Consider the following 144,179-nt stretch of genomic DNA (forward strand, 5'->3'; position numbering starts at 1 on the left):
AGATATCCATGAGACATCTAAACAGAACTCTGAGAAAAACAGTTGGGTATATGTTTGGAGGGCAGAAGAAGAGCTAGGCTAGAGAAATGTTAATGGGAGCCATTAAGAAAATATCAGCTGTTTGACCTCTCTCCCTCACTTAAATTCATATATTGAAGCTCTAACCTCCAATGTGACTATATTCGAAGATAGGGCCTTTAAGGAGGGAATTAAGGTTAAATGAGATCATCAGGGTAGGGCCCTAATCTAATAAGATTGGGGTCCCTATAACAAAGGGAAGAGACAACATGAATGCATGTACATAGAGAGAGGGCCATGTGCGGGCACAGTGAGAAGGTGGCCATCTGTAAGCCAAGGGTAAAGGCCTCACCAGAAACCATTCATGCCAGCACCTTGGTATAGGATTTCCAGCTTCCAGAACTGAGAAATTAAGTTTTTGTTGTTTAAGCCACCTGATTTGTGGTATTCTGTTATGGCAGCTCTAGTAAATTAATATGCCAGTCATGGTATTTAAAACCATGAAAATGGATATGATCACTTAGGAAGCAAGTATAAGAAGAGAAGAGTACAGGGATCAGTCTTGGGTCTTGAGGACTATAAATATTAAGTGTCCAAACAGGCCAAGATAAAGTAGCAAAGGAGATTGAGAAAGTTAACAGGAAACTGACAGAAAGGGTCATAAAATCCAAGAGAAGAAAATGATTTAACAGGGAAGGAACAGCTGTGTTGAATGTTGCTGCTAGGCTGGGTGAGTTGACGATGAAAGAGTCCATTGGAGTAGGAGGCATGCTGATGGCAAAAAGGTCAGTTTTTGAGGTGTGTATGGCAAAATACACTAAAAACAAAGTTAAAAATAGAGGCCAAAAACAGATTGGGGGAGAAACCTTATTTACACACACACACACACACACACACACACACAAACTTACACAAGAATACTATCTGTAACATGCAAAGCACCACTATACTTCAATAAGACAACCAAATAGGAAAAAAGTGTGCAAAGAATGTGATAAGAAAATTCTTAGAAGAAATATGATGCTCAATCTCATAATTAGGGAACTATCAATTAACAATGAAATACTTTATTTTGCTCTTTAGATTGTAAAATATTTAATATTTCATAATATCTAGAGTATGTAAGGATACCCTCATAATGTTGGTGAGTATGTAAGGCCTTTTTGGAGGATAATTTAGTGCTATCTACCAAAATAAAATTGCTTATACCTATTTTCCATTAATTTTACTTCTAAAATTATGTCCTTCAGAAACACTTACACAGGTGTGCAAGATTATATCTTATTTCAACAAATCTGATACCATTGATTAAAAGATGCATCCCAATTTCAGAGATATTAAAATGTGAAAATAAGTATATGTAGAATTGATGAAACATAATATTACAAAGAAGTTCATTGCAGCATTGTTTAAAAAGTTATAATTGACTGATAATACTGAATTTTAAGCTTTTATAAAAGACCAAGGTATATATAAATGTACTGACATGAAAACATGGCCACTATATTTGGTGAAAAACTGAATTTATAGAACAATATTTATAATATGATTCTATTTCTGTAGGACAAAAATTAATGTATGTATATATTTATAGTTTCATTAAAAATGCTGGTAGGGTAAACAGCAAGCTGTGGTAATCTCCTGAGAATCGGATTGGCATAAAGTTAAAGTATATCTTTTTTTACTGTGTGCATAGAAGTTTTTTTCTATTTTTAAAACAAAGATCATATTATTTTTGCAAAACAAAAGATCCATTTATATTTTGGCTTGAATAATCTGATTTGGGTGCAGTTAACTACTTGGAAATAAAATAATAAAAGGATAACACCTTCTTTATCATTTTGGGATTAAATTGAGTATTTCAGCAACAAGGCTTGTAAAATTGTGGGTTTTTCTTGAAATCTATATCTGAATAAATTCAAATAGAGTTATGATCTAGAACTTGTAGAATTATAAGAGTAAGAACAAGGTGTTATGGGATACTGTGATGATAAGGTTGAGAATCAGAGATATCATTTTCAGGCAGAATTGTATCATAGATTTTGAGAAAGCATGGATGTTTCATCTAGGATTAAATATCCTATAATTGTCATCCTTAAATTTGGGAAATAGAATCCTTGAGATATGGGACATAGGACTCTTTGTGGGCCTCCAGCTGGTAGACTTCTTATGCCTATGGGGCATACAGTAGTGCCTACCAAAGACAGACCAAATTCCCCCTCTGAGTGTCAGAGCAGAACACCCTACTACTGAATGGAGTGGATCAACTCATTGGCACAAGTTAAGACAGCTGTCTCAGTATTCATATTAGGAACTGGGATGGGAAATTAGTAAGGTAATCTGTAAGATACATGGGTAGTAATAACACCAATAATTTTATTTGCTTTATTAAAATTTTATTAAATGTGGCTGGTTTCATTAGCTCTACTATAGGTATTTTGATAGGTGGATAGTTGTTTTTAAATTACTGTTTCTGCACTGGATGATTGCTGGGGAGTCCTATTCTGCCATGTTGCTGCACCCCTTAGACCTAACACCAATAATTTTAAAAAGCAGCATTGCCACAACAAATCTCAAGTGTAAATAATTATGTACCATCTTAACATAAACTTTATACTGTTTTCATCAGGAGTGACTAAACTGTTATAAAATAAGTGATCATCTATAAGATATTCGAGTTCTAAAATTCCGTTATTCCACACAGGTCAAAATTCCCTCTACATGATGAGTTTTCTTTCCCAGCCACTCTGGGGATTGTTGAAGTGGGAAATAAAATGCCTTGATAATTCTAGTCTTTAAGACACTATTTCTAAGTCCACAAGATTAAATTTATGGAAAACAATGTAGGCACAAAGAGACAAAGCTACTAAAGGAGGATTTCAAAAGTATAGTAACAAACCAACTGTAAAAATATATTTTCAGGACAATTGAAATATGAGTATGAAATGGTTACTAAATGATATTGAAGAATTTTTAATTTGGTTAGGTGTGATAAGGATATTGTGCTTATGTTCAAAAACATTAACCACTCTTCCAGCAATGCATGCTCAAGTATTTAGGGATGTAATGTAATGTAATAATGTAATAATGTCTGTGGTTTACTTTAAAGTACTTCAAAAGATATAGATGACGCTAATACGAGAAATATGAATGTTAAATCCAGATCATGCACATATGGCAGTGCTCTATACTCTGCTTTCTATTCTTATGTACATTTAAAATTTTTATAATAAAAGTTTAACAAAGTACAAGTAAAATAAAATTTGAAAGGGCAAAAAGTTCCATATGATTGTTTATTGGATATGCAAAATTAATTGATGCTCACGATGCCTACTTAAATCACTTCACCTCTGGGAGTCTAAGTTTATTTACCTAGAAAATGAAAAAATTAGTTGACTGTTTTGTCCTTTCCAATTCTGAGATGGTACACAACACAGACCGTAACTTAAATGTCCACCCGTGCCAAGTAGGTAATTCACATTAGTGAATTGGTGAAGTGCTTGCCGGTCTAAAGGGGTGCACGTCTCCAGCCGAATACTGCCTTTTGATAATGTGGGTTCTGTGGTTCGAGTGGAGGAAATTCAGATTTTTATATGAAATTCCACATTTTTAAATGTTAACAAATGAAAAATAAAAGTATAGGAGTGGCGCAAGAGGGGCCACCAAAGTCTGCGCAAGTTTACCGCCTCTGCGCGGTCTGCCACCTGCTGTCAGCTAGGGCACCTGCAATGGGGTGGATGAGCACTGTGAGGAAGGCCAGAAGATTAAAACAGACGAAGAACAGAACATTCAGCCGACAATGATTCTAGAAAGTGAATTCTGTTTCAAAATACCAGTCTACCTCGTCCTATTTTCACCTACAGCAGTAGTTGAAGTCTACACAACTCAGTAAACACCACCAGAAGAGAAAACTCGTTTTTTTATTATCTTTTATTATCTCTCTTCCTCAGACAATCCGAGCGCCGCGCAGCACAGTCCTATTCGGATACCACGCGGTCCTCCGCCGGCTCCTGGGGCCACAGGTTTTATACTGTCCAGGAGCGCTGGGGGAGCACTCCGAGGCCTCCCTTAAAGTTATACTGCCGCCTGGCAACCCCCGCGAACCTCCAGAGGGGTAAACTGCTTCGCTTCCCTCAGCGATCAAGAAGTTCGCTCCCTCCGGCTTGAGGAAAGGAGTTCTCAACCGGAAGTTTAGCCTTCCGTCCTGAGCGCTTCCTGTTTGGTAACTAAGGACGCGGGATGGTTGCTAGGGCTCCGGTGGCACTACCGCGGAGCTTTGCCTGTGCCTCGGGTTGACTGTGGTGCCGCTCACCCGCGGTGCGAGAAGGCGCATCTTTGCTCTGCACCCGGTCTCGAGTTTCCTATACGTTTGCAGTCATGAGTAGCGAATTCCTGGCGGAGCTGCACTGGGAGGATGGGTTCGCCATCCCGGTGGCGAATGAGGAGAACAAGACACTGGAAGATCAGGTGAAGAAGGCGGTGGGGAGAAGGAGATGGTCTTTTAGGGGTGTTTTCTGGTTGGCAGCACCACCCTATCCCTTTTATTTCTCTCCTTCGCTTTCTTAATCCCGTCTTTTCTCTGTCTAACGCTCCCCTGCACCATCTCCTTCCTCTCTCGCTCTGACTGGCCTTTTCGGTAATTGTTAAGCATTTAAAAATTTTATTGAAACAATAATTGATATTCAGGGCTATAAAGCCCGAATCGTTACTCTCTTCCTCCCCTCGCTGCCTTACTCACGTCTAGCCTCCCAGGCAGGAGAGGAAAAGGGTGGTTCCCGCGCCAACTTTTTCGTTCTTTGAAATTAAGAGCTGCTTGGAAAGGGACTTCTGAGGTTTGCGCATATTTGTAAACAAAGCACGTTCTCGTTGATACTTCTTTGTAAGTTTCCGTCTATGATGTTTAAAGCTGAAAGTGACCAGATGTTTTCAGGAGGGACATTCCAGTAAGAATATGAAATGTGCAGTTTATAGTTTTTCAGAGTGAAGATTAATTTGTCACAAACTGACAAAAAGTATTTTATGTTGTAAGGACGAACTTATGCCAACTATAATTCATAGAAGTTTTCGAAAAAAAAATCGCATCCCGCTCAGCAAACTTTAAAAAAAACCTTTAGCAATCAGCCTAAAGTTCCGTAACATGGTGGTATGTTGTGCAGAAGAGGGTCCAAGAATAACAGATGATGCTTACACTACTTCATAAAATAGAACAGGAAGTTATCTCATCTGTGAAAATGAAAATGAAAATCGCTTGACTCTACCTTTTGAAAAGAATAGACACAGTTTTTAGAATATTGTGACCTATTTACTCATATCTAATTTAGAAGTCTGGATTTTTTTTTTTTTTCAAAGAAGGGCAACATTAGGAACTATAAGAGATCTAGCACTGAGTACTGAGGAATAATAATATTAAGTGTCCAGCCCTGGATTCAGATGGTACTTACCAGATCCTGTTTCCTATTCTGTAAAATGGAGAATAAGTAAAATATTTACCTCATAGGATTGTTATAAGGCTCCAAGGACATAATGTGGGTTAAAGTTCTATTCAAACATTAGTTTTTAGTATTACTGGCATAATATGGGTCTGACAGGATTTTATATACATATTACTTATATTAGATTTTTTTTAAAAAAAAATTAGAGCAGCAAAAAGAAAAATGAGGGCTATAATTGATTTACCTGAATAAACTCTAACATTAAAAGCAACTCTTAATAAGTTTAAGATATTCAAACAGGGCAGCCCGGGTCTCGCCGGCCCCGGCCCAGCCCCTGTCCTGCAGCTCCCAGCGGCGGCTCTTGCGCCCTCCCCTAACTCCTCTCGACGTCCTCCTGGGCGCCCGTTACGGCTGTGCCCCCGCATCCTGTGGGTCTCCAAAGCGGGAGAGCGCCCTGGCTGGGGCAGGCAGCGCAGCTGCCGGTGCCTGGCTCATTCTCGTCCCCCGGGTATCTGTGTTGGGCGTCCAGTGCTGCGGGACATTTGGAAGGAGCAGAGGACGTCTGTGTTCCCGGGTCTCCCTGGCCCTTCCCACCACAGGGCCTTTGCACAGACTGGATTTTGTGGCAGAAATGCTCTCGTTGGGGCCAATCTCATGACGGACCCCAGCATGGCTAACATTTCCCAACAGGTCTGACTTTCTGCCACTTGCTACAGTGTTCTCTCCCAAAGAGCCTCTCCTCTTCCTCCTCTTGTGCTCCCTGCTAGGTGCTCCCACTGACTCCCCTGCTCTTGTCCCAAAGCATGTTGTCTTCTGACACCATAGAACATAAGCTCCCTGAGATTTCGGGCTCCACTTGGTCCTCCGTGCAGCAAGTTCAAAGGAACTGCTTTCCATGGAACAAAAATGTTTTCAGATACACAGAGTAAAAAACTCAGGGAGCCTGAATAGATATTTGGTGAAAACTTGAAAGTGTTCCTCACATCCCTAACCTCCAAGACACAGTTAGTTCTCCAATCCTGGGGCAGAGACAAACCAGTTCCTTATGGGTCAGGAAGGAAAATATATGCATATACATCTACATGTGTTTCTACAAGGCCTTGGTCACTTTACTTGGGGCTCTTTTACTTACCATAGCTTGGAGAGTGTTCCATACAATCAGATGTATAGATTGGATTCATGTTTAATCAGCAATTTATAGTCCTAAAATTTATTTATCTCATTTCCTGTTGGTAGAAATTTAGGTTCTTTGCAATGTTTCATAACAAACAATGGCAGTTTGTCCTAGTACAAGCGTCTTTGCATCCAAGCAGGACTATTTCTGTAGGCTATAAATTCCTTGGTGCAGAAGTGCTAGGTCTAAGGCAGGAGTGGGGACGCTGCAGCCTTAAGGCCACATGTGGGCTTCTAGGTCCTTAAGTGCGCGGCCTTTTGACTGAATGCAAATTTTACAGAACAAATCTTATTTTTATTAATACATTTTTGTTCATCTTTTATGTTTTTATTTAATTTTTAAAATGAATGTATTAAAAATACCAAAGAATAAAAGACGTTTCAACGAAATAATCCTCCCAAATTTACTGGCACAATTAGAACATTAGTAAGCCATGAGGGCTAAATTGACAGCTGCTAAGCTCATGATTTAGATCTAACTTCCCCTGCCTGACTGGTGCCATTACTACTTGAGTCTGGTGGGTGAGAGTTTATGGGGATTGAGTATGCCAGTCTGTTATCAGCTTTTGACAACGGTGCACTGTGTTTCTGTTTGAAGTGGAATTTGTGAATAGTTGCACATCTCGACAGTATTTTTTAATTCTGTCTGCTAACAGCCCATCATGTCAAAGAAGACCAAAAGAATGCTGAAAGAAAAAAACAGATTTTTAAATGAGGATTGGGAATTGTAATATTATCTTGTTTCTGTTAAAGATAAGATGATTTGGTTGCTTTGTGATACTGCAATATCAACATTAGAGAAAGTCAATGCTCATCAGCATTATAGCAATCATAAGGACCACAAATATTTTAAATTAGAGAGAGAGGCACAAAGAGTTGTATTGCAGAAATTAAAAGATTAAAAGCAAAAGCAAGGACAATTCTTTCAAGCAGTAATAAGACCTGGAAATAAGCCACTGAAGCACTTATAAAGTAGCTTATAGACTCAGGGAAAAAAGGGAAGCCGTTCAGTGATGTAGAAATTGGGAGAGAATGCATTGTTAAAGTTGTAGGATTCTTGGACCCTGATAACGTTTTAAAGCACAAACAACTGCCTATTTCAAGGAGAACCATAACTGATGGGCAGCATGAATTAGCCTTCAACTTAACAGAAAAACTTCATGCAATCCTTCCAAAGGAAAATATATATTGTTCAATTGTGTTGGATCAATCAGCTGATACTACTGATTGGGAGCAGGTTTTATACTTCATTTGGGTCATAACAGAAGATTTTCTTTGCTATAAAGAGTTACTCACTTTGGGTACTCTTGCAAACAGAACACGGGGAATAGATATCTTCAACAGCTTTCAAGATAAATGTCATGAAATTGTACTGAATTTGGTAAATTTAGTGAGCATATGTACAGACGGTGCACCTTCTATGACAGGAAGATATGAAGGGTTTATTGTACAGATAAAAAGAGTTTTAACAGATCCAGATGCCCTCATTTTTCATTGTATGTTGCATCAACAAAATCACTCTGCTAAAGCTACTATTTTAAGTGACACTTTGCAACAAGTTATAAGCATTGTTAACTATATTCCTGCAAATGCAACACGGATCCTCAGTTTCATAACACGCTAAAGTTGAAGGATGAGGTAGGTATTCAGTATGTATTTGCCATCTCATTCTAAAGTGCATTGGCTATTTCAGGGACAGGAGTTTGCCAAAATTTTATCTCTGTGAGAATAGATAATTAAATTATATGAAGAACAGAATCAGCAATGTGAATTATTGAAAGAAGATTTCTATAGGAATGTAGCATTTCTGTCTGATATCCTGTCAAATCAAAAGGACTTGAATATTTCTTGGCAAGGTAAAACTAAGTCTGTATATGATATGTGGCAAAAAAATCCAAGCATTCCGAATAAAGCTATCTTTTTTCAAAACACTTATTCAAAAGGAAATTTTGAATGAACATTTGCCCCAGTTAGCAAAGGTCATTGATGAGCAGGATGATATATGTGAATCATTTGAAGAATATACAGCTATTATAGATTTATTAATTGGAGAATGCAATGAAAGGTTTACTGACTTTGAGAATCATGACATCACATTCAAATTAGCATTTCAGCCTCACCTAGTTGATATCACCAAGGCACCTAAAGAACTACAGATGGAATTGGTTGAGCTCTCAGTAGATGACATTTTAAAATCATTGTTTGATGCTAAGAAAGATCCAATTGAAATACAGAAAAATGCAGTAGAATACCCACGCCTTCGCCAACATGCCCCCAAAATGCTTTCTTTCTTTTCAGCCACTTATTGCTGTGAATCTACATTCTCCTACCTAACCCAAATCAAGACATCCTTAAGATCACAAATGACTGATACCCATCTAGAGGATCAACTAAAAATGTGGACATGAACGCTGCAACCAAATATTCAAATGCTTTTCAACAAAAAGAAGACACAATGAGGTCATTAAAAGGTTACTTAACTTTAAAATTAACAAATAGTTTTCATTTTTTGAAATTATTAAGTACATAGTAGTTAGATTTTTACAAAATAATGTACCTTTTTAAGTATATCTAATTGAAGATTTTTGAATGAAGCCTTATTTCATTATAGCTAAATTAATGCAGCCTTCCAACATGAAAAGATTCCTCACCTCTGATCTAAGGTCTTTAAATATATATGTAAAGGGGTGGTACCAAGTTGCCCTCCCCCACAAACACAGGAGGGTCTGGTATCCTCCTGCCCAAGCTTGATTTGGTAGTCCTGGTAGGCATAAAATAGTATTTCACTGTAGCTTTATTTATATTTCCTAAGTATAAGCTAACATTTTAATGTTCTGTCAGATTTATTTCATGTTGATTGTTTTCACCACTAATAATCATTTTGAAATTGCAACATGTATGGTTATTACAAACACTTATATATTTCGAAGCCTTTTATATTAAATATTCTTTGCTCATTTTCCTAAAAAAAAAAGATATTCCAATGTAATAGAAGGTACAGAATAAAAAAACAAGATGTTCCCTACCAAAAGTCCCCACTATTGACTGTAGGAGTGACCATGATGGCATTAAACAAACATTTCAGAAATCTTGGTACACAGATCTACATAAAGAGACAAAAGCAGAAGTACTATAAAAATGAAATCCTAATATATATGCTGTTTTTAACACAAAATATTAATTTTAGTATTTGAGAGAAGAAAAAGAAAGGAATGTTTGAATTTCAGGTAAATATTACTTAATCACAAGAGATAACAATTGCTAAAAAATTCTGCTAAGAAAAATCCTTAAGAAAAATTAAATTGTTAAATTATTGTTTTTAAAAACTGTTTCAAGTATAGACAGTACTGATTGACTCTCTGCTTTTAAAGATGAAGAAATTAGCACTTTTATACTTTTTCCGCTTTTCTTCCCCTATTAAAATAGTGGTCTTATTATTTTTATATTATCAAAATATGATATTTTATATTGTATTTTTATGTTATCAACAATATATTTTATATTATATTTTTATATTTTGTTTCATTTGCATTTGATTCAATATCCTTAATTTATCCCAAGTGTTTGGTGTTAGTTTTACATTTAAATTGATTTAATGGTCCTTACTGCAACTACTTTTACTCAGTTTATCTTGTCTTGAATTTTTCATTTTAATTTCCCTTTTGGCTGTTTAGATTTTATCTTCAAATGGTTGTTTCAAAAAAGGCCTATAGTACTATGCTTTTAATTCCTTGCATCCTAGATTGCCAGTCTACTTTCTTGCTTTTCCTGCTTTAAGCTTATGTACGTTAAATCAGAGTATTAGATCTTCCGGATACTCCTCCACTCCCTGTTTCCCACTCTCTTCCTTCAGAGTTCCGCGTTTTCCAATACGAACTGATTTCTCCACAGGCCTATTTCACAACTGTTAACTTTGAAATTCCCTTTATTTTTCTACTGATTTGAGGCTCTCTTTCCTAGATCACATACCTTCTTTCTCATACGAGGCATACCTCAGAGATCTTGCAGGTTTGGCTCAAGGTCACCTCAATAAAGTGAATATTTAAATAAAGTGAATCACACGAATTTTTTTTGCTTCCCAGTGCACATAAAAATTATGTTTACACTATAGTATAGTCTATTAAGTATGCAATTGCATTATGTCTAGAAAACCAATCTATATTCCTTAATTAAAAAACACTTTATTGCTGAAAAATACTAACAATTATCTGAACCTTCGGTGAGTTGTAACCTTTTTGCTGGTGGAGGGTCTTGCCTCGATGTTGATGGCTGCTGAATGATCAGGGTGACAGTTGCTGAAAATTAGGGTGGCTGTAATGGCAAAGTTTGCCACATTGATCGACTCTTCGTTTGATGAAAGATTTTTCTGTATCATTCAATGCCGTTTGATAGCATTTTACCCACAGTAGAACTTTTTTTAAAATTGGAGTCAATCCTCTCATATCTTGTGGCTGCTTTATCAAATAACTTTATGTAAAATTCTAAATCCTTAGTTGTCATTTCTACAATGTTCACAGCCTCTTCACTAGTAGATTCCATCTTAAGAAACCACTTTCATTGCTCATTCATAAGAAGCAACTTGTCATCTGTTCAAGTTTGATCATAAGATTGTAGCAATTCAGTCGCATCTTCAGGCCCACTTCTATTTCTAGTTTTCTTGCTCTTTCAACTACATCTGCAGTTACCTACTCCACTGAATTCTTGAACTCCTCAAAGTAATAAGTGAGGGTTGGAATCAACTTCTAAAGTCCTTTTAATGTTGATATTTTGATCTCCTCCCATGAATCATGAATTTTCTTATGGCATCTAGAATGGTAAATCTTTTCTGGAAAGTTTTTGATTTACTTCACTAAGATCCATCAGAGGAATCACTAAGGCAGCTATAGTCTATCTAACAAAATGTATTTCTCGTAAGACTTGAAAAGTCAAAATTACTCCTTAATCTATGGCTTGCAGAGTGGATGCTGTGTTATCAGGCATGAAAACAATATTAATCTTGTACATCTCCATCAGAACTCTTGCACGACCAGGTGCATTGTCAATGAGCAGTAATATTTTGAAAGAAATTCCTTTTTTTTTTTTTGAGCAGTAGTTCTCAATAGTGGGCTTCAAAAATTCAGTAAATATGCCGTAAACAAATTTGTTATCATCTAGGTTTCGTTGTTCCATGCAACAAGCAGAGTAAATTTAGAGTAATTTTGAAGGGCCTTAGGATTTTCGGAATTATAAATGAACAATGGCTTCATCTTAAAGTCACCAGCTGCTTTAGTCCCTAACAAGAGAATCCGCGTATTCTCTGAAGCTTTGAAGCCAGGCATTGACTCTTCCTATTTAACTGTAAAAGTCCTAGATGGCATCTTCTTCCAATATAAGGCTGTTTTGTCTACAATGAAAATCAGTTATTTGGTGTAGCCACCTTCATCAGTGATCTTAGCTAGATCTTCTAGATAGCTTGCTTTAGCTTCTACATCAGAGCTCGCTGCTTCACTTTGCACTTTCATGTTATGGGGAGGCTTCTTTCCTTCAACCTCGTGAGCCAGCCTCTGCTAGCTTCAGAGGTTTCTTTTGCAGCTTCCTTGCCTTTCTCAGCCTTCATAAAATTGAAGAGAGTTAGGGCCTTGCTCTGGATTAGGCTTTGGTTTAAGGGAATGTTCTGGCTGGTTTAATCTTCTGTCTGGAGTACTAAAACTTTCTCCATATCCGCAATAAGATTGATTTGCTTTCTTTTCATTTGTATGTTCACCAGAGTAGCATTTTTAATTTCCTTCAAGAACATTTCATTTGCATTCATAACTTTACTAAGTTTTTGATTAGTAAAGAGGCCTAGTTTTGACCTGTTTCTGCTTTTGACATGCCTTCCTTCCTGTTTCGTCATTTCTAGTTTTGGGTTTAAATTAAGAGACATCTGACTCTTCCTTGCACTTGAACACTTAGAGGCCATTGTAGAATTATTAATTGGCCTAATTTCAATATTATTATGTTTCTGAGGAGAGGGAGAGAGAGATGAGGGAGCAGCCAGTCAATGATGCAGTCAGAACACACACATTTATTAAGTTCGCCCGCTGTCTTTTATGGGCACAGTTCGTGGTGCCCCAAAACAATTACAATGGTAACATCAAAGATCACTGATCACAGATCACCATAACAGATATAATAATAATGAAAAAGTTTTGAAATATTGTGAGAAATACCAAAATACGACGTGGAGGCACAAAGTGAGCCCATGCTGTTGGAAAAATGGAGCTGATAGACTTGTTCAACATAGAGTTTCCACAAACCTTCAATTTGTAAAAAACACAGTATCTGGGAAGTGCAATAAAGCAAAGTAGGATAAAATGATTTATGCCTGTATTAAGCCTTTATTTTGATAGAATGGTTTCTTGCATTTCCCTTAGAAGGGTGTATGGGAGGTAAACATTCTGAATCTTTCAATCTCTGAATTTGTCTTTACCCTCACACTTGGTGGTAGTTTGACCAGGTAGAAGATTCTAGGTTGAAAATAATTTTTCCTCAGAATTTGGGATACATTGCCCTATTATCTTCCAGAAGTATTGTTGATGAGTAATCATACTGGTCGGATTTTCATTTTTATTGTAGGTCTTTTTTAAAAGAAAATCTTTGAAAGTGTTCAGGGTTTTGTTTTATCTTTCCATTGCATGTTTTATTTTGGCAACCATGTTGATCAACTATATTTTCAAGTTCTTTGCTTGTTGCTTTTTTTGTGGCATCATGGTCTTGTTTTAGGGATACAGTATTTTCCAATATCTCTGATTTTGTATGTATGTTTGTATGTGTGTTTAGTTCTTATCTTTAGTATCCTGATTATCTGTTTCCTCTGGGATCTTGTTTATTTTGGTATCTGGCATGTGATATAAGTTTTCAACAAATATCTGGTGATTGTTCTATGCCCCTTTATATTTAAGAAAGAAGCTATAAAATGTTTGGGGACTCTATGGGGAGGGGCTTGTCAACTTGTAGAGAGTTAATCATTATTCTTTCATTCAAAAATCAGTAGTTCATTCTGGGGACATTATGCAATGATAAAAGGCATGAAGCAAATATTTAATAAATCTTAAAGGTGTATGCACCAAACAACATAACTACTTACATAAAAGCGAAAGCTGTTATAAATGCAAGTAGATCTTGACAAAAATGTAATTATAGTGAGATATTTCACTAAAGAGCTTCTCAGAATTAGACAACTCTAATGACAAAAATAAGGATATAAAGAATATGAATAATACAATAAAAAACATAGAGAGCATATGTCCCTTGAATAGAGAATATGGAAGATCTGTCCAGAAAGTATCCAGCCATGTAATACAAAAAATGGAGACATTTGTTGAACAAGATACAAGATACAAGATATAGGACAGTGATGTGTCAGTCTCCTTCAGCGTGGGCATCTTGGGACCTCACACAGTTCTCCTACTGTCTCTTCCACTGTTTAAAACACTCTGCAAAATCTCTTTGTTGGAATCATCATCAGCTGCCTGGTCATATTTTCCTGAATCTCATCGACCAGTCTGAAATCTCTTATTTTTCAAAGGTGATTTTGGTTTTGGGAAAAGCCAGAAGTTGCTGGGTGCCAAATCTGGGCTGTAGTGGGCCAGAGTCACCTGGGTGATTTGATGTTTTGCCAAAAAACTCTGCATGAAACGTGATGTATGGGCCCCCAAGTTATGGTGATGAAGTTGCCAATCACCAGTTCCCCATAGCTGCGGCCATTTATGTTGCATTCCATCTCCTTGCATCTCTCAACCAATGAAGAACATTGAGGTAGCATTCCTTATTAATTGTTTGGCCTGGAGGAGCATACTCGTGATGGACAACAACTTCCCAATCAAAAAACACACTTAACACGCCTTCTTCGGGCATGGAGAAACCAGGATGACTTCCACTGGGGCAACTGGGCCTTCAATGCTGGATCATAGTCATAGACCCACGATTCATTTCCAGTTATGACTTCTTAAGAAAATCTGGTTTATTGGTATCAGTTTGAAGCAAGTCATTAGCAAATGCAGCATGATGTTCCTTCTGCTCTGGTGGCAGAAGCCATGGAATGCATTTTGCCATGACACATTTTATGTCAAGATCCTATGTCAAAATCTCAGACACACAAAATCTCCAGTAGTTTCTGGAATCCTCAGATCAGCTTTTAGGTCTTGTACTGTCATGTCAGTCGCTGATCTTTGTTGATTGCAGCCTGTACACGTTCAGCATTCTCAGGTGTTCTATGTATTGCAGGCCTTCCAGAATGTGGATGATGTCTAACAGATTCTCTACTGTCTTTGAAGCATTTGTGCCACGCTTTTATTTGCACTGATCTCATTGCATCATCCCCTAAAGCCTTTGGAATCATCCAAATAGTTTCTGCATAGGAATGTTCAAGCTTAACGCAAAATTTGATGCAGAGTTATTGCTGTACTTGCCCAATCGTTTTGAATGTGAGGGCCATGCAGTACACATGCTCACTCAAGGATATCTAGTGCCCCACTGACTGGTACAGTGAAGTCATCATTGTTCATGCATTACAGTCCCCTCGAATTGTCTACAAGGTTATATTGATGTCATGCAAACCATTCTTGTTATATTAACAATGGCTGAATACTTTCTGGACAGACCTCATATACCTTAAAAAATACATTCATAAAACATTTACAAGAGTGGATCATGTACTAGACCAAAACACAAACCTTAGTGCATTAAACTTTGGAAGCATTATACTAAGTGAATAAGCCAGATGGAAAAGGACAAATATTGCATGATTGCACTTATTTGAGGTACCTAGCTAGAGTAGTCAAATTTGTAGAGACAGAAAGTAGAATGGTGGTTGCTGGGGGATGAGAGGAGTGAGGAATGGGGATTTAGTGTTTTATAGGTATAGAGTTTCAGTTAGGGAAGATGAAAAAGTTCTAGAGATGGATGGTGGTGATGGTTGCACAATAATGTGGGTTTACTTAGTGCTACTGAAAGGTACACATAAAAATGGTTAAAATGGCAAATTTTATGTTGTGTATGTTTTATTTATACCACAATAAAAAATTTTATATCCCTAAAATGCTATACAAATAGAAATTTTATAGATCACATTCTTTGATCTTAAGCCAATAGAATTTACAATAAATAATTTAAAAAATTTTTTATTAAATAATTTAAAAATGATCCCCCATCTTAAATACTTAGGTATATTTCTCAAAAATATATTCCTGAGTGGCCTGTCTATCAAAGAGAAATGGAAAAGGAAAAAAAATTGCCTTTTAGATAATAATAAAAGGAGACCGCCTCATGCAGAAATCCAGGGGAAACAGCGAAAATCTTACTTAGAGAAAACTTATAGCCTTAAATGCCTTCCTTTAAATTATTTTTTAGAAACAGGGTCTCACTCTGTCACCCAGGCTGGAGTGCAGTGGCATGATCATAGCTCACTGTAACTTCCAACTGCTGGGCTCAAGCAATTTTCCTGCCTCAGCCTCCCAAGTAGCTAGGACTATAGGCATATGCCACCACACCCAACTAATTAAAAAAAAATTTTGTAGGGGAGGGTCTTGCTATCTTTCCTAGGATGGTCTCAAACTCCTGGCCTCAAGGGATCCTCCCACCAGAGCCTCCCAAAGCACTGGAATTACAGACATGAGCCACCATGCCAAGCCAGATGCCTTTATTATTAAATCAGTAAGACAAAAAGTAAAGAAACTAAGAACTCGTCTTAATAAATTTTAAAAACCAGCAAAGTAAACAAAAGAGGGAATTAAATATTTTCTTTCACACTTTAGTGGATTGTGTTGTGCAGCCCCCGGAAGTATCCCTAACTTTGGGGACTATAGCTCAAGACTATAAGGAAGGATATTTTTATTTTGTTGAGCTTTTATGCTGCTTTGAGGGGTGACATATTCTAATGGTCCTGAGAATCTGTCTTGTAATTTCCCAAAGGTTTATTTTGTTTGTTTGTTTAACATTTATACTGTTTTGTTTCTACTCAGAGTTCTAATTCAAAGGTAAACAAAATACACTAAGAAACAGGTTCTAAAGACATAAATTAGTTGTTCTGTTATGCTTAGCCTAAATCTATGGGTTTTGAAAAGGAGTTCAGGAGAAGAAATTATGCCTGGTGCCTAGCCACTATTCAAATTTATAGTTCCCACTCTGTGTTTTTGTTACATGTTGTTAGTATGCTCTTGTTTGCATAAGACATCTTGTGGTTTAATTATGGAATAGAATCTCATTTTTGTCCTATAAAAATATAGTACCACTGTATGAAAAATGCATTTTAGCAATGGATCCTGCTATTGATGCAAATCTAAGAAAGATTTCTATTCTGTGAAATATGGTGCTAATTTTCCCACAATAATCTCCAAATCATAACACTATGTTGTAATATTTAAAAGATCAGTAGATTTTAGAAGTTCATGTGGGTATTTAAAGAAGCAAAGTGCTATGTACTGAATGTTTGTGTCCTCCCAAAATTCATATGGTGAAGTCCTAATCCCCAATACGATGGTATTTGGAAATTGGGTCTTTGGGAGGCAAATAAGTCATAAAGGTAGAGCCCTTATCAATGATATTAGTGCCCTTGTAAGAAAAGACAAGAGAGAAATGACTTTTCTTTGCCACGTGAGGATACAGTAAGAAGGCATCTGTCTGCAAACCAGGAAGAGGGCCCTCACCAGGAACCACAGTGGCCACCATCTTGATCTTGGACTTCCCAGCCTTCAGAATTGTGAAGAATAAATTTCTGTTGTTTAAGTGACATAGTCTATGGTATTTTTGTTATAGCAGACCAAATTGACTAAGACACAAAGTAAATGAAGATTTGCATCAGTAGCAGGATCCACTGCTAAAATGCATTTTTCATACAGTGGTACTATATCTTCATAGGGCCAAAATGAGATTCTATTCCATAATTAAACCATAAGATGTCTTAAGCAAACAAGAGCATGCTAACAACACATAATTTTAGGTCCTTTAATATAGTAAAACTTAAGACTTTGGTTAATCACAGCATTTATTATTTACAGTTGTCAAAGCTACAGAATGAAAGAGCAGACTTACAAGATCAGTTACGTGACTATGAAGATCGAATTAATGCTATGACTTCTCACTTCAAAAATGTCAAGCAAGAGTTATCATTTACACAGGTATAGTAATATTGAAATTTATGTTGATTATATCATGGGTAGTCATAGAACATTTCACAGTGCATTTACATCTGTGATTTTATTTTAGAGCTATAACAGGAAACTTTAGTATAATTAAACTATTGTGAACATAGTCTTGAACCTGAAAGTAGGTAGAAAAGAAGGCTTTGAGAAACTAACTACTGTCATCAATTTTAAACAAAAAATTAATTCATATGAAAGGGGAAATCATCATTCAAACAATCTAATATAATGTTAGGCAGCAGCTTATTTGAGAAGGGTACAATGACAGCAGTGAGAAATGATGGCTATAAGCAGAAACAAAGCTAATTTAATACATGATAGAATTTCCATCTCCTTTTTAACTTTTCAGCACAACCACTGGGGCCATTTTGAGTGTACGGTAATAGTCCATATACATGATATTTTAGCATAGTTCAGTAATTGAAATTTATAATAATAATCCTGAGATAAAAAAGTTAAATTATATTTAAGATAACTGGGGGAAAGTGTAATGCATTTTAGAAATATTAACAAAAATATAATAAAAACTAAAACTTGGAATTATTAATAATCTTCTGTTTTATGAACAATATTCAAGTATAGAAACTCACTGCCTTATCATGCCCAGCAAACTAGACAGGTTGGGAAGTCAGCATTGGGGAGTTTACTAACTGCTATCTCAAACTATTTTTTTTTTAATGCATGTACCTTTTTAAGAAAAAGTTTGTAATTTTAAAAAATGAACAGAGCCGTGTTTTTAAAAGCAATTTGTAATCAGTATAGGTTAAGTGTATTTCATGGCTTACAAATGAACTTTTAAAAACAATGGTTAGGATTCTTGAATCCTGATATGATTAATTAATAAACTATTTGGAACACCAATTTTCTTCAAGTTATTAAACTACTGAGTTGGGGATTTGAGAGACACAGATTGTCTATAGTTATATCTTATTACCATCAAACCTTGATTAAATAGGATAATACAGACAAAAGACAGTAAGCCTCCTACAAAACTAGTAGCTTTCATACTGTAAAATAAATACTGAGACTGATAACTTTGAAGCACTATAAGAGCAGTAGTCAACAAATACTCTTTTATTAAATAAAACTTAACACAAAGGCATGATTATATACTAATTTATTCTAGGGGATATTTATAACCATCAGTGTTTAAATAATTTTTTAAAAATTATGTCCATCAATTAGAGTATATGATCAATTCTTACAAACATCTCATTTCTCAATTATTTTTTAATCCATATTTATATGTACATAAGCAGTGAGTTATAGCTTTTAAGTCTGACCATATAAACTTTGGTAACTTTGAGTTTTTTTAGTTTTCCTAGATCAACATAATATCTGAAAACTGCTGACAATATTTTCTCCTAGCACACTTCATTGACTTTCTTACAACTAGTGAGCAATACCAACTAACTGTAATAACAGTCTAATGTGGTGTAGGTTTCAGAGTATTGGAATTAATAGTACTTAATCTAAGTGTTTTGTGGGAACTTTGTTTTTGGTTTTGGTCTAATGGGTTATTATAAATATTTTAAAATATTAAAGTTTTAAAAGTCTTTCTATCATGTGTATTGTTCTGTAGTCTCTTTACAAGGCAAGGGAGCATGAGATTGAAAGTGAAGAACATTTTAAAGCCATTGCTCAAACAGAATTGGGACGAGTGAAAGAGGAAATCCAACGACTGGAAAATGAGATGTCTTCTATACGGGAAAAGAAAAGTGATAAAGAAGTATGTGTTGAAATCTGACTTAAAATTCTGTGCTACTGCTCCTTCTTCCCTCACCAGATGAGCATTGCTTTTTTTTCTATGTAGGAAAGACATTCATTACTTTCCTGTTATTTACTTAAATTGTTTTTTGAACAATGAAAGGTATATGGAGTTGTGATTTGAATGAAACAGTAATAGAATATTATATTTTCCCCTGTTATTCATTCACCAGCTACTTATTGAGACTTAGTATGTGCAAACTGCTGGCTGCCTATTGTAAATACGGAGAATGATTTATATGTTAAGTGCTACATTTTTAATAGCCACATTTTTTAAAAAATCACTTTAGTTTTGAATTTCATTAAAAGTTTTTACTTTTCATGTTAATTTGTCAGCTTTATGACTCTAACATTAAACTACTTTAACCTATTTCTCTCTTTTCTTTAGTTTTTAGTTTTAGCTTGATTTGGGAGCTCTTTCCAAATTCTCATTGTTCTCTTTACACATATATATGCATATGTATATGTATGTATACACGTAAATATATACTACTCTTTAAAAATACATATATACATGTATATGTACATACACATACATACATATTTTATTATAATTTTGTAATGTAATATTTATATAATAAAAATTACATATTTATTAATTTACCTTATTTGTTTATCTATTCTTTTTTCTTTCATGAGTTTAGATTTTTTTTGAGACAGAGTCTCACTCTGTCACCTGGGCTAGTGTGCCATGGCATCAGCCTAGCTCACAGCAACCTCAAACTTCTGGACTCAAGTGATCCTCCTGTCTCAGCCTCTCAAGCAGCTGGGACTACGGGTACACACCACCATGCCCAGCTAATTTTTCTATTTTTAGTAGAGACAGGGTCTTGCTCTTGCTCAGGCTCGTCTCAAACTCCTGACCTCAAGCCATCCTCCTGCCTTTACTTCACAGAGTGCTAGGATTACAGGCGTGAGCAACTGCGCCCGGCCTCTTTCCTGAATCTAGATTTGTTAAATGACCAAATTTACAGGAATATTTTTATCTCCTTTAATATATTTGCTTCAATTAGGAGTGCTTCTAAAATTTCTATATTAGACCTCTCAGTGGCAGTAATATGATTGGAAATAGACTGACAAGAATTTGTCTTGGGTTTGAGTTAGCGTATCAAACATATTATTTTAACTAAGATTGCATACATATTTAGGGTGACTTTGGTGGAGTGACTAATGCAATTGCTTGTAAGGGAGCTACCCTAAAGCCTAAAGCCTTTTTAAGTGACCTTTGGCTCAACTACTGTTCTTGACTTTGTATAATCATCTTTCCTCTATTTTACAACCAAAGAATTAAAATACAAGTATGATAGTTCTATAATTAAATATGGTATATTATAAACATCTAGAAGGTAGAGACGGGACTTCTTTCTTTTTAATATGTTTTGTCATATATCATATTATATTTTATTTTAGTTTATTTAGTAAATAATGTTTTGTACTCTCCTTTTTTCTGTCTTTCTTTGGAAATTAGAATGGTATATTTAAAGCTACTCAAAAATTGGATGGTTTGAAATGTCAAATGAACTGGGACCAGCAAGCATTGGAGGCCTGGTTAGAAGAATCAGCTCATAAAGATAGTGATGCCCTCACTCTTCAGAAGTATGCACAACAAGATGATAATAAAATTAGGGTGAGAAATTATAAATTGTAATTGTTAGGTTTTCTCTGTAGTTTGCCAACTTATTTACTACCTAAAATTGTACATTTTAAACAGCAATTTTTAAACTTTTTTGAGTCTGGGACTTGTTGAGGATTTAATAAAGCAAATTATCCTCTCTACAGAAAAATATACTCAAATACCCATAAAATTTTCCGGACTGTTTCACAGGTCCTCTGAAGCCCTTTGACCATTTTGGGATCCATGAACTCCAGGTTAAGAATGTCCTGATTTATAAGGATTCTCAAAAGCATGTCAGAAAAGAAGTTTTGTACGAGGACTATTTATATGTATTTTAGCTATTTTGTCTAAAATATAGTTTGAATATGTTACTGAAAGCTAAGCACTTGTACTCGAGGCCAAATCAGAAGAGAACAAGAACAAGTGGTTAAGGAGAAGGAAAGAATTTTTTTATTTTGCTGGCAAAGGAAGAAAATAGTAGATTTTCTCATCTCAAAATCCAAATTCCTGTCCATAAGCAGAAATATAGAGCTTTTAAAGGGAGGGCCCTCAGTTCTAGGCTATTGTCATTAATGGACTGGATTCTTATTGTCCCATCTCTGTCTAAGATAAAGCCTGTGACCTCTACGCACCTGGGAGGCCCAAGCCTGCTGGCTGAGCTATCTCCTGTAACGAAAAGAACAAAACACATTCCCTTGCCCCTCCTGACCACCTGCCCCAGGCAGGGATGAAGGCCAGGCAGCAGTTCCCAAAAAGAGTGGGGAAAGTTTTAAAGAGACAGAAAACATCTTTTTTTTTTTTTTTTTCCCTGGGCCATTAGGTCTGTTACATAGTCCCCACTCTCAATTTTACGCTTCCATACCTATGGGAGGAGGGGTGACTACACTGTTACAGATATTACATATAATTTTTGCTGATTGGAGACTAGAGTGCTATTGATTGATAATAATGAAAACTGTCACTTAAAATCCACTTAAAATTACATCTGGCGATACTAAGTATTATAAAACATGCTATTTTGTGTTAGGCTTAATACTAAATACATTATTTTAAATAATTTCAAATGGCAAATTATAATTTAATCTTTTTTCTAATTTACCTTAAAAAGTGTTATAAGTCATTTTAGAAACAATTGAGTTTTCATACAGCTATATACAAACACATTAGATTAGCCCTTTGGGGTTAAAGGATAAGGAAAGTGGTAGTTGTTTTAGATATCAAAAAACGTATATATAAAATGTAAAAATATTTAGTATTAGATAAACTAACACTTTAAAATTGATAAAATGATAACTATAAATATTTTTGTATGTAACTACATCATAGGCACTGACCCTGCAATTAGAAAGACTAACTTTGGAATGTAATCAAAGAAGAAAGTTACTTGACAATGAACTTACAGAGACTCTAAGTGCACAGGTTAGTTTAATGAAGATTTTTATTTCTTAATTTTCAAGATGATGTTTGTAAAAACACTTAAATTCACAAAAATTTTGTTTACTTTCTCTTTGACAGTTAGAATTGGATAAAGCAGCACAAGATTTTCGTAAGATTCATGATGAAAGGCAAGAACTCATTAAACAGTGGGAGAATACAATAGAACAGATGCAGAAGAGGGATCAAGACATAGATAACTGTGCTTTGGTAAAGTAGTTGTTCAGTCTTTGTAATACTCACCTGCATCTGTCTCTTTTGTAGTTAACTCATTTCAAATGTAAATCACATTGTTATTTGAAAGTTACTTTTGTGGCAAGATTCAATAGTTTTGGTGCTTTTGAAAGCCGACTCTATATCTATTTTGAAATGTGATTTTATGAAGATTATTTGTTTATAGTAGTATAATCCCCAAAGACTGGATCTTGCCATCTCTGAACTGTGGAACAAGAGAAAGTCAACAGATAATATTGTAGTAAAACTGATGCCCTGACTTACACGTGGTTGCCCAAAGTGCCTTGGATTTAATATGTATGCTATTTGGCAATAAGTTACAGATATAGGGAAATGAGCCTCCTTGGATAACCGAAAAACAAGGAAAGAGAGTCAAAAAAGAAACCTACACTGCAGTAAAGTTTCACTTTTGAAACCGGGGCACCAATACTGATGTAGAAGATTGGAAGGGGGAAATAGTGCTCTGGTAACACAGACTTACTTTATCTCTAGTTAGTTTCAGAGGTAATTTAGGAGAATGTTCTTGGAAAATCATTAAAGAATAAAATAACGGTGAATAGAAATGGGAAGATTAGAAGGAGTTGGGAAGGAGAAGGAATTGAGGAGAAAAGGAGGCAGGTGAAAAGATGTGTTAAATTCCATTCTGAGTCTACTCCATGGAAAGGCATTTGGCAAGCAGCTAAGGCCACTGGAGTTTGGAATTCTGATATCTGGATGTGGTTTACTTGCAATTTTTATATTTTAAATTTCTGTAAATAATCAACATTTTATAAAAAAAAAATGGGTTATGCCTCCCTAGGAGGGATAAGGGGGAAGCAGTCTTAGCTATGAGGTACTCTTAATTCTTTTTTAGCAGGGGGAGACAAACACTTAAACAACAGACATTTATTTCTTCACAGTTCTGGAGACTCCAAGTCTGAGAACAAGGCATCAGAAGGGTTGATTTCTTTTTTTTTTTTCCTTTTTTTTTGAGACAGAGTCTCACTCTGTTGCCCGGACTAGAGTGAGTGCCGTGGCATCAGCCTAGCTCACAGCAACCTCAAACTCCTGGGCTCAAGCAATCCTCCTGCCTCAGCCTCCTGAGTAGCTGGGACTACAGGAATGTGCCACCATGCCCAGCTAATTTTTTCTATAATATTTTTAGCTGTCCATATAATTTCTTTCTATTTTTGGTAGAGACGGGGCCTCGCTCTTGCTCAGGCTGGTCTCGAACTCCTAAGCTCAAACGATCCGCTTGCCTCGGCCTCCCAGAGTGCTAGGATTACAGGCGTGAGCCACCACGCCCGGCCTAGAAGGGTTGATTTCTTTGGAGGTCTCTCTCCCTTGGCTTGTAGATGGCCATCATCTCCATTTGTCTGCACCTGGTCTTCCCCCTGTGCCTGTCTGTGTCCTAATCTCTTTTTTAAAAAATTTAATTAATTAATTGATTTTTTATTTCAAAATATTACAGGGGTACAAATATTTTGGGTTACATGTATTGATTTTGTTATGCTTGAATCAGGTTATAAGTGTGCCTATCACCCAGGTAGTGTTTATTGTAACTATTAGGTAGGTTTTGCCCGTCCCTTCCTCCCTCGGCCCCTTCCCCGCTGCTTGATTTCTGCTGAGTTTTACTGCCCTCTGTGCACATATGTGTTCATCAGTTAATTCCAATATAATAGCGAGTATATGTGGTGTTTATTTTTCCATTCTTTAGATAATTCACTTAGGATAATGGTTTCCAGTTCCATCCAAATTGTTGAAAAAGGCCTTAATTCATCCTTCTTCACGATGGAGTAGTTTTTTTGTTTGTTTGTTTTCCGTTTTGTTTAGAACTGCTGTGACCTTAGTTATTTCTTTTCTTCTGCTGGCTTTGGGTTTGGTTTTCCCTTCCTTTTCTAGTTCCTTGACACATGTAATTAGATTGTTAATTTGTGATCTGTCTTATTGATGTAGGCATTTAAGGCTATGGTTTTTTCTCTAGGACTGCTTTTGCTAAATCCCATAGATTTTGGTAGCTTGTATCCCTTGTCTTTCAGTTTGAGGAATCTTTTGATTTCCATCTTAATTTCCTTATTGACCAAATAATCATTCAGTAGCATGTTAATTTCTATGACTTTATGTAGAATTGAGTGTTTCTCTTCAAGTTGATTTCTAGTTTTATTCCACTGTGGTCTGAGAAGATATGTGGTATGATTTCTAATTTTCTGAGTTGGTTGAGACATGTTTTGTGGCCTAAGATATGATCAGTCTTGGAGAATGTTCCATGTGCTGATGAGAAGAATGTATATTTAGTAGTTTTGGAGTAGAATGTTCTGTGAATGTCTGCTAGTCCCATTTGTGCTAGTTCCCATTTAAGTCCAGTGTTTCTTTATTTATTATCTGCTTGGATGATCTGTCCGGTTCTGTCAGTGGGGTGTTGAAGTCCCTGGAAATTATGATGCTGCTGTCTATCTCTTTGCTTAGATCTAGTAGGGTTTGCTTTATGAATCTGGGCATTCCTGTATTAGATGCATAAATATTTAAGATTGTGTCTTCTTGTTGAATTGCTCTTATTATCATTATATAATGGCCATCTTTGTCTTTTTTTACAATTGTTGATTTGAAACAAATTTTATGTGATATGAGAATGGCTACACCTGCTTTCTTTTTGTTTCCATGTGCATGGAACATTTTATTCCATCCCTTAACCTTGAATTTGTATAAGTCCTTGAGGGTTAGATGTGTTTTCTGGAGATAGCAAATACTTGGGTTTTATTTTTTCATCCATACAGCCAGCCCGTGTCTCTTGATTGATAGAATTGATATGTCGGATGCTCTTTCGTTCATCATGTTGGGTAGTACCTTATTGCTTTGTTTTAGCTCTTGTGCTATTGTTTTATATGACCTCTGAGCTTATGAGTGGTTTTACATTGGTGGGTGTCTATTGTGATGATCCATGTATAACCTGGTTCTAAGCATTTCCTGCAGAGCAGGTCTGGTCTTGATATATTCCCTCAGTGTTTGCTTGCCTGGAAAAGTCTTTATTTCTCCTTCGTATGAAACTTAGTTTTGCAGGATACACAATTCTAGGAATTCTAGGCTGGCAACTGTTCTGTTTAAGAAGACTGAACATGGGGCCCCAATCCCCTCTGGCTTGTAGCGTCTCAGTTGAGATGTCTGCAGTTAGCCTGATATGTTTTCCTTCGTAAGTTACTTGATGTTTTAGCATCATGACTTGCAGGATTTCCTCCTTCGTGTTGACTTTGGCCAGTGTGATGTCTATGTGTCTTGGTGATTGCCTCTTTTCAATGAATGTCCTCGGTGTTTGTTGAAATTCTTGTACCTAGATGTCTAAGTCTCTAGCAAGACCAAGGAAGTTTTCCTCAATCATTTCTTCAAATATATTTTCTAACTCTTGTACATTTTCTTCTTCACCCTCAAGAATGCCTATGATTCTCATATTTGGCCATTTTACATAATCCTATATTTCTTGTAGGCTTTGTTAATTCCTCTTAATTCTCTTTTCTTTATTTTTTACTGACTGAGTTAATTTGAAAGTGTTATCTTAAAGCTTTGAGATTCTTTATTCTGCCTGGTCTAGTCCATTCTTAAAACTTTCTACTGTGTTTTGTATTTTTTGAAATGAATGTTTCATTTCCAGAAGTTCTGTTTTTTTTTTAATATGTCAATCTCTTCTGTAAATTTTTCATTCACTTCCTGAATTGTTTTTCTGTTTTTTTGTTTTTTTTTTTTTTGAGTTGGTTTTCCATTTTCTCTTGGATTTCATTGAGCTTCCTTACAATCCATATTTTGAATTTTCTGTCATTTAAATATTTTCCTTTTTGGTTGGTATCCATTGCTAAAGAACTGGTGTTCCCTTCTGGGGGTGTCCTTTTGCTCTGATTTTTCATACTTCTGGAGTTCTTTTGCTGATTCCTTCTCCTCTGTGACAGTTGTCACTTCTTCTTTTTTGGATTTTCTTTTGTAGAGATGGGGCTTTTTTTTTCTTCCCCCCTCACTCTTAAGGGAGTGTCTGTAGCATACGTTTGGCAGAAACCTTGGCTTTGTTTGTGAGTTCTTTGATTGGGGTCTAGGTTCTGTATGGATGCCTTGGTTATATATATACTTTGTGTGGTGGGTTTCTCAGTTGCTAGTTGTTTGTAGGTTATAGCAGTCGTGAGCTACCTGTGTGGATAGATTACCTGTCACTGTTTGGTGAGGGAGGATGGAAGTCTTTGAAATCCTTTCTCTTTCCCAAGCCCTGTGGTCTTCTGAATAATGTGAATTGTACTGGCATGCCAAGTTTAATCTCTGAGATAGTAGGTGGTACTTGTGGGTAAGAATCAACCACACCCTGTATGACTGAGTCAGTAAATGATATAAAGGGCTGTGCAAATTTACCTCCCTGTCAGTAAGTGTTGTTTGCCAGAAGGAACCAGGTGCAGTGTTGTTTTGGGGACCTATGACTGGCTCTAGCCCCTCAGGAGAACCATTCGAATGTCCCATGTGCAGGGTGGGGCCCTGTAGCTTCCAGGTGAGTCCTTATTCTTCACCACAGCAGAGGTGGGTTGGGGAGGGAGGCTGGGCAGGGCTGGGTTGAGTGAGCCTGCCCTCAATCTCCACAAAAGCTGATAGAGTAGCTGTTTAGCAGGGGTCAAAGGTCTGCTCCCAGGCTTCAGTTCTGCCCATGTGGGCTCCTTTGCCTTCCAAGATTAGTTCACAAATATCCCCTCCATGCTCCCAAGCAACACAATTGAGTCCTATAGTCCTTCCTAATCCCTGAAGTTCAATCACTGACCATGCCAGGGAGAGGCATGCTGGTCCCGAGTTGCCATGGGGTGGCTCAAGCAGGTTTGATGTCCCTCCGCTTCAGGATGTGCCCTGTTCTGATGGAGTAGTCAGGCAAGCAGCACCAAGGAGGGCTGGTGTGCAGGGAGCTCACAGTCCAAGCACTCCTCACTCTTCTTCAGGTCTTTGAGAGGAAATGTTTGAGCTCCACTCTGTATGAAAGCCCCAACAGAAGGAAAGCAGTGGCTCAAGCATCTCTCTTGGCAGACATGGGTGGTGGAGAGGAATGGGAGGCAAAGCATCTGGAGGGAGGAAATTAGTACTCTGATCATCTTGGTCCCTCTCCCTGGAAGGCAGCTCTCTCAGAATGTCCAGGCTTTAGGATCATGCAGATTCCCCGGGACCCACTGGTCCCCTGTGGCTCCCACAGTCTGGGTCAGAGTTGAGAAATGTTTGTCTGGGATAGAGCAAGATGAAAACTGAGAGTCTGAAGCCCCCTTGGGAGGAGAAAGGCACACGGTGGGTGGAGAAGCAATATGGCACCTGCCATCTTGGCTTGGGTCTGTGGTGATGGGAAGTGACCCCAGGGCAGCTGGCAACTTGGTGCTTTATCTTCAAGAAGCTCCCAGTTCACTGGCCGTAGCAGCTTTTGAGCTCATGAAAGTATAAAGGCTCTGCAGCAGCTTGGGAGTCTGTTGACTGCCAGAGATGTATGGGAGAAACAAATCACTCCATTTCCCCTTTTTGCTGGACTCTAAGCCCCTTGGGGGTTGACCTCTGCTGATAACTTGCTCCTTCTTGTTCTGCTCCACATCTTTTTCCCCTGGAATCTCTTAGAGGTTCTGGCACTTTTCCCTCAGAATTACATCTGATCTATGATTGTTTGTTTGCTTTGTTTTTTCTTTTTCATCTGAAACTTTTCATTCTTTTTTTTTTTTTTTTTTTTTTGAGACAGAGTCTCACTCTGTTGCCCGGGCTAGAATGCCATGACATCAGCCTTGATCACAGCAACCTCAAACTCCTGGGCTCAAGCAATGCTCCTGCCTCAGCCTCCCGAGTAGCTGGGACTACAGGCATGCACCACCAGGCCTGGCTAATTTTTTCTATATATATTTAGTTGGCCTGCTAATTTCTTTCTATTTTTTTTTAGTAGAGATGGGGTCTCGCTCTTGCTCAGGCTGGTATTGAACTCCTGACCTCGAGTGATCTACCTGCCTTGGCTTCCTAGAGTGCTAGGATTACAGGTGTGAGCCACCACACCTGGCCTTTTCATTCTTTCTGAGATAATTTGGTAGCTGGTGTCTCTGGTCAGCCATGTTGTCTCTTTAAACTTTATTCTTAATGGTGATATTAGTATCTATTTCTGAACTTCTTATTGCTTTCAAACATCAAGTCATAATTGCATCATCTATGTAAATCAATGTGCCAGATCCAAGATTAGAGAGCCACAATAAGTATTCTCATACAACCCCATGGCTGAGTTGACTCAGTCTGTTGATTTGGCAGAATATACAGCTATCAGCTTCCTAGTTATATTCATGGTGGTTCCTCATTTACAGGTTGACATCTCCTGACTGTACTGTAAGAGACTAGGGAGGGTGCTAAGAGGTGGTTCCATTAGGCAGTGGGATGCTTCTTAACAACTCTTCTCTGAGAACAAAACAAAACAAAACAAATAAAAAGAAACCCCTGGTATATAAAGTTTCTGATTTCTATGGTGTAACTACTTCCATACAAGCATGACTCCACTGAACCTAGAGTTGAGAAAAGATTTGTAAATTAGTTCTTGTGCGTCAATTAGAGCTGGTTCACATCACTAGAGCATTTAGACTGTAAGGGAGGTAAAATTTTTTCTCTATTATCTTAGGGTTTCTGGCTGAGACTGATTAACAGAAGAAAAGCACACAAATTTTATTTACATGTACATAGAAGCCCTCACAGGAAAAATGAAGACCTAAAGAAGTGCCTGGGCCTAGGTGCTTTATATACTAGATTGAACAAAGAGTGGCAATTGTGGAAGAGTAACTAGGAAGATAAGAGTTGGTTTTACAAGGTGGTTTGTACAGATTTCTCCTAGTCTTAACTTCCAGTCTCTGGTGATAAGAATGTCTCTCTTCTTCCTGGCACAGACAGGGCACCTTTCAGAAAGGAGTTTTATCTCCTTCTTTCAGGAAGAAAAAGGAAGGGCAGAGTACTCATCTTGCATCTGCTATTTTTCAAGTGTCTTTAACTCAAAATGATCAATATGCTGAAGTAGCATATTTTATGGTGGCATATTTTGATCCCCTGCAACTAAGATTGTACTTTTTTGTTCCTCTTCCTGCAAAACAATTCCTGCCTTCTCAGTGCCTTCTTAGCAGGAGTCTGGCCATACAATCCTGAAATTGTCTTTTAAAAGAAAAAATATTTAGAAAAGGAAAATGTTTTTCTACTATTCTTTTATTCCAGGATAGAAATTTTGGCATATTACTTATAAGCATACCCATATGAAAACCATGAATAACATTGGTAGGAAGTATGATGTTAAAGTAGATATTAAAGCATCTAACTAAGTAGTAGAAAAATCAGTGTAAGACAAGAAACTCTAGAATGATCATTTGAAATATTTAAATTTATGAAGTTTTGACATGTCTTTTTGTTGAATGAGCACAGTAAATATAAATATGTAGAGTGCTACAATTATAGAATGTTAATTGTTATTATAGAAAACATATAGGAATACTGAATTAAGCAAATTTAAATTTTCCTTTTTAAAATACATCTTAGATATATATCCATTTAACATGCTAATATGTATAATATTACATGCAGTGTTTCTAAAACTTATTGATTTCCGAACACAACCACCTCCCTTAATATCCTGTGATTAGTTTCTTTGTAGGACGTCATTTTGGAATGCTTGAAAGTAATACATTTTAGGGTAATTTTTTCTTCTAATTAATCCAAACTATTCTCATCAGAATCACTTGTGAAAACCATATCTGATCTTTTTATTCCCCAGCTTTAAACTCTTCTTTGTTTTACATTGCTTAAAAATTGAACCTCACTGGACATGGTGGTTCACACCTATAATCCCAGTGACTTGGGAGACTGAGGTCGGAGGTTTGCTTGAGGCCAGGAGTTCAAGACCATCCTGGGCAACATAGTGAGATCCCATCTATAAAAAAAAAATAGTTGACCCTCTTTGACATGTCCTTTGAATTTCTTCTCAGTTTGACCCTAAACCCTACCTTTCCAACCTCATCCCTTTCATCTGAACCCCATCCCTTCTTAATATATTCTGTTCTTATTCCTGCCCTTCTACCCTATGCTTTAACTACAGTAGAGTATTTATGCATCTTCATTCATGGTTCTAGCCCTGACTCAAATGAAGCCTCTTGGGTAATGTTTTCTTTTTTTTCCACTCCTGGGAAGCCAGGAATGGCTAATGTCTTCTAATGACTCCTCTTGGGTAGAATTCATCATCTCTTTGTTCCCATAGTACTTTGACCGCATTTCAGTTCCAGTACTTTGTGTATTCTATTTATTATTGTATCTCTAAGACCAGCAAAAGGCCTGAGTGAAGATATTCCTATTGAAACCAGTAATAACATATTATTTTTAAAAGATGAAAAAAACTGATCTGTAAAGTATTTGGAAAGTTTTATTGAAACCTAACTTTCTATGTGAAAAATATTCTTTTAAATATTAAAAGAATTAATATTTAAAAATAGTCTGTTAAATTTCTTAGGTGTTACCCTTCATGTATAAAAAGCTTAACTGTTTTACTTATTTCTTTAGCAAAGTTGCATATAGATGAAAGAAAATATAGCGAACTTTAGCACTATGAGTTTATAGATATTGGTGTGTAGCATATTAATGTTTTTTATTAATATTAAAAAGTCTCTCTTTTAAAAAATGTTCTTTTAAGAAGTTTTGGTAAAATAAATACTGAATATAATAGAAAAATAAAAACTAAATTTCTTTTATGTTTAATTTTGTCATAGTAAACATATATTTAGGTAAACATATTTGTTTTAATTCTAGGCATTAGCAAAGACAAAACAAGAAATAAGAGAAAAGGAAAATCTGATTAAGGAAAAGATCAAGTTTTTGGAAAATGAGATTGGGAATAACACAGAGTATGAGAAAAGAATATCTGTTGCTGATCGTAAACTTTTAAAATGTAGAGCGGAGTATCAGCACCATGAAACTAATAGAAGTCAGCTGAAGGATGAGGTATGTGAACTAAAGACTGGTTTGTGTGTTCATGACAAATTGCCGTAAAAAGTAAGCATACAGCCTTTCCTTTGATTAAGGAACTGCCTTCTAGTTCTTTCTGTTACTTTCCTTTGTTTTGTGGACCTTTTAGGATACTCTAATTGAGTCCCTGAATGATGAGGCTTAGGTGTTGTGAAGGACTCCCTCTGGAGTTGTGCCCACCATCTATAGTGTTCTGTAAGGGACCTGAGACCAGATGCTCTCCAATGGTCTAGGTGGGAAACCATAGTGACAAGATAACAGGCAAATACAAAGTTGAATATTGACAAATTACTATGAGTTGGTGATAACTTGAAGTGTCTTCCCAGTGCTACATGGGTATGTATGGTTTTTAACTCTCACATTCTAGTTGTAGCTACTTGTTTAAGTTCAGTTTCTCACTTTGTTAAGAAATGATATTTCAATCTAGTAGTAAGATAATGTGGTGATAAAATACCTTGAAACAGAATAAAAGAGAACAAAACTTTTCCTGCTTTGTTCTTATCTTCTTCTGCAGGCACATATGTGAATTACATTATTCCATACGGAGAGTAAGTGTACCCCTTAGTTAGCAATAACAAGATCTTTATGAAATTTCTACTTTGAGGCCATATTATCTGAATTTACCAATGTTTAGGTAGAAAACTGGAATATTATAGAGCATTTTTTTCTATAAGGTATTATACTTTTTAATCTCTTATAAGGAAAGAATTTTTAAATAATTCTTTACATAGAGAATAATTACATAAAATACTAAAAAATTAAAACAAGGGAATTTCTTGCCTAAATTACATGTCCTGCTGATAGTGCATTCTTAAAAATGTCAAAGTTTAAACCAATTACAGAAAAGAATGAAGGGATTGATTGATTAGTTCATTCATTCATTCATAATTTCTTTATTGAGATATAATTCACCTACCATAATTCACCTTTTTAAAATGTATAATTCAATGGTTTTTAGTATATTCACAGAGTTGTACAACCATCACCACTATCTAATTTCAGGATGTTTTTGTCACCCCTAAAAGAAACCCATATCCATTACTAGTCACTCTCCATTCCCTTCTTCTAACCCCTGACAACTACTAACCTACTTTCTGTCTGTCTGGATTTTTCTAATCTGGACATTTCATATAAGTGAAATTATATAATATGTGGTTTTTGTTTCTGGCTTCTTTAGCATAATGTTTTAAGGTTCATAGATATTATAGCATATGTTGGTACTTTATTCCTTTTTATGTAAAATAATATTCCATTTTGTGGATATACCACATTGTTTATCCACTAATGAGCTGACAGACATTTGAGTTGTTTCCACTTTTTTGGCTGTATTGATAAATATTGCTTTGAACATTCATGGATAAGTTTTTGTGTGGAAGGAAGTTATTAATTTTCTAAATATTTTTTATACACTAGAATGTTAGAGCCTTAGTCTTACATTGGGATAGTTACCCCTCATTCTCTTTAATAGTTTGCAAAGGTTCTTTTTTTAAATACATGTGTCTCATTTGTTTAGCTTTATTGGAGAATGATTGACAAATAAAAATTGTATATATTTAAGGTGTAAAATGTGATGTTTATATATATGTATATATATAAACATATGCACACACATATATATATAAAATGTGAAATTATGACCACAATCAAGCTAATTAACATATCCATCACCTCACATAGTTACCATTTTTTTGGTGTGGTAAGGATACTTGAGGTCTACTCTCAGCAAATTTCTAGTATATAATGCATTATTATTAACTATAATAACTTTAAGTATATAATATATTATTATTAACCATGTTGTATATTAGGTCTCCAGAACTTATTCATCTTATAACTGAAGGTTTGTATGTTTTGACCAATATCCGCCCCCGGTAACCACCATTCTAATATCTGTTAATGTGAGTTTGACTTTTTAAAAAAATTCTACATATAAATGAGATCATACAATATTTGTCTTTTTGTGTTTGGCTTATTTCATTTAGCATAATGCCCTGAAGGCTTCTCCATATTGTTGCAAATGGTAGTATTTCATCTTTTTAAAGGCTGAATAATATTCCTCTGTGTGTGTGTGTGTGTGGGTGTCACATTTTCTTTATACATTCATCTTTTCACAGATACTTAGGTGGTTTTTCTAACTTGGCTATTGTAAATAATGCTGCAATAAACATTGAAGTACGGATATCTCTTAAACATACTGACTTCATTTCCTTTGGATATATTCCCATAAGTGGTATTGCTGGATCATATGGTAGTTCTAGTTTTAATTTTTTAAGGAAACTCCATGCTGTTTTCCATAGCGGCTGTACCAACTTACATGTCCATCAACAATGTACAAGGGTTCCCTTTTCTCCACATCTTCACCAACATTTGCCATGTTTTGATTTTTTGATAATAGCCATGTTAACTGATGTGAGGTGATATCTCATGGTGGTTTTGATTTACATTTCTCTGATGGTTAATGATGTTGAGCATCTTTTCATATACTTTTGGGCCCTTTGTATGTCTTCTTTGGAAAGATGTCTATTCAGGTCCTTTGCCAATTTTTTAATCAGTTTTTTTGCTATTGAGTTGTATGAGTTCCTTATATATTTTGGAGATTAACACCTTATCAGATATATGGTTTGCAAATATTTTTCTCATTCTCTAGGTTGCCTTTTTATTTTGTTGACTACAGAAACTTTTCTTACATAAACTTCTTAGTTTGATGTAGTCCCACTTGTTTATTTTTGCTTTTATTCCCTGTGATTTTGGTGTCAAGTCCAAAAAATCCTTATAGTGACCAATGTAAAAGAGCTTTTCTCCTATGTTTTCTTCTAAGAGTTTTATAATGTCAGGTCTTACATTTAAGCCTTTAATCCATTTGAATTGATTTTTTGTATGGTACAAGAGAAAGGTTTGATTTCATTTTTTTTTTTTTTTGCATGTGGCTGTCCAGTTTTCCCAAAACCACTTATGAAGAGACTATCCTTTATCCATTGTGTATTCTTGGCACATTTGTTGAAAATTAGTTGATTGTATATGCGTGAGTTTATTTCTGAGCTCTCTTTTCTTTCCCATTGTTCTATGTGTCTGGTTTTTTTGGCAGTATATTCAGTTTCCTTATCCATGTGTTTTGCATCTGTGGATTCAACCAATAGTGGATCAAAAACATTAAAGAAAAAAATCAATAAAAAATAACAACATAAGATAAAAATAATACAAATAAAAACAATGCAGTATAACAATTATTTACATACATTTATATTTTATTAGGTATTATAGGTAATCTAGAGATGCTTTAAATTATACAGGAGGGTGTGCATAGCTTATATGCAAATACACACCATTTTATAGAAGGGACTTATGCATCTGTGGATTTTGGCATCCACAATGGGTCCTGGAACCAATCCCCTGTGGATACTGATGGATGACTATACCATACTATTTTGATTATTATAGCTTTGTGATATAGCTTCATGGTGCCTCTAGCTTTGCTGTTCTTTCTCAAGATTGCTTTAGCTGTAATATTTGGTGCCTTTTGTCATTCCATATGAATTTTAAGATTATTTTTTCTATTTCTGTGAAGAATGACATTGGAATTTTGCTAGAGATGGTATTGAATCTATCACCTAAATAACAAACAGAGAGAGGTTCTCTAAGAATATTGAATTTCATCTAGAATGAGCAGAGAATTTGCAAAGCCATTTTGCAAATACGTGGACTGTGGCAGATTTTAGGCATATCCAGGGAGGTAAAGGAAGGCAAGAATTTTTAAATGTAAAATGAGAAAAGTTACATAAGTTGTTTTAAAATAATAAACCTTGACTACAAGGATCAATAACAAGGCTGCCATCTGTCCAAGGTTGATCAGGCAGTTGCTGGGCAGACAACTTTGTAGAAGTATTTTTGTGCAAGGTTGCAGTGACCTTCATGCAAGGCTATGGTTCTAGAATATTCTCTTGGGATAGTTGTTGTTATCATGCAAATATGTGTGGGAACCCCCCCTTCATGGCCTTTCTGAGCTCCATTTTGTTGGAGTTTGACACAAGTGACTCCATTCTAATTTTGACAATTTTCACAAATCTGTAGATCACTTTGGGTAGTATGAGCATTTTAACAGAATTAATTCTTCCAATCCATGAATACAGGATATCTTCATTTATTTGTGTCCTCTATAATTTCTTTCATCAATGTTTTATAATTTTCAGTGTACAGATCTTTCACCCCCTTGGTTAAACTTATTCCTAAGTATTTTATTCTTTTTGATGCTATTATAAATGGGATTGTTTTCTTGATTTCTCTTTCAGAGAAACAAACTTTAGAGTTTTTGCAAAGATTATAAATAAAGGGGAAAATTCATGTCTGGAATTAATAATTTATATTAACAGTAAAATGTGTATCATTAGTTAGGAGGTTGATATATTAGAATCTCTTGAGATTTTTCAAATCCATTTAAACTTCTTATGATTGTCATGAATACTTTATATTAATACATATACATTAATTTATCTTGGATCTTGGGATGTGTTCTTTCTGAGCAGGTTTAGTGATATTGTACGTTTCTGCATTTACTTTCAACACATATGTGTAGGTCTCTATAATTTGCCAATATTATACAACAAAGCCAATTAAAATTTGATATCAGACCAATAAGAAAATCTGTTAGTATGTATTAATTATAGCAAAAATGGTTAAGTTTTTTTTGGGTGTATTGTAGGTTAGAAAATAAAGTGGGCAGAATAAAACCTCTCAGAAATGAAATTAATTTATATAATATGGAGTAAATATGTAATTTCTATCTGTTAACTATTAAATAGCTGGATTTTTTAAAAGCCACTGTGAATAGAACTTCCAGTGATTTAGAAGCTCTGAGGAAAAATATTTCTGAAATAAAGAGGGACATGCATGAAGAAATTGTAAGGTAAGAAAAAAGCTATTTAAATTTGTTTATGTATTTTATTACATCTAGAAAATTATTAATTACTTAGTTTTTTGTTAAATAACTATAAAATTATAGCTACTATGTTATTAAACTTAAAAAAATTTTCTAGCTTTTTCATCACAAAGGTTCAGAAGCAAAACTTTTATGGCCTATTAAATATATAGTGGTGCTGATGATATGGTTGTATATCTAGAAAACCCCAATGACTCCACCAAGACACTCTCAGAATTGATAAACAAATTGAGCAAAGTCTCTGGTTACAAAATCAATGTACACATATCAGTAGCATTCCTATACACCAATAACAGTCAAGCTAAAGCTGAAAGTCAAATCAAAGACTCAATACCATTCACAATAGCTATCAAGAAAATAAAATACCTAGGAATATACTTAACCAAGGAGGTCAAAGATCTCTACAAAGAGAACTATGAAACACTGTGGAAAGAAATCGCATATGATGCAAACAAATGAAAAAACATCATGTTCACGGATCGGTAGAATCAACATTGTTAAAATGTCCATACCACCCAAAGTGATTTACAGATTCAATGCAATCCCCATCAAAATACCAAGATCATATTTCACAGATCTAGAAAAAATAATTCTATGCTTCATTTGGAATGAGAAAAGAGCCCAAATAGCCAAAGCAATCTTAGGCAACAAGAACAAATCTGGAGGCATCACATTATCACACTTCAAACTATACTACAAGGCTAGTAACCAAAACAGCAGGGTATTGGCACAAATATGGAGACATAGACCAATGGATCAAAACAGAGATCCCAAATATAAAACTATCCACATATAGCCAACAGATCTGTGAGAAATCAGACAACAATATCCACTGGGGAAAAGAAGCCTTATTCAATAAGTGATGCTGGGAAAATTGGATAGCCACATGCAGAAGAATGAAACAGGATCCATATCTCTCACCACTCACAAAAATTAATTCCAGATGGACAAAAGACTTAAATGTAAGGCATGAAACCATAATAATTCTAGAAGAAAATGTTGGAAAAACTCTTCTATATATAGGCCTAGGCAAAGGATTTATGAAGAAGACCCCAATGGCAATCACAGCAACAACAAAAATAAATTAAGTGGTCTTGATTAAATTAAAAAGCTACTGCACAGCCAAGGAAATAATCAACAGAGCAAATAGACAACCTACAGAATGGGAGAAAATATTTGCAAGATATGCATCTGATAAAGAGCTAATAACCAGAATCTACAAAGAACTCAAACAATTCAGCAAGGAATAAACAACCCCATTAAAAAGTGGGCAAAAGACAGGAACAGAAGCTTTTAAAAAGAAGATAGACAAATGGCCAATAAACATAGGAAAAATGCTCAATGTCACTAATTATCAGTGAAATGCAAAGTAAAAACACAATAAATATCACCTTACCCCAGTCACAATGGCTTTTATTAAAACATGCAAAAACAATAGATGGTGGTGTGGATGCAGAGAGAAAGGAACGCTTATACACTATTGGTAGAATTTCAAATTAGTACCACCTCTATAGAAAACAGTATGGACATTCCTGAAAGAACTAAAAGTAGATCTGCTATTTGATCCAGCAGTCCCACTACTGGGTATTTATCCAAAGGAAAAGAAGTCATTTTATCAAAAAGATACTTGTACTCGAACATTTATTGCAGCACAATTCACAATTGCAAAGATGTGGAATCAACCCAGGTGCCCATCAATTCATGAGTGTATTAACAACATGTGGTATATGTATACTATGGAGTACCACTCCATCATGAGGAAGGATGAATTAAGGCCTTTTTCAACAATTTGGATGGAACTGGAGACCATTATCGTAAGTGAACTATCTAGAGAATGGAAAACCAAACACATGTACTTGCTATTAAATTGGAACTGACTGATGAGCACACATGTGCACAGAGGGCAGTAAAACTCAGTGGAAATCAAGCAGGGGGCGAGGAGGCATGGTAAAGGGGATTGGGCAAAAACCTACCTAACAGTTACAATGAACACTGTCTGGGTGATGGGCACACTTATAACCTTGACTTAAGCATAACAAAAGTGATATAGGTAACCAAAATATTTGTACTCCTGTGATATTTTTAAATAAAAAAAAATAAGTAACTTTTACATTTAAAAAATAATAAATAAATATGTAGTGGTAATAAACACCTTGATAACAAAATAAATATTCATGTTATATAAAGAAATCTTAAGATAAACTATTTTTTGTTTGCATTAAATACTTTTTAGGCATGTTTTCCATCTATTCCTCATAAATCCTCTTTAGGTTACAGAAAATTAAAGGTAATAATCAGAACGTAAAAGAGAAATTAAACCAGATAACTGAGAAAACCATGTCTGTAGAAGAGAAAGCTACCAATTTGGAAGATATGCTAAAGGAAGAGGAAAAAGGTGTAAAGGTAACATTTAGTTTTAATTTTTTTAAATTCACAGAAAATTTAGCAAGAGTGAATTAATGAGACTCTTGGGATCAGAGGACTAGGAGGTCTTGTAGGAGACTCTGCTTTTTGGTGTGATCACATTTATAATCTAGTTTTGGACCTCTTTTTATGTATTGCTTCTGAAGATAATCTTAGCCTCCTCTCTTCTTAAGCTACTAAATCTTCATTTTCTCCACTTTCACCATTTAACTTTGATGCCTTTTTGAAAAGATAGCTCCTCCACCAACCCAGATTACATTCCTTCTCAAGACTACTGTGTCTATGTCCGTGCCATCACCCATATATTTGTTGGTATATTACATACATATCTTGAAAAGTACCTTTGTTTTACAACTGATTTCTACCTGATTATCATTTTATTTTATTTTTTTTGTTTATAATGGAATCTCCCTGATTGTCTACATTCATTATCTTCATTTCTTCCTCATCTATTAATACTATCTCTTTAACTCCTTACATTCTGGAAACATTTTTTGATAAATGAACTTTAAAATGCTATCACTTTACTAACTCTACTGGAATTCCCTTGGTACTCCATTCTCTTTGACATGTTGTTAGCAGTAAAACCAATTTTTTAGGAACTGGAAAAGGCTGGTTTACCATTTCTTCACTGAAAACTTCAAAGTGACTTTAAGTGTGACCTAACACTGTAGACACCTCTTATTGCTTTTACTGTTTTCTTTGTGTGTGCGTGTGTGTGTGTGTGTGTGTGTGTGTGTGTGTATCTGAAGATGATGGCAAAATCCCCCAACATTTTCTGAGGTGGGTCCACCTATATTTGGATGCAATCTAGCTTGCTAAATGTGCTGTAAAAATTTCTGAGTAATGAAGTTTTGCAGCACTCTTGACTTGAGTACTATTTGAGCCCAAATTGTATAACAGTATTTTCAAAAAGTTGTGTGGGTTTTTTTCCCCTGAGAGCATGATTTTCTATGGTATATAAATTGGGATAGTATTAGAACTTATCAGAAACCTGCAAAGACTTTGAAGTTCATATGAAATAGACCTTTTGATCACAGAGAATTAAACACCTCAGATTTTTTGAAGAAATTAGCTGAATTAGGAAAAATTAATATTGGTAGTAGGTACACTGATCATGCAGTAGGGCTGTGTTCATAATCTTCATTTTTTTTTTTTTTTTTTGAGACAGAGTCTCACCCTGTTGCCCCGGCTAGAGTGCCGTGGCATCAGCCTAGCTCACAGCAACCTCAAACTCCTGGGCTTAAGCGATCCTACTGCCTCAGCCTCCCGAGTGGCTGGGACTACAGGCATCTGCCACCATGCCCAGCTAATTTTATATATGTATATATATATATATATGTGCGTGTATATATATATATATATATATATATTTTTTTTTTAGTTGTCCAGCTAATTTCTTTCTATTTTTAGTAGAGACAGCATCTCGCTGTTGCTCAGGCTGGTCTCGAACTCCTGAGCTCAAACAATCCACCCGCCTCGGCCTCCCAGAGTGCTAGGATTACAGGCGTGAGCCACCGTGCCTGGCCCATAATCTTCATTTTTTGATGCTGTTGGGTTTTATATGTTTGTTTGAAAAAATCTTAACTTTATCTTCTTTGGAGATGTACTGTGTTATTCACAACCAAGCACTGACTTTAAAATTCTGCCTCACAATCTCCGAGAGGGTCTATAGACAGTGAATATTGTCTATTATATGAAAAATAATGTATTGGATATCAGATTATGTTTCTTGCTTTGTGAAGATTTAAATGGGCCAATCACATATTTGTTTTGTTTCATATTGTTCATTGGTTGCCAAGGGGAAATATGCTTATGTGGGTATAAGAACACAGAGGCTAATTATTTCAGTATTTTTAAAATGATAACTTTCAATTGATCTTGACACAGATCTTTCTGAAGCCTAGAATACATTGGTTGTGAAGCCTTGATGTCAAGACAGGTGTGTCTCCAGAGAGAGGAGCAGTAGGAATAGGGGACTTGTTTCTATTTCCTAGAGGCGTGCATATGGTAGAGAGGCCAAGTGGGGGCAACATGTGAGTGATGGATGGTGCCAAGAGTGTGCTGGGGCCAGTGCCTACCAGCTCACAAGAGCCAATAGTTACATTTTCAGGAATTTTGTAAGTTGGCTACTAAACACAGCTACTGTTAAAAATAAAATTACGTAGACTTACAATTAAACATATTTACAACAAAAAGTAATAAATACTCAGTATTTATCTTCCAAATTATTTTACTATTATCTGTGTTCTAAGGTTACTCCACATAACTTACATCTGTTATACCTGTGTGTTGGAAATACTACATAATGGTCTGCTTCTGTATATCTCTTCTCAACTTTGCACTTAGCAGAATCATGTTAGTAGTTTGAACGTGGCCATGGTGGGAGTATGTACACCATGAGAATCAGATTCTCCCCCAGATCCCTATTCACTGGAGAGCTGATGGTTAAACATTTACCTGCTCACCACTGGGTAGTGCCCCAAAGAAGGTGGGAGATCAGGTGATGTGGTTTCTTCCCTGTAGCACCCTCAAGACTTCAGTAAACTTTGTGAACTTACAAGCTGTACGTCTTCAGTAGATTTTATTTTCTGAAGAAACCAGTAGAGTGGACAAGTTCTGAGGCTAGGGTAATGTGGCATGGAATTAAGATAATGGGTCAAGGTGTATGATACAGGAATAGAAAACTACTAGTCTACCAGAATAGACTATAAGAAATGTTGGGGATTTGTTGAAAATTTATGGGAAGGGCTTTAATGGTGGGGGCAATGGTGGGTTCAAGTTTATTTATGAGCCTTTAAATTATAATGTTCACATAAATAAAAGATTTTACATCATAATTTCACAAATCACTATAATTCTTATTATCAGGAAGTGGATGTTCAATTGAAGCTTGTAAAAGATGTACTTTTTAAGAAAGTTCAGGAGTTACAGACTGAGACAATGAAGGAAAAAGCTGTTGTTTCAGAAATTGAAGGAACCCGTTCCTCTCTAAAACATCTCAACCATCGGTTACATAGACTGGATTTTGAAACCTTAAAGCAGCAAGAAATTATGTACAGTCAGGTAGATGTTAATTTTGTGAATATCTTCTGTATTGATTTGTTATAGTTGTGATAGTCAAGATACCCTAATGTCTTAAGAAAACAAAGATTTCTACTCTTTTGGAGGATAGACAGATGCTGAAGGTTTTATCTATCTACTATATCTGTACGTATGTCATGTTAGGTCAGTAGTAGGGTGGGGGAGCCTTAAATGCTGTTTTTTTTTCCCTCAATCTGAAATAAACAGGCAAGAGGAGAGACAACTTTAGTGAGGGAGAACCATACATTAAAGGAACATGGGACAGCTGAACCCAAAGTAAAACAAAAGAAGTCATGGGATATCTGAAACCTAGAAAAACTATGTTGATTCTTAGTTGTTCAAACATAGCCACTCCCACCCCCATCCCCAGGCCAATAGAGTAAAAGTATTTTTTCAGGTTTTCTTTATTTTGTTCTGTTTATATATTCACAGTAATTTCTTCATGTCTTTCCTCTCTAAATCTTTATCTGCTCATCTAATATATTCTTAGTTTCTCAAAATTACAGATGCTAAAGTATAATTTTAAGGATAATTCATTAGAAGTTCATCATATTTGAACCTTTCATGGCTAACAATTTGTAACTATCCTTTTTTGCATCCCTTAGAAGATGTACTCTGAAAAATTCATGTTCATGTAAATTCATGGTTCCATCATGGTAGCATGATGAACTTCCCCTGAGGTATTACATTTTAGGGATATTACTTCTGTGTCTATCATGTACCCTAATTGTTGAAGAATAGTTTGTTTTTGTTCCCCCTAGTGTAAGAAGAATTTTATCCTGCATTACCGAAGGACTAAAGTGACTTTACTAAATGATGATGCCCAGACAAAATGCATTAAAAAGTATTTATTGTGGTTTTACATTTATAGAAATGCTTTTAATTGTTTCTTCCTACTAACTTCTTTTTAAAAACATAACAGGATTTTTTAATTCAACAAATGGAAAGGAGAATGTCACGGTTAAAGGGAGAAATTAATTCAGAAGAAAAACACACCCTTGAAGCAAAAATTGTTGAACTTAAGAAGTCATTGGAGGAGAAAAAATGTACATTTGGCATTTTGGAAGCACAGATCAAGAAGCTTCATGTAACTTAAATGCTTTTTATTTTTCAAATATTCTAGCTATTAGTTATTCTGTTTTAAGTCAACATGTTCCTAAGACTACTTTGGTTAGGGTGAGTGCCAGTCTACCCACATATATAACAAATGTATGGGCTGGGTATGGTGACTCATGCCTGTAATCCCAGCACTTTGAGAGGCCAAGGCTGGAAGATCTCTTGAGGCTAGGAGTTTGAGACTAACCTGGGCAACATAGTGAGACCCTATCTCTAAAAAAAGGAAAACTTAACAAATTAGGCAGTTGTGGTGTCATGCATCTGTAGTCCCAGCTACTTAGGAGGCTGATATGGGAGAGTTGCTTGAGCCCAGGAGTTGGAGCTAACAATGAGCTATGATTGGGGCACTGCACTCCAGCCTGGGGAACAAAGCAAGACCCTGTTTCCATTAAAAAAGCAGTGTGAACAGATGTTCATATTTCTATACTGACTACTAGAATGTGATGTTATCATTGATTAAGCATTTACTATATGCTAAATATTATATTACATGCTTCTAGTATTTTATTTCATTTAATCCTTATAAATGTCTTGTGAGGAAGATATTATTACCTGTTTTACAAATTAAGTAACTTGTCCAGTGTTACACAGCTAGTACATGGAGAGCTAGGATTTGATCCCTGGTTCATTTAACTTCAAAATATTAAGAGTACCCTGTTTGGAACATTGATAAATTCTAGCTTTCTATTATGTATCTGTCTTAACAAATAACTTGATTTCCCTTTATCTCTGAAATGCCATCTAAAAGAAGCTGCTTGTTTATGAGTCAGCTATTGTGTTATTCAAATATTTATTTAGTTACTATATTTAAAATGACTCAATTCTGTTAAGGTGAGAATGTTCTTTATCTTTAGGAATTTTATTACTTTTAATTACTACTTATTATTTATTACTTTTATGCTTGTAATATAAAACCTGTGTTAAAGTTTGACTGGAGAATAAGAGAGCAAAAGTGAGAGTGTGGACCTGAATGGGGTAAGAACTCCCCAGGGTTTAAAGGTTGTTATTTACCACAGAAAAGACTAGCGATGAGTGTCCTCTAGTGGTTTCAAGAAGAACTGCCCTGAATTCCTTGAAGGCTATAAAAGGTGAAAGACAGCTGTTACTTTTTTTCCCTTTTTTTCTTTTAAGGTGACAAAATTTTGGTTTGGAATAGTTTGTCTTCTGTTGAAATATTTTTTTAACTGTTACTATAGTTTAAGGGAAAAGAACACATGCTTTGGGATCAGATAGACCTGGTTTTGAATTTCAAGGTTATATCACTACTGCTATTTTAACTTTTCTGAGCCCTAGTTTACTTGTTTATTAAATGGGGAAAAGATTGATATCATTTTAGGGCATTTGGGAGAACTAGAAGCAATGTATGTCTTAGCACAGATCTTTTAGTAGGCACTCAATACGTGGTATTGTTTTGATTATTTAGACTTTGAGAATATTAATGGTACAGAACGATAGGAGGATGACTTTTGTCTCTGAACATGTTTCTTGCCCCTAGTCTGTTGCTGCGTGCGAATGGTTATAGTTTTTCTCCCTTTTAACTACCCTGACTGGCCTCTGCATTATACAGTTAACTAGTGCTTATGTCTATTCAACTCTGGTTTTTAACAGAGAGATAAATAAATTAATAGAAATGCAGGTGAATTTTAAAAATATATTAAATCTAGTTAACCTAACAAAGATTTACTCTGTTCAATAGTAGCATCAGATCATACAGTCATTCGGTATGCCCTCTCCCATGCCATTCCAACCCTATTTTACATAATGGAAACTAATTTCTTCAGGTTGAAAATCACATTAAATTTTAATTCTTTTGTTCTAAATTTAATTTTATGAAATCACAATAAAGCAAAAAATTCTTCTTCTTACTATCTTGGTACAATCATAGGTCCTGATACTTCAGGAAAATATAGGCAATGAGAAAGAGAAGGAGAGAGGAAGGAAGGGAAAAAGAGAGAGAGAGAGAAGGAGGGAGGGAGAGAGAGAAAGAAATATCTTGGAACTGGAAAGTTTTGATTTAGGAAACAAGAAGGGACTAAGAGCACAAACCTTATTCTGGTTCTGGGTGGGAAAAGGGACACAAACTGGTATAAAACTAGAAAATTGGTATCTGGGTATGTGTGAACTATGTATGCATCTGATGGAATTAGATCTTCTCAAATATTTTTTTCTCTAGAATATGTGGTTATATATGTAAGAATAATAATAATGATAGCTGACATTCACATGGAACTTTTATGTGTCAAGCACTGTTGTACACAACTCTTTGATAGTAACATCTTTAATCTTCACAACAATCCAGGGAGGTAGGAATTGTTTTCCTCTCCATTTTAGAGATGAGGAAACTGGGAAAAGTAGATCACACTTGGGTCAGATGGCTAGTATGTAATTAAGGCCATCTATTTCCAGAGCTTGTACTGTTAACCAGGACCCTATGCTTTCTCAGAATATTGATGTTTTTACCATCTGGGACTTGAATAGAATTAAACAATAAACTGCCGAATGGGAGTGTGAACCACGTAATGACCTAGAATGTATGCTTCCTTCTCATAAATAGCAGTCACCTAATACAGTCAGCACTCTGTATCCACTGATTATGCATTTGTGAATTCAACCAAATGAGGATCGAAAATATTCAGAAAAAGAAATGGATGGAGAAAAAAAAAGACAGAAAAAAGGAAAAAAAGAAAAAGGAAAAAAATGGATGGTTGCTCCTGTACTGAACATATACAGACTTTTTTCTTGCCATTATTCCATAAACAATACAGTATAACAACTATTTACATAGCATTTACATTGTATTGGTATTATAAGTAATCTAGAGATGATTTAAAGTATACAGGAGGATATGTATAGGTTCTATGTAAATACTATGCTGTTTTATATAAGGGACTTGAGCATCCATGGAGTTTGGTGTGTGTATATGTGTGGGGGCGTGGAGGCTCTCCTGGAACCAATTTTCCAAGAATACTGAGGGACAGCTGTAATTCACTAGGTTGAACTGGAACCATACATAATATTTCCTAGAATTACTGAACTCGTACTAAACCCAAAACATCAATAGATGATAAAAATGAAAATGTTTCTGTATGAATATCCATGTACATTATATTGGAGACACAGTGTGAAGAGAGAGATTAAAACATCTGCTTATTATAAATATTTGAGTATATAATTTAATGTAAGATATGTTTAATACAGTATGTACTTAATATAGGTGTTTTTTAAAAAATACATTCATATACTTTTTTATTTTTACAGAATGATCTTTATTTTATCAAGAAGTCAAACACTAAAAACTGTGATGAAAAGCAGTCCCTTATGAATGAAATAAATGGACTAAACCTTTTCATTGAGAGATCAGAGAAAGAACTTAAAAAAGCCAAAGCTTTTAAACAGGTACAATAAAATTATAAGCATGTATAGTATTAAAACCATATGTTTTATGTTAATTGTAGAAAATTTTTAAAATATAGCAAGTTATGAAGAAGAAAATAAGTCACTTTAATCACCGTACCCAAGATAAACAGTGTTAAGGTCCATTTCTTCCTTCCAGTCTTTTAAAGAAAATTGGTCTTACATGTTATATTTAAAAAGTTTTTAATATATTATACATGCTTCCTAAAACATTATTCTCTAAAAATATTTTTTAAAGGTTGCCTAAAAGTTCATTGCATGAAGTTATAATTTATTGAACCATCTCCTATTTTTTGGATATGTATTCCTTTCTAATATTCAGCTATTATTAACATAAATAGTACTATCATGTACAACGTACAAATATCATACTACAGTTGTTCAGTTAGTTCCTTGAGATAAATTCCTAGCTGTAGGCCAGGCATGGTGGCTCACGCCTGTAATCCTAGCACTCTGGGAGGCCGAGGTGGGAGCATCGCTCAAGGTCAGGAGTTTGAGACCAGCCTGAGCAAGAGCGAGACCCCGTCTCTGCTAAAAAATAGAAAGAAATTAACCAGACAACTAAAAATATATGGAAAAAATTAGCCAGGCATGGTGGCACATGCCTGTAGTCCCAGCTACTTGGGAGGTTGAGGCAGTAGGATTGCTTGAGCCCAAGAGTTTGAGGTTGCTGTGAGCTAGGCTGACACCATGGCACTCTAGCCCGGGCAACAGAGTGAGACTCTATCTCAACAACAAAAAAAATTCCTAGCTGTATAGTTATGGTTCAAAAGGAAATGAATATTTTTGGTGTCTTGAAACTATTTTTAAGCCCAGTTGCCTTATAGAGGGTTAGATTAATACTCCCACGAGCAGTATTTAAACATTCTATTTTATTCACCACCACCAAGGCTGGATATTCTAATTATAAAATTGTTGCCAGTTTGGTAGGCAAACACAGTTTCTCATTGTTTTGGTCTATATTTTTTAAATTGGTGACCACTTAAAACATTTTGCTTAAGGATAAAATTTAAAACATTTATGTTTAAATAAAAATGTTTAAAACATTTTTTCCATTATGTCATGTTCCATAATTTTTCTTTTTGGATTTCTAGTTTATATTCTTGTCCCATTTTTCCACTGGGAGGTTTATATTGCTTTGTAAAAGATTTTCATATGTAAAAATATTATCTCCATCATAAATATTGTCAATATTTTACCAATTTACCTATAAATTTTTATTCAGTGTTTTTGTAAAATCTTTTGTAAACATCAAATCTTTAGGGTTTTTTCGCTTTATAATTTTTATGCTTAGAAACTTTTTTGTCACACTAAAAATTAGACAAATATTTACTAAGTCTAGTAGTTGCACTGATTTAATCTCTTCTATTAATTTTTTTTCATTCATCTGGAATATATTTTTGGTACATGTAAGATGTAGGAATCTAATCTTTTCTCCAACTGAAAAGCTATGTTTATGAAACAGTAAAATCTTATATTCTGGAGTGTTCATTTCTGGAGTTTCTATTCTGAAAGTTGGTCTATTTGTGTGCTCCTACATCAGTACTTGTGACTGAATTTTTTTTTAAATAAAAATTTATTTCCACATTATTTTTTGAGATTCAGAGTATAAAAATGCTCATTCTTAGGACTTTATATGTTTTCTAGACATTGTAAGTTTTAATTTCAGGAATAACTTTTTCTTTATGTTTTTTAGTAAAGCTTGAATTTAAAATTGAATTATAAGAAATGATCTGGAATAGCCATAAGCCCCTTTATTTTAAGAGAAAAGAAAAGAGAAACTAGTCATGACTCCAAGCAATCTAAATTTAACCCTGGTTGATATCTTAGTCAATGGTCGAGTTAGAAAAACTTATTTTCATGTCTGACTTTTACAGCAATAAAAATATTTTAGTTTTGGTATAAAAATAGGTAGTTTAAATATTTGACAATTTTTTTTTATGTGGATAGGATTTGATGATAGAGGACAATCTTTTAAAACTTGAAGTTAAACGTACTCGAGAAATGCTTCATAATAAGGCAGAAGAAGTTCTTTCCCTGGAAAAAAGAAAACAGCAGTTATACACAGCTATGGAAGAGCGAACTGAAGAAATTAAAGTTCACAAAACAATGCTTACATCACAAATAAGATATGTTGATCAAGAACGGCAAAACATAAGGTAATTGTTAGAGTTTTAAAACTCTGCTAAAGGAATTTTAGGCCGGGCATGGTGGCTCTCACCTGTAATCCTAGCACTCTTGGGAGGCTGAGGCAGGTGGATCATTTGAGCTCAGGAGTTCGAGACCAGCCTGAGCAAGAGCGAGACCCCGTCTCTATTAAAAATAGAAAGAAATTAGCTGGACAACTAAAAACATATATATAGAGGCCGGGCGCGGTGGCTCACGCCTGTAATCCTAGCACTCTGGGAGGCCGAGGTGGGCGGATCATTTGAGCTCAGGAGTTCGAGACCAGCCTGAGCAAGAGTGAGACCCCATCTCTACTAAAAATAGAAAGAAATTATAGAGACAGCTAAATATATATATAGAAAAAATTAGCCGGGCATGGTGGTGCATGCCTGTAGTCCCAGCTACTCGGGAGGCTGAGGCAGGAGGATTGCTTGAGCCCAGGAGTTTGAGGTTGCTGTGAGCTAGGCTGACGCCACGGCACTCACTCTAGCCTGGGCAACAGAGTGAGACTCTGTCTCAAAAAAAAAAAAAAAAAAAAAACATATATATAGAAAAAATTACTCAGGCGTGGTGGCACATGCCTGTAGTTCCAGCTACTTGAGAGGCTGAGGCAGTAGGATTGCTTGAGCCCAGGAGTTTGAGGTTGCTGTGAGCTAGGCTGATGGCTGATGCCATGGCACTCTAGCCCGGGCAACAGAGTGAGACTCTGTCTCAAAAAAAAAAAAAAAAAAAAGAATTTTGAAAAAAAAATATAAGGGTAATGTCAGGAGAACTGGCTGCTTCCTCAACTATCCTGGATGTCCATCTTTTTCTTTTCTTTTGAAAAGGCTTTTAATATAAGATATAGAGCATATTATAGCCATAAATCTAAGCTCTTTCCTTTGATTAATTCTTTATTCTCTAGATTCTTCCTTTTACATTGAGATTATTAATTTACTTGGAATTGATTTTTGTGTATGGTTTGTGGTAAGAGTCAGTAATAACATGCCTTTCCTTATAGATACCCAGTAGCTGCATCTATTGAAGCAGTTTTTACATAGAGGTTTTGCCTACCTTTTAAAAGATTATTCCTGACTACATGTTATTTTTTTTATATGATTGTCAGTGTTATCTCTTTTTAAAACATCTTATTTTTGGTTCGTTACTGGTATATAGAAATACAGTTGATTTCTGTATATTAAGTGTTCAGCAACCTTGCTTAAACTCATAATTAATTCTAACAATTGATCTGTAGATTCTAATTTTCTTGGCATTGTGTTTCATTCTTAGCATTTTCAAATAATAATAGTTTCTTTCTTTCTTTCCAATCTTTAAAATTTTTATTTTTTTCCAGTTTAATACTGAATAGCAGTGGTGATTACAGTTACCCTTGTCTTGTGCCTGGTCTCAAAGGGAAAGCTTTCATTGGTTTATCATTAAATGTAAGGTTTGCTGTATGGTTTTGTTTTTTTGAGATATCCTTTATCATATTAGGTGAGCTTCCATCTATTTTTATTCTTTGCTAAAAGATTGTTTTAATTTGTTTAATCGGGAATAAATGTTGACTTTTATTATGTGCTTTTTCTGTATTAGTTAACATGGTATGGCTTCTTTAATCTGTTAATGTAATTAATTATATTGATCAATTTTCCAAGTTAAATCAGCCTTACATTCTGAAATAAACCCAACTTGTCTGTTACATTATTTTTTGTATATCTAGATTTTGTTTGGGAATATTTTTACACAGTTTTTGCATCTAAGCTCATGTGTAAAAATGACCCACAATTCTTGCTCCGTTGCTCCATCGTAAGGTTATCAGGTTATTAAGGTTATGTCTGCCTTCATAAAATGATTTGTGTGTATTTCTTACTTTTCTATACCCTAGATAAGTATATAAAAGAATAGAATTATCTTTCTTGAATTTTCAAAGACCCAACTGGTAAAGCCATTGAGGGCCTGGGGTTTTCTATGGGGGAAGATTTTCAACTATTGGCTCAATTTATTTAAGGGCTATAGGACAATGCAGATTTTCTATTTCTTTTCACCTTAGTTTTGGTAAATTATATTTTTTCCTAGGAAAATTTTTTCATTTTATCCAAAACTTCAAAGTTATTGCCATAAAGTTGTTTATAATATCATTTTATTATTTAATAGCTATGGTGGTTTTAGAGATAACCACTTTTTAATTCCTAATATTGGTTATTTGAGACTTCTCTTTTTTGGGGTAGGATATTCTTAGCGGAAGTTAATCAGTTTTATCAGTGTTTGAAAATTATGAACTCTTATTGATCTTTCCCCTATTGTTTACTCATTATTTTGTTAGTGTCTGATCTTACCTTTACTATTTTTTCTTTCTTTTTGTGTCTTTCATGTTCTCTTTCCAAATTCTTGAGATACATGCATAGCTTATTAATTTTCAGCTTTGATGGTTAAAAAATCTCTCTGAGTATTATTTTAACTGTGCCTCACAAAAATTGATATTGCCATGTTTTCTATTTTTTGCCTTTCCTGCTTTTCATTGTCTTACTTGGAGTTTTATTTTAAAAAACAACTTTATTGAGGCATAATTGAGATACAATATATTGCACATCTTTAAAGCGATCACTTTGATATGTTTTGACATATATATATACCTGAGAAACCATCCTCACAATCGAGATAGTTAACATATCCATCACCCCCACAAATCTCCTGGTGCCTCGTTGTAATTCTTCCTTCCAGTCAGTCCCTCCCCATGTTTCTCTCTCTCGACAACTGTTGATCTGTTTCTTATCCATAATTGATTGCATTTTCAAGAGCTTTATATACATGGAATCCAGTAGTAGGCACTCTTTTTTTCTGGCTATTTTCATTTGGCATAATTATTTTGAAATTCATCTATGTAGTGTATATTAATAATACATTCTTTCTTCTATATGGGATAGATAATGAATATTATAGTTCTTTTCAGGCCATATAGTCTTTGTTTCAATAACTCAATTCTGCCATTTTAAAGTGAAATCAGCCATAGGCTATATGTAAATAAATGAGTGTGGCTGTGTTCCAATAAAATTTTATGGGCATCAAAATTTGAATTTCATATAATTTTCATTTTAATGAAATATAATTCTTTCATTTTGAAAAACCATTTGAAAATGTAAAAGTCATTCTTTGCATGTGGGCTGTACAAAAACAGGTGGAGGCAGGATGGTTTGCTGATGCTGGCTTTCTATTGCTAAATAGTAGTATTTCATTGTATGTGTTTACCCCAATTTGTTTATGCGTTTACCTGATGATGGACATTTGTTTCCAGTTTTTAGCTATTATTAATACAACAAAGCGTCTATGAACACATGTGTTCTTGATATGGACATATACTTCCTTTTCTATTAGGTAAATACCTAGGAGTGAAATTGCTGGATCATATGATAGATATATATTTAACTTTTCAAGAAACATTAAGAAGTTGCCATGTATTCATTCTTTCTTTCTTGCCTTTCATTGTTTTTACTGAATTTTGTTTTCTATTTTTTCCTCTTTAATTATTTGGAAGATATACATTCTAATTTTAGTTGTTTTGTTGCTTATTCTTAAATTCAAAAGAAATTTTAATCTTTCAATTTCTTTATGAATATTGAAGAATACTTAGTTCCTATTACTTTCCCTTTCCTCAAAAAATAAGACTTCAGCATCTTTTACTTATACTTTCCCTCTTCTCATCTTTCATTTATTGTTGAAATCACTGATTATAGTTTCTTCTTGTTGTTTGTTGTTTTAAATATTATGTCTCTACTTTTTAAAGAACTCCTTTCCTTAACTTGCTCTAAGCTGCACAGCCAATTGTCAGCAATAATTTCAACTTACCTAGGTGTTTTACTTATTTCCTAATTTAACATTCTTTCATATGTTTCTTGTCATCCTATTTTCCTGGAATTTCTTTGGAGTATGATTTTTAATTTGTTTTTCAGAATTAGATTTTTCTGAAACTTTTTAGTCCTCAAATATTTGAAATTACACTAGAACATTGTAAAGCATTGTTTCATATTCTTCTATATTATGTTGTTTATGAGATGTCTGATTCTAGGTTAGTTCAATTTACTTTGTAGGGAACCTGGTTTTTGTTTTTTTTTTCTTTCTGGAAGCTTTGGGACAGTCTTTTCATCCTCGATGTTTCATAATTCCCCTGTATATGTCTGGGTGTTTTGTAGCTTTTTGTTTTTCTTGCTTGACCCTTGATGAGTGAGCTCTTTCAGTTATTTCATTCAAGTTTTTCTTCAGGTCAGGGGAATATTTTTCTATTACCACTTTAATTTTTTTCTCACTACCATTCTCTCTGTTCTTCCCATTTGTTGCTCATTTTTAGTAGATATTGGCTCTCCTAGATCTGTCCTCCAGGTTTCTCTTCTCTCATTTTACTTTTTTTTACTCTTTTTTATTCTGTTTTCTCTGATATACTCATTCTCTCTCTCTGCCTATTCCCCTTCCCTCTGCCTAATCTCCCCCCTTCTCCATCTGTCCAGATTACTTACTCAATCTGTATTCTTCACTGCCATTACATTGAAAAGGAAAACTTATTTGCAAGAATTGTTGTTCATTCATTGGTCTTTTCTTTTCATAGCAGCCTACTTTGTTACATGGTGTTTTTGGAATCAGTATCCTCTTATCTTTTAGAGGATATTAATCAAAATACTTTTAAAGAGAAAAATACTTTCTATCTTCTTTTCTGTGCATTATCTCTATTTCTCCCAACGTCTGTTCTTTGTTCATTTTGTTCTTTCCATTTATGCTTTTAACTTCCCATAAATGTCTAATGGTCCTTGACCTTCTGTTAATATTTATTAATAAATGCTTAATTAGTAATCAGTGGATATTGATAGCGAGCTGGTAGAGGTTTCCTCGGCAATTAGGCAGATCTCTTTCTCCAATAGATCTCTCCCCTGAATGGTAAGACTGACTGTAGGCTCTGGGCTAGTTTGTTCTGTAAGGAGCATAGGTAGGTATTAGGCAGGGTTAGGACTTCCAAGCTTATGAAAGTTAGGAGGTGTTTATTTGAGTGGTGAAGACTTTATTTCATTCCTAAGTGGAACTGCCTTTCTTTTTCATTTATTTCCACTGTGGTGGAAGCCTGGAATTACTTTATGTTCTTTTTTCTCTTTCCAGCTCTAACATACATGGTAGGAACTATGGTGATTTTTTTTTTTATCATCAGAGTAGAAAACATTCCTGCCAACATCTCTGTATACTTTAAGGGGTTCAGAGAAGTGGCCCAGATGATCTGTAGACAGTCCCTTTATTAATTACCCATTGATAATAGCCTCACAGATAACTCTTGCTCTTTTTCTTTCTTATTCTTGAGTCTAGATTTTCTCTAGATTTCTTTGGTAGAAAATGGCTCTTGCTTCTGCAGTAATCTTCTGTGTGTGTATCTATCTTTTTCCCCATTAATCTTATCCCATCTGTTTTCCATTTTTCCATGAATTCATGAAAAAATTGTGTCTTTCTTTTTCCTAAAGCTGTTATATTTTTTTAAAAAATCTTTTCCATTTTAGAAAGGAGGAAAAATTTACTTGTGCTCAGTCCGCCATCTTAAGCTTGAAAGCCAGTAAGTCTTTTATGATTAGATAAAGGATGAGTAAATATTTTCTGATGAAATAATAGTGATAATTAAAAATAAGGAAAACTGTAACTTCTGACACCAAATATATTTTACCATTAGTTCTCTCTAAAGTAGAAAAACAGGTAGGTTGAAGAATTATTTTTTCCATGCTTGGATAGCTTACTTTCATGAAATTGTAGCAGACAGAGTCACCCTCTATATTGCTATGCATATATTTGCATTACTAGTATTATTATAAAATAAGTTCTAAAAATTGCTCATAAAATATAAATTTACTGAAATAAAAGGAAAACCTAATCAACAGATTTTAAGAATCTGAATTTGTTTCTGCAGAAGAATGGGCTAGACAAAAAAAAAGAAAAAAAAGAATCTGAATCTGAATGCTGGAAGACAATTCTCCATGAGTTTCTCATATTTTGTCATACCTTGCAAAGAGAGGCACTAACTTTCCTGTTCTGGGCTATCTTTTCAAAGATGTTTGAATAGCAAATAGCTTCAGAAACTAGACCTAGTTTCTCCCTCTGGAGCAAAAGTTAGGCATGTTTGCTTATTTCCCATTGTAAAATATTTGGGTTACCTGAGCTTGAGGTTCCTAAGCTGTGATGCAGATCTACTCTGTGTGCAACATCCACTTGAGCCCTTTCTTGACCCAATGGGATACGGGGAGCAAAGGGAACCAATATAGACAGGAAGCTTATACCACTTCCTGCATGATGAGTGATAAAGTCCTTTGTCTCTGACACAGAAATTGTGTCTTCTATCAGCATCCATGAAACTGTGGCAGGTTAACTCATTAGTCTTCAAGTAGGGTAAAATCTGACACATTTCACACTGTATCATTAAATTTAAAAGTCAGAACACATGTAAACTGCTTGAGTTCAGCAGTAACACAAATCCAATTGTCTTCAATAACAACACAAAGTTATTTGTTTTTCAGTGTTTAATCTTTCTTTTTCTTTTCATATTAGCACTGAGTTTCATGATCGGCTAAGTAAAATTGATAAGCTGAAGAATAGATATGAAATTCTTACCGTTGTTATGCTGCCTCCTGAAGGAGAAGAGGAGAAAACACAGGCCTATTATGTAATAAAGGTAATTTTAATTGATTTACAGTTGTGATAGTATGAAGTATTCTTTCTTTGTTAACTCATAGGAATCCTCTGGATTTAAAAGAACAAAAATGGCAATTTTTTCTCCAAGAAATTTAGCAACTATTTTACTTAATTAGGGCCATTAACCATTGTACTTAATAAGGGCCAAAACATTAGTGCTAGATAAAGATACTGAAGCATTATTAGTTCTATATACCTCCAGTCTATGAGGTTAAAGTACTGCCCTCTTGTTCGCAAAACCTATTGCTCATTTGTTCCAAAACCCTTCCTCTCTTGAGTTCAGGTTATTCCATACGACCATATTTTTTCTCTTCTATTTTTGGGGAAAGGGGTCTGAAACACCCTTTTATTTATTTTTTCCTTTTTTTAATTTTTTATTTCAAAATATTATGGGGGTATAAATGTTTTTGGTTACATGTATCAACTTTGTTATGCTTCTTATAAGTGCTCCCATCACCCAGATAGTGTTCATTGTATCCGTTAGGTAGGTGTTTGCTCACCCTCTTCTCCAGCCTGCCCTCTGCATGAATTCTGCTGAGTTTTACTTCTCTCTGTCCACATCTGTGCTATTGGTTAGTTCTAATTTAATAGTGAGTATATGTGGTGTTTGTTTTTCCATTCTCTAGATACTTCACTTAGGATAATCATCTTCAGTTCCATCCAAATTGTTGCAAAAGGCCTTAATTCATCCTTTTTAATGGCTGCATAATATTCCAGAGTGTACATATACCACATTTTGTTAATACACTCATGAACTGATGGGCACTTGGGTTGATTCCACATTTTTGCAATTGTGAATTGTGCTGCAATAAATGTTCAAGTACAACTGTCTTTTTTGATAAAATGACTTCTTTTCTTTTGTATAAATACCCAGTAGTGGGATTCCTGGATCAAATGGTAGGTCTACTTTTAGTTCTTTCAGGAATGTCCATACTGTTTTCCATGGAGGTTGTACTAATTTGCACTCCCACCAATAGTATATAAGCATTCCTTTCTCTCTGCTTCCACACCACCATCTATTTTTTTGGACTTTTTAATAAAAGCCATTCTGACTGAGATAAGGTGATACCTCATTGTGGTTTTAATTTTCATTTCCCTGATGATTAATTATGTTGAGCATTCTTTCATATGTTTATTGGCCACTTGTCTATCTTCTTTTGAAAAGGTTCTATTTATGTCTTTTGCCCAGTTTTTAATGGGGTTTTGTTTTTTTTCTGGCTAAATTGCTTGAGTTCTTTGTAGATTCTGGTTACTAGCTCGTTAGCAGATGCGTAGCTTGTGAATATTTTCTCTCATTCTGTAGGTTGTCTATTTGCTCCATTGATTATTTCCTTAGCTCTACAGAAGCTCTTTTCTATTATTGTAATCAAGTCTCATTTATTTACTTTTGTTGTTGCCACGATTGCTACCAGGGTCTTCTTTGAAAATTCTTTGTCCAGGCTATATCTAGAAGAGTTTTCCTGACATTTTCTTCTAGAGTTCTTATGATTTCATGCCTTACGTTTAAATCTTTTATCCATCTTGAATTAATTTTTGTGAGAGGTGAGAGATATGGATCCTGCTTCATTCTTCTGAATGTGGCTATCCAATTTTCCCAGCACCATTTATTGAATAGGGTTTCTTTTCTCCAGGGTATATTGTTGTCTGCTTTGTCAAATATCAATTAGCTGTATGTGGATGGTTTTATATCTGGGTTCTAAGTTCTGTTCCATTGGTCTATGTCTCTATTTTTGTGCCAATACCCTGCTGTTTTGGTTACTATAACCTTATAGTATAGTTTGAAGTGTAGTAGTGTGATGCCTCCAGATTTGTTCTCTTTCCTTAAGATTGCATTGGCTATTTGGGCTCCTTTCTGTTCCAAAGGAAGCATAGAATTATTTTTTCTAGATCTGTGAAATATGCCATTGATATTTTGATGAGGATTGCATTGAATCTGTAAATCACTTTGGGTAGTATAGACATTTTAACCGTATTGATTCAACCAATCTTTGGGCATGGTATATTTTTCCATTTGTTTGTGTCATCTGTGTAGTACTCATTGTAGAGCACTTTTACCTCGTTGGTTAGGTATTTTCCTAGGTATTTTATTTTCATGGAAGCTATTGTGAATGGTAGTGAGTCTTTGATTTGACTCTCAGCTTGACTGTTACTGGTGTGTAGAAATGCTAGTGAGTTGTGTACATCAATTTTGTAACCTCAGACTTTGCTCAATTTGTTTATCAATTCGGAGAGTCTCTTGGTGGAGTCTTTGGAGTTTTCTAGGTATAAGATCGTATCATCAGCAAAAAGTCATAGTTTGACCTCCTCTTTCCTGGTTTGGATACCTATTTCTTTTTCTTGCCTGATTGCTCTGGCTAAGACTTCCATCACTATGTTGGATAGAAGTGGTGACATTGAGCACCATTGTTTTATTTCAGTTCTCAGTGGGAATACTTTCCACTTTTCCCCATTCAGTATGTTGTTGGCTATGGGTTTGTCATGTATGGCTTTTATAATCTTGAGATGTGTTCTTTTCTATGCTTAGTTTGTTGAGAGTTTTTATCATGAAAGGGTGCTGAAGTTTTTCAAATGCTTTTTCTGTATCTGTTGAGATGATCATATGGTCTTTGTTTCTGCCTCTGTCTGTATATATGGTGAATCACATTTATTGATTTATGTATGTTCAGTCATCCTTGCATCCCTGGGATGAAGCCCACTTGGGTCATGGTGCATTATTTTTTTGATGTGCTATTGAATTTGGTTTGCTAGTATTTTATTGAGGATTTTTTCATCTATATTCATAAGGGATATTTATTTGTAGTTTTCTTTTTTTGTGTCTTTTCTTAGCTTTGGTATCAATGTGATACTGGCATTATAGAATGAGTTGGGGAGGATTCTCTCCTTCTCAGTGTTATGGAATAATTTCTGCAGTATGGGTACCAGATCTTCTTTGTAGATCTGATAAAATATGGTTGTGAATCCATTTGGCCTGGAGATTTTTCTTTTGTTGGAATATTTTATTTTTTATTACTGCTTCAATCCCATTTCTTGTTACTGGTCTAGTCAGGAGTTCTATTTCTTCCTGACTGAGTCTTTGGAGGTTGTGTATTTCTAGGAGTTAGTCCATTTCCTCTATGGTTTCTGTGGGCATAGAGATTTTCACAGTATACATAGATGATTTTTGTATTTCTATAGTATCAGTTGTAATATTTCCTTTTTCATTTCTGATTGAGTTTATTTTGGGTCCTTTCTTTTCTATTCCTGGTTAATCTAGCAAGAGGCCTATCAATTTTGTTTATCTTTTCAAAGAACCAACACTTGGTTTCATCGATCCTTTGTATTGTTTTATTTTTGCTTTCCCTTTTGTTTAGTTCTGCTGTGACAGTAGTTATTTCTTTTCTTCTGCTGGCTTTGGGTTTGGTTTGCTCTTCCTTTTCTAGTTCCTTGAGACACTGGATTGTTAATTTGTGATCTTTCTGTCTTATTGATGTAGGCATTTAAGGCTATGAATTTTCTTCTAGGATTGCTTTTGCTGAATCCCGTAGATTTTGTTAGCTTGTGTCCCCTTTGTCTTTCAGTTCAAGGAATCTTTTGATTTCCATCTTAATTTCATTATTGAACCAATAATTGTTCAGAAGCATGTTGTTTAATTTTCATGACTTTATGTAGAATTGAGTGTTTCTCCTGGAGTTAATTTCTAGTTTTATTGTATTGTGGTCTGAGAAGATACATGGTACAATTTCTGATTTTTTGAATGTTTTGAGACATATTTTATGGACAAAGATATGATCAATCTTGGAGAGTGCTCCATGTGCTGATGAGAAGAATGGACATTCAGTAGTTTTTGGATAAAGTGTTCTGTAAATGTCTGTTGGTCCTTTTTGCTCTAGAGTCAAATTTAAGTCTGGTGTTTCTTTCTTTATTTTCTGCTTGGATGATCTGTCAGTGGGGTGTTGAGGTTCCTAACAATTAGGATGCTGCTGTTTATCTCTTTGCTTAGCATCAATTATGATGCTGCTGTTTATCTCTTTGTTTATCTGTTTGCTTTATGAATCTGTGTGCTACTGTGTTAGGTGCATAAATATTTAGGATTGTTATCTCTTTTTGTTGAATTTCTCCCTTTATCATTATATAATGCCCATCTTTGTCTCTTTTTTCTATTGTTCATTTATTTATTTATTTATTTATTTTTTTTTTGAGACAGAGTCTCACTCTGTTGCCCAGGCTAGAGTGAGTGCCGTGGCGTCAGCCTAGCTCACAGCAACCTCAAACTCCTGAGCTCAAGCGATCCTCCTGTCTCAGCCTCCCGAGTAGCTGGGACTACAGGCATGCGCCACCATGCCCGGCTAATTTTTTCTATATATATTTTTAGCTGTCCATATAATTTCTTTCTATTTTTAGTAGAGGTGGGGTCTCGCTCTTGCTCAGGCTGGTCTCGAACTCCTGAGCTCAAACGATCCACCCACCTCGGCCTCCCAGAGTGCTAGGATTACAGGCGTGAGCCACCACGCCCGGCCTCTATTGTTCATTTAAAGTCAATTTTATCTGATATGAGATTGGCTACACCTGCCTTCTTTTGGTTTCTGTATGCGTGTATTATTTTTTTTTCATCTCTTCACTTTGAGTCTCTATGAGTCCTTGGTGGTTAGATGTGTTTCCTGTAGATAGCAGATCTTGGGATTTATTTTTTTCATCCATTCAACCAGCCTATGTCTCTTGAATGGGCCATTCAGACTGTTTATGTTGATTGATAGAATTGATATATGGGAAGCTGTTCTGTTCATCCTGTTAGGTACTACCTTGTTGCTTTGTTTTACCTCTTGAGCTATTGTTTTATTTATTTATTTCAGCATATTATGGGGGTACAAATGTTTAGGTTACATATATTGCCCTTGCCCCCTGCCCACCCTGATCAGAGCTTCAAGTGTGCCCATCCCCTAGATGGTGTGCATCACACTCATTATGTATGTATACACCCATCCCCTCCCCCCCCACATCTGCCCGACACCTGATTAATGTTATTCCTAAATGTGCTCTTAGGTGATGATCAGTGAAACCAATTTGATGGTGAGTACATGTGGTGCTTATTTTTCCATTCTTGGGATACTTCACTTAGTAGAATGGGTTCCAGTTGAGCTATTGTTTTATATGAGCTTTAGCTTTAGCTCTGAGCTTTAGCTTTAGCTTTTGGGTGGTTTTATACTGGTGGGTGTCTATTGTGCTGATCCATGTATAATGCAGTTCTGTGTATTTCCTGCAGGGCTGGTTTGGTCTTGACAAATTCCCTCAGTGTTTGCTTGTCTAGAAGTCTTTATTTCTTCTTCATATATGAAACTTAGTTTTGCAGGATACAAAATTCTAGGCTGGCAACTGTTTTGTTTAAGAAGACTGAAGATGGGGCTCCAGTTCCTTCTGGCTCAGTTGAGATGTCTGCAGTTAGGCTGATGGGTTTTCCTTCATAAGTTACTTGATGTTTTCACTTCATGGCTTGCATGAGTTCCTCCTTCCAGTTGACTCTGGTCAGTCTGATGACTATGTGTCTTGGCAATTGCCTCTTTGTGATGAAACTCCCAGGTGTTTGTGGAGCTTCTTGTACCTGGATATCTAAATCTCTAGAAAGACCAGAAAAGTTTCCCTCAATTATTCCCTCAAATAGGTTTTCCAACCCTTGTGCATTTCCTTCTTCATCTTCAGGGATACCTGTGATTCTTGTATTTGGCCATTTTACATAATCTCATATTTTTTGTAGGCCTTGTTCATTCCTCTTAATTCTATTTTTGACTGAGTTAATTCAAAAGAGTTGTCTTCAAGCTCTGAGATTCTTTCTTCTGCCTCATGTAGTCTATTCTTAAAATTTTCCACTGTGTTTTGTTATTTCCTTAAATGAATTTTTCATTTCCAGAAGATCTATTTGTTTTTTTTTTTAATATATCAATCCCTTTTGTGAATTTTTCATTCATTTCCTGGATTTTCTAGTTTCTTTGAGTTGGTTTTCCATTTTCTCTTGGATTTCATTGAGCTTCCTTACAATCCATATTTGGAATTCTTTATCTGTCATTTGAATATTTTCATTTTGGTTGGTATCCATTGCTAGAGCGCAATGTTACCTTTTGGAGGTGTCCTTTTGCTCTGATTTTTCATCTTTCCAGAGTTCTTTTGCTGATTCCTTTCCCTCTGCAGCAGCTGCCACTTCTTATTTTTGGATTTTTCTCTTGTTTAGATGGGGATTCTCCCATACACACACACGTACACACACACACACTTGTAACAATGTGACTGTAGTATATGGTGAGCAAGAAACTTTGACTTTGCTTGTGGGTGCTTTCATGATGCTCTAGGTTTGGGTGGATACCTTGGTTATAGATATCCTTAGCATGGTGATTTTCTCAGTTGCTAGTTGTTTGTAGGCTATAGCAGTGGTGAGCTATGTGTGTGGGCAGATTCTTGTCTCTCTCTCTTTTTTTTTTTTTGAGACAGGGTCTCACTCTGTTGCCTGGGCTAGTGTGCCATGGCATCAGCCTAGCTCACAGCAACCTCAAACTCCTAGGCTCAAGTGATCCTTCTGCCTCAGCCTCCCAAGTAGCTGGGACTACAGGCATGTGCCATCATGCCCTGCTAATGTTTTCTATATATATTTTTAGTTGTCCAGATAATTTCTTTCTATTTTTAGTAGAGATAGGGTCTCGCTCTTGCTCAGGCTGGTCTCGAACTCCTGAGCTCAAACAATCCTCCTGCCTCAACCTCCCAGAGTGCTAGGATTATAGGTGTGAGCCACCATGCCCAGCCTCTTGTCTCTCTTTGATGAGGGAGGGTGGAGGTCTTTGAAATCCTTTCTCTTTCCCCAGCCCTGTGGTCTTCTTAACAGTGTGAATTATAATGGCATGTGCAGTTTAATCTCTGAGACAGTAAGTCATGCTTTTTTTTTTTTTTGTTGTTGAGACAGAGTCTCACTTTGTTGCCCAGGCTAGGATGAGTGCCGTGGCGTCAGCTTAGCTCACAGCAACCTCAGACTCCTGGGCTTAAGCGATCCTACTGCCTCAGCCTCCCGAGTGGCTGGGACTACAGGCATGCGCCACTATGCCCGGCTAATTTTTTCTATATAGATTTTTAGTTGTTCATATAATGTCTTTCTATTTTTTAGTAGAGACGGGGTCTCGCTCTTGCTCAGGCTGGTCTCGAACTCCTGACCTCGAGCGATCCACCCGCCTCGGCCTCCCAGAGTGCTAGGATTACAGGCGTGAGCCACCGCGCCCGGCCAAGTAAGTCATGCTTGTAGGTAAGAATCAACCACACTCTACATGACTGAGTCAGTAAATGTTATAAAGGGCTATGTAAATTGACCTCCCTGTCAGTAGGTGGCGCTTGCCAGAAGGAACAAGATGCAGTGTTGTTTGGGGGACCTGTGACTGGCTCCTGTCCCTCAGGCAAAGCACTTGAATGTCCCAAGCGGTTGTTGGGACCCTGGAACTTCCAAGTGAGTCCTTATTCTCCACCACAGCAGAGGCAGGTGAGGGAGTGAGCCTACCCTCTGGGCCCACAAAAGCTGATAAGTTAGTTGTTTCAGCTGGGGTCAAAGTTCTGCTCCCAGTGTTCTGGGAAAAGCTGCCGGAGGGATGAGGGGTGAGGTGGCCCCACCCAGCGAGAGAAAGGTTGCTTGTGCAGGCAGGGCTGGCTGAGATTCATAATCTGGCTGTGACTATCAGTTTCACTCTTCTCCCTCCTCCCCTGCTCTGCAGGCTCCCTCAGGCGTCTGTCAGCAGGTAGGCACTCAAATTAGCTCAGTTCCCCAGCGATGGTGCTACAAGCTGGCAGCTTCCATTTCCAGGATCCCACCCTGGCCTAAGAGTGTGTCCTTCCTGTGGGGGGAAGTATGCTCCATCCCCCAGTACTTGTGTGGGAACGAGCAAGAGGAAAACTGAGGGGTTGAATCCCCCTGGAGAGGACAAAGGCACAGGGTGGGTGGAGAAGCACATGGCACCTGCTGTCTCAGCACGGGTCTGTGGCAACAGAAAGCAGCCCTGTGGGTGCTGGCCGCCTGGTGCTTTGTCCTCATCAAGCTCCCAGTTCACTGGCGGCAGCCGCTTTTGGGCTTTTGAATGTGGAGAGGCTCTCCAGGAGCTCAGGAGCCTGCTGACTGCCAGAGATGTGAGGGAAGGAGAAACAAACTGCTCCACCTGCCCGTTTCACTGGACTCTAAGCCTTTCGGGAGTTGACCTCTGCATATATCTTGCTCCTTCTTGTTCTGTTTTGCAACTTCTTCCTGTGGAATCTCTTGTAGGTTTTGGCACTTTTCCCTCAGAATTTCACCTGATCTACTTTTGTTTGCTTTTTTCTTTTTCATCTAAAACTTTTCCTTCTTTATGAGATGATCTGGCAGCTGGTGTCTCTGGGCTGCCATCTTCTGGAATGCCTGACTATTCTTTGACACTGTGTTTTTGCTATCATTTGTGTCATGTTATTTCCGCTGCCCACCCTGCCCCCCCCCCTTTTTTTTAAGAGACAGAGTCTCACTCTGTCACCCAGGCTGAAGTGCAGTGGCTGGACTATGGCTCACTGCAATCTCATATTCCTTGCCTCAAGTGATTCTCCTGCCTTGGTGTCCCAAGGAGCTGGGACTACAGGCGCTTGCTATCATGCCCAGATAATTGTTTAAAAATATTTTGTAGAGACGGGTCACACTATGTCACTCAGGCTGGTCTCCAGCTCCTGGCCTCAAGTGAACCTCCTGCCTTGGACTTCCAAAGTGCTGGGATTAGAGGCATGAGGAACCATGCTTGGCTTTCCCCTCCTTTAGTCAAGATTCATCATCTCTTTCACCATAAGACCTGTGATCACTCTGGGTGCCTTCCGCATGCATGTGACAACCTGTTGAATACCTTGTGCTCAGAGCTTTACTTCTCTATAGCTAATCACTCCCATTCTACACCCTGGACCTTATAATCCCCTGGAGCTACCCCACCTCTGAATCTTAAACTCCAGTTTACCATTACAATCCTGGTAGGGCAGCTGTTCAGAGAGGAAGTGGACTGCTCCCCTGCCCTCATATTATATGGGAGACAGGTGAATCTGTTTTTCTTCTGATGTTTAAGTATTGTCTTCTGCCATACCATGGTTATCTTTACCTAGTAACCCATAAGGGGAAATTCATAACTGATCAGGAATTAGATCCAGTTCTCTTCCTGAGTACTATTACATTCACCTTTCCCATGTAGAAAATTCCCTAAATAGGTGTGATTTCCTTTACCAAAAAGTCTGGGAAATTACTCAAAACACTACAAACAAGGAATGAAATTGTAACTTTGACTCATTTCCCTGTACCACACATGGATAAGGGTGAGAAGATCTTCCAATTCCCAGCTTCAAAGGATGGCCACTGTGGATGCTTGCTCCCTCTGACTTCTGTTTAGTCTCCCAAGTTTTCTTCTGTAGCTCTTCTTTAAATCTGCCTCTAGCGCATACACTATGTGTTGTATGTCTGCCACTTTGCTTCTGGAAATTCTGCCTAACCCCTGAGACATCAGTCCCATCTCTGAAATCGTTCTTGTAACTTGTCAGTCTGTAGTACCTCAGGCTTCTGCCCAGTACTAATGGGACTTTCTTCCTAGGTTTTAAAAGTTCCTGGAAGGTAAAGGGTCAGCTCTACTCTGTTAGATGTTAGGAAGTAGATAGATGTTATGATTCCAATTAAGTTTCTCTACCAACAAGGGCAGATGGGTTACCTGAAAAGTATTGGTATTTAGAGTGCCTTTGTCCATATCCTGGTTTTACTAAAACACTGACTAGGTAGGTGACCTTGAATAAGTTCAGATTCCTCACTTGCAAAATGAGGATGATAATATTGTTACTTTTGTTGGGAGAAATGAGAAAATATATGTAAAGCCCTTAGTATAGTGCTTACCACAACAGTCATCAATAATATTAGTTATTGTTGTCATTGCTGTGATGATGCTGATTAACCTACTTCTTAGGAAAGCAGTCAGGTTTTATGAGGAAAGAGTATTTCCTCTGTTCACAGTGAAAGTGCTGGATAAATTTTATTAATAATATAATGACTATGTTAATGAATTGAGGCTATCAGTTACCAGTCTCAATTTCCTGATGCCACACTCCTTTACCTTCCATCCTCTCTGGGATCTACAGCTTGCCACAGTTATTCCCATTTTTTTATTGTATAACATGTTTAAGTTTTTTACTCATAACACAAGTCTCACCTGTGTAAAAATGAAACTATTTCTTTATAACTAAACTCAGTCTAGTTTATAGTGGGAAAATTATGTATGGCCTGAAAATGGAGAAAAGCACTTACTGGGTACAATGATGCCATTGCTTGGTGACACCAGTCTTGGCATTTTCTAGTGGACCCTCTAGGGATTATCTGATTCTATAGGCATGCATGCCATGGACTTTCTATTGACTTATTTTATTAATACAATTCTGTAGGTACAGATGATAACATGTAGATAATACAAATGATTCTTGTTGCTAACAATGCAAGTGAATTTTGGCCAATGGAAATATAACTCTGCTCTGTAGAAAAGATAAAGCAAGCATTGAAGTTTATTACCCTAAAAGGTATTAATCTGTTTGCATCATCAGCAAATTTATTTCAGCATTTCTGATTCTGTGTGTCCATATTATAAAATTTGTTCTTCAAACTCTCCTTTGAACTAGTCTAAACATCCTACTGGTTCCTTTATTAATAGCTTGAATAACTGCTTGTTCTGTAAATAAGCACTACAAGACACAATACATAAACTCGTTCATTTATGTATTGTCTATGGCTGCTTTCATGCTACAGTGGTGGAATCAAATAGTGTTGGCATAGACTGAATGGCTCATAAAGTCTAAAATATTTATTATCTGGCTCTTTACATACAAAGCTCGCTGACCCCTTTTATTAGGGTCTTAGGGTTGCTGTAACAAAATACCATAAACTAGATGGTTGAAATAACAGAAATGTATTGTCTCGTACTTCTGGAGTCTAGAAGTCCAAGATGAAGGTGTTCTTAGGGTTGTAAGGGAGAATGTTCTATGACTTTCTCCTAGCTTGTGGTGCTTTGCTGGCAATTTTTGGTGTTCCTTGGTTTACAGATGCATCACCCAGATACCTGTCTTCATCTTCACATGATTTTCTTCCTGTGTCTCTTCACATAGTCATCCCTATGTTCAAAGTTCCCATTTTTATAACGACATCAGTTACATAGGGTTAAAGCCTACCTTAATGACCTGATCTTAACTATATCTGCAAAGACCCTATTTCCAGATAAGGTCAACTGCTGACCTATATCTGCAAAGACCCTATTTCCAGATAAGGTCAACTTCTGACGTACTGTGGGTTTGGCCATAAACATATCTTTTTTTCAAGGACACAGGTCAACCCATAGCCTCCCTGTTTTTGGTTTTTCAGTATAGCCTCTGGTCTACTGAAGGATCAGAGGGGCACACATGGTTTGTTTTTCCTTTCATCAACCCTAGCATCTTATAGTATCTGACAAAAGCCAGACTGAAAAATACAATTAGTAACCAATGAAGCCCTGGTATCTTTCAAATCTCATTTCCAAGTTCCTCTTAGTCTTTATGAGGAAACAATCTAGTTCTGACCACAATTTAAAGAAACTGTCCAACAGTTACTTGAAAATGCTTTAAAATGTCAGGAAGTATTAATAATAAAAATTTCTTCCAAATGCCAGCTTTTCTAATCCAAATTAAAAGGCATACATTATATAATCTCTGATTTAGAAGAGAATGGAATCAGAGTTTTAGAACTTCAAGTTACCCATGGAATTAGATCAGGAATTTGTATAAGATGAACAAATATGAAGAGACTGAGCTCAGAGAAGTGATTTAATGTTACTCAACTCACTGATAAGCCAACCCACAACTAAAATCTGTTTTCATATCTGCTTTGTCCCGCTACACTATATTTCAGATAAAATAGGGTCGTCAATTCTAGACTCAAAGGAATTAGATATAGTTTACCTTGTAACTTTTTTTCTTTACTGAGCTTTATTATATGTTACAAAAATGTGTAGCTCATGTTTTTAAGCATAAGAAACAAAAATGAAAATGTTAACTGAAACATTACTAATAAAACTTACCTTTCTCATTGACTACATTCTGGTTTCAATACACATACATAGGGACTGAATAACATTATTAGTTGGTTTTGATTAAAATGGCTTTTCTGGCATTTTTAAACATATATATATAAACTATCTCTCTGTCAACCTTTAATCTGGGTTGTTCTTTGGAATTCTTTGAGTACAACTCTAGAGAGCATGACCCAGTGACAGAGTTACCCTGGTGAAAGTCAGAGTATGTCCACTCATGGAGGAAATTGTGGTCTTTAGCAATTTGTAGACTTCATCTTTTCTAGCCACATTTATCACAATGATCTTTTTAAAAAATTATTATTATTATTATTTTGAAACAGAGTCTTATTCTGTTGCCTTAGGTAGAGTATAGTGGTGTCATAGATTACTGCAACCTCAAACTCCTGGGCTCAAGCGACCCTACTGCCTCAGCCTCCCAAGTAGCTGGGACTGCAGCTGCGCACGACGCCCAGCTAATTTTTCTATTTTTAGTAGAGACAGCATCTCACTCTTGCTCAGGCTGGTCTCAAACTCCTGAGCTCAAGCAGTCCTCCCACCTCGGCCTCCCAGAGTGCTAGGATTACAGGGTGAGCCATTGCACCCAGCCTACAATTATTATTTTTTTTTTTTTTTTGGAGACAGAGTCTCACTCTGTTGCCCAGGCTAGAGTGAGTGCCGTGGCGTCAGCCTAGCTCACAGCAACCTCAAACTCCTGGGCTCAAGGGATCCTCCTGTCTCAGCCTCCCGAGTAGCTGGGACTACAGGCATGCGCCACCATGCCCAGCTAATTTTTTCTATATATATTTTTAGCTGTCCATATAATTTCTTTCTATTTTTAGTAGAGATGGGGTCTCGCTCTTGCTCAGGCTGGTCTCGAACTCCTGAGCTCAAACGATCCGCCCACCTCGGCCTCCCAGAGTGCTAGGATTACAGGCGTAAGCCACCACGCCCGGCCCTACAATTATTTTTTAAATTTAAAAATATATACCTGGTAGTAAACTATGTATTTTGTTCACTAAGATTTGAAATGAGAAATTGTTCCTGAATCTCTCATCCAGAAACGTTCTTCTGATTTAATATCTAGTTACAAACCTCCCTCTAGTTAATCTGGTTCCTCTTCCAAGTTTATACCTGATAACTTTTTGGCAACTTTTGCTGGAGAGTTTACTGTAAACTTTGGTTAGTTATTACATATCTATCATGGTCACATGGGTCCAACTATGTGCCACATTTTGAAGGCCTGAGGCTTTGGTCTTCTACTCTAAATCAAGTGCAAGAATTAAATGCTTGGTGTCATGTGTAGGACCCAAGGTTAACTGATATTGTTGCAAGTTAACTATTTTCTGCCCCAAAGACAGACATTAAATATTTCCCCCCATGATAAATACTTTTATTCAATCAGTTCCATTCTATACTTCATAGGCTGCTCAAGAAAAAGAAGAACTTCAAAGGGAAGGTGACAGTTTGGATGCTAAGATCAACAAAGCTGAAAAAGAAATCTATGCTCTAGAAAACACCCTGCAGGTGCTCAACAGCTGCAACAACAATTACAAGCAATCTTTTAAAAAAGTGACTCCATCTAGTATGTAGGAGCGTTAAAAATTTTTTTTTATAAGTATATATAATGAAAATGGTATAGTTAAAAGGAACACTGTGGGACATGGAGAACAAAGTATATCATGTTTGATTGGGTCACAAAAACTGATCACCATTCCTCCCCCCCCTTGTTTATAAGTGGCCTGCTAAGGTGTTATTTCTGTTATTAGTTCTAGTGGTACATGGCATATCACTTCTCTAGGGAATTAATTTCAAATCTGAAAAAAACCGTACTGTACTGCTGCTCTATGTTGACAAAACAAGAAATGGCTACGACATGCCATTTTTCTACAAGGAGATAAAGGAAATTTAACTTTTCATAACAAAAATATTAGATGTTTAATTAATATAATACTTTAAAATTTATTTCTAAATAGTATGTTGAAAATTTAAACTAAAAATTTTCTAAATTCTAGGTGAGGAGTATGACCTAAAAATTCAACTAGAAGAACAAAAAAGAACTGCTGATGAAAAATACAGATACAAACAAAGACAAATCAGAGAACTTCAAGAAGATATCCAGGTAAATCCTACAGGCTATTTAGTAATAGGCCCTAAATAAAAGTCTACTATTATTTTTACTAATTCTATTCCTTGATCTTGTGCAAAGAAAGAAGACAGTTATTTAGAGCCTCTTTTCGGCATGTAGATAGTAGGAGAGAATAGTCTCATTTAAAGGAGAGAAAAAAAAAGCGATCGAAGTATTAATTAGTTAAAATCCCAGTACTAAGTGCTGAAAATTACTTGTTATTTGTTGATAGATCATAGTTAATTATGATCTATCCACTAACTCTTTAATAAACTTTTATTTAATTCCTTAAAGATCACATTAAGATTGCTTAAAACAAAAAAAGCTTGAAAGATAAAAATAATCTAGTGAAAAGTAGTCACTAAAGCAAATCACTGAAAGGCAAAATAACATGCTTTTGTAAGGAGGCCCTCCCTATTTGTTTTTTACCAATAAAGCTGAAGAGACGATATGCACTGTAAATCTTTGAAAACAGCATGATTTCAATAGTTTATATTGTTTATTTTTTCCCAAGTGCCATAAAAATATTTTCCAATGGATTTATATACAAAATTTAATCCATAAGAGCAGTCATGCATCCCTTAACAACAGAGATATGGTCTAAGAAATGTGTCCTTAGGCAATTTCGTCATTGTGCAAACATCATAGAGTGTACTTACACAAACCTAGATGGTATAGCACAGCCTAGTATAGCCTTTTGCTTCTAGGCTACAAACCTGTACAGCGTGTTACTGAATACTGTTGTCAACTGTAACACAATGGTAAATGTGCACCTAAACATATCTAAACATAGAAAATGTACAGTAAAAATATGATATAAAGGATAAAAAGTGCCCGAATAGGGCACTTATCATAAATGGAGCTTGCAGGACTAGAAGTTGCTCTGGTGAGTCAGTGGTGAGAGAATGTGAAGCTCTAGTACATTACTGTACACTACTGACTACTGTAAACTTTATACACACTATACACGTAGGCTATACTAAATTTTTTTCTTCAATAAAAACACGACCTTAGCTTACTATAACATTTTTACATTATAAAAATTTTAATTTTTTAAGATTTTGACCCTTTTGTAATAACACTTAGCTTAAAACACAAACACAAGGTACAACTCTATGAAAATATTTTTTCTTTTTATCTTTATGCTGTAAGCTTTTTTCTATTTTAAATTTCTTTTTACTTTGACAACTTTCTTGCTAAAAACTAAGATACGTTAGTCTAGGCCTACACAGGATGAGAATCGTCAATATTACCATCTTATACCTCCTTATCTTGTTCCACTGTAAGGTTTTCAGGGGCAATAACACACATGAAGTTGTTGTCACCTATGATAATAATGCCTTCTTCTGGAATACCTCTTGAAGGAACTGCCTGAGGCTGTTTTACAGTTATCTTTTTTTTTTTATAAGCAGAAGGAGTACACTCTAAAATAATGATAAAAAGTACATAGTAAATACATAAATCACTCACATAGTATTTTATTATCAAGTATTAAGTACTATACATAATTGCATGTGCTAGACACAAACATGTAACATGTTCTACTATGTTACAATGTCACCAGGTGATAGGAATTTTTCAGCTTCATTATAATCTTCTGTATGAGATCACCATCCTGTATGCAGTCTGTCATTGACCAAAACGTCATGTGGGACGTGACTCTACTTACTATCCACCAATAGAATATATATAATACACAGAAATACATGAATTAAAATTAAATGAATATTTGACAAATGGCAAGTTATAAAAGTCAGTTTGATTCTAACCAGTAAGTATGCTAATACTTTATTTTCTACAGAGCATGGAAAATACTTTAGAAGTTCTTGAACATGTAGCAAATAACATCAAAGAAAAATTATCAGAGAAGCAGGCTTATTCGGGTCAACTAAATAGAGAAACTGAGGAGCAGAAGCCAAAATTAGAAAGAGTAACTAAACAGGTATTGACATTTTAAAAACTCACCTGTCATATTTACACTTTATAAAGTTCCAAATGGGACTTCAAATCTTCCTACATCCATTAAAAAATATTAAGTTCTGAAAATAGGTTTATATAATTGACTATTATTTACCAACAGTGTGCAAAACTCACAAAAGAAATACGTCTTTTGAGAGACACAAAAGATGAAACACTAGAAGAACAAGACATCAAACTTCGTGAAGTGAAACAGTTTCACAAGATCATTGATGAAATGCTACTTGATGTCACAGAAGAAAATGCTGACATCCGTATTGTCCTTCAAACATACTTTCAACAGGTAATACAGTACCTTCTATGTATATTTTTTAAACACTTCATGAAAATAAAAATTTTATGGCATCATAAAGTAGAATCTAATTAAAAATATTTTTCTTCTAAAATGCAGTAATACTAATGATTGCTATTGAATATTCCTCCAGAGGGGGCTGGAACTACCTACAGCTGGTACTAAAGGCAGTCGTCAGAGTTCTAGATCTTTTTCACACACTTCACTGTTATCAGCAAGGTAAGTGGGAAAGTCAAACATCTCCTTAACTCTCATAGGGACTAACCTAAGAGAATCAAGCCACTTCCACATCACCATAACCATTGGACCAGCCAGTGCACCGCCAGTGCTCCCCTCACCTTCAGCCACCTCACTAGGTCAGCATCACATATGTAAAATACAGAAACAGCCAGCAGAGCAAGACTTTCCTTCTGACTTCTCCTGGTATTGCCATTTTTCCTATGGCACAAGTGCTTTGTGACTATCAGCCTTCAGTAGGACAAAGCAGAGATAAGGTAAAATTTGTGAGTTACATCTGGCATTTGGGGGTGAATCCTAAGTTGGGGGAAATTTTTTTAAACCATAAAAGGGAGGCTTAGATGTATAGACATATGGAGTAAGATTTTTGTGATTAAAACATTAAGAAATTTTTGAAAATCAGAATTTGATTTTATTCATGATGCTTTACTTTGCTGAGAAGGAAACTTTTTTCCTTCTGCAGTTGGTATCCAGAATTCTATCATCAGGGATGCTTAAATAAAACCTCTTGTGCTTTGCTGACAAAATAAAACTAATGATCCTGATTTTAGAATTCCCAAACTCCTGCATTCAGCAGCTTCTTACTAAATTACTTTTCCTTAGTCCATTTAGAGATTTCATGAAAAGGGAAGTCCTAAAAGGTAGTGTTTTTCATTAAGTAAAACAAACTGTTTCTGCGTAAGTATAATAAGTAGATAATTGAACATCCCTGTACTTGCATAAAATGTTATAAAAACTTATCATTTCAGAATTGTGTGGCTAGTTGTTTTTTCAAGTGACCTCACCAGTTTATCCATCAATCAATACCTCTTCTCGCTTTCCTTTTCAGCTTAAATTACAGAAGCTATCATTTTAATTACTCTTGCCAGCACCAAATCCCCTTGCTCCTCTTTTGTTACTGTCTTGGAAACTTTTATTGCTTAATGATTCTAACTGCAAAATATTGATTATAGTTGAAAACATTTTTCTCATATAGAAACATACTTATTGAGCTATTTTCCTACTGGTTTGAAACTATGGTCATCTTTCTTTTCCTCTTAAAATTTTTTTAAATCTATTAATGGTCCTATTTTAAAAACTTCTTAAATTTTAATTTTATGGTTACATAATAGTTGTACATCTTTATACACATGTGTTTTGATATAAGCATACAATGTGAATTAATAAAACCAGAGTAACTGGGGTATCCATCACCTCAGGTATTTACTATTTTTGTGTTTGGAACATTCCAGTTCCACTCTTTTCGTTTTTTTAAAGTATACCCTAATTGATTGTTGATTATCATCAGTTTGTTGTGTTATCAAATATTAATTCTATGTAACTACATTTTTGCCCCCAGTAACTATCCCCACTTTATCCTCCCCTTCCTCACTACCCTTCCCAGACTGGTAACCATCATTCTACACTCTGTCTCCCTGAGATCAATTGCTTTTAATATTTAGCTCCCACATGTAATTGAGAACAAGCAAGATTTGTCTGTCTTGGCTTATTTAAAAACTTTGTAACATTACGAATAATATGTACTGTTTGATCTCTTTAATTACTTACGGAATTATGTTATCTTTTACCCAATGAGGGGGAGTCTATACTTAAATATAAATTGTGCATTAAATTTATAATTCTGATTTTTCTTTTAGGTCATCTGTGAGTACAAATACTTCTGCTTCTCAGACTTCAATTAAAGTATTAGAGCTCAACTTGCCGGCCTCTTCACTAGTAGACAATGCTTCTAGGCCAACTAGTGCCAGTAGTAGCTCTAGTAATGGTAAAAGCAAAAAGACCAGCAAGTAAATATTTTAACCTCTTTTGAACAAGTTGTAAACACACAAAAATTTTATACTTTAAAATACAAAATGACTAAACAGGTTTTTATCCAGTGCAAAGTGAAAAAACTAATAGTTAAAAAAAGTCAAGTAATTTTCTTAGTTTTCTTATATTCTTCATACAGATGGAAAACAGTAATAGCAGATTCTTGAGAAAGCTATATGTTATATACACATAGGGAAAATGGTGTCTTTCACTGTAGTTTTGATGTTTGTAGTGTTAGAAACTTCACTGTATGAAACTACACTCAATTCTAATTTAATAATCTTTCAGGAAATTTTTAAAAATTCACTCTACTATTAAGAGCTTGTAACAGTATGAAAATTCTCACTTACCCCAGAAGATCCCCAAATTAGGTTTTCTTTATTCAAAAAAAGAAAAATTTTCCCCCCGACTTTTAGGGAAAAAAATCTGTTAAAGGCAATTCCTTCTTCTGGTATAATTTTTTAACCAAAAAGTAGCATTACCTCCTCCCCTCAAAGAAAACAATTGATAAGAAAGAGAAACACTGCATATCAATAGAAAGTACAACTTAAATGTCTAAGAATTTCTTAAATCCATTCTGACCTTGAAAGAAATCATACACATTAAAGATTTCCTCACAGATACAGCCAACCAAACATATAGAATATTTTTAAAATTTTCTTGATTTAATAAACAATTTAAAGAAAGCTAGATATGATTTGCAATAGGAATTTCATAAATTTACAGTGGAGGTAGACCACCAGATTTAGAATTAGTTTTTCCAGTTAATACTTTATTATAACATGTGCCCAACACTGTGAACTTTTGGAATAGAATATGGAATGTTATATTATAAAACTGGATTTTCAAATAAACGTATTAGAATCCATGTATTTGTTTCCTTCAAACCTTGGAAAAAATATTCATTACAATTGTCATTTAGAACCATCATTTTCATTTCCTTCTAAAAATTAGTGGTAATGAATCTGTTTCTTCTGATTATTATTTTGTTTTAGAAACAGGAAAAGGCATATCAAAGTCTAATGGATAAGATGGCTAGAGAAAGCTGGATAATGTAATTTTTGGCTAAAACACTGCTCTAATACATGAGATTTGTAAGATCTAAAAACTGATTAACCTCAAAGTCACTTTGTTCACCAGTTATTTTCCTTTGTTTTACTGTATTTTTTCTTTTCCTTCTCTCAATCCTCTTTCACAGAGCACCACAGTTCTTATTCTCAGTCCTATATTAGTTTGTAAATTACTTGGAACTTGAAATAATATTAAACACTGTGTTCTATGAAGGCAGAGGTTGTGTCTTAGGTCTGCGACTTTGGGCAGTTACTTCTCTATGCTTTTTTCCCTCATTTGTGATACAGAAAGGTATCCACAAGCTTATTGAAATAACTGGATTAACATATGCAAAATGCACAGGGGTTAACATGTAGTAACTGCACTACAACTTTTACCTATTATTGAGTCAACCTCCAGAGACTAACACAGTATTTGTGGAATGGAATGGTTAGGTTCCTAGGCCAGCATACAAGTCTACCTTTAACCCTTAAATAACAGTTCTATTTTCAGTGTAATAAGGCCAAATGGTGAGGCAGGGGATCAACCTCTATCTTCCAAGTCTGGAGTTATCAGAACATCCAAAAGCCATGCTTCATCTACTAATGGAAACCAAGACACAGTCAGCCTGTAGACATACTGATGTTGAGAAAAATTGTTGAAGTTACCAGTCACTAGAAATTCTTGACAATATAAATCCCCAATAATTTTTCCTATGATGGGCTTCCTAAACACATCCTTCAAGTGGTTTATGTACTCTGCTTAAATTTAGTATTTCCTAGTGGAGAGGTCCTGGGAAAGATGGAATTTTTCAATTCAGGCAGCCTGCAGGATAAGGTACTATTCCTAATTTTTAAATAAAATGGTGTGTGTAAAATTATAAGCTGTACTAGGGATTCCAAAAGGTCAAGGGCTATGTCAAGAGGTAGTTTTCACTCTCCACTATGTAGGACTATGTAAAGATGATACTAAGGCTATTAATACAAAGAACCAAGGACTCTTTTAAGATGAATTTCTTGGTACAAACACTAATGCCTGAGTGATGGCCCATTTCTATTGCCATTATCTATTGCTCTTAACCAGGATCTTTTTCCTGTTCCATTGTAAAACAAATTTCAGATTTTCCACTAGGCTCCCATCATTGGAGTTTGCAGGACACAAATAGTACACACACGTACTTAAAGTGTGGATGTTTTACCGTTGGCAAGGACTACAAGACAGAATAGGGAATAAAAGTCTCTTCTTCCCCTATCATTCTCTCTTAGACCTTTGTAGATGGATACTCACCTACCCACCTATCTATACCCATCCAGTGTCATCATGAGTGACAGTATTCAAATCATTTACTGATTCTAGAATCTTAAACTGGAAAGATTCTAGACATAAACCCAACACCTACGACTCCTCTCTCTATCTCCCAAAGAGTACATTATACTGTTTTTAGTAATTTTGGGGGATCTTTACAATTCAAGTCCCTTCCTTCTTCAGCTATAGAAGCTGGAACTTTTATTTATTCAGACCCTGAAAAAGGAGACATCAGGGAAGCATCAAGGGAGTGGAGTAGTAAGAAAAGTAGAAATGCAGGCCAGTCCTAGGTTATTTAAAAACATGCTTAGTGCTTTCTGGATTGAATATTTGCAATACTAGGACAGTTTCCTAATTTTCTTTCCCTAGAGAAAAATGAGATTTACAGTGTACTTCTCTGCCTTTGCCACCACTTTTTGCTAAAAGATTCTTTTCTATTCTGATTTATTATTGCCTGGAATGTAGACTCTCTAAGGGTTTGCCAATATTTAAAGTTAAAAAATTTCTTATGGCTATGATAGCAGTGAGATGAAATAATAATGAAGAAATAAGCAAAATGGGCTCCTAGTCAACTTTCACAATCTTATTTCTAAGGTACTTGTTAAGCTGGCAATGACCATTCACAAACCATTTTTAATTAAATCAGACTTTAGAAGCAAATCAAGACACGTAATCTACCATTTCAAATAAAACTGTGCAAAAAAATTTAATATTTAAACAAATGATACACACAATCAAGAAACATTCAAACATAATCTCTTTCTAAAGTTGAGGGCTTTTAATTTAACAGAAAGGAGAATGAAATATTTTTGACGAAGATGATCAAAGTGTTCAGCGCACAAATTTGTCTCTCAAACAGTAGGATGTGGTGAACCCAGGAATTCTTGTACACCATAATACAAGGAAGAAACAATACTTTCAGAGAATTATCTTTAGGTGAAGAAACTCAAATTGTCAGAGTAAGAAGTATACTGTACGTATATACATGAAAGGGCTAAAAATCAAGCCGTGACAAAGGAACCTACAACTGAAACAAATCAAATTTGAGAAAAGCTAAAAAACATTTGCTTTCTGTAATCTCTATAAATAATTTTAAGAGCAGAGATTTTTACACTGGACGATTATGAACAAAACATCTCAAAATTTTAATTAACAGCATTTAGTGTAATGGTGCTGATTTCCTTGGCATATCAATTTTTTGGCTTACTTCCTTTTTCTTTCTCAAATTCGGCTATCTGGTTAAATATATTGAGTAAATTTGGAGGTAAATTTTTTTTAACTCTGCTTTCTGAGTGCTCTTTCCTATTTAGTCCATCTTCTTCTGGAATCTCTGTTTTGATATCCTCCCCATAATTGTCCTCTCTTTCATATTCTCTTTGATTTGTATTTAATCGATACCTTTGTTCTTGTCTACTGAAATCGCGTGATCCAGGGTAAGTATATTTTTTATATTTTTCAACTGACTTCCAAGAGTTGTCTGAGCTTGCTGGTGAGGTGGAATATCTCACGGAACCTGGCTCCCACCTTCTATAGTGCTCTTTTCTTCCCTCTATATCCTTCTCAAATCTCCTATAACCATAAGTTTTTACCTTATCCTCTGAATTCCTACAGAAAGAATCCGAGGAATTTCTTCTACCAGAAAAATGTCTTTCTGATTTATATGGCTTTTCTGTTTTGCTACTACATGGCTGGGTTTTATAGTTATTATAAAAATCTCTTGGATCTTCAGACCTACCTCCAAGATCATCCGGTATTTCAACTGAAGATGAAGCGAAAGGGCATCTATCTTTCTCTTTTACCTGTGTCTTTTGATACTGTAACCTATCCTGCTTTTCCAGTAGTTTTTCCACTTCTTGTTTATGGTTAAGAAAAGACGCTGAAGTATTAGTTGGAACCAGGTAGCACTCATCTTTCCTATTCTGATCTATCTGACTTGAGGATGCCCTAGATGAATGCCTTTTGGAACTGCGAGAAGACTCTGAACGGTTCCTCTTACGTTTCTTATGCCTTTTGTGGCCAGAAGAGGAAGAGGATGATGAAGAAGAAAGTGATTCATCAGCAGACGAGACACTTGAAGAGGAAGAAGTTGATTTTCTTCTTTTCTTCTTTAGCCTAAAAAAATGTAGTTAACTCATCAGATATGTTAAGTACAAAAATGTTACTAAGTTATTTATAAAGATTTTGGTTCTATTTGTTTCCTTTAAGATTTCATTTAATCTCAGTTACTACAAGATCTAATTTAACTATCAAGCATGACTTTTAGGGAAAAATGTTTACGGAAACAGGTATCACTGTAAGCAAATCCATCATTTCTGAAGGACACAGCAGACTTTTCCACCATCACCTTAAAAACTCAAAACTACCTGAACACATAAAGGAGAAAACTAAAGTTTTATATCTGGCTACCTCTAGAGTTCATGGTTTTGCCACCTCAGCACTATTGATATTTTGGGCCAAATAATTCTTTGTTGGGGGCAGGCATGGGGGCTATCCTGAGCACTGCAGGAGCATCCCTGACCTTTACTCACTAGATGCTGGTAGCACCTCACCAGTTACAACCAAAAATATCTCCAGACATTGCCAAACGTCCCCTGGGGAACAAAACCACTCCTAGTTGGGAATCACTGCTCTAGTTCTAAAACATTTCCTCCCCCAAATACAGTCAATTAAAATAACTTATTCTATATTTTAATTCTAAGATAAATTCTTTTTTTTTTTTTGGCAGAATTCTAGCCTTACATTCCATTTTACTTTATCATCTCTTTAATACAAAAATGTGTGGAACACATACTTGCTAAAAATTCTTATCAGTCATTGATTATCACGAGATGCTTTTATTTTTTTACTTACTTTACCTTACAATGGCACTTTAGGTTCAACTCAGTAGTTGCCTTAGGTTAAAAAGTACTGAATATTATAGTTTACCTTTTCTCCTCTTTTAAGAGCTTACGCAACTTTTCTGCACTTGTTTCTATTTTCTTTGTTTTCTGCTTTTCTTCCTTTTCAGCTTGTTTTTCTCTTAATTCCAAAGATTTCTTTTAGAACCCAGATATCGAAAAAAACCACACGTTAAAAATAGCAGAATATATAAAACCCAGTATTCAAAAGACCACCCCAACCAGAAACCCAATTTAGTAAAACCAAAACGCCATATAGGCAGCATTAAACAAGTATTTTTTTAACATAAAAAAATTAATCATACAGATGTTTGGCATTAATCATTGAAAATGGCCAGAACAGTATTGAGGACCATATTGCAGTTGATATCCCATGAAAAAAGGGGATGCCATTGCAGTGGTACCCATAACCCAGAGTGCAAGAAAGGCCAAAAATAAAGTATATGAAAAATTATTTTAAAAAATTGAAAATTTAAACAGGACACAAATTTTACAAATAAAATTCAAATAAATGCATTTCATTAAAGTGAAATGAGGGGGGAATCACCATGTTCAAATACAAACCATTTTAAAAATAGCACAGCCCAGTTGAATGCATGATTACATAAGAAATCATTTTCCAGTTTGTGGATGGGGATGAGCAGCACCAGATGTCACAGACACAGCAGCAATGGTCCAATTCAGAAGAAAATGCATGAGAAAACATCATCATCAGTATTACAGGAAAAGACAGTTTAAAATATGTCTCAAAAGGTTTTTATAATTAGCTTATTATAGCAACACTAATAATTTTATAGGCACCAGGTAAGCTCACTACCAGAACAGTTCTCAAAACCAAGTACCAAATTTAGGCAATAGGAATTTTCTCATAGGAACATTTTTACTTTTGAGTACAAACAGATAAAAAAGAAGAGGCACTATAAAGCAATATCAAACTCAATTAGAAAAAGCTGTAACCAGAAAGAAACTTTTCATATTGCCTCATTTAAGTAATCTAGCATACTTTTCCCTAGAAAGAAATCAAATTTTGGCATTAATTTTAAATATCACTAAATTTCTAAGAGGAAATAAAGAATCACCTGCATGTATTTATGAAGTTTCTGCAAAGAATCCTCTGCATCTTTAAATGTCTCATCCAAAGCCAAAGCTTTCTTATAGTAACTTTCAGCATTTAAAAACTTTTCTTCTTCTTCTAACCTAAATTTGAAAGGAAAATTTAGCCTTTTTGAGAAAACTACAAAAGTACCCAAATACGCATATAGATCAGAAGCTTATATAAGAAAACTTATTGGGGAAAAGCCACATTTAGCAAATTATTTTCCAAAATGAACAACAGCTATATCATGTGCTTTTTATTACAATTTATTTGGTAAAGAGACTGCATAAAACAAATTCATTACTAGTAACTAAAGCCATACTGTAACTCTGCTATTTGCTTTATATACATGACTGCTCCAATACTGGGTGCATACATATTTATAACTTCTACATACTCTTGATGAATTGACCCCTTTAACATTACACAATAACCTCCTCCTTTGTCTCTTTTTTTTACAGTTTTTGACTTGAAATCTATTTTATTTGATAGAAGTGTAACTACTCCTGCACTTTTTGGTTTCCATTTGCATGGAATATCTTTTTCCATCCCTTTTTCAGCCTATGTATCTTTACAGGTGAAGTGTGTTTCCTGCAGACAACATATAGTTGGCTCTTGTTTTTTTAATTCATTCAGCCACTCCATGTCTTTTGATTGGAGAGTTTAGTCCATTCACATTCAATGTTATTACTGATAAGTAAGGATTTACTACTGCCATGTTATTATTTGATTTCTGGTTCTTTTGTGTTCCTCTTTCCTTTTTATTTCCTTCTTGTGATTTTCTCTGACAGTATGTTTTAATTTCTTGCTTTTTATTTTTTGTGCATCTGTTGTAAGGTTTTTGATTGGAGGTTACCATGAGGCTTGAAAAAATGTTTTATAACAAATTATTTTAAACATGATAACTCTGCTTACAAATAAGCAAAGAGAAATCTAACAGAAATACTACCTTTCACTCCACTCCCCCGGCTTTTTGTCTTTTTGTCTTCCTACTCAAGACATAAGAGCTAAAGAGAGAGATAGACCCTAACATAATAATCACTGGAGACCTCAACTCTCCATTTTCTGGACAGATCATCCAGACAAAAAAAATCAACAAGGAAACATTGAACTTAATTTGCACTGTGGACCAAACAAACCTAATAGATATTTACAGAAAGTTTCATATAACAGCTACAGATTACACATTCTCCTTAGCTCATGGATTGTTCTCAAGGATAGACCATATGTTAGGCCACAAAACAAGTCTTAAAAAATTAAAAAGAAATTGAAATCATGCCAAGTATTTTCTCTGACCACAATAGAATAAAACTAGAAACCAATAACAAGAGGAACACTGTAAATTATACAAATGCATGGAAATTAAATAACATGCTCCTGAATGACCAGTGGGTCAATGAGAGTAAGAGGGAAATGAAAAACTTTCTTGAAACAAATGAAAATGAAAACACAATATATCAAAACCTATGAGATAAAGGAAAAGCAGTAGTAAGAGGAAAGTTTATAGCAGTAAGTGCCTGCATCAAGAAAGTAGCAAAGCATCAAATAAACAACCTACCAATCCATCTCAAAGAACTATAAAAACAAGAGCAAACCAAACCCAAATTAGAAGAAAAGAAATAATAAAGAACAGAGCAGAGATAAATGAAATTAAAACAATAAAAAAGTACAAAAGATCAATGAAATAAATTTTTTTTTGTAAATATAAACAAAATTGACACACACTTAGCCAAACTAAGAAGACCACTATAAGGAACTATATGCCAATCAATTGGAAAACCTAGAAAAAATGGATAAATTCAAGATTGATCCAGGAAGAAAGCTAAAACCTGAATAAAATAACAAACAATGAAACAGAAGGAGTAATAAAGTCTCCCAACAAAGAAAAGCCCAGGAATGATGGCATCACTGCTGAATTCTACCAATCATTCAAAGGAGAAATAATACCAATTCTACTTTATCCATTTCAAAAAACTGAGGAGGAGAGAATACTTCCAAACTCAGACTATGAGGCCTGTATCACCTTGATACTACAACAAGACAAAGACGCAAAAAACCTACGGGCCAGTATCTCCGACAAACATAGATCCAAAAATACTCAACAAAATACTAGCAAACCAAATTCAACACCACATTAAAAAGATTATTCATTATCATCAAGTGGGATTCATCCCAGGGATGCAAGGATGCTTCAACATATACAAAGCAGTAAGTGTGATACATCATCTCATCAGAAAGAACAAGAACCATATGATCATTTCAATTGATGCTGAAAAAGCATTCGATAAAATTCAACATCCCTTCAAGATAAAAATCTCAAAAAACTGGGTATAGGAGGAATTTACCTCAACCCAGTAAAGGCCATATGACAGACCCACAGCAAGTATCATACTGAATGAGGAAAAACTGAAAGCCTTTCCTCTAAGATGTGGAACAAGACAAGGATGCCCACTTTCACCACTGTTATGCAACATAGTCTTGGAAGCTCTGCCCAAAACAATCAGACAAGAGAAAGAAAGGGCATCCAAATTGGAAAGGAAGAAGTCAAATTATCCTTGTTAGCAGACGATATGATCTTATATCTAGAGAAACCTAAAGACTCCACAAGAAACTATTAGAACTGATAAACAAATTCAGTAAAGTTGCATCATACAACATACATACAAAATCAACATACAAAAATCAGCAGCATTTCTATATGGCAATAGTAAATAATCTGATAAAGAAACCAAGAAAGTAATCTCATTTGCAATAGTTACAAATAAAATAAAATACCTAGGAATAAACTTAACCAAAGAAGTAAAAGATCTCTAAAATGAAAACTATGAAACACTGAAATTGAAGAGGACACAAAAAATATTCCACACTCGTGGATTGAAAGAATCAATATTGTTCAAATGTCCATACTACCCAAAGCAATCTACAGATTCAGTGCAATCCCCATCAACATGCCAATGATATTCGTCACAGAAATAGAAAAAAAAAATTCTAAAATTTATACGGAACAACAAAGACCCAGAATAGACAAGTCATGCTGAACAAAAAGAACAAAACTGGAGGAATCACATTACCTGACTTCAAATGGAGCTGTAGTAACCAAAACACCAAGGTACTGGCATAAAAACAGACACATAGACCAATGTAACAGAATAGAGAACCCAGAAATAAAACCACATATCTATAGTGAACTTATCTTTGACAAAGGTGCCAAGAACATAGAGTGAGGAAAAGACAGTCTCTTCAATAAATGGTGCAGGGAAAACTGGAATATGCAGAAGAATGAAATTAGACCTTTATCTCTTGCCATACACTAAAATCAAATTAAAATGGATTGAAGACTTAAAGCTAAGACCTGACACTATGAAACTATTAAAAGTAAACACTGGCAGAAATGCTTCAGGACACTGGTTTGGGCAATGATTTCTTGAGCAATACCCCCAAAGCACAGGCAACCAAAGCAAAACTGGGCAAATGGGCACATCAAGCTAAAAAGCTTCTGCACAACAAAGGAAACAATCAACAAAGTGAAGAGACAACCCACAGAATGGGAGAAAATACTCGCAAACTACCCATCTGACAAAGGATTAGTAATTAGACTATAAGGAGCTCCAACACTTCAATAGAAAAAAAAATCAAATAATCAAATTAAAAAATGGGCAAAGGATCTGAATAGACATTGCTCAAAACAAGACAAACAAATGGACAGCGGGCATATGAATAAACGCTCAACATCATTAGTCATCAGAGAAATGCAAATCAAAACTACAACGAGGTATCATATTACCCTAGTTAAAATGGCTTTTTGTCAAAAAGGCAGTATGTGGAGAAAGGGGAACCCTTGTACAATGTTGGTGCAAATGTGAATTAGTGCAACCACTATGAAGAACAGTATGGAAGTTCCTCAAAAAACTAAAAATAGAACTGCCATATGACCCAGCAATCCTACTGTTGGGTACATATCCAGAGGGGAAATCAGTATACCCAAAAGATATCTGCGCTCCCATGTTTACTGCAGCACTATTCACAATAGCCAAGATTTGGAATCAACCTAAGTGTCTATCATTGGATAAATGGATAAAGAAATTGTGGTATATACACAATGGAATATTATATAGCCACAAAAAGAATGAAATCCTGCCATTTGCAATAACATAGATGGACCGGGAGAACAATTATTCTTAAGCCAAGCACAGACAGACAAATCTTGCATGTGCTCATTCATCTGTGGGAGCTAAATACTAAAAACAATTGATCTCATGAAGACAGAGCGTAGAACGATGGTTATCAGAGGCAGGGAAGGGTCGGTGGGGCAGATAAAGTGGGCGTGGTTAATCGGTGCAAAAATAGATAGAACAATATTTGATAGCACAACAGTGGCTATAATCAACAATAAGTTAGGGTATACTTTAAAATATTAAATAACTAGAACAGTGGAATTGTAATGTTCCTAACACAAAGCAATGTTAAATGCCTAAGGTGATGGATATCCCAATTACCCTGATTTGATTAATTCACATTGCATGCCTGTATCAAAATATCACAAGTACCCTATAAAGATATTCAACTATTATGTATCTATAATAATAAAAAATTAAATAAAATGAAGTAGAAGGGAAATGCTTTTCTAATAAAGAATTTAAGAAATCTATTAGGGTTCCTAGGTTTGGAATGTGTTGCAAAAGAAAAATAGGGGAGGAAAAGCAAGAAAACAGAAACTATATAAAGAAATAAATAAAATAAAGCCATACTATATATTCAATATCAGCATATTTTTGTTGTAATACATGAAAACAAGTAATAAACTGATATCCACAAATTTATTACTATCTCGAACCTCAGCACTGAATTATATAGGCTGGGTTTTCCTAACAGTTTATAAAAAATTTTCCTTCTACAGAAAATTTTTCCCAGAAGATTCACTCTTAAAATTTCTTTGGAAATATCAACACATATGTATATCATAATCAGCCTGTAGATAGGATAATCATTAGATGAAACTCACAAGTTTATGCTATGAAAAATCAGAACTAGAAAGTCTGGATATAGAACAGTGAAAGGACTTTGCAAAATGCTTTTTTACTTCTTAGAAGGAAAAAGTAACTGAATAAACACAATGGGATCACTTTTGTGTCAGCAGACTGGATGGATATGGGGAGTTAGAGACAAATCAAAGATGACCATAATTTCTGGCTAGGATAACTGGATGGTGTTGCCATTCACTGAGCTAAAAGACAGCAACATGTGGGTAATACTACAACCACACCTAAGTAGGTACTAGCTATCTACTTACTGAGAATGTAAACAAGCTGCTCTAATCACTAATTAGAAGTTCCCAGGAGTTATAAACAAATATTGCAAAATTTCATTAACTTGGAATTTGTGATCAATCAAACTTGAATGACCACAGAAGTAGAAATGATGAGGCAAATTCATGAAACAGAAAAGAGATGACTCTATTTTTAAAAATTAATAGCAAAAAGATGCTATTAATTTTAAACTGGCTTTTAATTACTAAAGCAGGTTGTTACCAAACTATTTAAAGTATTGTATTTCTTCAAAAATACTTTATAAACTGATCTGTTAATCACTAAATATTTATGATACAACTACTATGCCAGGCATTATGCCTGCATCTCAGGATAGTAACAGAATTATAGGTTTGTTCTTGCTCTTTAATTTGTGGACTTTGCTGGAAAGAGTGGAATAATAAGGTGAATATAATAGCAAAATCTTATTCACAATTAACTATACAATATGCAATTCATATTTCTGACATTATACTACCGGAATAAAATGAATTAGAAATTAAATTCTCACTATTAAAACAAAAGCTTTAGAAAACAATACTTACCTAATCTCTTGTACTTTTAAATTTATATTTCTATGTAATGAGAACAGATATTCAGAACAATGAACTCAAAAACAGTAAAATATCTCCAATCATAAAGAACCTCAGTAATAAGGCAGGAAAAAGGGACAAGATTTAAAAAGGAGGACTATATTTATACTAAAACTGAAAAGAGTGTTCTAAATTGAGTTAAAGATTCTATTTCCTTATATTAAAATTTTATAGTGACTGCTGAATATTAGACCTCTGCTATTAAACAAAATCCAACACTTACTGCCCTCCTCTTTCTACAAGTGTCTGGCAGAGGTATTTTCTTGCATTCCTGTGAGTTGGACAGTTTTCTAGTGCAAGCTCAAAATCTTCTATTGCTTTGTTCAGACTTCCTTTTGTTGCATATCTAGAGTCATGAAACAAAATTAGAGAAATTTATCTTGTGAGCTATTCATAAATCTTGTTCACATTTATCTTGCAAACATTCCTTAAAATCCCTAATTCACTTACAATGCTCCACGTGCTACCAAAGCTTCCACATTTTGTTTATCTATTTCCAGAGCTTTATTGTATTCATTCATAGCATCCACATGTCGTCCAACCTTAAAATAATCAACCCCAATCTTCACACTAAAAAAGACATTTGTAAAGTATCACAAACACTTCACAGAATATCTGAATAAAATATTAGTGTGGATAATTTTAAAAGCAAATGTCATCAAATTTGGAAAATATTTAGTTTTCAAAATACTCTCAATGTACGTAAGAAGAAGTATGCCTTTGGATATTTCATAACATATTTATAAAACTAAGGTATCAATATATTAATTCCTTTTGAAAAAAATTGGAAATGCTGGATAAAACTTAAGTCTGTTAGGTGTACAATGTAAGACTACTTTTAAAAAAGCTAATGTTAAAAAGACATCACTTTAATTCATTTTAAAGAAATTTTGGTCTTAATAATGATTAAGTATGTTTGCCTTACCCTGACCTCTTAGACTAGATAATATGAATTGTTGAAAGACAGTCTTCATACCATTTTAAAGCCCAAGATGCTGATTGTTTCTTTCTCAATGCAGAAGCAAAATCATCTTCAGAGAAATTTTTGCTATTAAAGAAAAGTTAAACCAGAAATACTTTTTAAATAACTGTACTTCACTCTGCCTGACAGACAGTCAACACTGAAAGAGAGAATCCCAAGCAAGAAATCTGTACTTCATTTACATAGCAAAATCCTTGCACTGTCAGACATTACTATTATTGGTGAACAGTATTTTTCTTTAGCATATATATAAAATTCTTATAAAAAGTTTCTCATCCTTCTCTACTTGGTCACATGGCACACATTTAATCACTAATAAAAAGAGTCCAGTCCAAGAGGAGATGGAATCACTTGGTTTATTCAACCTTTGGCATAGTCCTGCCACTATGCTTAGTATGGTCAAATATGTCCTTCAGCTATGAGCTTCTGAACTTAGCATGACTCCCCTCATTACCTAAGAGAATAATACTGATTTACCTTTGTAGGCCTCTCATTAAAGATGGTGGATTAGATTCATCTATTCCTAGTTTTTCTAGAAGGAATTCAACTACACCTGGATTAGCAAATCCCAAGGAACTCTGCATGATATTTTCATAGGAATCCAAAGAATTGCTATTTAGTTCAATACTCCTCCTTTAAAAAAAAAAAAAAAAAACATACACACAAACATAAAAAATATAGAAGTGACTAATATAATTTGCACATCCCATTTCTATTAACGAAATAACATCGTATGAGGTTTAAATATCAATATCATCTTTGTAAACAAAGGTGTGGCAATATTATGATATGGTTCCTTTTACCAAGTCAGAAATAATTTAAGAGTTATAAAAATCAAACAAACACATTTTGCAATAAAAGAAATTAAAATTCCCCTTTGTTGTCAAAAGTTTGACAAAATTTGCAACTTTTTTAAACCAAGAAACTTTTGTAATGAACTGTTGTTGAAATAATATGGATAAATTACCTGTAGTACAAAGGAAGCTCTTCAGCACTAATTACACCTAATTTAATACCAGATAAATGTGGTGGAAGAGATGAGCTATACAGAGATACTGCAAGCTTTCCATGGTATCTGTCAATATCCTTGATTCCAGCTTAAAAGAGAGAGAACTAAGCTGATTAATAAGAAAATGTAAACTAACATAAAAAAAACTTCCCAAACACTACCCTCATTACACACTTTATTTTCAAAATTAATAAAAGCAAAAATTCAATAACTTTTACTTTTTATTAGTATGATGAAACTCATCACCTCGAATGATGTCACCAGTTTGGTAATATGATAAAGGATCTCCATGGTTACTATGAGAAGGCACATCTCTTAATGGACAAAGAGCCTGCAATGAGAAATATTTTAAAATACCAGACATTTCAGTATTTGGTGTGAACAGTGTCTTCTTTTATCTTAGTTGTTCAGTATGGACAGCTAATAGTTGGCATAACACTGAAAAACAACTAACATCATAAAGTCTAAATTTCAACAACGATTTTAGTTAAAAGTAATTTCTGTGTCCAAACACAGTAAAATTTGTTTTCTGGTTCAGTTCAAAAACTCACCATGGGTGAAATGGCTCACACCTGTAATCCTAGCACTTTGGGAGGCCAAGGTGGGAGGACTACTTTGAGGCCAGGAGTTAGACACCAGCCTGAGCAACATACTGTACCCTGTATCTACAAAAAATTTAAAAAGTTAGTTGGGGTAGTGGCTCAGGCCTGTAGTTCCAGCTACTCAGGAGGCTGAGGCAGGAAGACTGCTTGAGCCTAGGAGTTTGAAACTGCAGTGAGCTATTACAATGCCACTGCACTCTAGCCTGGACAACAGAGTGAGACTCTATCTCAAAAACACAAAAAACTCATGAAAACTTCCACTAGTGTCAGGAACCAAGTATAATTATGGATAACCAAAAAAGATATTTTGCATGCATCAAACATAAAACTAAAATTTATCCAGAAAGTATAGGGATTCCAATGAAAATGAAATGTGAATTCTCCAAACTTTTGTCCACTATCCAGTCTATGATACCTTCTGCTTTTCTTCCTTTTCATCTGCCTTGATAGACAGCAAATATTCAATTTTTTATAGTGACAAATTAGTTCTAATTCAGGACTATTCATCTTGGGCAAAGTATCTTCTCAAAACGTACAAATCACTTAAATTTAATTATTATAAATATATAAATGACAGTTTTTCTTTAAATTACCAACATGCAAGTATCTCACGCCAAATATTAAATAATTAAGACAACGTATGTTCAACTAGAAGAAATTAGTCCAGAATACCAATTAACCTTACCATGTCTATTGATACCTCTTTGAGTATTTAAAAAAGGACACTGCGCCTGCCAACCAAAGAGTCCAAAAAACTCCCAAACCCAGAAATGGAAGAAGAAACTGTGTAAATAACTCTTTCATAAGTGATTTTTTTAAAAAGGATACTTTTCCTGAATTAATATTTAATTCCCAAAAGCATCTTGGCAAGTATATTTAAGCCCAACTGGATGCAAATAATTTCTTGCCCTGAGATAACTTTTCAAAAATAGAAGCAATCCAAATAACCAAAAAGTAACTTACGGAGATTTCTAAGTGGGATATATCTCTCATGATACCACTTCCTAAACAGATCAACACCATGAAGAAACCAAATTCCCGAATGGAACTAATTCTCCCAATAACTATATCACCACGCTCAATATCTCTGAAAAACAGCTCTCTCCGATCCACACTAGGTATCTCCATGAATTGCTCTAAAGGTGGCATGACTCCATAATGATCTGAAAAAATAATTAACAAAATCACTAACAATAGTGCTGAGTTCCATTCCATTTGAAGTACTGTTAAATCAAACTGCAAATTCGCAATCTTAAAAAGATAGTAAAGCTAAACTCACCTTCGTTGTCTTCATTAATTTCAGAAGTTGCAGATACATCTGATTTCCAGGAAAGCGCAAAAAGCAAATCCGCTTTTTTAGAGATAAATTTTTGTATTTCTATGTTGTCAACTCTCTTCTCTTTCCTTAAAAGAAACAAAATTTATAAAAATTGGTTTACTTACGAAGTCTTTTTAAGTACAAGCTTCTACGACAGCTTTCATCGCACAATCCACTCCATCCTGAGCTTCCCGGCTTACATCCTTAAAGAAAAAGTTTTCATTTTGCATTCCCTCATTCACCAACCTGGGGGGGGGGGGGGTGGGGAAACTTTAAAAAGTGACTCCTCCAGCTCCAGACACGAAAACCCAAGGAATTTTACTTAAAGAATCTGCGACTCTGCTAAGCAGTACCAGAGAAAAAGTTCAACCCGCATCCTGCATTGCACACAGTAGGTGTGCGGACCCCTCCACGGAGCCCTGCGCAGCAGCTCGCAATCCTCACGTGCTCACGGCCGCAGCTCCACTTGTGGAAGGAGCCGCCAGGCTGCGGCAGTGGAGCCCCGAGCTGCGTCCCTTCCCCGCCGCCCCCCCCCCCCCCCCGACTCGCAGCGGCGCCGCTTCCTCATTACCTGCCCTGTAAATGCTGCTGGGGTGGCGGGCCCCGGCCGGGCTCGGCCGCCGACCCTAGGAGGCTCCGGAAGTGTGGATTGTCCTGCTGTTCACTCCGGAGCAGGGAGAGTAATGACGACCCGTGGCAATTCAGCGACTGCCGCAGAAGGTCCCGGTCCATGGTTAGAGATTGCTGGACTCGACGGCCGATGGGCTACTAGCCCCCGGTTCCGTACTTGAGCCGGGTGGTCCAGGAGGCCGAGGAAGCAGCCTGGAGGCCGCCGGAAGCTCACGGCACCGTCGCTTACATGGTTGCCTCCCGGAAATGTTATGGAGCGGCCCCCAGCGGCCGCGCGGCGGAGCTCGGCGTCGGTCTCGCGAAACCGAGTGAGACTACGGAAGCCCAAAGGAGTGAGCTAAGAATTTCCTAAACTGACAGCGCACTAGGACTTCAAGGTTGTGATGTGTGTGAGGAGCTTGCTTTTTAAAATTTACTTGGTGTCGTTATTACGTCGAAAAAGCCTGAGCTTTAATCTAGGGTAATTAATAATTCCTTCTCATGTTCTTTGAGGCGCTTCCAAGTGCCAGTGCCAGGGTGAGAATCCCAGATGAGTCGCACAAGGTTCTTTCCTCAAAGTACACCCTGGATACATCAATACCTGTGTCAACGGGCATAACCACATTGAAACGGCTGCTCTGGGTAGGTTTCCTGGTAGTCTAAAGGGCAGAAGAAAGAAAGGACACTGACATTTGTTAAGCAACTGGAGTTGTGTTCTCCATCTATACCGCATTTAGTGATTTTAGAGTTATAAACCCAGAATGGCTTTAATGTCTAGAGATAGGCATATGCCATTCTAGTTTTATAATAAATAATAATATATGTCATTCTTTTTATTTCTTTAGTTTATCTTAGTGGTGGTTCAAAGTTTAGTGTCCATAAGACTTACTGTATAATGGTTTGTACACAAAACTCAATTTACTTTACTTATGGATAATTCAAGTGATTTTCAAAGTAATTTCAACTTGGGCCCCACTCCCCCCTTGCTTAATGACTTGAGAACCTAACCATTGTGCCTCACTGTATTCTCATTTTAGAGAATGAGGAAACAGGCCCAGAGAGTCTCAGTAAATTGCTCAACGTTACCCAGCTCGTGAGAGGCCAGAGTTAGGATTCCAATCTAGGTCTGATAGATCTTGACAGGCAGAGTTGCTGGACAGTATTTTATCATATAAAAGGTCTAACTAACCCTAATTTTGAGATAATATCCCTTTGTTTTATTCCAATATAAAATCTGTACCATTTAAATGTGTAGTTCAGTATAGTCTTCTTGAACAGAAATAAATGGTAGCAGTTAGTCTTCCCCCTCTCAGGCCATTTGTCTTTGTGGAGATCAATATGCCCTTAACTATCTCACCACCTGTACAGGAAACCTAGCCCAGAACATAAAGGATGCCTCCACACTATTTTGTGGAAAATTCAGGCAAATAGATAAAAGAGTTTACTAAGACTTGAGAAACTGCAACAAAGAAGAGTGCGAGTTTAAAAGATAATAAATTTCAAGCCACCATAGTCATATCAAGAAACTCTAGTAAATGGTACAGACTGATTTGTGTTAAGCCATAACTCTAGAGAATGATTGTTTTTAGGAAAGGATGCCGTTACTGAAAAGGAAAACTGCCCACTAAAAAAATCTATGTAGACATCTTGATAAATATTTGACTTTGGTTAGAATCAACCTGTCATCAAGGATCTAATATTTGAAGGGACTGAGAAACCAGTATCTGAGAACAGATGCCAAATAGTGACACTTAGCCTGAGAGTGTCACCTTGTGAGGCCATTTTTGAGAAGCACATGCTTTCATCACTGTGGAATCTGTCTGTTCTTCCTAATTCCAACACTAGAGTAATCCACAACTACCCCATATCTTGAACATCTAAAATGGCCATGAAAATAAACAACAGCTGCTTTTAGAGGGTAAGCAACATTCATCAAGAGTGACATTTATTGGATGCCTGCTGTACACAGAGTAGAGACAGAAGAAATGAACTTCAAGCAAGTGTACTCAAAACTCAGGATGGGGTTTTCTACCTTTGGTTAGTGCTGGTCTTATATGGAGGTAGCCACATTAGTTAGGTGTCAACTTCCTAAATACTACTCTCACTGAGGGGGATAAAGCCTAGTACAATTATAGGTGTATTTGAACTCATTTTCTGCTGGAACAGATAACCCTTTGACTTTGTAGGAAGAGGACAGAGCACTGGGTTTTTGACATAGGACAGAAGGAGGTGAGGAGAGAAAGTAAGGGGACTAGTTTAGAGAAACCAGTCCCATATATGGGACTTCTCAATGTGGGTACAGAAAGAAAATACTTTTTTTCTTTTTCACCTCTTGCTTTACCTTTCAGAAAACAACTTTAAAAAATATTTCCAAGAAACTTTTCTCGATTAAGCAATATGAATAATCAAATGAAAATGTTGGGGGAAGGGGCAGGGCAGAGTGTGAGGTGGGGGAAAAGAAGTCAGAACATCCAAAACAGGCAGAACTTTGATGTCTGCCTCCTGGGCCTATTTTTATTGTGATGTTAAATTCCATTTCTAAATAAATACATATTTATATCCTTTAACAAACACTCTGGACCCTGGAGATATAAAGATGAAGAAGATGATGGAGATACAAAGATGGTTCTTGAGTGGCTCACAGTACAACAGAGGAGTAGACATAAAAAGAAACAAATATGGCACAGTGGTAAGTATAATACTGTTGTTGTGGACACCTACTAGGGTGTCTGCTTCGAACCCTCTTCTCTGTGAAGTGAGGTAGTGTGAATTGCTGGGGGTAAAAGAAGGGAGGGGGAGGCAAGTATATGCGGTTCACGCAGGGAGGACAGTATAATTAAAGAAGTAGGGATGTGAAAAGCAAGATGCATTCTGGAGGCAGCAACTTTGACCTTGAGGTAAGTAGGGATATTTTAATTATAGACATTTTGGTTATGTAAGTGTGTTACTTCAGGTAGGCTACAGATTGGTAGGAAGAAATCCCCTGCATCCTCTATGCACACACATACATGCACACACACACATACAAAAACACAGAACAAATTCCTGATTTATTTGGCAAAGAACACAGAAACTTAGGTGAAGCAAGGTAGTCACATGAAGCAGTGGCAGAAGTAGCATATCTCAACGTAGCTTTTCCTGGATTTCCCATTTCCCCAAATAACATGTACAGCTGCTAGTGACACCATCTGCAAAAGGTAGCCTTTTTTTAATCTTAGAAACTTTTATATTGCCAATTATGAAGGACATACAAATAATCTATGACTTTATAAGAAATATTTGTAGGCAGTTTCTTTCTGGCTCTTGACCTGATGCAGACAATTTCAGCAAGGCCTCTTCCTCATCTTGGGTTAAGGATAAGGTGTCAGGGAGAGTGGGTACCACATAAGACCCAGAGGTCTGTTGTGATTCCTCTAACTTTAATTTTTCAGCATCTTTTTTAGTGATTCTCTTGTTTTTTTAAAAAACAAACTTTATTCTTTAGAGCAGTTCTGGGTTCACAGCAAAAGTGGAAGATACAGAAATTTCCCTATGTTTCCTACCCCCAACATAAGGATAGCCTACCCCATTATCAGCCTTTTCTACCGGAGTTGTACATTTGTTACAATTGATGAACCTACATTGACACATCATTATCATCTAAAGTCCATAGTTTACTTTAGGTTTCACTCTTGGTATTGTACGTTCTATGGGTTTGGACAAATGTATAATGAGAGAGTTCCTGTTGCTCCACATCATCACTGGCATTTAATATTACCAATGTTCTGGATTTTGGCCATTCTAATAGGTGTGTAGTGGTATCTCATTGTTGCTGCAATTTGCCTTTTCCTGATGACATTTGATGTTGAACATCTTTTCATTACCTCATTTGCCATCTGTTTATCTTCTTTGGTGGTGTCTGTTAAGGTCTTTTGGCCCATTTCTTAATTGGGTTGTTTGTTTTCTTGCTGTTGAGTTTTAAGAGTTTTTTGTATGTGTTCTTTGGTAAATATTTTCTCTTAGCCTGTGGCTTATCTTTTTATTGTCTTCATGGTATCTTTTTCACAGTAGAAATTTTTAGTTTTAATGAGGTTCAGCTTATCAGTTCTTTCTTTCATGAATCATGCCTTTGGTATTGTATCTAAAAAGTTATTACCAAACCCAAGGTCATCTGGATTTTCTCATATGTTATTTCCTACAAATTGTATAGTTTTGCATTTTACATTTAGATCTATGATCCATTTTGAGGTACTTTTGTGAAGGATATAAGACCTGTGTGTAGATTCATTTTTTTGCATGTGGATGTCCAGTTGTTCCAGCACCATGGGCTGAAAAGACTGTCTTTTTTCCACTGTAGTACCTTTGTCAAAGATCAATTGACTGTATGTGGGTCTATTTCTGGGATCTCTATTCTGCTCCACTGATCTATCTATTCTTTTGCCAGTACCACATTGTCTTGATTACTGTAGCTTTATGGCAAGTCTCGAAGTTGGATAGTGTCAGTTCTCCAACTTTGTTCTTCTCCAACTTCCCTGTTTTTTTTCCTTGAAAAAAATTCCTTTTTGTTGCTTAAGCCAGCTTTAGTAAATTTATGGTTTGGAACCAAGAGTCTTGACTAATACACTAAGAAGCTACCAACTAGGAGTCTCTTCCCTTTCTACTCTGCTGTTTTAAAAATGAAGAAACAAATATGAAAAGGTTAATAAATGTTTTTGTTGTTAAAAAACTAACTTTAGAATATATGTTGTCTAACTGTACATGTAATAGTCTTTCTACTGTGCCATGTAGTTTATAGGTCAGCTGAAGCAATGCTTTTTAAGGATGTAGTTTTTAAATATATACGTATGAAACTTATTTTAATTTTAAAATATTGTGATACAGGTCAAGTATCGCTTATCTGAAATGCTTGGGACCAGAAGTGTTTTGGATTTGGGTTTTTTTTAAAGATTTTGGAATATTGGCATATGCATAATGCGATATCTTGGGGATGGGACCCAAGTCTAAACACAAAATTCATATATATTTCATGTATACCTTATACACATAGCCTGAATGTACTTTTATGTTTCCCTTGGGGACACTGAGTAAATAGTGTTAGGCACCTGTGTTTTGACTGCAACCCATCACATGAGGCCAGTTATGGAATTTTCCACTATTGGTGTCATATTGACATTCAAAAAGTTTTGGATTTTGGAGAATTTTGGATTTCAGATTTTTTGGATAAGGGATGCTCAACCTGTGGTTAACTTCTCTTATGTGTCAACTTGACTGAATCAGGGGATGTCTAGACAGTTGGTTAAACATTGTTCTAGGTGTGTCTGTGAGGGTGTCCCCAGATGAGATTAGCATTTGAATTGGTGAATTCAATAAAATAGATTGCCCAACTAATGTAGGTAGGCATCATCTGATCCATTGAGGGCCTGAATAAAACAACAGACAACGGACAGAGGAATTTACGCCTTTATTCCCTGCCTCACTGCTTGAGCTGAGACATCTCATTTCCTCTTCTTCCGCTCTCAGACTGGGATTTTCATCATTGACTCCCCTTATTATTAGACCTTTGGACTCAGACTGAATTACACTGCCAGCTTTCCTGGGTCTCTGGCTTGCAGATGGCAGATCTCAGGTTTCTCAGCCTCCATAATCCTCTATAAATGTGTGAGCCAGTTCTTCATGAACTATACATATGTATCACCTATTGTTTCTCTGCTGAAGCCTAATACAAATATCCATTATTATATTAATATTCAAAGATAGTCTTGAACCTTTTTTCCAATAATGAAGCCACTTGGTTTCAATCCTGGACGTGGTGCAAGAGGTTTAGATTACAGATTTGCTACCTCATAAGGTAATATCTGTGTTCTGGTCAACATTCTATTCAAAGGCACCCTGAAGTGACTCAAGGAAGAATGAGGAACACTAAAAGTATGGCTAGATCAGCCAAAAAGCTATCCCTACTACTGAAAGAATAATTCAGACTACAAGCTCTTCCAGTAAGAGTTGGTACATCTTCATTCGTTACAATAGTCTTTGTTTGAAATGATTCCACCACCTTCTCTCTTTCTTTTTTATATCAAAGACCAACACCTCTCAAAAAGAAAAACGAGAAAAACATTGTCAGTTTGATCCACTTGAGGGTGCTATAAGATCATTGTGATATCCAGTTTCATGCCTTTTACCAGAAAACCTGCCAACTAAACAAGGATTCAGGGATGGAGAGCTGTGAACTGTCATATACAGTTATTTTAGAATACTTGTGCCTCTAACACCTTCTCCATCTTTTAATGATGGTAAATGTTTTGAAGATATTATTTTAATGTAAATCAGTTCATTTCTCATTGTCCAAGACTGATTAGCTTAGTCATTTTGAGTTTCTTTTTCCAAGAAGAAAGATCACTGATTTTAGTTCCAACGTAGAACAATTGGTTCTGAACAGACGTGGAGGTGAATATTGTACAACGCCAGGGCCAGAGGGCAGAGTGGTGGTGCATTTGCATCATAATCCACATATGATGTATGTGGCACTCCTGGAGATGTGCAGTGCTTGACCATATGTAGTGACCATCTGCAGTGCTAATCTCAGCCAGCATTTCTGCTATGTTTGTGTTTATTTACAAAAAAGACTAGGAAATAGAAAGAGGATATTTCAGAATAAATCTATTACGATTGTTGGGAAAGAACAGTTGAAATATGTGTGCAATACTGATATGGAAGACCGTTAGTGTGTTTACCTTCAGGTGCTTGGTCTTAAAGATACAAACCCATATACATGCACACATGCCCTTAGAATCTTAGATTCTCATCTTGTGGTAATTTCTCAGAATACTATTCCAGAGAACATGTCAGGATTATCATCAGAAGAACTGAAGGTTTAGTATTCTTTGTCAATACATCAATACATTTTGGATTGCTTTGATACCCATCATTTTTTTTTTTAAGAGACAGGGTCTCACTCTGTTGCCCAGGCTAGAGTACAGTGGTGCAGTCATAGCTCACTGTAACCTTGAAATTCTGGGCTCAAGCGATCCTCCTACCTCAGCCTCCCAATTATCTGGGACCACAGGTGTGCACCACTATGCCCAGCTAATTTTTACAACATTTTTTTGTAGAGATGGGGGTCTCACTATATTGCTCAGGCTGTTTTCAAGCTCCTGGGTACCAGTGATCCTCCTGTCTCAGCCTCCCAAAGTGCTGGGATTACAGGTGTGAGCCACCGTAGATATCCATTTTAATGTACTTTAAATATTTCTTTAAAATGAGAGTAATTGGTCACCTTTTAATTATTAAACAGTAATTTTTAAAAAATTTTATCGATGGAAGCACAAAGGAGAATTTCAGGGAGTAGAAATGTATTAAGGGTTTAGTATAGTGCCCTCCTTAATGGAATTCATTGGAAGATACAGTATATCAGGGAAAGGATTTAACTTTGATTCTAGCCATTTCAGATATGGCATTTGATTATCTGTAGACATAGTGATCAGATTGCTAGATGCATTAATTCATTCATTCAACAGATATTTGTTGAGGATTAGGCACTGTTTCAGATGTTAGGGATATAATAGTGAAAAAGTGCACCAAGATTCCTGCCTTCATGGAGCTTATTATCTGGAGAGAGATAATGAGCAATAAACATAGTAAATAAGTAAATGATATAGTATATATATAAAGAAGTATAGTATATATATAAAGAAGTATATATATAAAGAAATAAATATAAAAAAAGAAGTAAATCGGTAAGGCAGCATTGGAAATGCAAAGAAATGGGTGTAGTAGTTTTAAACAGAATAGTTAGGGCAGATCTCATTGAGAAGTTGACATTTAAGCGAAGACTTGAAGGAGATGAGGAGTTAGTTATTCAACTTGTTTGAGAGAAAAGAGTTCCAGCAGGGGAACAGCCAGTGCAAAAGTCACAAGGCAGGAAGGTATTTGGTGTATTTGAGAAATAGCAAGGAAGATAGTGTGGCAGGAACAAAGTGAGTATAGAGGTACAGAGTTTTGTAGGGCATTGCAAGAACTTGGCTTTTACTATTAGTGTTTGGGAGTAGCTTCAGTGTTTTAAGCAGAAGGATACATTATGACTTTCATTATAAAAAGGTCGTTTTGGCTGCTATATGGGCTAGAATTGACTAAATACCTATTGCTCATAATAGGTGGGAGATAGTTTTATAGAAGGCTGAATATCTCTTCTTACTTCTTAGGAAACATAATTGCATTTTAAAACTTACCTGTCATTGCATAGAATGAGAATACGAAGTTTCAATAGCTACAAGAAGACTAAAAGTGTGAGCAAGGTAGATAGGTATCATAGTGGAAACAGCTTTAGCCCAAGAGTCCCAGGTGTATTTGGAGGAAATCATCTAATCTCCCATGCTTCTCTTGTCACCTTTAAAACTAAGGGGTTAGATCCAATGAACTTTGAGATATAACCCTTAACATTCTCTGTTCTATGATGAAAACAGTCCAAGTGCTAAAACTGCATGTCTCTCTTTAAGCCACTGTGTTTCTTTTTCTGTGAAATCAGTATGAAGTTATTTTCCTATTGTATTGCAGTGCTGGTAAGTGTGGCTTCCTACTGTGGCTGGTCTCTTTAAGTGAATGAAATTCTCTATAGTTCCTTTAGTTGTAGTTAGAAAAGGGACCCGCCGCAGAAGTCACAGGGAGAGATTGGCTGGTCACTGTTAGGAAGTCTCAGTGTGGCAGTTCCATGAGGTAGACTGTATTCTGGGCACTGATCCTCAGTTTTCTAAGTGCAGAAATCCAAGTCGGGCTTGGCAGAATGATCCACAGTAACCAACTAGCTAGACACTGATTTAGAAATCACATTGATGATCATGTTAACAGTGAACTATAAATGCTATGTGAATCAGAAACTCATATTGAGTATCAATATATTCTTCATGGAAAGCCAACTTCAGTCAGAAGCTTGTTTGTGAACCTAAAATAAGAGCAAAAACAGTCTGTTGGGTGATAATAATTACTAATTTCATCAAACTATGTAATCTTATGCATTCGTTTCCTCTATATGGGCATTTCTGCTGAGGGAAGCAAATACCCTGCTTACCTTGTTCTCCCTGCCTGACTCCCCTTATCTCTCTCTTTATTTCTCTCTCTTATCTCTCTCTGTCCATATATATGTCTATATACATATGCACAAATGTGTATTATGAATATAACATATATGCATGTATACATATGTATATATAATACATATAATGTTTGTAGCATATATATGAAAAATATGACTGCTGATGTGTGTGTGTGGGTATTTGAAAACTGTCTTCAAATACAGTTTTCAATTTTTTTTTAAACTTTCTTAAAATGGAAGCCCAATATACAAAACAGATGACAGCAGAGCTACTCTTGTTGAAGCAGTGGCAGGAAGATACTGAGAACTCAACCCATGAATTCCCTTTCCGCTTTGTCACCATCCCCTTCTCCCTTGCACACTTCAAATGATGGATGGAGAGGTACCTTTAAGGACTTGTTAACAGATTACTTCTTTTGGCAGGGTTCTGTATCACTGATTATGTTTCAGCTTAAATTATAATTGTATGCTAATCGTTCTCCTCTATGTCTATGTTTTAGTCATTCTGGAATTATGCATTTCTCCAATTCTCCACCCACCCACACATACCTTCTCTTCTACTTGTAACCACTCCCACAGATGATGTTTCTTGTTTATTATGCTTTGATCTTTCCTGGTTTCACTTTCTCAGAAGCTAATCACATTTCCAAGTTTAAGAGGGCTCCTGGGTTCTTTGCCCAAGTAAATTCATTATAAAGCCCTTCATGATCTGGTCTCTGCATTTGTTTCCTAACTCATTTTCAACTCTCTTCATCAGTCATCAGAATTCAATCACATACATTTTCTGATATTTTCTAAATACTCCGGAATTTTTCTCACCTCATAGCTTTTGTACTTGTTTTCTAAAATGCTTTTCCCTCACTTTTCTTTAATTTCTTTTTATCTTCAGGTCTCAGCTTAATGGATGCCTCTTCTCTTTCACAGAACTCCACTTATTTCCATAGTACATTTATCATAATTTATTTCCTTATTGAATATCTATATTCTGCACAAAAATATAAGATCCATGAAGGCAGGACCATATGAATCTTGTTCATGACTCTGTACTCTTTAACTAGCTCAATGCCTGGCACATATCAAATACCAAATAAATATATTTGAATGAATGAATGACTATACAAAATTTTACACGTAGATATCACACTCATTCAGAGTAAAGGATGGGACACCCCTCATATATATCCCTCAGTCATATACATGGCTAGCAAAGCTTGGTTAACTAGGTTGGATGGAAGGGGATGGAAATAAACTCCAGTTATGGGCAATGAGACCACCTGTTGGCATGGGAGGTAGTTATGGCAAACAAAACATATCATTTGGAAATTATAGCAACAGACAAAGGGTATATACCAAAAAAGTAGCCCCTCTTGCAGGTTGAAACTGCTTTAAAAGTGCTTTCTAGACAGTTGCAGGAAGCACAGTGACTAAATACTCCAGGAACAGGTTCGTTGAGTTTTGTTTTTTAGCTTGATTTTAAAGAAGGTTTTTGTTTTTTTTTTTTTAAATAAACTTAAATATGACTTAATGATCTGTCACCTAAAAAAGTAAATGTAACTTTCTCTTTTACTCCTGTTATCCACCCCCCTTTCTCTACAAGTTTTACATTTGGTTTTTGTCTTTTTCTTGTATTAACAGCTGTTGATTTCATTGTATCTGTGACTAGGGATAGTCTGTGGTATTCCATGCTCGCAGGACAAATATCTGTGTATTTGTTGTGTTAGTCAGGGTTCTCTAGAGAAACAAAAACAATGGGATACATATGTGTATATTTAAAAGGAGATTTATTTTAAGGAATTGGCTCATGCAGTAATGGAGGCTGGCAAATCAAAGTGTACAGGGTCGGTCTACAGGCTGGGGACCAAGGAAGAGCCAGTGCTGCAGTTCAAACCTGAAGGCTCTCTGCTGGCACATTTTCTCTTGCTTGGAGGAAGTCAGTCTTGTTCTCTTCAGGCCTTCAGCTAATTGGACGAGGCCTTACCCAGATGATGGAAGGCAATCTGCTTTACTCAAAATCCATCAAGATTTAAACGTTAATCTCACCTGAAAACACCCTCACAGAAACATCCAGTATAGTGTTTGAACACATATATCTGGGCACCATGGCCCTGCAAGTTGTCATAAAGTTAACCATCACATTTGTGTCCTACTTCAGTGCCACTTTTTACGACAATGAAGCCTATTTGGAGCACCACAACCCCATGATGCAAAGCAGCTGGAAACCACATTATTTGAGGAACAGGTGAAGGAATGGGGAATGTGTAGAAATTCTGCCTCATGCAATCTACTGGGTTCTATACTCACCCATACTCAATATCAGTCTGAGTTGAATCATCATTTTTTTACTTATGTCAGAGTTATAATATGAATTGTAGAGATTTCATAGTCTTTTGGTCTAAAATTGCTTTAATTTCACTTAAAGGCCTTTGTCAACAGAATTTCAAAGCTTATAATGCTTTTTTATTTTACTGCTTCCAAGATCTAGAATTTAAAGATCTTCTTTATTCTCCATGGTGATTTCTGAAAAATAACTTCCGTGTTGAGCACTGAGTAAAAAATTATCCCTCATCATGGATCATTGACTACAGGTGACTTTCTTTCTTGAGGCATCAAACATCACTCCTAATTGTAGCAGCCTAGAGTTTTGCTGTTACCCATTTTATGCCCATTTCTGTGGCCACATTTCAAGTCTTCTCCCCAACAATAACATATAAAACAAACACCATCAGGTTAGGAAAGGTTTTTTGGCTTTTTGTTGTTATTTTTTCCTGTGACTTTTCATTGGCTAGTGATCCAGAATTTATTGTGTTTATTTTCATTGGTATCATGACAACTAGCATAAATATGAGATTTGCAATTAATTCATTCACCTAATATTTATTTGAATATCTAACTTGTTCTAAGCAGCTCTAGGTGCTGGGAATTCAGTGATAAACAAATCATAGAAATATACCAATTGAAAAAAGGTAGCATGAGTGATTATTGCTGATACTCTGCTTTTATCCTGAATAATCTTCCTGAATTCTAAGCTTATGGTCTTGGATATGAAAGAAAAGTAAGTTATTTTTTATAGCTTCCATCAGATCCACAGAATAAAAGAGGTAGCACTCTTGTTATAACTTAAAGTTTTAGGGAAGAAAAAAATTCACATTAGTATAGAGTAATTTCACAATAATAAATACCATCACATTGATTAGCTCTCAATAATTAAAATATTTCCAGGTTGCCATTGCCTTTTATTTCTGGCCAAATTAAAGATAACTCATCCCTGAAGTATATAACAAAAAAGCCTCTTTAGAATCCTTGCCGTTAGTAGTATATCAGTGGAATTTTTATACTATTTACTAGGAAATTCATTTTATGAAATATTCTGGGTTTACATAATCCCTTTTCTCAGTGCTCATGAAGCAAGAGAGTTGAATTGTGAGACAAGTGTTCTTGTGATAGATTCTATTAAAAATGATCAAACAAAATATATTTTATATAGAAAATACTGAGTGGATTATTACTAAATAATTAGTACTAAGTGGTATTGCTACAGAGATTTTTCTGGGCAATCTCTCTTTACAAACCTACTTGTCTTTTTCAAACATTGATGCCTTATCTGTTCTCAGAATTCACATGTGAGACTTTTTGGCATGCTTGTCCATTTAGATTTTACAGCCTTTTAATTTTTCTAAAACTCTATCATAGGTGTTCATTTCAGTTTCTCCCAAGATACATGCAAGACCCGTGTTCATCTGGGGTGGTAACACTTCCTCTCTAAGGCTAGCCCCACCTTATCACATATTAAGTCTTGGAGGGAACTATGAAAATCTTTTATTTTTACATTATTTTTTAGAGACAGGATCTTGTTCTTTTGCCCAGGCTGAAGTGCAGTGGCACAATCATGGCTCACTGCAGCCTCGAACTGCTGGGCTCAAGGGATCCTCTTGCCTCAGCCTCCTGAATAGTTAGGACTACAGGCACCCGCCACCACACCCACCTATTTTTCTAAAAATTTTTTTATTTTAGAGAAGGAGTCTCACCCAGGCTGGTGTTGAACTCCTGGCCTCAGCCTCCCAAAGTGCTGGGATTATAGGTGTGAGCCACCATGCCTAGCCAGAAAATCTTTTAGATCTTTCTCACTTTGAGCCTCCCTCACCTCTTCCATGTATTGTGCTCCGTTTTCCCAAAGACCATGCAGTGATCAAATACCAGCTCCCTAAGAAACTTTTGTCAGTTTAATTAGAAAAGAGGACTAGTTCATTCCTCCTTTGTTCTCCAGGAAGTCATTTATAGTTCCCATACCCATCCTCTTTCTCTCTTCTACTAAGTTCTCTTTTCTCCTGATTTAGAGAAGGAATGGAGATGGAAGTAAGCAGAGAGAGCTTAGGCACTTTTTTCTGTAGGTTTCTTCCTTGGAATGAATTCTGGTGCAAGTACAAGGAAAAAGGTCAAGGTAAATTGCTTCTCCTCTTCTTTCTTTGATGGGTTTACTCTTTGTGCCTTATACTTTCTCTCTAGAGCTCTAGTAGGCTTGCTGAGGTTCACCATGCCATAGCAGCTTGAAAGAAATGAATTAGAGAATGCTGGAGGGATGGTTTGGCACAGTGAGTGCCTGCTGACAACTCTAGGACCCTGTGTAGTCCAAAAAATACGTGAAAAAGCAATGAACATTTTCTCTGCGTCCACGAGAAAGAAAGGGCACAGAATGTAGGAAAGAAAAAGAGACTCAACAGACTTGTAGGAGGATTATCATCTCTTAACCAGGTTGGGGAATCCCCTAGGGAAGATGAGGGGAGATCAGAAGAGAATGCTGCTACATCTCAGTAGATCATCAACACAGTAGGGAAACATGATCTCCAAGGATACTGGCTCCCAAGAATGAGACCAGTTAAGATTCAAAGTGGAACTCTTCTATTCCAATGTCATGGTGGCATTTATTTAAGTCTCCCAGCTTAGCAACAACCAAAGAGGAGGAAGAGGACAAAGAGAAAGCAATCTTGAATAGTACTGCATTTTCATTTTGGTACATCTCAGTTTGTGTTTTGTTAAACAGACTGAAATAAAATGATATCTTGTTCCCCAACTGCTCTTCAAGCATGTAGCTTTAAATTTATTACTGGATAATTTTAGAGATGTGCTTATTTTTGTAAAGGAATAAACATGAAGTCAGCCTGCAAACCTATGAGAAGCTTACCTGCACTTTATGTAGGTAAGCAATTTAGAAAGTATTATTTAGGTACATAATTGAAAGGAAAGGTAAAAAAGCACCATAGGCAGCTAAAAATAAATGATCTTCTCTATCATTTTAGAGATGTGATGATTAAGTACTTGCATACTTCACTTTGTCTTATCAGCAAATACACAGCTGCAATAAAAACCTCCGTCTGCCTTATCAACGGGATCTGAAAGAATTGAATCTTGTGTCCACTTGGTTAGAGTTTTCCATCTCTAAACATCAGGATGATTTAAGAGAAATATACATCTAGGCTCAGCTCTAATAGTCCCTTGCCATTCACTTGATAAAATTCACTGTGAGCTGCAAGTTCATGCAATGTCCCTGGTTAAAATATGGCAGTTCTACTACTGTTACCTTATCTTACTTTAATTTCTCTGAGACATAAACTTGCATTTCTTCAGCATTTGAATATAAAATGTTGTCTAGTTTTGGGTCACTTGGACTTTGTTGATTCTTAGTACCTAAAATAATCTAAGCCTTTCCAGCTTCAAGTTTCTGTGAATGTGTGATTCTTCAAAACCATTTATCTTAGGAAAAAATTATACTTCATTTTCAGAGGAAAATATCCAAAAGTATCATTTTTTAATTAACATCAAATTGACTCATGAATTCATTCTCCTATGCCATTAGTTTGGGAAGCAAATTTAACAACTAAAACAGAAATGGCTCTGATTTTTCAGGGATTAGCAGGCGAAAGAGAATACTTATGTTGTAGAAAGTGTTTATAGAGTCTAGAAAGCTAATATAAATATTTAATAGCACAGCAAGTCATATTATTGAGTGATGGGAAGTTTTATATACATACATATATAGAGAAATGTATGAACATATATCTATGTATAACTGTGTAGATATAAACATAAATATTTCATAGCTTCATTGGCATGCAGTGTGGAAATTAGAAAGTAGAAGTTATTAGTGTATTTTTTTCATGCTACTGAGCCTAAACTGGTAGCTTCGTATATTCCTGAACATCGTGATAATTAAGAGCTAAAAAGTGAAATGGCTTATCAAATAAAATATTGTAGGCCTTAGTGGTCATTTGTTGTCTTTTGGCTGCCTAGCATCCATTTTTCCTAGTTTTGGTAACAGTACTCTAAATTTCTCTCAAGGGATCACCCTTCCCCCATTTTCTGTCCTTAGGCTTTGGGTGGCCTATAGCATTGAGTCTAAAGATAGGCATGTGACTCAGTACAGACCAATCATCATGCCTAGTTCCTATGATTAAATTGATTGGTTTAGGAATGGACAGGTTACTTGATTTAGGACAGTAAAAGTCAAATCTAGGAACTCTGATTAAACTGTTAAAAGGACTTTTGTTCTTTATTTTATTAATTTAATTTAATTATTATTTTACTGTTTTCCTTCTTGATTTCAATCTGAAACTGCTATCAGATATCTTGCTGCCACATGGAGACTTTGAGTGAAGTCTGCGTGGAAGAGAACAGAACTGAGAGACAGAAAGATACTGAGTCCCAGTGACATCTGTTGAGATGTGCATCACGCTGGGCTGGGTATGAAGATGGAGCTACTCCTATGCTTTTCAGATACCTAAGTCGACAAATCCCCTTGCTTGCTTAGACAAGCTTGAGTTAGGTTTTCTGTTACCTGCAGCAAGAGAGTACTATATTGGATATTTCCCATCTGCTCTCCAGATTCAGGCTGCTCTTTTCCACCTTTCTCTGTGCCCCAGGGGCCTGACTTGTGTGCACTGCATCAAAGAGCTCATTGGCCCTCTGGCTTGTTTTCAGCCAATGGAAATCTCCCTAGAGAATGAGATCAGCACATTTATTCTCTGGGGCAGGGCTGGGGAACCTGTGGCCTTAAGGCCACATGTGGTCATCTAAGTCCTTAAGTGTGGCCTTTTGACTGAATCCAGATTTTACAGAACAAATCCTTTAATTTGTATTGATACATTTTTGTTCATCTTTTGTATTTTTATTTTATTTTTAAAATGAATGTATTTAAAATGCCAACAAATAAAATAAGTTTCAACAAAATGATCCTCCCATTGACTGGCACAATGAGAACATTGGTAAGCTTTAAGGGCTAAATCAACAGCTGCTAGGCTCATGACTTAGTTGACTGGTGGCACCACCTGACTGATGCCACTACCACATGAGGCTGGTTTGTGAGATTTTATGGGGGTCAAGTATAGCCAGTCTCTTATCAGCTTTTGACAACGGTGCACTGTGTTTCTGTCTGAAGTGGAATTTGTGAATAGTTGCACAGCTAGACAGTATTTTTTAATTCTGCCTGCTTAACAGCCCATCATGTCAAAGAAGACCAAGAGAATGCTTAGGGAAGAAAATAAATTTTTTTAATGAGGATTTGGAATTGCAATATTATCTTGTTTCCATTAAAGATAGGATGATTTGCTTGTTTTGTGATATTGCAATATCAACATTAAAGAAAGTCAATGCTCACTAGCATTATAACACTCATAACGACCACAAATATTTTAAATTACAGAGAGAGGCACAAAAGGTTGTATTGAAGAAATTAAAAGATGGAAAGTAAAAGCAAAGACAGTTCTTTCAAGCAGCAAGAAAACCTGGAAATAATGCCACTAAAGCAACTTATAAAGTAGCTTATATACTTGGAAAAAACGGGAAGCCATTCAGTGATGCAGAAATTGTGAAAGAATGTATTGTTGAAGTTGTAGGACACTTAGACCCTGATAGCATTTCAAAGTGCAAATGCAGAAGCTTTTTAATTTAATCAGGTCCCATTCATTTATTTTTGTTGTTGCTGTGATTGCCTTAGGGGTCTTCCTCATAACTTCTTTGCCTAGGCCAATGTCTGTAAGAATCTTTCCTATGTTTTCTTCTAGAATTCTAATAGTTTCACACCTAAGGTTTAGGTCTGTTATCCACTGTGATTTGATTAAATTAAAAAGCTTCTGCACACCCAAAGAAACAGTCATGAGAATAAACAGACAACCCACAGAATGGGAAAAAATTTTCGCATACTACACATCAGATAAAGGACTGATAACAAGAATCTAGTTAGAACTCAGGAAAATCAGTAAGAAAAAATCAAACAACCCTATCAAAAAGTGGGCAAAGGACATGAATAGAAATTTTTCAAAAGAAGATATAAGAATGGCTAAGAAACATATGAAAAAATGCTCAACATCTCTAATCATCAGGGAAATGCAAATCAAAACCACAATGAGATATCACTTAACTCCAGTGAGAATGGCCTTTATCAAAAAGTCCCATAACAATAAATGTTGGCGTGGATGCGGAGAGACAGGAACACTCATACACTGATGGTGGGACTGCAAACTAGTGCAACTCCTGTAGAAAGCACTATGGAGATACCTTAAACAGATTCAAGTAGACCTACTATTCAATCCAGCAATCCCATTATTGGGCATCTACCCAAAAGAACAAAAGTCATTCTATAAAAAAGACACATGTACCCGAATGTTTATAGCAGCACAATTCACAATTGCAAAGATGTGGAAACAACCCAAATGCCCATCAATTCATTAGTAAAATGTGGTATATGTATACCATGGAGTATTACTCAGCTATAAGAAATATCGGTGGTATAGAATCCCTTTTGTTCTCCTGGAGAGAGTTGGAACTCATTCTATTAAGTGGAAGTATCCCAAGAATGGAAAAATAAGCACCACATGTACTCACCAGCAAATTGGTTTCCCTGATCATCACCTAAGTACACATTTGGGAATAACCCCAATTGGGTATTGGACTGAGGAGTGGAGGTGGGGGGAGGGGATGGGTGTACACCTACATGATGAGTGCGTTGTGCACTGTCTGGGGAATGGTCATGTTTGAATGTTCTGACTCGGGGGGGATGGGGGATGGGAGAGGGGATGGGTAGAACTACATGATGAGTGCAATGCACACTGTCTGGGGAATGGACATGCTTGAAGCTCTGACTTGGGGGGATGGGTGGGACATGGGCAATATATATAACCTGAACTTTTGTATGCCCATAATAAGCTGAAATTAAAAAAAAAAAGATGAAGAACTCTTTAAAAAAAAAAAGTGCACATGACTGCCTCTTTCAAGGAGATACATAACAGATTGGCAGCATGAATTAGGCTTTAACTTAACAGAACAACTTCATGCAATACTTCAGAAAGAAAACATAAATTGTTAAATTGCTTTGGATGAATCAACTAATACTACTGGCTCAACACAGGGTTTATACTTCATTTGGGTCATAACAGAAGATTTTCTTTGCTATGAATAGTTACTTGCTTTGGGCACTCTTGCAAACAGAACACAGAGAATAGATATCTTCAACAACTTTCAAGATAAATGTCATGAAGTGTACTGAATTTGGTAAATTTAGTGAGCATATGTACAGATGGTAAACCTTCCACAACAGGAAAACATGAAGGGTTTATTGCACAGATAAAAAAAGTATTAACTAACCTGTAAATTCACTTTGTGAAAATGCATTGGGCAGAACATTCATGATGTATGCCATTTTCTACATGTATGTTATAGTTATAGTTTAATTAAAATTTTTATTCAAAAAATCGAGATAATAAAAAGGAAAATAAAAAAAAAGTATTAACAGATCCAGATGCTCTTATTTCTTTTCATTGTATGTTGCATCAGCAAAATTGCTGTGCTAAAGCTACTATTTTAAGTGACACTTTGCAACAACCTGTAAGTATTGTTAACTATATTCATGCAAATGCAACATGGCATCCTCAGTTTTATAACATGTGAAGTTGAAAGATGAGGTATTCAGTGTGAATATGCTGTCTCATTCTAAAGTGTGTTGGCTATTGCAGGGGCAGGGGTAAGCCAAACTTTTATCTCTGTGAGAACAGATTGTTAAATTTTGAAGAACAGAATCAGAAATGTGAATTATTGAAAGAAGGTTTCTATAGGAATGCTGCATTTCTGTGTGATATATCATGTCAAATCAAAAGGACTTGAATATTTCTTTGCAAGGTAAAACTAAGTCTATATATGATATGTGGCAAAAAACACAAACATTTCAAAAAAAAAGCTATCTTTTTTCAAAACACTTCTTCAAAAGGAAATTTCAGATAAATATTTTCCCCAGTTAGCAAAGGTCATTGATGAGCAGGATGATATATGTGAATCATTTGAAGAATATACAGCTGTCATGTAGACCTAATAATTCGAGAATACAATGAAAGTTTCACTGACTTTAAGAATCGTGATATCACACTCAAATTAGCATTTCAGCCTCACCTAGTTAGTTTATATCCCCAAGGCACCTAAAGAACTACAATTGATTGAGCTCTCAGTAGGTGACATTTTAAAGTCATTGTCTGATGTTAAGAAAGCTCCAACTGAAATATGGAAAAATGCAGTAGAATACCCAAACCTTTGCCAACATACCTGAAAAATGCTTTCTTGCTTTTCAACCACTTACTCATGCAAATCTGCATTTTCTTACCTACCCCAAATCACGATGCCCTCAAGGTCACAAATGACTGATACCCACCTAAAGGATCAACTGAAACTGGGGACCTCTGTGCTGCAACCAAATATTCAAATGCTTGCCAACAAAAAGCAGACACAACAAAGTCATTAAAAGGTTAGTTAACTTTAAAATTAACAAATAGTTTTCATCTTTTGAAATTATTAAGTACATAGTAGATTTTTATAAAATAATGTACATTTTTAAGGATATCTAATTGAAATTTCTTAAATGTGGCCTTATTTGATTATAGCTAAATTAATGTGGCCTTCCAAATCGAAAAGGTTCCCCACCTCTTGTTTATACCTAGTTTTATGTTTGTGTGTATTTTAATGGAATTTTTAATTAAAAAAATTTTTTTTTCTTCAAAAGAAATATATACATTCTGTAGTTTTGATAGGGACTGGCTTATTTGGCAGATCCGTCCCCTTGGCTAGACAGTACCGGTAGCTGTTTCCCATGACAGGTACAGTGGCTGTCATAAGTTGTGAAAGTGGCACTCTGGTTTATACATCAGTCTCCAGGAACCTGGTTAAAATGGTTCTGCTCTGAGGCCACAATCCACCTTGGATGGATGAGGGTGAAATTGCCAGTCTGGTAGGTCAAAATGGTCAAATATCAGCATTTTTCTTCTCAAGTAACTTAATATATACTCAGGCTTCTTTTCTTCAAGAAAGAGAACCTGACCTACACCAATAGGAAGGCATCAAAATAGAGACTTCTTGGCAGGCAACTAATCTTTACTGATGCTATCCTGACCAATACCATTCAGTCATATTAGAATTAACAAGTAAAGGCTTTTCTCTTAAACAAAAATATTAAAAGAATATGATTTTTAAAAAGCAACTATTGAACACATGTTAGTCCAATATAAATAAATTTTAAAATTCAGAAGGAATATGAAATTAAACAAAAGTGAGACACTGTTTGGGGGAATTATTTGGCCTTTAATCAGGCGGGGCTTCTTCTTGATAGGCCAGAAATTAATCAATCAATTATTTGTATAAGGCAGTGCAGGAAAAGATTCAGAACCCCCAGAAACAGTTATCAGTCAGAATAGTTTTTCAATAAAGTCCCTTTTGTTTTCTATTCAAGAAAAATTAAGAAGTAATCAAATGTTATCCACACTGATTGCACAGCCCTTTCTTGTGAAAGTCCCTTATTTTTATTGTTTTGAATTTCCCAACAGGGATGAACCGCCACCCATATCTAACTGTAAGAGAGGCAGCCAAAGACGGGTTTGTCCATAGTTATTGCTTCCTTGGAGCTGAGGTGATCTGCCTCCCTCTTTCATACCAAACATGATTGTTAGTGACGATGTCCAAATGCTACTTTTCCAGTTTCTTTGGGGGCACTGAAACGTGCATTCCACTCTCCTCTGTGAAATACTTTTCGGTAACAAGCATGGCAAAATCCTCATGACGTAGGGCAAGATATGAAGAGCCTGAAGAATAGCTCATGTTCTTGTTAGTTCACATGTTTAACGTTTATAATTTGTCTCTTTGGAGGGAAACACCCCAAACCTGTGCGCAGTAGGTCCATGTCTTCTTTGTTCCCAGATGAAGGAAGGATTCTCCCTTGAAAGGCCAATGAAACCTGGCCTGAGAAACAAAATATTTCAAGACTTCCATGGTGTGACACCAAAGGGCTGAGGTTACAAAAGCAGATACATATGCACGAAAGAAAAAATGTGATACGATGGATCTGTGAAAAAGAGCTGAGTAAAATTATAATAAATAGTAAAATATTCCTGAGGTCCTGTGATACTAAAGTTATTCATTTTTTAATTTAATAATAATTTATAAGAATCTATATTTTTCTGGAAAGAGGCTTCTAAAAAAAGAATCTATTACATGTAAAGTTCTGTATTAATATAAATAATTACTATATATACAGCACTACAATAGGTATTTTATGCACATTATTTCAAAATATTATGAATTAAGTATTATTATTACCCCATTTTACAGAAGAAAAATAGGAAGCTAAAGAGGTTAAATAACTTGTTTAAGTTTGTAAATGGCAGTGCTGAGATTTGAATTTACATCTGACTATTTTCTTTCTATTACAACACAAGAACCACTTAAAAACATTTGAAGATTGAAGGGATATAAATATTTAGAGTATTGAACACTGTACAAATCAATACTCTGTTAAAGTAAATATGAATCATTTTCAAGTTAGCCACCTAAATTTCATTTGGGGTCAAAAGCATAAATATTAAAGTGCTTTTTCTGTTGACAGCAATATTTCCAAGTCTCTTCTGTAGCCCTTGTCAACGGCTAATGTCACAATAAATTTTATAGGGGTAACAGAAAAACTATCATCATTTTGGTCAGTGTGGAAATTTTCCTGCTGGCTCTTTTGTGTCAGGCTTTGGCAATAGAGTTAACTCTCAAGTCTAAGAAGTCTGGAGTCTGCAGAATACCTAACACTGGATTCTTTTCTATGTGTTTGCCAAACAATAGCTAGGAGTTACAGCTACTCAGTTCTATTTTGACTTCCATGGTAAGGGACTTGACCATGATCATTTCATAAAAACATTTGGTTAGTAATTTACTTATACAAGCTCTTATTGAGCACCTATTAATATAATGTACATGACAGGGAATTTTGTTCATTTCTTTCAAAATAGTCTTACATAACCAATGAAAATAAAATCAATAGTAATTTGCATATGTACCTTAGGTAACTATGGCATGTTTAGGACCATTTCTATGACTCAATTTGCATATGTGCTCTAAGGAAGACAAGTGAAGAGTATCTATAACTATTTCTAAGTCTTCTAGATACCTCAGACCTTACCAGGGGGTTTATGTACCTTTTTCACTATAGTCCCATGCATATCCCTTACATATAGTTTGTGTTAAAATAATATAAATTTCTTGAATAAATGAGCTCTATATCCTTTCAAATCTTTAAGAGTCGTCCTTACAAAAAATAACAGTAGCATGTGGACCAAAGGCCCTAATTCTACTCCTGACAATATGCCAAACCCACCATCTGACTTTTTAAACAAGCCATAATAACTCACTTCATCCATAGGCGTCCGTGGAACTGAGCAAATGACTGGGCTGTTAAGGGAGGTATCAGATGTTCCTTAGTATAGCACCAGTGGCTTTTGGCTCATCTCCGAAAATAGAATAAGCCCCTATCGACCAGGCCTTTCACCAGAAAGCTTATGATGAATAAGCTGCCATTTGGAGGTGGTGTTCGGAAATACTGGTGAGTGGTTCAATGCCTGCAGACCTAGGAACTACAGAGAAGGTGGCAAATTCTGGGACGTTGCTGTCAGAATAGCTTCAGAAGTTCCCATAGGGGTGGCAGAGTCCAAGGACTAGTTGGACCCATCTAGTGGGCAGACAGGGAGATGAAACTGACTTTGGGCAGTGAAAGAAAGTGCAGTAATCACAATGCACCCAGAATCTTGGGGAGCCTGATAGGTGAGAGTGAAGACAAGCTGGCTAGAAGACAAGAAGCTTCCAGAAGTGACCAGTTAGGGCCCCCTTAAAGGAGCAGGTGAAGCATGCTTAGAGGGAGGGCGTCTAACAGCAGTGCAGGGAACTAAAGTCTTAGGCTGGGTTTGAGGGAAGAATGCCAAACTCTGGAGGCAGTAACTACGAATAGCACAAAAGGTCAGGGCAGGACACGGCAAGGTTAGACTAATGTTTTGTCTGATAGTCACGAAATTTCCCCGGAAGAGCTCTTAAAATCACCCTGCTGCTCACTCCTTATACCAGTCCTCAGATTCTATAAAACTGATGACTGCCTTTTGCTCAGAGAAAATCCATTTATTTGATTCTATTTTTAACTCTTTTCCTCAACTCCTAAGCTATCTATAGTCAATATTTTTCAAATGGTTTTAAAGACTCAATGAACAAAATTAAAAATAGTGACAATATCACTAAACTTTACCTTAGTGATCCATCCAGCAATAGCACAGATCCCAAATTCATCTGGCCCCTTCCTCTCATTTTACATGCAAAGCACTAAGGTTCAGGGAGGCTGGGTGACTTCTTTAACACAGCACAACTAGTTAGAAGTAGCATTTGGACTAGAATCTATGTCACGAACTCATGCCTAGTCCGTTCTTTTTTCTGCCTGCACAGTGTTATCGTAATGTGACACTTTTTGCTTTCCTTACTTAACTGTTTCCTATGTTGCTCAAGACTTCAAGAAATAATGATCTTATATCGTAATGTGACACATTTTGCTTTCCTTACTTAACTGTTTCCTATGTTGCTCAAGACTTCAAGAAATAATAATCTTACCAGAGTATATTTTCCAATAGCTTACCTACTAAATCTTTCTTACTGAAGAGAATATTTTATTTGTTGAACTTCTGAGTCTTGCTTGTCATTGCTAAAAACAAAGCAAATCAAAATACAAATGTAATACAATGGATTTATACATCTCTGAGCCTATATGGCTCAAAAATTGTCAAATATAATTTCTACATGGTAATCACTGTTAATGAACAATGACAACATTTCAAAAATCTTGAAGTGTCCTTATTAATAGGGATACGAAATTTGATAGGATACAGAAAACTTAAGACATTCACATTAAAATAAAGACAGAGATGTAAAAATGCAGTGAAAATGATCCAAGTAGGCATCCTAGCTCAGCCACTATAATTACTTCTGTGATCTTAGTTAACTCACTTAACCTCTCTGTGGCCTAGATTCCACATCTGCTAAATTTTTTTTTAAAAAGAAGTTAGAACTGTTGGAACTAAATAATCTCAAAAGATTTCTAGATTTAAATAGCCTAAAAGATTCCTCCAGAGCTTCACACAGACTGTACTCCAATTATTGGCAATGATAGGGTCTAGGATATAAGCATGGCTTATGGGCAGAAAAGTCTGTGTGATGATAATAACAGCTAACTTAGAGAACAATAACCATATGCTGAATTTTTCTAAGAGCTATGTGCGAATTCATAGAATAATTGTCACACAAACTCAATGAGGTAGGAACCATTATTTTCATTCCCCTTTTCCAGATGAAGATGCCGGGGCACAGAGAGGTTAAGGTAACTTGTTATGTCACATATATAGTAAGTGGTAGAATCATTCTTGATTTTTGCCTTTCTCTCACCCTGTAGTCCATCAGCAGGTCCTGTTAGGTCTACTACCAAAATATATCCAGAATCCAACCAATTCTCCCCACTCTACTGCTACCACTTACTGCATTTTCATCTTCATCTTCAGCTTCACCTGGGATATTGCGATTGCCTACTTATCAGCTTCCCTGCTTTTATACTTACCCTTGCACAGTGTAATTCCTTATAGCATACTGAGTAATCATTTTTAAAACATAGAGCAGATCACGTTACCTCTCCTGTTACTCAAAACCCTCCAATGGCTTCCCATCACATTTGGAATAAAATCCAAACTCTTTACTAAGGACCGATCGTATATGATCTGGCCCTAGCTACCTCTCCAAACTCATCTTTACCCACTCTCCCTAACTTACTCCACTAACCTTCTAGCTATTTCTCAAATGTGTGACCTCACCCCCACCTCAGGCCTTGTGCACTGGCATTTCTCTGCCTAGAATGCTCTTCCCAAAGACATTTATATGTTTGACACCTTCATATCATTCAGGTCCCTAACTAAATATCTCCCACAAAAATCAGTTCCTTACTACTCTCTCTAAAACAAGTCAATCCTTCATTCACAATCCCCACACCCTGGTCTTCACTTTTCTTCATAGTTTTTGCCATTACCCAAAATCACATTTGTAATTTATTTGATAATAACTTTCTTGAGGACAGAGATCTAGGTCTCTTATTAACTGCTTTATCTTCAGTGCCTGGACAGTGCCAGCTGTAATGGTAAATGCTCAGTGAATTTTAACCAAATGCATTAATTCCTCCAAGCACTATCATTTTATGATGTCATGATACTCACAGGATCAGTGGGTAGATTTACATGCCGACCTATCAGATTCTGAACAGACTGGTAACCTCACGCATCTATTTCAGGGCAGGCTGCCTGGAACTGGCTGCCCATCACAGCGCCTTTCTTTCCAAATTAGGTAGATGCTCCACCTGTGCTGCTGCTCCTCCCTCACTTCCTTTTTTCCCAGTGATGGTGTGAGAAAGATTTCACTGTTTTCTTTTTCCTTGGAGACAGGCACATTTCCTGATGCCTCATTATCCACTCCTTTTTTTGTTGCTGTTAATGAAATATATTTTGCTAGCTGAATTAAACTTCCTGACGTCTTCAAACTTCTGTTGCGATATTCTATATTTTTTTCCTACCAAAATATAACTTCTATGTATTTACTAGATGAGAGTTAACTCATTAGCATTAAACACTAAGATAATTACTGCATTAAAGTCCCATGCCATGTGGAGATGCAGAAATGAAAGCTGCCCCCTGCTTCCTTTGCTCATCACAATCTCTAAAAACTTCCTAGGCTGCCCTGAAAACTCTTTTTTTTTTTTTTTTTAAGTGACAAAGGCTACTTGTGCGGCAGTCTTTTATTCTCTAGATATTATCTATTCATCATCACAAAGGAGAAGTTGCTGGCCAAGACTGAAGTTTGTGAGATCAGATGGAAACTTTGGAATAATTACTGATATAATTTATTTTTAAAATCTGTGGTTGATTAGGTGGCATGCATTCATAATATATGTAAAAGAAAGGCTACTGGTCCCACTACACTGACTTCTTCATAATGGAAAATGAAATAGGTCATACATAGCCAACACACAAAAGTTGAAAAGAAAGCCCTTATTTCCAGCAATAGTTCAGGAAAGGCCCTAGATGATGCCATTTATATGTTCTAAAAGTATCACTTTCTCACTTAAACATCTATAGAAATAATGGCCAGTGATTTAAAAAACAATATAGTGGATATAACCCATTTTCTCTTCATTAAATATCTTACAGCAACATCTATGATTTGACATCCATATGTACAGGCAATAGTAAAACTGAAAATGTCTAGTTTTGAACTGATTTCTCGGTTCACCCGTGAGTTAGCTCTTAATTTCCAAAGCAGCATTAGGAGCAATAGTCTTTTTTATTTGCTAACTAGGTCTGTGCATTTAATTTTCTAGAAATAGAGTAGAAGTTGTGTTCTTTGCTCTTCATCTACTGAGATTAGATCTATACATTTTAAACTCTATTTGAGGATAGATTAAAATTTCTCTGACTCTGTCATTAAAATTAGCAAAGTAAAATATAATTGCAATGAACCAAGGAATTAAGGTGAGATACTTAGCATTCATTCAAAGTACAAGATAGTTTCTCTCCTGTTAGTTTCAAAGGTTATAGATAGTAAACTAAAAACCGTAAGAACATTGAAAGAATTGGGGGGAAAAGCAAATAACTCCTGAGACTGATTTACGTCATTTTATTACGTCTTCAAATCTCTCCCAGGAGGCAAAGTAGAGACTGAACTGTTTGTGTCATATCAATGAGTGACATTCAAAATATTTTATAACCAATATAGCACCAGCACTGCCCTAGCAGAATAGAATCGAGCATGAGTGAGGAAGTAGGTCCTTGAGGACCCTTTCTGTGACAGGCATAAACTGTCTAGTTGCTGACTGTGGGGCAGTCTGCTGGGTTCTGAGGGAGGGTCTAGAGAAGCCAAGGTGGGGAAGGAGGTGGAGCCACCCAGAGAGCTTGGAGTAGAAACTCTTTAGTAACTAGTATGAAAGTATTGCAGTATTTTTAATACCTGGAAGAGCCATCCAATGCGTGCTAATTGAACATTACCCTTGGCACTGTCATAAGTTTTGAGTAACTAAAGAAGGAGGAAAGGAAGAGAAAAGAGGAGCAATGAACATATCATTCCCTGTAGAATATTTCACCCATTCCACTTCTCTTCCCCTAGTGAGATCCTACTCATCTTTGAGATCTCAACTCAAATATCAACATACAAAGTCAAATTCCCCACTCCCAACACAAATCCCCCCCCCCTTACTGGTTCTCATTCCGACCTCATCATAATTATATATGTATGTGTGTTGTTATTTGCTTACTATCTCTTTCTCACACCACACTCTAAGGCCTCGAGTGCAGGGACCTTATCTTTTTGCTCATCATTTTCTTCCTAATAACTAGAAAACCATTTGATGCATAATAAATATTTCTGAATAAACAAATGAATGGAGAGCTTAGTTTGATTTTTTAAATTTATCTACCATATAAGGCAAAATAAAGGATCAATTAAACTGGCTTCATTATTAGTCCACTCACAGTAAGGGAGAAAGTCCTGCAAATGACAAAAAATGATAATGAAAATACCTAGCATTTATTGAGTTCTTACTACAGAATAGTCACTGTGCTAACTGGTTCAAATATTATCTGTCAAACACAAAGCCTGAGCTCTTAATCTGTACCTATTCTGCTTCTCATGTTTAAATTATTTTACATAACACCCCCTTTCTTTGGGGTGGATAAGCTGGCAGATATTTGTACTTTTGTACAGAATTGAATTAAGTATGCATAAGAATCAAAGTAATGCATTATAAGAAGAGAGATAAAAACTGCTGCAGATATTTTCTGGTTATCTATTCGATGAGCAGATGGTGTACTTCTGAGAAATATCAGGATATATGAAAGAAAACGTTTAGGCAACTGATGTTTATGTGGGTGCCAATTTCTGGCTACAGCAGATGCCTGTTGCTTCCTGACATCTGCCATATTCCACTCTTAGTACCAAAAAAACATACAGCTGACAAAGTTACATAGATGGTAGCTTTGCATATCAGTAAGTTGTACTAGCTGGTCCTATATGGCATCATCTAACCAGGAACTCAAAAACTGAAGTTGATCTCTCAGATACTGTGGCACAGTAGAAAAAACATAGACTTTGCAATCAAACAAGCCTGAGTTCATAACCTTGAGCCCACCATTTATATGCTGTGTGATCTTGAACAACATTTTTACCTCACAGAGCTTAAGTTTCTTCATCAGTAAAATAATATATTAATGCCCAACCTGCTGGTTGCCGTAAGATTCAAATAAAGTGCCTGACAAATAGTAGGCACTTAATAAATGCTAGCTAAATATCTAAACCACACCAAAGTTTGACATCACTGAAATGCACTTTGATGGATGAAATAGAACAAAACAAATTTTACATCTGGGGATTTGGAGGGTAGGACTGGATCTATGAGTGGATCAGGCTTGAAACTGAAGGAGGAGTAGAGAGAATTGGCATCTATTCTTAGGCTGAGATATTCATGGACCTAAAGGCAATTTCAGTTTGGGGTAATCACTTGGAAAAGGGCTCAGGGGCTGTGAACAGTAGAGAGAGAAGTGGGACTGCCGAGAGAAAAGCTGAAAAGGAAATTTCAGTCTGATGATTGCCTCTTTTGTGATGTAAGACTTTAGGTCTCTAGCTGTGGTGTTGTAAATCAGACTCAGAGGAGAAAGGGGATAGATTGAGACTATGGCCCATTGAGTGGAAAAACCAGAGGGATAATCAAGAGGTCTCTAGTCAGAAAGGATTTGAGGTCCCCTTAAAGGTCAACTCACAGAGAAAGTGCAGAAGCTCAAATAGATTTCCTCTGCCTCCCTCCCACCCAGGTTCATGTGGCCAATAATCTGAGGTCTGGGAGCACCTACCAGAAGGCAGCAGGTCCCTAGCAGCTGGACAAAGACCTGAGATGGCCTCCTGAAGTCTTGAGTAAAGTCTTTTTCATCTTGTCTCCTAGTTGTCCAGGGAAAAGCTCTAAAGAAATTCAGATCACTGAGATAATGCCTCTGCCAAAATCTCTGCCTGGTTCGAAACCATATTTTTTCACTGCAACTGAATGTACATCCATGCAGTCAAGTTTCCCCCTTCATGAATTAGCTTAATTACCATCACCCAACATCAGTTGATTACTGTCGGCCTCAGTGTTTGCATCAGTCTCAGTCATCAGGCAGTTAAAAACAGGACTTTTGGTCACTACTCTAGCATCTTATTTCTAAGATCTGTTAAGAAAATGTGATAGTGAATTTTGTGTGTCAACTTGGCTGGGCCATGGTACCCAGGTATTCGGTCAAACACCACTCCAGATGTTGCTGTGAAGGTATAATTTAGATGAGATTAACAGCTAAATGAGGAAAGTAGATTATCTTCCATAATGCTAATAGGACTTGTCCAATCAGTTGAGGGCATTAAGAGAAAAAAAGACTAAAAAAGACTGACATCTCCCAAAGAAGAGGGAATTCTGCCTCCACGCTGCCTGCACACCTGAGCTGCAGCATCAACTCTTCCCAGGAGCTCCGACTTGCCAAAGTGCCCTGCAGCTTTTAGGCTTGCCAGTCCCCACAATCATGTCAGATACAAAGAAATCTCTCTCTCTCTCTCTCTCTCTCTACACACACACACACACACACACACACCCTATTGGGTCTGTTTCTCTGGAGAACTCTGAATAACACAGAAAGATTTTAAAGTTGGGGACTGGTGGTACCGCTAAGAAAATGGCCTTTTAAATTGTTACAGTTTAGGCCAAGGGTCAGTAAATTTTTTCTGTAAAGGGCCAGATAGTACATATTTTAGGTCTTGCGGGTCACAAAGTTTCTGTAGCGACTACTTGGCTCTGCCATTGCAGCACAAAAGCAGCCATCGACAGCACAAACACAAATGAGCATGGCTGTGTTACAATAAACCTTTATTTACGACACTAAAATTTGAATTTCATTTAAGTTTCACATGTCACAAAAGATGATTTTTCTTTTTATTTATCTTTCGACATTTAGAAATGTAAAAACCATTCTTGGCTCACAACCCACACAAAAACATCCTGGGGACCATAATTTACTGACTCCTGGTCTAAGCTGATAATTTTTAGACTATAATCTTTAGCCCCCTGGAAACTGCAAGGTTCCCCTTGGTGGGATTTGATTTAAAATTGTGAGTTACTTCTTTGGTTGTTAAGAACTGAATAAATAACATGAAATGCTACGTACTTATTTTTATGTACTATGAACTACTTACTAGCAATCTACTAAATGATTTATTAAGCATTACTTAAATTTGGTTATAAAAAACTAAAACTGATTTAATACTAGAATTTTTCTCCACCTCTGAGCCTATTTATCTTTCACAGTACAAAGATTACATGTTACATCCCCCAAATTACCTCAGGTACATTATATATATACCATTATAACCATAGTACACTGGACTTTTATTCCATACCATTTACCATATTTGTGATTAATTAATTTATATAAAGTCTGTTCCTCCCAGTAGCCTTTAGCTCTGTAAGATCAGTGACCATGTCTGTTTTTTCACCACTATGAACCCAGCTCATAGCATGCCCTGTACATTCTAAGTGTTCAGTGTGTGTGTGTGTGTGTGTGTGTGTGTCTGTGTGTGTGTGTGTGTATGTATGTGAGTTGAATAAATGAATTAATGAATGAATTGCTTTTGGCACTAATTGCTACAATTCTTACTTTTTAATTATTAATATACAGAAGTTTTCATTTAGGTTCAACATTATCAATCCAGTTTGTTGACGGTTGTTTATAATGATGTATGTTTGTACCAGCAGTATTTTGTGTCTATAATTCTGTCCTGGTCTTTAAGACAAGCCATTCACACTTTCATTGTCAAAACAGCTATGTAAAATTCACTCCTGGGATGGGGGCAGTGGATAGAGAGTGGTTAACAGGGATGTTTTATTGTTAACTTGGAGGTAACAATATTCCACAGGAAAATGGCCAAAGATTTGACAGCCATTGTATTTGCAAGAAATGTCCTTTGTTGATGACAGGGGCATAACTCATTTAGTTCATTCAGGGCTCAAGGACATTTCATTTTTAGACATTCTTGCTTCTTCTTTACAGCAAGGCTAGACTTTCGGAACATTTCTACTAAGCCTTACTTCAGCTCCACTTGAGGTGATGCAACTTGTACCAGCAGTTTCTAAGGCAAAATGTGAGAAGAAAGGAGTCCTGACACAATGATTCCACCTCATTAGGTCTCTGTGTGTTTTGTTTTTACAGACATTTGTGTACAAAATGGAGCCCCAGGGGTGATGGTGCGGATTTCCTTGTCTTAAAATCCAGGCCTACCATGAGATATGAGAAAGGCTTCCTTGGAAAATGGCAGGACCGCTGATCTGTACTCAACAGCTTCAGATACAGATTTGGTCTAATTAATCTTGGTATTTCTAGCACTTAATCAAGAAAGATCTGATTCTAGCAACTCTTATTTTAAATGGTTTCACTAAGGGCAGCATTAAGGTAATTTACGTAAAAACAAAATTTAAACAAAACAAGAAAAGGGAATGTTAATTACTTTAGGGAAATATTTAAACTCTCTCTTCATTGCATGTTCAATGGTTATTTGTTCTAATTGCTCTTTAGTGACTATTTATTGTGCACAGTAAACGAGCTGTTCTTTAGAATTGCTGATTCAGAGATAAGAGAAAAACTGCAAAACTACCAATAAGTTTACTAAATGTGGAGAATTCTGAAACCCTTTATGTTCTTAACTCTTTTGGCAACCTCTGTACAAAGTTATCAATGAATCTAATGACCCAGTTCTGCCAAACCTCAACCTACTACTCTGCTATGTACTCAGAATTTAACCTGCAAGTTTTACACAGATTGGCCCAATTTGCAAAGTTGAAAGAAGTGGCTAAATTGTTCCTGACACTGTAACAACTCCTTGAAAAGAGATAATCTCGTCAAGCTGTGATGTCTAGTTATCCGAAGAAAAAACTTAAGGAAAGGAGGCTTTTTTTGTGTTTTAAGTGTGGAAGTGTCTGCAAAGGGAAGAGCACCCTAAATTAAAAGTATCAGTTTTCCTGTTTTGTTTCTTTCTTTTTTTTTTTTTTTGAGAAAGAGCAGTCTCATATTGCACCCTCCCCACAAAAAAAGAACTGCCCAAGATTTGCCTTCTGTCTTTGGCCTAATTTCTACAAGGTAAAATCTTTCAGAAAGCCACTCTTCCTTGCCTCCTATCCAGATCCTACCTGTTCTTCCAGTTCCAGATCAAGCCCTCCTCTCTCAAATTTCTGCCTGAGTTAGCTTCCAAATACATCAATCCGTATCAATTCCCCTTTTCTATAAAGCATCATTGTCTCTGTCGCTCATTGTATCTCTTATTTCTTGATTGTTTGCTTTTATTGAGCTGTTCCACTTCTCTGCAGTCAGAGTATAAACTCCAGGAAGGCTAGGACAGTGCTTTGTTTCCTTTCAAACCAAGGAGAGAGGTGATGTCTGGGCTATTCATAGGGTTCTGTGAGTGACTAACACAGACCGAGGGAATCAGGAAAACCTCCCAGAGGAGAAACCCCAAAGCAACCTTCTCTCACACCTTGCTAGGCCTCTGCTTAACCCAATGATCCAGCAACGGCTTTCACTCTGTCTTCCTTCTGCCTATACTTGCCTCTTTTTTTGAAAACAGATTCACCTGATACTCAATCGTCTTGGTTTTGCATTATTGATAAAACCTCCTTCCTTTCTTTCTTGCATGGGAATAAAGAACTGAGCTTTAAACAAGTCTGTTACAGGTTTAGTGGGATCTTTGATGTATTTTTATTTTTCTCTTATACTTCTGTATTATGTATGCTGTGGTACTACTGCATATGGATTGGTTCCAGGTCACTGGTTGGCAAACCTGTACTCCAATTCTGGAATGGTATTTTACTTGCAGACTTCACCGTCTGTTGAGCAAGTACGTTATTTGTGTCAGAACAGATGAATAAATAATAATGCAGAAGACCTACCACCCGGAGATTTTTGTGTTCTGCAAGTAAGTGACAGGGTTATATCTACTTTATGAGTAGGTAGCTGAGGATGGAGAAAGAAACTTTATGTATCTAAAAAGCATAGAAATAAACTTCCAGGGTTTTTTTTTCCAAATCAGAAAAGGGGCTTTTTCATTCAAACAGATATTTGTATACCCATGTTCATAGCAGCATTATTCACAAATGTCAAAGATGGATGCAACCCAATGTCTTATCAACAGATAGATGGATAAACAAAACATGGTCTATACATAAAATGGAATATTATTCAGCCTCAAAAAAGAAGGAAATTCCAACACATGCTACAACATAAATGAGTTCTGAAAGCATTTTGCTAAGTGAAATAAGTCAGTGACAAAAGTATAAACACTGTACAACTCCATTTATATGAGACACCTAAAGGAGTCAAATTCATAGAGACAGAAAGTAGAATGTGGTTGCCAAGGGCTTGGGGAAGGGAGGAATAGGGAATTAGTGTTTAATGGCTATGGGGTTTCAGTTAGGAGATGAAAAAGTTCTGAAGATGATGGTTGTACAACAATGTGAATATACTTAATGCCACAAAACTGTACACTTAAAATGGTTATAATGGTAAATTTTATATTATACATATTTCATCATAATAAAAAGGGGGGCTTTCATTATCAATCTCAATAATACTTTTCTTTTCCTCAAAAGTAATGAAAAGATGAAAGAACAACTAAACATGGATCCTGCCTATCTCTTCACTTGGCTAACCCTACCCTAGCTGGTCCATGATTGGTTATACAAATAAGAATGACTCCTGATTGTTTTCTACTTAAGGCATTTAAATAAATAAATAAGCCATCTAGAGGAAACACATTTTAACTCCATTTTAATACTTAAAACTTTTCATTAAATTACCATCACCTTTACACACCAGGTAAGTTTTTACTACCTCTGTCCCTCAATATTTTCTACACATTTTGACATCTGAAATTCCACACACAGGGATGTAAAACTTGTGTTCCACGATGAAAATTAGGCAATAACTTAGGAAGAAGAAATTTTCTTAAATCTACTAAGCCAGTGTTGTTCACCGTATGATCTTGAAATGTACCACATCACAATAACTAGAGAACCTATTAAAAATCCTATCCCAGACCTACTAAATCAACATCTTTGGGACTAGGGACTCGAAACCTGCATTTTAAATTAGGTCCTCTATGTTACATTTATGCACACTAAAGTTTGAGAACCAGTAAACTAAAATGTAAGTGAATGATACCAGTATAAGGAATATTTCTCCTTAGAAAAGATGAAAAAACATGAGAATAATTGGAGTCTGGTTGGAGAGCCCAAACATGAAATTAGGTACACCAAAATCAAAATTACAGCACATCTTTGCCCAAGCCTATCCTTGTACTCACTGATCCTTTAAGAAAACATCGGAATGATGACACAGATTTAAACAATGCAGCAAAAACTTTAATTGAGAGATACACTAAAGGGAAAAATCTGTGTGAAGCATTTCAGAGAACTTGAAGGAAATGCATAGTGTGTCGTGTGTCAATAGCAGGAACAGAACAAGGCACACAGTCCCTTGGCATTTTCATCTTTGACCAGCCTACCCAAACTCAGATACAACTTCATGTTATATGGTATTTTCATTTGATTTGATTACCTAAGTAATATCTATCCAGGGCCACCCAAAGAGCTTTGTGCTTTGCTTCCTTGCAGTTTTCTGTCTCATATCTTTGAGAATTGTAGACCATCTTCCTGCAGCCAAAAAAATGTCATATGGAGGCTGTCAAAGCAATGAAAATAATGCAAAAAGTGTTCTTTGTCTCTTGAGAAACTACTTTTCCATCAGACAAAAGGGAGAGGAGGGCCCCCTGTGGGAGACTTTCCCACCCATTCCCAAGCTTGCATCCTTCTAGCTATTCACTCACCACACCTGGGTCATGGTGCAAGAATCCATCGGCACCACCCCATTCTACACCTTTGTCCTTCTTAAGCCCAAGAATGTCACCACTAACTGGACCACAACAAGCTATTCAGGAACCAGTGTCTGTCCCCCATCTCTATGTTCATGCCCCTTTAAGGGGAATAATTTTTGGTTTCAACCCACAATACTAATAGAAATGGATGCAAGAAACTCAATGACAGTAATCAGGGCTGCAATATAGGATGGAATCCTACAATTCCTTCCTTCAATTGGGCTTTTAACAGGTCCACAATCCCTGCCAACAATTCATTTACCCCTGTTGGCTGGAATAACACTAGTTTCTACATATGAAGGTATAGAATGCTCTGACTAGTATCATGGACACCTTGGAAAACCTTATTTCAATATATCCATAGATATCTATCTTAATCCCAAGAATCAGACTTTCTCTGTGGCTTAAATGCTTATTTATGTCTCTGGACAAATTGGACAGAAACATGCACTTTAGTGAATATCATTCCCAATTTTACCCTTACTATTGATCCAATACTACTTCCCTTATCCACTTTTAACTACAGAACCAAGAATGGAGCAGTGGTGGTCTTGGTAGTCCTGGGGACTGGAACTGGGGGTCTCCTAAATTCAATCTTTTCAGCTCCAAGGCTCTCCCTGGAAATTAGTCAATTAGTCTCAGATATGGCAGAACAAATTAACACCCTTCAGGAACAAATCACTTCCTTAGCAGGGGTAGTGTTGCAAAACAGAAGAGCTATAGGTCTGCTCACAGCCAACCAAGGAGCCACATGTGCCTTCTTGGGTGAAGATTGTTTGTGCTTTTTTTTTTTGTCAATCTGGAGAAGTACAAACTAATTTACAAAATATTCTAAAAAAGGCTAACAACCTTAGGGAACAAGAAAATTCTGGGGGATTTGACTGGTGGAATTTTAAATTAAATGTATGGTCCTGGTTTTCCTGGTTGACACCCCTCCTGGTTCCTCTGGTGGCTTTACTTCTATTGCTCATTTTTGGGCCTTGTTTATTTAACCTCTTGGTTAAGTTTGTGTCCTCCAGGTTGCAATAGTTCCATGTGAAGCTCATGCTGATTAAGGAGTTCCAGCCAGTACCAAACAGCATCCCAGAAGTACAGACTCCCAGGAGTCCACTGGACCAGAGTGCCCACACTTTCCACCTATGACCCTTCTTCAACAGGGGACATGGGGACCTGACAGGCCTCCAGCACCCCAATTCAGCTCAAAGCATTTACAGAAGATGGATCTTCACCCCTACTCCCAAAGATTTTCAGGTCCCCTGTCTTTCAGGGGGGGAATGTTAGGTAGGGACCAGGAGGAAGGGGAAACAGGTGCAGAGGCAAGACAAAGGAGATTTGGTAGAGATACTGTTGCACACCAATTAGAGAAAGGTAAGAAAACCACAAACGGAACAGATGGCCCAACCACAGAAACAAACACCTTGGGGTATGTACGCAGAGGAGCTGGCAGCGACCTTAGGTGAACTACCCTCATTACCATAGTAAAAAATCACGCCCAACAGCGCCATGACAGTTTACAAATGTCATGGCAACCCCTGGAAGTTACCCTATAAGGACAAGTTAAGGGAGGGTTCCCAGTTCCAGGAAATCTCCATCCTTCTTCCCCAAATCAAAATGAATGTTCCATCCACCATTTAGCATACCATAAGATATAGACATAAAGGTAGAAATGTGTTTAAAACCCAGGGTCTTCTCCACTCCCTTAGATAGACCCATTCCAACTCCAGAATGTACTGAACTTTAATAAATCTTGTTGTTTGCTTGCTTATTCCTGTTTGGCTTGCTCACTCATTCCCTTGACTTGGTACCAGTAACCATTCTTTGGTACTGGGAACCAAGACCCAGGGAACACAAGAAGAACTTGAACTTGACAGTTTATCAAAACATTAGCCCACAAAAGGCACAAGAGCTGAAATGGTTTCACAAGGGAATTCCAAGCAAACTTCCAAAGACCACCTCATACCAATGCTTTTATGCTCCAAAACATAGGGGGGCAAATAATCTGCCTATCTGTCCTCCTAATACCTCTTTAACCTGGCCCTACCCTCCATGTCCACTACCATTGCCTGAGCTCAGATCCTCATAATCTTTTACCTGGGTTATCCATTCTTTCTTTGTCTAATTTTTCCTGCACACTGAATCTGCAATGTTGTCTTTTTGAAAATGAAAACCTGACCACATCACTCCTCTCTTTAAAATCCTTGAACAGCTATCCATTTATGCAGAATAAATCTAAACTCTTTAGAGTGATATACAAAGTCCTTCAAGGATAGACTTTTACTTTCTCTCTAGCCCAGTTCCCCCCCTCTCTCTGCCACAGCCATATTGAGTTTCTACAGAGCCTTGACTGTTCCATGCTGTCTCACATCTCTATTCTCTTTCTCCTCTAGCTGGAGTGCCCTACCCACCTCCAAGTATACCTATTCTATTCCTACTAATCCTTCAAGACTTGGCTTGTGTCACCTCCTCTGTGAAATAACCTCTGAATGCCAGACTCATTCTTCATTACAGCACCCTTCATATCCTTCTCATTGCACCTGACACTCAGCACAGGGGGTTCTGGAAGCAACCAAGATTTTCTTCAATAAGCAAATGGATAAAAACACTGTGGTGTACCCATACGATGTAGTATTATTTAGTTATTTTTTAAAAAAATATAAATGAGCTATCAAGTCATGAAAAGACATGGAGGAAACTTAACTACACACCACTAAGTGAAAGAAGGTCAGTCTGAAAAGATTACAAATTATATGATTCCAACTATATGACACTCTGGAAAAGTCAAAACTATAGAGACAGTAAAAAGAACAGTGGTTTCCAGGTTTGGGGGGGTAGAAGGATGAATAGGTGGAGCAGAGGATTTTTAGGGTGATGAAACCATTTTGTGTGGCACTATAATGGGGAATACATTTCATTATGTGTTTCTCAAAACTCAGAACTTTACAACCCAAAGAGTGAATCCTAAAGTAAACTATAGACTTTAGTTAATAATATGTATCAATATTGGTTTATCAGGTATAACATATGTACCACACAAATGCAGGATAATAAAGAAAAAGAGGAGAAGGAGGCATATGGAAACTCTCTCTACTTTCTGCACAATTTTTCTGTAAATCTAAAATTGCTCTAAGTAATAAAGTCTATTTTTTAAAAAAGGAATGGGCTCCTATTGATATTTTTAATTCAAATTAACTTTTTTTTTTTTTTTTTTTGAGATAGGGTCTCGCTCTGTTGCCTGGGCTAGAATGCCATGGCATCAGCCTAGCTGACAGCAACCTCAAACTCCTGGGCTCAAGCAATCCTCCTGCCTCAGTCTTCTGAGTAGCTGGGACTACAGGCGAGCACCACCATGCCCGGCTAATTATTTTTTCTATTTTTTGTAGAGTTGGAGTTTCACTCTTGCTTAGGCTGATCTCGAACTTCTGAGCTCCAGTGATCCTCCCATTTCAGCCTCCCAGTTAACATATGTTTTTAAATTAATTTCTTTGACTAATATTTGTTTTTTTCTCATATTGAAAATATTGATTCCTAATCTTTTTTTTTTTTGAGACATTCTATGGCTCTGTCATGAAGGCTGGAGTGCAGTGGCGTGATCATAGCTCACACCTGTAACTTCAAAGTCCTGGGCTCAACCGATCCTTCTGCCTCAGCCTCTTGAGTAGTTAGGACTGCAGGTGTGTGCCACCACATCCAGCTAATTTTTCTTATTTTTTTATAGAGGTACGGTCTCCCTATGTTGCACAGGCTGGTCTCAAATTCCTGGCCTCAAGTGATCCTCTCATCTCGGCATCCCAAAGTACTGGCATCATAAGTGTGAGCCACCATATCTGGCCTTGGTTCCTATTTATATTAATATATTTATATTTACTAATTTGCTTTGTCCTTGATTACACAAACTAATTTCAAAACAGATAAGTAAGATTAACAAGTCTAGAAATCTAATGTACAACATGAGGATTATAGGTAATAAAATGAGCTTATATTGGGAATTCATAATAAATGAGTGGATTTTTGCTGCTCTTTCACAAAAAAAAAAATGGGTAACTGTGAGATGAACTTTTTTCAAAATTATATCAATATTACTCATAACATTAAATCTATTGAATAAAGTTTAAGATTTCTTCACCATTATTGTATCCTTAAAATATATCTCAATTAAGATGTACAAAGTACATCTTTCCCAATTTACTTTCCCAATTAAGATGTACTGATAATTGAAGTTATATATGTGAAGATTACAACTGGGAAAACTCTGCCAGCATCTGAAACATGCTCTAATAAATCTTATTATTAATTCAGTTTTTGGACATGAGGAGTTTAAGGGGCTTTTGGTACATCCAGGCAGTTTCTTTGGGAAATATTATAGAATTGAATATTAAAGGAAATTGAAGGGAGAAGGAATTTTAGGGTGGAGAAAAGTGAGGGCATGAGACAAATCCTCTGTGATTTTGTGGGATAGTCAGGTAGGTAACTTTCTGAGAATCTTGTCTCAGGATATTTAGTCAAGGTCAAATAACTGGAATGTGACGCACCCAGGGCTAAAGCCCAGCTTACAGCCAGGAACAGCATTCTGCACACACTCTTTCTTCATCTAACAGTCCTCCAGATGGTCCCCCAGTAATCCTGCCCTCTGAAATGTCACAGCTTCTTATATTGCCTAGTATTAATAATTCACTGCTTTCTTTTTTCTTTTTAGAGACAGGCTCTTGCAGTGCCACCCAGACTGTAGGGCAGTGATGTGATCATTCTTCACTGCAGCCTCAAACACAAGCGATCCTTCTGCCTCAGCCTCCCAAGGAGCTGGGACTACAGGCCAAAGCCATCTTGCTTGGCTAATTGTTTTTTTTTTTTTTTTTTTTTTTTTTTTGTGGAGTTGGGGGTCTCCCTCTGTTGCCCAGGCTGGTCTCAAACTCATGACCTCAAGCAATCCTCCTTCCTCAGCCTCCCAAAGTGCTGGGATTACAGCCATGAAGCACCATGCCCAGCTCCAATTCACTTCTCATAAATTAGATTACACTTTCCTTAAGAGCAGGAACCATATCTTTTAGTACATTTTAATCAGCAAGGGTGCCTAGCAGAGTTCTATACTGTAGGAATCTGATATACATTTTTTTCACTGATTTATGACTAAGAAAAAAAAAACCCACCATATTTGTCAAGTTGAGCTTTTTTTTAACTTGGAAAGCGAAAATAGGCTTTTCACTTATCTCCACCTTTGACTTTAATGAACTGAAGCCCTAATTCTTGCTACAGAATTCTTGTGTAATATTAACTATTGTAACATCTATTTTCTTAAATATTTTACTTACGATACTTCTCTAAAGACTGGCACATATTTGTTAAACTTGCTATTGAAAGAGATTAAAAGGAAGTATGCTGCACGTATGATAGGATACACATAGCAGCCTTATGGCTTAGATTGTTTTCCTTAGGTCAGGGTAATTTCAAATATTTCGTTTGATTATCATCATCAGTAGATACTGTGGTTCAGAAAAATATGGCAATCATATATTTATTACTAGTGTGAACTGTTGTCCAATGTAAAATTGTGCTGTAAGCAAGGATCCAGGAAAATCCAGATGAGGTGAAAAAGTATCTTGATTGACTTAGTAGTAGCCTTCGCTCAAAGTATAAATAATATTTTGTTTCATGTTGACAATTGGATTTACTCCACACCCTCAAGCTAATATTGTTAATCCATTATATATGTTTTGTATATATTTTTAATATTATATCACTAAAAAAGCTCATCAGTGCTCATCAATTCAGACTAATAGAAGAAAACACTAACATGGTAAAAAGTTTGAATGATAAATCATCTTAAAGTAATCTTAATACTTAAAATATACAGATATACATGATACCTAGTTGAGTTCTTCATAAATTACTTCAATGAATAAATTTGAAATTACCATATTTGTAGCCATGTTCTTCTGAAGTATATAAAGGTCTGTGGAAAGTTTGTTCTGTAAGTAGTTTTTAACATAAACCTGAAATTTTGTTAATATTGTTAATCTGCATAGGAAATCCTTTTACATAGATGGTACCGGAGAAAATTTTGAGCAAATAAGCATAAGATATAAATTCACTGAGTGTAGATGAATACTTTACTTGACATAGGTTGGTTGTCTTTTAATTTGATGTGTGTGTTTTTGTTTTTTTTTTTTGAGACAGGGTCTTCTTCTGTCACTGTGGCAGCGGCATCATCACAGCACATTGCAATCTCAAATGCCTGGGCTCAGCTATCCTCCTGCCTCAGCTGCCATGTAGCTTGGACTATAGGCATATGCCACCATGTATGCCTAATGTTTCTATTTTGTTTTTCTTTTTTTGTAGAGACAGGGTGTTGCTGTATTGCTCAGGCTGGTCTTGAACTCCTGGCCTCAAGTGATTCTCTCACCTTGGCCTTCCAAAGTGCTAGGATTATGGATGTGAGCCATCACACACATCTTGGTGTGCATTTCTAAATGATTTTCTTTATTCATTTATTCACACAAATTCAAGCAGTCCTCTCTCTAAGACCAGGAGAATTGAAAATATAAGCTTAGGAAGGCATGATGATGTTTACATAGAACTGCTATAGATAAGAAGAATGAAGGATTCCACCATGGTTGCACTAAGAGGTAGTTTTTGGGAGTGGTAGACTGGAAAAGAACACAAAATCTTAAAATAAGTCCCAGCTCATATATGTCAACAGCACTCAGTTCCCTTCCTCCAAGACTTCCTAGAATTCCACTCATTGCACAAAGTCTCAAGTCCTGTTGTGATACTCAATTGAGCATTCACTATCAAGCAATAAATCATTCAAATAGCAAATCTAAAAAAAAATAAAATAAAAAAAAAAAAAAAAGCAAATCTGGCTACATCTTTTAAAATTACTGCATTTTTCATTTATTTTGAAGACCAAGGTGAATAGAGTATATATCACTCTGGGTCCTGGCAGAAAGAGATGGCTCACTCAAACTGGATAATTGAGGAGAATTTAATAGAGGAACTATTTACAAAAGTGTAGGAAGGGTTAAGGAATATCAATTAGGGATAATTTTTTATCCCAGGGTTAGCAATTGTGGGAAGGCATTACTCCCCTAGGTCTGTTGATGTGAAGGGAGAAAATGACTACTCCAACCTGGAGAGAAAAGGTCACTTGGCAGAATCTGTAGCCTTTGGAAGATCAATCAGCCAACTATCGTGGTCTGGCAGGGAGAGTCCCTAGAGCAAAGGTGGGGAAACTTTTCATGTTGGAAGGCTGCATTAATTTAGCTGTAATCAAATAAGGCCACATTCAAGAAACTTCAATTAGATATACTTAAAAATGTACATTATTTTGTAAAAATCGAACTACTATGTACTTAATAATTTCAAAAATTGAAAATTATTTGCTAACTTTAAAGTTAACTAACCTTTTAATGACTTTGTTGTGTCTGCTTTTTGTTGGAAAGCATTTGAATATTTGGTTGCAGCATGGAGGTTCACAGTTTCCGTTGATCCTCTAGATGGGTATCAGTCATTTGTGACCTTAATACCATCTTGATTTGGGCTAGGTAGGAGAATATAGATTCACAGCAATAAGTGGTTGAAAAAGCAAGAAAGCATTTTTCAGGCATGTTGCCGAAGGTTTGGGTATTCTGCATTTTTTCATATTTCAACTGGATCTTTCTTAGCATCAAACAATGACTTTAAAATATCATCTATTGAGAGCTCAATCAATTCCATCTGTAAGTGCCTGGTGATATCAGCTAGGTGAGGCTGAAACACTAATTAGATTGTGATGTCATGATTCTCAAAGTCAATGAAACTTTCATTGTATTCTCCAGTTAATAGGTCTATAACAGCTGCGTATTCTTCAAATGATTCTCATATATCATCCAGCTCATCAATGACCTTTGCTAATTGGATAAATTCCTATCCAAAATTTCCTTTTGAAGAAGTGTTTTGAAAAAAGATAAGCTTTTTTCAAAATTCAAAATGCTTGGATTTCTTTTTGCCACATATCATATATAGACTTAGTTTTATCTTGCAAAGAAATATTCAAGTCCTTTTGATTTGACATGATGTCACACAGAAATGCTGCATTCCTATAGAAATCTTCTTTTGATAATTCACATTGATGATTCTGTTCTTCATAAAATTAATTGTCTTTTCTTGCAGAGATAAAATTTGGCTAATCCTCGTCTCTGCAATAGCCAACACAGTTTAGAATGATAAAGCAAATTCACACTGAATATCTCATCATTTAACTTGAGCATGTTACAAAACTGAGGATGCTGTGTTGCATTTGCACTAATACAGTTAACAATACTTATAACTTGTCGCAAAGTGTCACTTAAAATAGTAGCTTTAGCACAGAGATTTTGTTGATGCAACATACAATGAAAAGAAATGGGCGCATCTGTTAGTACTTTTTTTTTTTTATCTGTGCAATAAACCCTTCATAGTTTCCTGTCATGGAAGGTGTACCATCTGTACATATACTCACTAAATTTACCAAATTCAGTCCAACTTCATGACAATTTATCTTGAAAGTTGTTGAAGATGTATGTTCCCCATGTTCTGTTCACAACAGTGCCCAAAGCAAGTAACTCTTTGTAGCAAAGAAAATCTTCTGTTATGACCTGAATGAAGTATAAAACCTGCACCAAATCAGTAGTATCAGTTGATTCATATGAAGTCTTTGAACAATATATATTTTCCTTTTGATGTATTGCATGAAGTTGTTCTGTTAAGTTGAAGGCTAATTTATGCTGATCAGTTATGGTTCTCCTTGAAACAGGCAGTCGTTTGTACTTTGAAATGTTATCAGGGTCTAAGCATCCTACAACTTTGATAATGCATTCTTTCACAATTTTTACATAATTGAATGGCTTCCTCTTTTTCAGAGTATATAAGCTACTTTGTAAGTTGCTTCTGTGGCATTATTTCCAGGTCTTCTTGCTGCTTGGAAGAATTGTCTTTGCCTTTGCTTTTCATCTTTTAATTTCTGCAATACAACTCTTTGTGCCTCTCCCTCTAATTTAAAATATTTGTGGTCCTTATGATTGCTATAATGCTGATGAGCATTGACTTTCTCTAGTGTTGATATTGCAGTATCACAAAGCAACCAAATCATCTTATCTTTAGCAGAAACAAGATAATATTGCAATTCCAAATCCTCATTAAAAAATCTGTTTTCATCCTTTAGCATTGTCTTTGTCTTCTTTGACAGGATGGTCTGTTAAGCAGACAGAATTAAAAAATACTGTTGAGCTATGCAACTATTCACAAATTCCACTTCAAACAGAAACAGTGCAGCATTGTCCAAAGCTGGTAACAGACTGGCATACTTGACTCCCATAAACTCTTGCCAACCATCCTTGAGTGGTAGTGGTTCCAGTCAAGTGAGGGAAGTTAGAACTAAATCATGAGCCTAGCAACTGTCAGTTTAGCCCTTACAGCTTACTAATATTCTAATTGTACCAGTCAATCTGGGAGGATTATTTCTTTTATTTATTTATTTATTTATTTATTTTTGAGACATAGTTTCACTCTGTTGCCTGGGCTAGAGTGCTGTGGCATCAGCCTAGCTCACAGCAACCTCAAACTCCTGGGCTTAAGCAATCCTTCTGCCTCAGCCTCCCAAGTAGCTGGGACTACAGGCATGTGCCACCATGCCCAGCTAATTTTTTCTGTATATATTTTTAGTTGTCCAGCTAATTTCTATTTTTTTTTAAGAGAGATGGGGTCTCACTCTTGCTCAGGCTGGTCTCGAACTCCTGAGCTCAAACGATCCTCCCTCCTCGGCCTCTCAGAGTGCTAGGATTACAGGTGTGAGCCACCGCGCCCAGCCTTGGAGGATTATTTCACTGAAACTTCTTTTATTCTTTGATATTTAAGGTACGTTCATTTAAAAAAATATATAAAAGATGAACAAAAATGTATTAATAAAAATAAAGGGATTTGTTCTGTTAACTTTGGAATTGGTCAAAAGGTTGCACTTAAGGACCTAGAAGGCCACATGTGGCCTTAAGGCCATAGGTTCCCCACCCCTGGTATAAGCTCTTTAGATTACAAGTTTTATATACCAATAAGACAAAAAAAACCTGCAAATACAAACAAAACTACAAAACCAACAAAATTTAAATGACCCATATTGATGTAATATGAAAGATTTTTTTTGCTTCAACTAAATTGCAGATTGAATATTTCAAGGTACTGATTTCAACAGTGGAAAGTCCTCTGAGCCTGCATGGCTAACCATGCATATGCTTGGGGTCACTCAGTTTTCTCTGCAGCACCTCCCCTGAGAAAGCGTCCTTCCTACAGTGTGGAGTGACGCCGTCTGGCTTTCTCTTGGTGTAGATGTGTTATTAAAGCATTAAGACTATCTCTGCTTTTTTGGACAGAGGTTGGACATTATAACATTAAAAGTGCCTTTCACAATTAACAGGTACTTTTTGGTGCCGGAACTAGCCCAAGCACTAACACAAATGCCTCTTTATTTCTATCCACTCTCAGATGGTTTCAGAGGGCAGCTCTTTGGGGATCCATCTTTATGTGGGAATCTTCTGTTAGCTCTCCCACCCCGCAGGAAGCCCTGTGCCTTATCTGCGACATTTTGCTTGACTCAATGCAGAGTGATGATTTAGAGTATATAGTAAGTTAAATAGCCAGAAAGGGAAGTTTTTGCTTGCTATTATTTTAATAATGAATAAATCTTTGAAATTAAATTCTCATCTATGGTTCAGTTCTTGCCTGGGTTGAGATTGCATCTCTCTGCTTTTCCTTTCAGTAGACAATTTTCTTATCAAATTTCATTAGATTAGAGAAATATTACCGAACTTCCATCCAAACCTTCCATTTCCTAATTGCTGACAAAGGATAATGGACTTTCATCTTTATGGATGTTAAAAAGTTAAGAATGACTCAGGAATTAAGTAACTGTATAGACTTTTTAATATCAATTTTGTGATCAACATTGCCAATATCACTTTATTATTTTAAGAAGAAGAATAAACAACAGCAGACAAATCTTTTAAAAAGGAACCTAAATTATATCAAAGATTCCTCATGGTAAAATATATTTTTTCTTTTTTTAAAGAAAAGATGTCCAAAATCAATCACAATCATTCTTTTGATTTATACCTGGTAAATAGATAAAAGGGCTTTTGGCCTAACTGTCAGCTGTTCCTTAATATATAGAGCAAGAAATGAGAGTTAATAGTCTCAGTGTTCATTGGCTCTCTGAGGGGGTCTTCCAGAATTAACTTGTCCTACATTAATCATCTGGAGATCAATTACTGATGAAATTAAGGAATTCCAAGATGCTTTTCTAAAGCAAAATCCTAAAATGTAACTGATATAAAATTATTTAATTTGGAAATTGTTAACTGATCTGAATGTTGGTGTTCCCTTAGATTCATAAGTTGGAACCTAATACCCACTGCCATAGTATTAAGTAAGAGGTGGGGCCTTTCGGGAGGTGATTAACTCATGATTGCCAATCTTAGTCTGTTTTGTGCTGCTAGATCAGAATACTTGAAACTACATAATTTATAAAGAACAGAGATTCATTGCTCATGGTTCTTGAGGCTGGGAAGTTCAGGATCCAGGGGCTAACATCTTGCAGGGGCCTTCTTGTTGCATCATAATGTGGTGTAAAGCATCACATGGGCAAGAGAGAGAGAAGGGGATGAAAACCCCTCTTTTACAATGAACACACTCCCGTGATAACTAAGCTACTCCCATGAAAATGGCATTAATCTATTCATGAGAGCAGAACTCTCACAGCCTAATCATCTCCCATTAGGCCCCACATCCCACACTGTTGCATTGGGGGATAGAGTTTCCAATACATGAATTTTGGGGGACACATACAAATTATACCAGTGCCCTTATAACAGAGGTTGCAGGGCATGCTCCTGGCCTTTCCACCATATGAATATGCAGTAAGAGGCGCCATCTATGAAGCAGAGAGCGAGCCATCATCACCAGACGCTGAATCTGCTGGCACCCCAATCTTGGACTTAACCTCCAGAACTGTGAGAAATAAATTTCTATTATTTGTAAATTACTCAGTCTAAGGTGTTTTGTTATAGCAGCCTAAACAAAGACAGAAATACACTATTGTGTTATAATAGTAGACTTTTAGTGGCTGAAATATAGAAGACAAAGAGCATTCAAAGAGAAGGAATGTTTCTTTATATGTCATTCATTAGTGTAGTCAATAAGCATTAATTGAACATTTAGTCTCTGAGCTAGACATTGGGAACACAGACAACTCAGTGGCTTTGCATGTATTATTTCTTTCTCTAAGAATCTCTTCCTACTAGTTCTCCATCTGGAAAACTAGTTATTCTTCCAGATTCAGTTCAAAGGATATTTCCTGTGCAGATATAGTTAATCAAGCCTGTGTGCTTCAATATATTACTTGTATATTGTATATTATTTGCATATAACTAAATAGATAAAAGTAATGTAGCTACCAACTCAATATACCTGCTAACTTAATTGTAAACTCTTCACCGACAGGTATCCCTGTTAACATTTTAATATCTTTTCTTCCTGCTTTTTAATGTACACTGTTTTCCCTTATAAAATTGTGGTAATCATTTTGTTTCATTTCTAAACATTATTTGAGTACCACTTAATCATGTATTTAAATATTCTTCAAATCCATGCTTTTTATTGGCACTGTAACATCACATGTATGTGATCATAATTGGGTTAGCTATTACTCTATTTGTGAACAATTAGGTTATTTCCAATTTCCTAGTATTGTAAAAAATGCTGAAATTCTTGAAGATGAATACTTGTCCATATCTCTAATTATTCAGAGTTTTACATTTCCAGGAGTGATTTTACTATGTCAAATAATACAAGCATGGTTAAGGCCAAACTGTCCATGAGTGTACCATGCACACCCTTGCCAATCCTAGACATTATTGTTTCAAAAACCTTTGCCAATTTTGTATGTAAGAAATATCTATTTTTATTTCTTTATTATTATTGTTTATGTTCTACTTTTGACCTCTGGACAGTTGCCTTTTCAACCACTTGACTCTATTTTCTGTACTCTTTTTAGGAAAAGAGGAGTTGAAAGGGTTAAAGGAAGAGAAACTTAAAATACCATTAAAGAAAGAATAAGAATGTTTAAGTAGGATACATCTTAAGTCAATTTTTAATTGGTGATAAGTAAAGATATTAAAGTATTTACCATTGTGCTAATTATAACTTATGAAAAAAAATACCCTTGTCCTGCTCTTCAGTCACATATCACATAATTCTGTGTCATTTTTTCCACCCAATTTGCAGAATAACACAAGTTATATCATGACAATCCAAGGACTTAAAATAATATAACAACTGGAATGACAAAAACAGTAACAAAATTAGGAAAAAAACTGACCATAGCAAGTTTTGACAAGTTAGTGGAGCAGCAACTAGAATTCTCATGCTAATGGTATATAAAATTGTCCAACCACTTTAGTAAACTGGTAGATATTTTTTCAAGTTAAACATATGCCTACTGTATGACCTAGTCATTCTGCTCCTAGATATTTATCTAAGAGAACAAAAACATGTACTCATACAAAAATTTGTCAATAAGTGTTTACTTTACTTGGAATAGCCTGAACTAGAAATAACCTAAATGTTCATCAATGGGTAAATGAATGAACAAAATGTGGTATATCTGCACAATGCAATACTACTGAGCAATAAAAAGGAATGAACATTAATACATGCAAAAATATAGATTAAACTCAAAATTATTATGCTAAATGAGAGAACTGAGGCCAAAAAGAGTACCATGTACTTGTGATTTTGTTTATACAGTATTCAAACTACTCTATAGTGACTGAAAAAAAAAATCAATGGTCTCCTGGGGATGAGGTAGAGGAAGAGATAGAACACAAAGCATCTTGGGGAAACATTTTGGGATGATGGAAAATGTTATTAAATATTTTTATTGTGGTGATGATTTTATGTGTATATACATATGTCAAAACTGATCAAATTGAATAGTTTAAATAGCGAGTTTATTGTATTTCAATTATACTTGAGTTGAATTAAAAAACAATTAGAAGGAGTGAGGTGGAATGGAATTGAATATGAGATCTGAGCTCTGTCTGTCCTGTGTGAAGGTCTGAAATACACCCAACTCCTTGGGAAATGCTTTTCTCATTTGTAACAAGAAAGGATCTGGTTAATAGTGACTCACAATTGTAGATTTATGAGAGAAAACCAGGGTTAAACATAGTCTTTTATTTCATCATAATAAAAAGATTGCCAGCCATTCTATTTATCTATAGGAATTGATTTTAAATATACTTAAGCTTATTTAAAAAACCTAAACATCTGCCATTTCTTGAAATACTAATATTAAAAAATTCATGAAAGTCTATCCCCCCCTTCAATTCTACTTGTATGAGATCTAAAATCTAGATTGGCCTAAGAGATTATCTGTTGGATCTATCCAATTCAATGGAGTATCACATTTAATTCATGATGTCTGTTAGAGATTCTACATAAAATGCATTTGGGGGCTTAATTCTAAATGTTTAGTTTTATCAAACAGCTTTTTTTTTTTTCCTTTAGCAAAGCATGGGCAAACTCATTTTATTTTTCCAGATTCTAAGAATATACTATTGAATACACAAGGCATGCATATACTTGTTTTTTAAAATTACTAGTAGTTTGATTTGTTTGGACATAGCTATAGGTATTAATCTATCATAGTCTCTTTTTTTACAAAAGAAATTATTCATCAGATGTTATCCAATGACCTAAATCTGCCAAGTGAATACCTTTCATTTGGTTTCAGGTGAAGTATCTATGAAACTAAATCTTCATTCATGAATTTTTTTAAACACACACACACACACACACATATATATATAAACATGCCTAACTGAATTACAGAAGCTGAGAACTGAAAAAGATCTTGCAGGTGATTTAATTGTAAACCCTCATTTTAGGCTGAGAATGCTGAGATTTAGGTTATATCACTCGTATAAGGACACACATCAAGTTTGGAAGACATGAGGCTTGAACTAAGATTTGCACTCCTGATAGATCATTTTCTTTCACATCATAAGGCACACGATAGATGCTCAATAATATTTACTGACTAAATGAATGGGTCATTGTGGCAAAATAACACCACAGGCTATCTTTATAAGGTAATGGATGTAAAGGAAAGAGAAACAAGCTGAGAATCAGGAGGTTTCAGTTAGAACTCAAGCCTGGCAACTTTGAAGTCACTTTACTTCCAATGGAGACCGGTAGGTCTCCATTTCTGTATCTCTAAAATGAAGTATTTGGCCTTATAATCTTTAGGATTCTTTCATTTTAAAAATGTACACTATTGAAAGTTAAAGGCAAATGACTGCATTTTTATTTAGTGTGTTAACTTGCAAGCAGATTTAATGGTCAGTGTGAACATTGTAGTCTGATTATTCAGCTCACATCCTACCCTCACATTTTTACCAGATAACATTGAGTTTGATCTCAGATTTTGAGACAAGCACTTACTGATATTTGTGACATTTGTGAAGGATAGAAAGTGGCTTCATAGGAGTCCTTAAAGGAAATAAGACCAAAATAACAGACAAAAGGGCTCCTAAGAGAAAAGAATTATCACAACAAATGAAAAAGTCGTCACAATGGGAAAAGAGAATTAATGCAGGATGCAAATATAAGGCTTTTAAAATTTACCCTGCTCAGACTCCTGTAGTCGCTTAGGACCCTGGGAAAGAGAGAGTTGTGCTAAAGTTGAAAGCACTTTATTACCACAAGCTCAAACATTTCTGCTGTGGGATTCCTTCTGCCTTCTCATGGAAGGGATGGCAAAGTAGAAATCTTTTCTCTACCAGTCAGAGAGCGGTAAGGACTGCAGGTCAAAGTTGAGTTAACACCAGTGGATTGGTGACTAGAACAGAGTTGAGGTGCAAATGGTATTTATGACAGGAACTTGGAGGGGGGAAGATGCCATCCCAGACACCAGAAGTTGAGGAGATAGAAACTCCGGTGGATGTCAAAGGCCATTACCACCATGTGGGTTCCATCCTAAGCAGAACTAGCCAAGAAGAATGCAAACAGCCAGAGCCTACGGACAGCAGAGATGCAGAAAGACATGTATATTTTATCTGAGATATTCGCCATCCACTTTGGAATATTTAAGAGACACCAGAAAGGACAGAAGCCTTTGGGGGGCGGGTAAGGACTGTTAAACTAGCGGCACTTGCAAAAAGCACTGAGGTGGCCATACTGGAGATCCACAAGTAAGCAGTAACTAGAGAGTCATTGGAATTAAACTTTATTTTATAAAATGAATTTAAAAAATCCTAATTTTGTTGGTAAGATCATTATTTATATACTGATAGAAAAACTTGTCGTTAACCAAAATTGGAAGGGTAATTTCCTTCACATTACAAATATAATTGACTATTTTACAGTTTGTAACTTTGGTCCCTACCTTAAAACCCAGGGTCCCAGGTTAGTCAAAGGGTCTCACATCAGATGCTCCTTGGGGCTGTTGATCTCCTACAACCCATACTTTAGCTATGTTGCTCCCAGGTAGCTTTGTGGTGTCTTTGTTACATTTCTCCCTGCTCTTTGTCTTGATCTACCTTATTTAGTTTCGCAAGCTTCTGCTCCCTGGTTATCTTGGTGCCATCTCTCCTTGATCAGATCAAGGGTTTTACACAGACATTGCATATGTGTTATGAGCAAGTTTGCCTTGTGTTCCTGTCTTGTTATTTAACCATTTAATGGCATGGTCTCTTTGGGGCTGGATGTGGAGCTTTGAAGGAGTTTAACTTACTGACATTCATTTGCAGGTCCTGAAAAATTAGTGCAGTGCCTGTTCTATTTTTTCTCTTTAGGGCTCTCCCCTTTGTTTGTGTCTGGAGGAAAGATGAGTTGGAAGAAGAAGAGAGAGGGGAAGGAAGGGATCCATTTCTTTTTTAATATCCATTTGAGAATTTAGGAAGAAACATCAAAGAAACTAATTTCACATCTTAATCAAAATGAGCAGATTCAGCTCATGGTAAAAAAATTGATTTGTAAAAGTGCATTTGAGTTTTAACTTCAAAGTGGACTCAAAAGTTTTATAGAGGTTACTGAATGGTTCTAACTATTTTTTGTACCTAGATTTGATAAATGTTTATTGAGGACTTATTCTGTGCCATGGCCTTCAGATGTAGTAAATAAATAAAATCACAGAACATTCCTGGAGATTATTGTTTACTGTCACTTTATGATGAAGAAACTGAGGTAAAATTTAGTATGGCTATTAAGTGTCAGAATCAAGATTAGAACTCAGGCCTACCCATTAATATTCTGTTGTGCCCCAAACCAGTACTTCCCTGTCTTAGTCCATTTCGTGCTGCAATAACATGATACCATACACTGTGTAGTTTATAATGAACAAAAATGTATTGGTTCACAGTTCTGGAGGTAGGGAAGTCCAAGATTGAGGTGCTGGCGTATGGCAAGGGCTTTCTTGCTGGGCCATCCCAAGAAGTAAGGGCAAAGAAAGGACATGAGAGAGAAAAGGGGGCTGAACTTGTCCTTTTATGAGGAACCCCCTCTTGCAATAACTAACTCACTCCAGTGATAACTAATCCACTCCAGTGATAATGGCATTAATCCATCTATGAGGGCAGAGCCCTCATGGCCTTATCACTTTTCATTAGGTGCTATTTCCCAGCAATGTTGCATTGGGGATTAAGCTTCCAACATATGAGTTTTGGAGGACACATTCAAGCCTTAGCTTTCTCTAATTGTAATCTACACATAAATCACCTGGAAGTCTTGTTAAGCTGTGGGTTTTACAGCAGCAGCTCTAGGGTAGTCTGAAATTCTGCTTTT

The 144,179-nt window shown here is 36.0% G+C and overlaps 2 protein-coding genes across 3 annotated transcripts; one reads left to right on the plus strand and one right to left on the minus strand.

Annotated features, from left to right (window-relative positions):
• Nucleotides 1-4,284: 4,284 nt before the first annotated feature.
• CCDC39 (coiled-coil domain 39 molecular ruler complex subunit) lies at nucleotides 4,285-75,029 on the plus strand. The gene is made up of 20 exons (XM_069472884.1): nucleotides 4,285-4,485; nucleotides 17,642-17,761; nucleotides 19,368-19,514; nucleotides 21,021-21,179; nucleotides 22,494-22,586; nucleotides 22,683-22,811; nucleotides 31,611-31,802; nucleotides 36,623-36,726; nucleotides 39,030-39,162; nucleotides 42,055-42,249; nucleotides 43,190-43,354; nucleotides 46,642-46,779; nucleotides 48,748-48,956; nucleotides 55,507-55,630; nucleotides 69,144-69,303; nucleotides 69,734-69,840; nucleotides 71,648-71,788; nucleotides 71,927-72,106; nucleotides 72,249-72,334; nucleotides 73,990-75,029. Exons 1-20 carry the CDS (start codon nucleotides 4,396-4,398, stop codon nucleotides 74,141-74,143), a joined length of 2,826 nt encoding a protein of 941 aa, XP_069328985.1. The 5' UTR covers nucleotides 4,285-4,395; the 3' UTR covers nucleotides 74,144-75,029.
• On the minus strand, nucleotides 71,104-91,179 carry TTC14 (tetratricopeptide repeat domain 14). Of its 2 annotated transcripts, XM_069472886.1 has the most exons (13): nucleotides 90,891-91,179; nucleotides 90,281-90,405; nucleotides 89,965-90,164; nucleotides 88,646-88,730; nucleotides 88,358-88,487; nucleotides 87,868-88,023; nucleotides 87,385-87,456; nucleotides 86,859-86,978; nucleotides 86,632-86,754; nucleotides 80,493-80,610; nucleotides 79,442-79,551; nucleotides 78,252-78,628; nucleotides 71,104-71,270 (listed from the first exon to the last, which is right to left on the minus strand). In XM_069472886.1, exons 1-13 carry the CDS (start codon nucleotides 91,049-91,051, stop codon nucleotides 71,104-71,106), a joined length of 1,944 nt encoding a protein of 647 aa, XP_069328987.1. In that variant the 5' UTR covers nucleotides 91,052-91,179. The 2 variants fall into 2 exon arrangements, with proteins under 2 accessions (XP_069328987.1, XP_069328986.1); XM_069472885.1 differs by lacking the exon at nucleotides 71,104-71,270 and having other exon boundaries at nucleotides 77,130-78,628.
• Nucleotides 91,180-144,179: the final 53,000 nt, after the last annotated feature.

Source organism: Eulemur rufifrons, chromosome 7 (assembly GCF_041146395.1).
Source record: "Eulemur rufifrons isolate Redbay chromosome 7, OSU_ERuf_1, whole genome shotgun sequence".
In the NCBI taxonomy this organism is placed as follows: Eukaryota; Metazoa; Chordata; class Mammalia; order Primates; family Lemuridae; genus Eulemur; species Eulemur rufifrons.

Excerpts from the sequence above, each read along its gene's own strand:
- CCDC39 (XM_069472884.1), top strand. The coding sequence starts at position 4,396 with ATGAGTAGCGAATTCCTGGCGGAGCTGCACTGGGAGGATGGGTTCGCC. Across the intron at positions 36,727-39,029 it reads ATGCATGAAGAAATTGTAAG|GTTACAGAAAATTAAAGGTA; the intron begins GTAAGAAAAAAG and ends AATCCTCTTTAG. Across the intron at positions 71,789-71,926 it reads TAGAAAGAGTAACTAAACAG|TGTGCAAAACTCACAAAAGA; the intron begins GTATTGACATTT and ends ATTTACCAACAG.
- TTC14 (XM_069472885.1), bottom strand. The coding sequence starts at position 91,051 with ATGGACCGGGACCTTCTGCGGCAGTCGCTGAATTGCCACGGGTCGTCA. Across the intron at positions 88,024-88,357 it reads GAGCTTCCTTTGTACTACAG|GAGGAGTATTGAACTAAATA; the intron begins GTAATTTATCCA and ends TTTTTTTTAAAG. Across the intron at positions 86,979-87,384 it reads GCATCTTGGGCTTTAAAATG|TGTGAAGATTGGGGTTGATT; the intron begins GTATGAAGACTG and ends TGTCTTTTTTAG.